Source organism: Mixophyes fleayi, chromosome 8 (assembly GCF_038048845.1).
Source record: "Mixophyes fleayi isolate aMixFle1 chromosome 8, aMixFle1.hap1, whole genome shotgun sequence".
NCBI lineage: Eukaryota > Metazoa > Chordata > Amphibia > Anura > Limnodynastidae > Mixophyes > Mixophyes fleayi.
The window spans coordinates 28,799,801-28,909,776 of NC_134409.1; the positions used below are offsets into that span (position 1 = coordinate 28,799,801).

General features: G+C 35.9%; 2 protein-coding genes and 1 long non-coding RNA gene across 3 annotated transcripts; all 3 read right to left on the minus strand.

The window, feature by feature from the left end:
- Window positions 1–10,891: 10,891 nt before the first annotated feature.
- LOC142099112 (uncharacterized) lies at window positions 10,892–69,085 on the minus strand. The gene is made up of 61 exons (XM_075182263.1): window positions 68,872–69,085; window positions 68,761–68,784; window positions 68,295–68,346; window positions 66,833–66,899; window positions 66,221–66,446; window positions 65,173–65,224; window positions 64,275–64,341; window positions 63,954–64,179; window positions 63,829–63,858; window positions 62,441–62,470; window positions 62,102–62,131; window positions 60,593–60,622; window positions 59,874–59,909; window positions 58,153–58,182; window positions 57,092–57,121; window positions 56,374–56,409; window positions 54,653–54,682; window positions 53,592–53,621; window positions 52,873–52,908; window positions 51,151–51,180; window positions 50,090–50,119; window positions 49,371–49,406; window positions 46,612–46,641; window positions 45,944–45,973; window positions 44,483–44,512; window positions 43,709–43,738; window positions 42,193–42,246; window positions 41,087–41,113; window positions 40,595–40,624; window positions 39,686–39,715; window positions 38,853–38,894; window positions 38,453–38,482; window positions 37,806–37,838; window positions 37,529–37,570; window positions 37,112–37,141; window positions 36,317–36,346; window positions 35,613–35,642; window positions 34,747–34,788; window positions 32,653–32,685; window positions 31,857–31,886; window positions 31,171–31,200; window positions 30,338–30,367; window positions 29,788–29,829; window positions 27,417–27,446; window positions 26,578–26,607; window positions 25,625–25,654; window positions 25,078–25,119; window positions 22,709–22,738; window positions 21,857–21,886; window positions 20,985–21,014; window positions 20,429–20,470; window positions 20,014–20,043; window positions 19,116–19,145; window positions 18,638–18,667; window positions 18,093–18,134; window positions 17,678–17,707; window positions 16,744–16,773; window positions 16,268–16,297; window positions 15,767–15,808; window positions 12,926–12,955; window positions 10,892–11,163 (listed from the first exon to the last, which is right to left on the minus strand). Exons 2-61 carry the CDS (start codon window positions 68,780–68,782, stop codon window positions 11,141–11,143), a joined length of 2,442 nt encoding a protein of 813 aa, XP_075038364.1. The 5' UTR covers window positions 68,783–68,784; window positions 68,872–69,085; the 3' UTR covers window positions 10,892–11,140.
- A 92-nt stretch (window positions 69,086–69,177) lies between these two features.
- LOC142100041 (uncharacterized) lies at window positions 69,178–71,715 on the minus strand. The gene is made up of 3 exons (XR_012678665.1): window positions 71,682–71,715; window positions 70,842–70,893; window positions 69,178–69,245 (listed from the first exon to the last, which is right to left on the minus strand). It is a non-coding gene; the product is annotated as an uncharacterized LOC142100041 (long non-coding RNA).
- A 930-nt stretch (window positions 71,716–72,645) lies between these two features.
- On the minus strand, window positions 72,646–91,472 carry LOC142099985 (uncharacterized). Its single transcript, XM_075183992.1, has 14 exons — window positions 90,964–91,472; window positions 86,472–86,523; window positions 86,329–86,395; window positions 85,039–85,309; window positions 84,263–84,314; window positions 83,283–83,352; window positions 82,230–82,464; window positions 81,658–81,709; window positions 81,468–81,534; window positions 80,636–80,876; window positions 79,331–79,369; window positions 77,006–77,057; window positions 76,215–76,275; window positions 72,646–72,957 (listed from the first exon to the last, which is right to left on the minus strand). The coding sequence occupies exons 1-14, from the start codon at window positions 91,451–91,453 to the stop codon at window positions 72,646–72,648; spliced, it is 2,061 nt and encodes a 686-aa protein (XP_075040093.1). The 5' UTR covers window positions 91,454–91,472.
- Between the last annotated feature and the right edge of the window lie 18,504 nt (window positions 91,473–109,976).

Below are 109,976 nucleotides of genomic sequence, written 5' to 3' on the forward strand. Positions count from 1 at the left end.
CTATGGTTATTTCGGTTGATCAAACCTGGTCGAGATCAAGTCACACGTCAAATGGTATAGAGAAAATCCTGCTCATAGGTGCCCAGAATTCTCCCTCTAAATTAGAAATACTACTTAAAATATAGATAAATACCTTTATTTGCAGCACATTCTTGCTCAGAATTGTGATTAGTAGACTTTTCCTGATTAGAAAGAGAAGTGCCCTGTGGCATCCCGCAAACAGGTAACCCATCGAAATGTGCATAATTATTAATTTAAGGGTCCTGAGTAGGCAATGGAGGAATAATGATCAACCCAGGCTTAAATACTTTGCAGGTGACACTCCCACCTTTTCTTTATAGAGGAGTTCTCATCAAGGTGCACTGCTGTATAAATATGTAACTTGCCCTGCAGACTGGCAGCTAAATATCTTAGAGGCCTGTGTAAATCACTACCTTTGTAATATACCCCCCCCCCTTCTAGCTTCATCAAGTAAGGTGGCAAGGACGTTGCAAGGAGTACTAATTTCAGTGACAGCGCATCTGCATTTGTGTGCAAAATCCCCTGTCTGGGGTCTACTCTAAATCTGAAAAACTGCAGTGCCAAGAACCAGCAGGTTACCTTGGCATTTTCCTCTTGGTTGTTCTGCATCCACTGCAATTGTGCATGATTTGTTATTAATTATCTGCCTAGAAGCTAATAGCTCAGCACTTCTGTGGCCCATTTTATGGTGAGTCATTCCTTCTCTATGGCTGCATATTTTTGTTTCCTTGGAAGTAACTTGCGACTCAGGTCTGTAAGTGGAGCAGCTCTAGTGGCAAAGTGGCTTACAAATTCCCTGTAGTAATCTACTAGGTCTAGGAAAGTTTTAACTGTGATTTCTTTCCCAGTCTTGAACAGTTTTTGACTGCTTCCACTTTGTCTAGTTGGGGTTTTATTTGCAGTTGCAATTAAAAATGTACCCCAAATATTTTGCTTCTCTCGTAGCTATAGCACCCTTTTCTGGATTAGCTGTCATTCTTGTGGACCTCAATGAAGCTAAACCCACCTCAACTTTGTCCACATGTGACTTTCAGTCTGGGGAATAAATCACTACGTCATCTAAGTAAGCTGCTGCATAAGCTTTATGGGGTTATAGAAATTTATTCATGGTCCTTTGGAAGATGGTAGGTACCCCATGCAACCCAAAGGTTAGAACTTTATATTGGAAGAGACCGTCAGGGATAGAAAATGTAGTCTTTTGCTTAGCTGAGAAAGAAAGGGGAGCTTGCCAATGCCCCTTTGTTTTTTTTAACTCAAAATTTTATTGCATACAAAAAAAAAAGAACATGCGTGTCCTAAATAGAAAATGAAAATCTTGAGCAGAACATTCAATATACATGTATCCAGCAATGTCACTTTCATAACAGAAATATGTATTGCAATATAACAAGTTAGTAATGGGTAAGGGAGGGGAGGTAAGGCAATGGGCTTTAGAGGGGTGTGGGGTAGTGAAGGGGGAAAAGTACATCGTCGTCAGATGAAATAGACTAAGAGAAGCGTGTTCTCCCACATGAGGGAGCGCTACCTGGACTGGGAGGTGACCTTTTTAGAAAAACAATAGGCTCAATTTTATGTGGGGTTGTGTAAGAGGGAGATTAATCAGAGGAAGACGGACTGCGAGACTCTAGGCATAGAGCCAGGGGGCCCAGACCTGATGGAATTTGTCTTCTTTGTCCCGTAGTAAGGAGGTGATCTTTTCCATGTTGGCAATAAACCATATATATGATCTTAAAGAAGAGACACGAGGAGTCTACACCCGCTTCCAAGACTTAGCTATCAGGCACTTGGCGGCCGCCAACACGTGTGTGGCTAGCTTCGCAGAGTGGGTATCAAGGTCTTGTATGGGATAACAAAGTAAGAAGGACCACGGGTTCTTCCTAATAGGGCATTGGAGAAGGGAGGAGAGAAGTCTCGCAACCCTATCCCAGAAGGAGGAGATAACAGGGCAGGACCACCAAATGTGTACGAGGGTGCCTCGGTGACCACATTTTCTCCAGCAATCGGGGGAGGCCGACTGAAACATTTTTGCGAGCCTATCGGGTGTAAGATACCACCTGTAATACACTTTATACGCATTTTCCTTGATTAACGTGGAGATGGAGCTAGAGGCCACATTCAGTCTAATGGTCTCCCAGCAGTCCTCCTCCGGGGGTGGGCCCAGATCCCTCTCCCACTCCCTCTCATGTATATTCCCGCCTGTCACCAATTTCTCTAGTAGGAGGCTGTACAAGGAGGAGATCATGCCTCTTCGCAGGGGGGAAGAGAGGCAGAGAGATTCAAATTGGGAGGAGAGGTGGGGCGTGCTGTCCGACAGGAGTGATAGGAGGAAATGCCGAACCTGCAAGTATTGGTAGAAAGGCGGATGAAAGTTAGGAACTCTCGAGCAAAGAACATCATAGGGTATAGGCCTTCCTCGTTCAAGAAGGCTTCCTGCAAATCGAAATCCCGCCCTGGTCCACAAACGGGAAAAAGATTGGGACATACCCGGGGGGAAAGAGGGATTATGCCAAAGGGGTACAATATACAAAGGATTAGGAAAGACAGAGAGATGGCTCTTGCAGGTCTCCCAGATCCGGGTAGCAAATTCCAGGGTTGGAAAACGTTTAGTTAGAGCCTTCCGAATACCGGAAGGAATTCCCCAAAGGCCAGATATACCAGGTATGGAGAGATAGGTAGCTTCCAAATCCGCCCATGAGTGAGAAGCAGGAGGGGCAAATGAGGAAACAATTGAGCTAAGCTGGGCTGCCCAGTAATAGGCCTTGAGGTCAGGGAAGCCTCTGCCTCCACAACCTCTGGGTCTTTTGAGTAATGCCAGGTGGAGCCTGGGAGACCTGCCCCGCCATACAAATTTAGAAAGGTGTTGCTGCATAGAATATAACCAATGCCCCTTTGTTAAGTCAAGAGTAGTCAAATATTTGCTACTAGCCAAATCTTCTACAAGTTCATCCACCCTTAGCATCAGGTAAGCATCAAATTGGGATGCACTGTTTAACTGCCTAAAGTCATTGCAGAACCAGATACTCCTATTGGGTTTACAAACAAGCACAATAGGGCTCTTCAACTCTCTAGTGGATTCCTCAGTCCTCCTTGACCCCAGGATTGAAACACCGAACTACCACAGTTTTATCATAACTTCTTTTTTGGCATTCCTGAGCCTATTTTACATTTTTTAGTACAATGGGCCCTATCTTTTCCAACCTCTCATACAATTGAGCCACAATTTGTACCAGATTTGGCTCTCTGGGACCTTGCTGCTCCCACCCTTCTTTTAACATATTCAAGATACCCCATGGCTGTCTCCCGAACAATAACTCAACTGGACTAAACCCTATTGATGCTTGAGGTACCTCATGAATGGAAAATAACAAATAAGGGATAAAAGTGTCCCAATCCTTTTTTCTCCTGAACCATGGCTTTCCTCAGCATGTGCTTTAATGTGTGGTTTAAGCGCTCCACCACACTTTCTGCGGTCTTTCTTGAGAAAACGTGTCGGTAATTTATAGGATTAACACAAATTATTATTATTATTATTATCGTTGATTTGTAAGGCACCACATGGTATCTGCAGCGCCTTACACAGTACAAACAGTTGACATTACAGTTGACATTACAGGGTAAAACAGAACAGAAAAAAACTAAGTAACCAAGACTCCAGAAGGTCCAGACATTGCAATTACAGAGAAGTAGGAGCAGAAGAAATGGTGTAGAGACAGGAGGGAGGAAGGCCCTGCTTGTAAGAGCTTACATACTAAAGGGAGAGCAAACAGCAGATACAAAGGGAGTCAGAAGAGGAGATCAAGCACAAGAGGATCGAGTCGGGACCAGGAAGAGAGAGGTGAAGAGAATAAGCATGGAGAGAAGATTAGGTGGAAGGCTAGTAGGCTTTGAGGAAGAGGTGAGATTTAAGAACCCACTTGAAAGAGCACAAGCTGCGGGACAGTCGGATGGAGCATGGGAGGTCATTCAGGTGGAGAGGGGCAGCTCTGGAGAAATCTTGGATTCGGGAATGGGAAAAGGTGATCAAGGTGGAGGAGAGGTGGCAGTCATTGGTTAAGTGCAGGGAGCGACCCCTCCGGAGGAAAGGCTTATGTCAGATGCTTAATCATGGACTTAACATCAGAACACGGATATCATCAGGAGGCTCTGGTAGGAGTGAACTTGCTTTAATATTATGACGATCATTACCATATTGCTTATGCATTGCTTTTAAGTTGTGAGTGCTGTTTTATGACTGTTGAATTGAATTGACAGTTTTAAGGGAAATGCGCCAGTTTCTGGTTACTGTTTTGTTTTATATTTATATCAAATTTAACAAAGCAAAGGACCATAAGAAGGAAGTTACCAAAAGGAAAGAATTGGTCACAGCTGAGTGATTTGTGCTAAATTGATGTGAATTGATGTAAATCGATGGTTGTATAACATAAGTGCATTCACAAACAGGACTGGTGATGCACAAAATAGGAATAAAGCACCAGATGTAATTAAAACCGCAAAATTCACCTTACCAATTTAATTTTATAAGAGAATACTTGGGAGTTTTAAATTTATTATTTATGATTCTCTCCTTATTTCCCATGTATTTACTACTTTTGGGAGATTTTTGGAAATTTCTGAAAAATAACTTTGATCCAATTGACTGAGATTAATGTCTATCAAAGGACTTATTCTGAAAATTTTGAAAAGTTGAACGTGTATTTTAGTATATGATTCATATATGTTGAATTGTCATACATGGTTTGTGTCTGATGTTTACACATATATTGGTATTTTTTATTGTAAGTAGGGGGAAGTGGCACCCATTATTGTAAATTGGCAGCATTCCATAGGAAGAAGTATCACTTTATATCTTAAATGTGTATGGATATTCCGATTTTTAGGAAAGAAAGAACTAAAAGAAGAGGCAGAGTCTTAGGGCCTGATGCTGAGTTGCCCACAAATTGAATGTAATTTACGTTTACAAAAAGTGTTTGCAAAATTGCAATATAAACAGAATGTCGTCTATATATCTGTACCAGGACACCAGGTTTGCCCCCATATGAATGGCCATTCCACACATGATGTTTCTCCCAAAAGGCCATAAATAAATTTGTATAACTCTGGGCGAACTTGGTCCCCATTGCTGTGCCAACATCCTGCATTTAGAACTGTTCATTAAAACAGAAATAATTATTATTCAGTATAAGATTAATACTTTGAATTAAGTAATCTTAATTCTAATGAAAAATTTGGAGAAATGTTGGCGCTAAAGCTGTGTTGAATCCTGTGCAACTGGTATTTGTGTAAGAGCATCTACCAGAGGGTCTCCTAATATCAGGTGAAGGAGATCCCCTTTTAAAATCTTCATGTGTGAATTTCTATTTTGCATTACATACTCTGGTTTACATTGGCTTGGGAAACTGGAGAATACACACTGTCTTTGGTATCTAAAGTCTGGAGGTGTCGTTCACACAGGGTACATGCATGGGTAAATTACATTCAAGTGTTGCAGAATATGCTAAAGCTGTATAAATAAACGTGAATAATCCAGACGTACTACACCATTATTGCTCATTCTTTCTTTTTTTGAGGATACTTTGTACATTTCATATATAAAGTAACTATCAAGTGACTTTCAGTATATCGGTGGACCTTTGGAAACGGGAAATTGTGTAATTTTGTATTCAATACTGTGAGACTGTTATACATCATTACTCTAATAAGAGTGTGGACTGAGGCTCCAGTATCCCATTGAATATATCTGTTTTACATCCACTGTTTATTAGCTCTGTGAATCTTTATGTGTAAGGATCAGCTCTATCTATATATTCTCTATGTTTTCCTTGAGGGTAATTTGGTGGAACCCTCACTGATATAGGTATTGACTTTTTTTTTACAGATCTTTTTGTGCGCGGCTAATTACTACCGAATTTATCTGTACATAACCTCATGTATCTACGTCCTATCAATTATTAGATTGCAAGCAGGGCCCTCATATCTCTTTGTCTATCTGTGAATTACCAATCTTGTTTCATTACTGTGTTTGTTCCCAATTGTAAAGTGTTGCAGAATATGCTAAAGCTGTATAAATAAATATTAATAAATAAATATTAATTTGGCTGTTTTTCTTGCTTCAGTTTATATGGGGCATTGAGAGTGGCAAGTCTTAACGATCAGCCAAGCAAGTATCTTCTCTTGTTTAGGGAAAACATCACATTCTGACCCATGAACTTCTTCCTTTATTAGCTTTTATGGGTTTATGCCTGTAAATAAATGTTAACAAACATTATGCCATTGGTCTTTACATGACATTGATACTTAGGGCTATATAACCTTATGGGCTTGACATGTAGCTTTGACCTAGATCATCCTTTGTGGACCTTCTTTACCCCAATAAAAGTAGGAACACTTATACCAAGGGCTCATATGTTCTGATTTCTTCCAAACGTCAGATTATTATTATTATTATTATTAATTTTTATTTATAGGGCGCCACAAAGTATCCGTAGCGCCGTACAAGGACAAACAATGGCACAGTACAAGGTGAAACAGCACAGTACAAGTAACAGTAAGCACTATAACTCTGGGGGCTCAGTCACAGCAAGAAAGAGAGGGAGGGGAAAAGTGAGTACAGGCAGGTAACTATGGCCCAAGAGGGTGGGCACGGATGACAGGTAAAGAGTCACTGAGGGGATTATGATATATACTGCTTATCAATCAGAAATAAAACAATAATATCTACCATCTGGTATGCTGTCATGGTTTAATGTACTGTAGCCATCTCAAATATAGCAACAAATACCTCCACATCATGATCAGCTTGCACCCTCTTACATAATGATGTAGCAACCCTAAGATAGTTAATGCCTCTCTACAGTGCTTTTATCTGTTCCTGTTGCTGTTTGTTAATCCCTTTCTGACCCTTTAATGTCATTTAATTTGACCAACAGGTTATTGATTTCCAGTTGTTTTTTATTTACTTAAATATTTAATCTTCCAGGCTTTTATTTAAAATTGTTTACACCCATGATATTGGGTTTCAAAATCCTCTAAATGAATAACTTTGTGTACTTCACATGCTCATGTCCCTCTGTCTAACACCACTTCCCTCATTCATTTTATTGGGAAAATTGGAAGTTGGTAAAGACCAAGTAGCAAAAAAGAAGAAAGAAATGAAACTAAAAACAAAACATAAACACATATATGGTGCCTCTTGAAGAGTGCTGCCCTAAGCATTTGCTTTAAGGTTTATAGAGCACAAATGATCCTGTCCAAGCTCCATAGTTATTGGTTGAGATTACATTTCTTGTGGATCCACTGTAACTGGCCTGACATGGTGTCTTCTCCATTGACAGTAGCCCTCCATCACTGGTCAATAATCCAGCATGGATAGCTGCTCGACAAATGGAAGAATCCTAAAGAGAACAATAGGCAGAACATTACATGAAAAATATCGATTGACTCTATTTAAATTAAATTTAGCAATTCTAAAATTAAATTATGAGCCTAAAAGTATTTCTTTTATCTTACATCTGTGTAGACATCAGATCCCCAAACAGCGCTTCCACTCAAAAGGCAGGTAGCGGGACATTGGACACTATAGTATCTATTATAGTGTATTGATTATATTTACTAAGTAATATTATAACCCCTATTTGTTTAGTCTTATATGAAGTCGCCTTATATTCTCAAGTCAGTTATCTTTCAATGTTTTGGCATCCCCCTCCTTCCATTGAGATTCTTGCAATAAAACAATATCTGGTTTGAAACGTTTAAGTAGTTGGGTGATCCTTTTCCTTTTTAATATTGCATTTAATCCCTTTACATTCCAAGATAGACATTTTATTTCCCGCTTTTTTAGTACATTATCTTACATATCTCTTCTATTTATAGACATAAAATATTAATCAATGTCCTTCTTGCTTTTACAATATTTAATATGTTCTCAATATTTTATTTTTTAGATTCTAATTCCTGCAACCAACTAGATTGCAGGTTATTGTGAAACAAACTTAGTGTAACATTTACCTTTTGATTCCTGAAAAAATTAATCTTAACAACATAATGTAACTGTGTCTTAAATTATACCTTTTCCTCCACCATATTATAACTAACCCCAATAATTAAAAATAACTATATATAAACACATCAATCATTATTATAGATTAAATGTCAATCTATAACATCGTCTTTACATCTTATTCCCCTTTACCATATCTTTGTGCATTCTGTCTATTAGAGGTTAGATATGCTTTCGCTGAGGGTGGCGAATGACTGAAGTGGTTTTCCATTATGAATAATTTTTTATTTTGTAGAACAGATTAATGCAAATTTGATTTCTCTGACAAAAAGTTCTTTACAAGTTGGCGAGAGCTCAAGCCTTTTCATTGCCACCTGATAAGAAAAATCTTGGAACAGTAAAATTTTATCCCTTTGGTAGTAAAGAACCATATTTTTTCGTTATGCTTCCAACTGTCTATCCTTGTCCGTATTATTAAGTATTTTCATTATAACTGATCTAGGCCTACTTTGTTCCATTTGTCTTTCAGGGCCTGTTCTATGTACACTTTCAACAATTATGAGATCTATGGTTATATTTAATCCCAATTCCATAGGCAACCTAACTGAGACAGTTTTCAATAAATATTTTTCTTATACCTTTACTTCATCCCAATAATTGTCAAATTAGTACATCTATTTCTATTTTCCAAATCTTCAATTTTAGCCTGGTGAATTTTAATTATTGATTCATGTGAATTAAACAGATTTTTGCCTCTAGAGTCTAAGGCCTATTAATATGCACGTCACTCAGAATGGAGATTTTTTAAGTGAATTCATGATAAAGGAACCAAAATATATATGAAGTACAGCATGGGCAGTGTATTGTCTTATATGAAAAGAAGAGGTGTTATGTGGAATATGATATTTGTGTATAAATATATTCATAGCCTATATATAATACTAGGATTCATTATTAGGTTTCCAGAGAGGACACAAGGGGGTAAATGTATTATAGTCCAGTTTGTGCATCCCGCGCAAGATCGGCGAGATGACAGGCTTTAAATTTTAGCTGTCATCTTGCCAATCTCGCTCGGGATGCACAAACCGGACTATGATACATTTACCCTAAGGTCACTCTTTGCAGGTGGACGAAAAGATAATTATGAGTGAAGAAAGTAATAAATGGCAGTAAAATGGTGTTAACTATAATAAATATTCTGTACAAATTCCAACTTTTTTAAAGTGGAGTACAAGTGATGGTTCATTTATGGAATATGAAGTACATACTCTACCAATTTTCCATCAAATGCCTCCACTTTCCTCCCCTTCTAGAAAATACCTACATATCTACCAGCTGTATGGTAAATGCAGTGAAACTGTGAAATTCACTCTATAGATTCAAGAGAGGATTAGAAATTTCCATATCAAACAGAAAAGACAGTGCTCTTGACATTAATGATTATATGTTGTTGTATGTTAATGAAAAGAGTTGATCAGTTGCCATTATCAAAACAAAAATATATTTTTTCCTTGCTTTAAAAAATTTGACTGGCCCCTATTAGTTTCTTTAACCTTCCTCTGAATCAGCTCACTCATGATATTTGAGGATAATGGGTTCAACCCTCTAGACATATGTGGCCTGATTCATTAAGGAATGAGTAAGTTTTCTCCTGGGCAAAACCATGTTACAATGAAAGGGGTGCAAATTAGTTTTTTATTTTGCACATAAGTTAAATACTATCTGTGTTTTCATTTAGCACACAAATACTTGATAGTTTATTTGTACACTGAAATTTACAGTTGATCTAGGACAAACCCTATCCCAACTATAAATCTGTCCCCACATTTTAAATTTACCTCCCCCTCCAATGCAACATGGTTTTGCCAAGGTGCAAAGTTACTCATTTTTTTTGCTTTACTTTCCTTAATGAATCAGTCCCATGTGCTATAAACGTAACAAATTGAAATATTTGAACAAAACTATGATATTTGTTGCTGTAAATGGTGTGACTGCATTCTACTTGCCAATTGTCCCTGGTCTACTTTTCTAGTTTGTTTGTAAAACCCTACAGTTGTATCATTTCTTTGATCTAGCTATATGATGGATGTGGTTCTCTGCTTTTTTACTGTACATATTATTTACAACTACACAGTAGCCCATATCTTAGTCTCTCAGTATATATTTGTATTCCTTATGCTTATTGAGTAAAAATGACGGTATGTATGAACATTTGAAATACAGTATAATAATCATTTGAGTGGTCACGTCCTCTGTTGGATTAATGTGTGCTATACTAAATATTTACAGGTTTGACAGTTTTGTTTCTGACCCTATTTCATGAATTAAATTCCATATAAGCACATTAAATTTATCATTTTATCCCTGGCCAATAGGAATGACGTAAATTCTTCATGTAACCTGACAGATATAGTCATCGATGAGGAATACTGTGGTATTAAGAGGACTTTTTCATTTTAAATTCAACTTTTTTTTTTAATACTTTTTTTTTTTTTTTACTTTTTTACACTAGTGGGTGAGACCCGGGTTGAAAAACCTGGGTTTCACTGTTCATAGTGCGGGCGACCTGGGTCGGACCCGGGAATTACCCCACCAAAAGACCTGGAGTCATTCAGGTCTGCAGTATGAAAGGGGTATAAAAGTCTGTCTATAACTCTACCTCAGAGCTTGATGGAACCTGTTCCATAGCTCAATAATAGGAGCTATGGCTGGCCTTGTGGTGAGTATGAAATCAAGGAAGGTGGCTCTTGCTGAAAGTAACAGGGGGCTACTCACTAATTATTGTACATAGGGACATATGTTATACACCAGTAACGCTGGACATGTCCTTTCGAGTCACAATTATAATCCACAAAAAATACATAAATACAGAGATTTACTTCAACATTAAGCTTTATTTTCTATTTATCCACTAACGCATTTCAATGTTTATTGAAACAGTACAGTTTTAAAATGTACGCAAAGCACTTTTTTTTTTACACATTGTTGAGACACATATGATGAAAATTATTACACTGGTAACTGAGTATATAGACTGAAATATAATGTCTATTTGTCTCTAACAATGAGTCCTCTTCAAATTGTCTTGCAACAAAGCAGTTTAAATTGCAGAGCGTGGATTCTTTATCCCCAGTTGGAGAAAAATCCTAAAACAACAAAAAAGTAAAAATTAGGTTAAAAAACGTTTCACTGATATTAATTTGTTATATTGTTAATATATTCATTATAATAAGGGCAGTGACAGGAAAATTATACTGTCTGCAAACAGATTATTATTATTTAGCCATGTTGGATTGTAGAGTTAAAACATTTTGACATATAAGAAAATATATCATCTTTTGATTGCAGTAAAGCAATGTCTGTGTAGAGAAAATATTGGGCTGCACTCTTGTGCCTTGTTTGTGTTTGTAGAAGGCATGAGGGTTGATGGGTTGGGAACAAGGGGCTCAGGCTCTGGTTCTCAAGCACAGTGCCAAAGTCATTTATAAAATACATTTTTAATTTTTAAGGAGCAGTGATTAAGAAAAAAAACATTTGTTGTATCCTCTTTATTTACTAATAATCCACCATGTACCCAGCTTTAAAGTAGGTGTGTGGGGAGAACAACCTGAAGCCTATCGAACCAGAATGTTCACAGCAGCACAGATTATTTCAGGACATCAATGTGCTGGTCTTGTGGGAGGCTGTGGCATATCCACTCATGACTGTAGTTAGCTTGGTTCTAGAGACGAGCCTCAGGACTTTCCAGAACCTAACACCCCTGTCAAAGTCTAACCGATTAAGGGAATTTGAAATAAAAGTAGACACATAATTGATGCTTGTGATGGTCTCAAGCATTTCCGTTTATTTAGTGATAACCTAAGTTTAACATTTAATATGAATAAATGTATAGTTGTCAACTGTAACTAACTTTCCTTTCTGTCTTGTCAGTTGCTTTATTTACATTGACAGCTGCACAATATATGTATAGTAGTATATGTTCCCATTCTAGTTGTTGTACAAGTTCAGATTAGTTTAAGGTACGTACCCATGAACTCAGCATTGTGAGGCAGCAATGCTAACTGCAGTGCAACTGTGCTGCCCAGATCTTTAAAAATAATTATTTCCATTCTGTTTGCTATGTTCTCCATACACTCAAACAACTGTGAAAACTCTGACCAAATTCTTCTTCTAAATATTTGTACCAAATACCATACAGAGGATAATGGGTCATCAGATGCAAATGGAAGCTGAGCTGTGGAATTCCTTACCACATCAGGCGATGCTTGCAAGTTCACTAACCAATTTTAAAATGGACTGAATGCCCTTCTAACAAGAAATAGTATCTGTAGCTACAATTACTTAAAAAACATTACAGTCTAAATTCCTTAACACACACTATGGTCAATTTACCTAGCAGCCAATTAACCTACTAGTATGGTTTTGGAGGAAACCAAAGCACCTGGAGGAAACCCACGCAAACTCCACACACATAAGGCCATGGTCGGGAATTGAACTCATGACCCTAGTGCTGTGAGCCACTGTGCTGCCCATTGCAAGGGTGATTGATCCAGGAAATGTTTGTGGTCAGGATGGAATTTTTCTCCTCCCTGTAAATTGATGACTGGGAGTGTTTTGCTTTTCTCTAGATCAACAGAATTTATATAAAGTTGAACTTGATAGACATGTATAATTTTTCAACCTTTATCAACTATATAACCAGATTTCAACATATATCCGTTTGTGTGCAATATAGAGAGACACTATTTAACCAATCAAAATCTCAGTATGCATGGACAGACTATACACACTGGTAGACACTTCTCAGTGAGTTTTGTGCCATGTAGAAATCTATACAGGTCAACCAGTTGTTTAAACTGTATACATGCCAAGAAATAACAGGTGCGTAAAGTGGAAGAATATACATACCTTGAGTCTGTTTAGGCTCCTCTGCTTTGGCTGTAATATTAAGGAAATGAGAAGTATTAGGAAGATGCAGAGAAGCAGCATATATATAAAGTATACATATTAATACATTAAGGTAGTACACTTATTGAAATAGTTTTTCTGCTGTTAGGAACCCCTCCAGCCGGCACAGCACAACCCGGAGTCTACTCTGCCAGTCAGGTGTTCACTGGAGCCCCTGATGGTGGGGACAGACTGGGCTGCAGACTGACAGAGGGTCGTGAAGTGTGTACCGGCTGGGGAGAACCCAGGCAAGCGGAGTGAGGACCAAGCAGGGGTCAAGGGCCGGCAGCAGATAGCAATTCCAATTAACAAGCCGAGGTCAAGGGTCACGAGCAGACAGGAAGATCGGTAAACAGGCCAGAGGTCAGGGTCACGAGATACACAAGCAAAGTCCAAATCCAGGCAAAGGGTCATACACAGGTAATCAGCAGAAAGTTCAATAGGCAGGAACAAGGCACAGAGCAGGTCAGCAGACTGGAACAGACGCTATAACCGGCAAAGAGGCAGCAGACCTCATGGCCTTAAATACAGACCAGCAGCCAATCAGAGTCTGGCTCTGACAATACACAGCCCCCTGCATAATTGATTTGATACATTAATTAGCCCGCATGCTAGTGGACCTGATGAGCGCACGCGCCCGGCTTTCTCTCATTGTCTGGATGCGGCGCTGAATAGGAGGCGTCCGACCGTTGCCTTGGCAACGGCCGGAAGTGACGTCCCGTCGCCATAGCGACGGCCGGGACGCAGGTGAGTGACACCTGCTTTGTGGATCTTATAATCAGAACTGTCGAACAGTTTCAAACAACACACAATCACAACATTGGTTCTTATGGTGTAAAACCTGTTGGTGGTTGTAGTTCAACCATTTATTTTCTTATTTGATTCTGGTGTAATTGTAAAATAACAAGGAGGTGATACATGGTCTATATTGTATTCATTAATCTATGTCATTCTAACAAGTTATACTATTAGGCATAGATACATTGAAAAATATAATAACAATTGGAATTAAGTTATAATGAGCTTTAGAAGTGTGTATCAGTTTGTCTGACTCTTTAAAGTACTTCAATTCTGGGTGGCATTGGGTGCAGGGGCCCCAGGAGTAGATGGACCAGAATTGCCAGGCTCAATAGCTGTCTTACCCCCTGCAATGGTATTAGATCTGCCACTGGTTTATATATTAAGAATGGTGATAGTCCAAAATGGGCAACAATTGCAAATTTTCTTGTTGCTGGTAGGACTAAGTTATATGCTAATATAGTATTATATATTCCTTAGTATTCTATCAGTTACTAGCTATTATATTTAAACCATAGTTTTCAAAAGTAATTATTTTGTTCCAGTAATTCTCTACAATGCATATCCTGCCTAGGGACCAGTAGGCACTGAGGGGCCTAAATTACCCTAACCAGTTTTTATGTTTCATTTTCTTGAAAATTGGAGGTAGGAAGAGGCTCAAAACTCTCTGGCTCTATTTCAAAGTTGTTATTACATATTACCTGTTGATAATGCATCCCATTTCATTGCTGTTAGTATTTAGAAAAAGAGGTTTATGAGTCTCAAAAAGTTCCCCTTATACCACGATTGCCCATAGGTGGCAGGAATTCTTACCAACCACTCAACTAAAGACTTCTGAATCACTTTTAATGCTATAAATAGATAATATATTCTGCTGGTGACTCTGGGGATATCGAAAAATTCAGGCTCATTTGCAATTCACCAGACAATTTCAGAAGGGTATCAAATGTTAGACTGTTCAATAACTAGTCTGTTTAGCTAGCAAGGGTAGACCCCACAGACTGCAGATCGTTTCATTTCAAGGTGCCCATTGATTTCAACTAAGATTGGACATGTGGCACATACATTAAAATGAATGGGCACAGGGAAATTTTATATATAGTCCCACACTACCTACAGTATCTTCTGAATCAATGTGTCTACAGATCAGTAGGATCATGCACATAGTGTATATGTCAATAAAGCATTGTACTTTACATCCCTTATCCTTCTTTCACTCACATAGATATTGTATGTTATACTTTTCCAAATATTGTTGGATGGAGCAATGCTAAGTCACTATGCCTTACGCAGGTAGGTCCTATTCTACCAGAGTTTATTATCATCGCGGGGAACTAACCATCCTGCTGCCTGAGGGGGTAACTTAAATGTCTCTCTGCTTATCTCTTATTGGTAGTTTACAGATGAAATGTTTGATCTCTAAGATGTGCTGGTACTGAAAATGTATCCAATGGAAACTGGGCTAAAATTATGTTAATAATATATAACAATCATCATCATCATCATTTATTTATATAGCGCCACTAATTCCGCAGCGCTGCACAGAGAACTCACTCGCATCAGTCCATGCCCCATTGGAGCTTACAGTCTAAATTCCCTAACATACACACACACACACACACACACACACACACACACATCAACAAACAGGAGGAGAGACTAGGGTCAATTTAATTGCAGCCAATTAACCTACTAGTATGTTTTTGGGGTGTGAGAGGAAACTGGAGCACCCAAAGAAAACCCACGCAAACACGGGGAGAATATACAAACTCCGCACAGATAAGGCCACGGTCGGGAATCGAACTCATGACCCCAGTGCTGAGAGGCAGAAGTGCTAACCACTAAGACACCTTACTGCCCACAATGCTATTTCCCTTGTCAATCACAGAACTTTGTATATTTCAAACATTGTGTATTATTTTATAGAATTCCAATTCAACTACATTCCAATAATCTTTATTAGCCTAGTATTTATAGTTTAAAAGAAAAGTAGAAGAATATTACCTCCTGGTGAATTGAAATCCCAGTTCATACCCCAGCTCATGTCTGTTAGGATTTATAAAAAAATATATTGTCAAATGTCATTATTAGTTCAATATGAATCTTCAATTATAATTAGTTTCAAACATACATATATACCAATCTTCCCTTTCATGCCTTCACTTGCATTTCCTGGTTTTTCCTATGGGATGTGTGGTTTCCCCTTGGCCCAGAGCTGCTAAATATCATATCAATGTCTACACAGAGCAGTAAGACCATGTACACAGTGTATACGGTTTATATAATTGGGATGATGATAATCCTAGATTGGAAACACTTGCAGATAAGTTGGAGTTTGAAGTTATATGTCAGTAAAGTATTGTACATCCCTTATCTTTCTTCCAGTTACATAGAGATTGTATGTTATATTTTAAAAAAAAAGTGAGTGTTTAAAAGACAGAATTTTGCTCCAGTAAATTGATTTTAAACGTGTTATTACAATGGAATAAGACAGCACTGTTTTACCTGATGATGAAGATGCATCCCCTGTGTTTCCTGTTAGTGTTTGAGGGGGGGGAAAGTTTACGTTAAAGTGCGTTATCACTTATTATATCTCTACTGTAAATTGCTCTCTACTTAATAATAATTAATAAATCTGCTTTCTCCTCACTATTTACAACCTCCATGTAAAAAGAATATTATATTTTTATTAAAATTGGCAAATTCTCTCTGGCTATTTCAGTGGGGATTTTTCAGATAAATAAATTAATTAAAAACTTAATTAAATATTTCTGAATCTCTGATGATGTGCGAAAATAACTAATAAAATTCCAATTCAACTAGATTCTGTGAATTGTTAGAAGCATCATGCTGCATGTAATAACCAAGTGTTGGATATAGTGCCACCCTTCTCCAAAAATGGAGCACTGCTGCTCTCTATACATTAGTATATTGAGCAAAGACAATATTTACAGTTGAAAAGAACAATGAAAAATTATTACCTGTTAGTGAATTAATGTCCCACTTCATGTCTGTTAGGATTAGATACATATAAAGGTTTGAGGTTCAAAATTGTTCTCTTTTATCAAATAGTATCATTAGTTGAAGATGCAATTACAGTTATGATTATTTTTATTTATTAATATATTAGACTTCAATTTGGTTATGGGGGCAATTGTAGTCCCACATATGACAGTACCATCATGCATGCTTTCTGGGTTTTCTTCACTAATAACAAATTATCAATTCATATTACTCTACAGAAGAAAAACACACACTGTAGAATGTAGAAATCATGTCACCCCTGTTTTATAGAACTATAGCAGCTCCCTAATAGTGTTCGAATGCCATATAACATTTGAGGAATTGTACATAAACTCACTTAATTGTAAGGTAATCTGCAGTGTGGGAAATGAAAATACTTCTAGTAGCAATAATAAAAAGCAATACGAATAAATATCCGTGACAATGAAAGCCCAACATATATATATATATATATATATATATATATATATATATATATATATATATATATATATATATACACTATTAATATTCTACATGATGTCTTCTATTTTGTCACCAGCATCTCCTGGTACAATTGCAAATATACATATAGAGGTGGCTTATACTGTATAAAACAATTGAAATTACTGAAATTTTCTATATGTAAGTGCCAAATTATTTTCCTAATGGCAGGATAAATTATCTATAAAATGAAAAAATAATCAATGCATTGTACATAAAAACTAAAATAGCAATAATAATAGTAATAATAATAATAACAACAATAATAATAATAATAATAATAATAATATTTCAACTCCAAAAAATATACATTAAGCTTCCAGTAAAAAAAATACATAAATCTAGGTTCAGTTAAAATAAGTAATAGTAAAATTGTTCTTATATTGAAAGAGCTGTATAATAGCTTACCTGCAGGTGATTTTCCATCCCATTGCATTCCTGTTTGAATTTTTAGAATGTAGAAACAACAGATATTTGTGAGTGTGATGTAGATCATATTCTAACAGAGTTTATTGTCATTGGGGGAACTGACCATCCTGCTGCCTGAGGGGGTAACCTAAATATCTCTCTGCTTATCCCTTATTGGTGGTTTCTAAATGAAATGTTTGATCTCTACCATGTGCTGGTGCTGAAACTTTATCCAATGGAATCTGGGCTAAAATTATGCTAATAATATATTGGAATGATATTTCACTAGTAATTTACAGAGCTTTGTATATTTCAAACATTGTGTATTATTTTATAGAATTCCAATTCGACTCAATTCCAATAATCTTTAGTATCCTAGTATTTATAGTTTAAAAGAAAAGTAGAAGAATATTACCTCCTGGTGAATTGAAATCCCAGTTCATACCCCATTTCATGTCTGTTAGGATTTATAAAAAAATATATATCGTCAAATGGTATTATTAGTTCAATATCAATCTTCAATTATAATTAGTTTCAAACATACATATATACTAATCTTCCCTTTGGTTATCAGAACAATGGTAGTCCCACAAATGAGAGTACTATCATTCATGCATTCACTTGCATTTCCTGGTTTTTCCTATGGGATGTGTGGTTTCCCCTTGGCCCAGAGCTGCTAACCATCATATCAATGTCTATACAGAGCAGTAAGACCATGCACACAGTGTATACAGTTTATATAATTGGGATGATGATAATCCTAGATGGGAAACACTTGCAGATAAGTTAGAGTTTGAAGTTATATGTCAGTAAAGTATTGTACATCCCTTATCTTTCTTCCAGTTACATAGAAATTGTATGTTATATTTTTAAAAAAAAAGTGTTTAAAAGACAGAATTTTGCTCCAGTAAATTGATTTTAAACGTGTTATTACAATGGAATAAGATAGCACTGTATTACCTGATGATGATGATGCATCCCCTGTGTTTCCTGTTAGTGTTTGAGGGGGGGGGGAAAGTTTACGTTAAAGTGCGTTATCACTTATTATATCTTTACTGTAAATTGCTCTCCACTTAATAATAATTAATAAATCTGCTTTCTCCTCACTATTTACAACCTCCATGTAAAAAGAATATTATATTTTTATTAAAATTGGCAAATTCTCTCTGGCTATTTCAGTGGGGATTTTTCAGATAAATAAATAAATTAAAAACTTAATTAAATATTTCTGAATCTCTGATGATGTGCGAAAATAACTAATAAAATTCCAATTCAACTAGATTCTGTGAATTGTTAGAAGCATCATGCTGCATGTAATAACCAAGTGTTGGATATAGTGCCACCCTTCTCCAAAAATGGAGCACTGCTGCTCTCTATACATTAGTATATTGAGCAAAGACAATATTTACAGTTGAAAAGAACAATGAAAAATTATTACCTGTTAGTGAATTAATGTCCCACTTCATGTCTGTTAGGATTAGATATATATATATATATATATATATATATATATATAAATGTTTGAGGTTCAAAATTGTTCTCTTTTATCAAATAGTATCATTAGTTGAAGATGCAATTACAGTTATGATTATTTTTATTTATTAATATATTAGACTTCAATTTGGTTATGGGGGCAATTGTAGTCCCACATATGATAGTACCATCATGCATGCTTTCTGGGTTTCCTTCACTAATAACAAATTATCAATTCATATTATTCTACAGAGGAAAACCACACACTGTACAATGTAGAAATCATGTCACCCCTGCTTTATAGAACTATAGCAGCTCCCTAACAGTGTTCGAATGCCATATAACATTTGAGGAATTATACATAAACTCACTTAATTGTAAGGTAATCTGCAGTGTGGGAAATTAAAATACTTCTAGTAGCAATAATAAAAAGCAATTGTACTAATAAATATCCGTGACAATGAAAGCCCAACATACATATATATATATATATATATGTACTATTAATATTCTACATTATTTTTCTATTTGTCACCAGCATCTCCTGGTACAATTACAAATATACATATAGAGGTGGCTTTTACTGTAAAAAACTATTGAAATTACTGGAATTTTCTATATATAAGTGCCAAATCTTTGCCTAATGGCAGGATAAATTATCTATAAATGAAAAAAATAATCAATGCATTGTAATTAAAAATTAAAATAGTAATAATAATAGTAATAATAATATCAATAATAATAATTCAACCCCAGAAAATATAGATTAAGCTTTCAGTAAAAAAATACATAAATCTTGGTTCAGTTAAGATAATTAATAGTGAAATGTTTCTTATAATGAAAAGGGCTGTGTAATAGCTTACCTGCAGGTGATTTTCCATCCCATTGCATTCCTGTTTAAATTTTTAGAATGTGGAAACAACAGATATTTGTGAGTGTAAGGTAGATCATATTCTACCAGAGTTAATTATCATCGAGGGAACTGATCATCCTGTTGCCTCAGGGGGTAACTTAAATATCTCTCTGCTTATCCCTTATTGGTGGTTTCTAAATTAAATATTTGATCTCTACCATGTGCTTGTGCTAAAACTTTATCCAATGGAATCTGGGCTACAATTATGCTAATAATATATTGGAATGATATTTCACTAGTAATTCACAGAGCTTTGTATATTTCAAACATTGTGTATTATTTTATAGAATTTCAATTTGACTAAATTCCAATAATTTTTAATAACCTAGTATTTACATTTTAAAAGAAAAGTAGAAGAATATTACCTCCTGGTGAATTGATATCCCAGTTCATACCCCATTTCATGTCTGTTAGGATTTATAAAATATTGATTTTTTAGTTTATTTTTTTGTTTACTGAATAGAATCATTAGTTCGCTATGAATCTACATTCATTATTAGCCCCAAACATACATATATACTGATCTTCCCTTTGGTTATCAGAACGATGGTAGTCCCACATATGAGAGTACTATCATTCATGCCTTCATTTGCATTTCTCATTTTTTTCTATAGGCTGTGTGCTTTCACCATGTCCCAAAACTGCTGAACATCCCATCAATGTGTAGGACCACGCACATAGTGTAGTGGTTTATATATTAGGTATGGTGATAATCCAAGATGGGAAACACTTGCGGATAAGCCAGTTAGTGGTTGGACTAAGCTATATGTCAATAACGCATTTTACATCCCCTATCATTCTTCCCGTTAGATAAAGATTGTATATTATATTTTAAAAAAATAGTATGTAAAAGACAATGTTTTGCTCCAGTAATGGACTTAAAAGATTTTATTACAATGGAATAAGACAGCACTATATTACCTGATGATGATGATGCATCCCATTTGTTGCCTGTTAGTGATTGATGGCAAAAAAAATAGTTTAAGTTAAAGTGCATTATAACTTATTATATTGTTACGGTAAGAGTTTCTCAATTTAATAATAAATAATAAATGTGCTTCCTCAGTATTTCTAACCTTCATGTATAATTATTGTTATATATTTATTAATACGTACAAAGTCTACCTGGCTATAACAGTGGCGATTTGCCAGATAAATAAATTAATTAACAACTTCAATAAGTACTTCTGTTTCTCTGATGTGCTAAAAAGTTAATACATCCTGGAGAGAGCACTAGGGGCATGGAATCATACAGTATCATTTGGAATTCACCAGACAACTCTAGAAGGATATCTAAATGTCAGACTATCCTATAACTACTCTGTTTGGGGAATAATGGAAAACTCTGTAGGTAGCACATCCAATTCAATTCACATGGTCATTTCAATGGAGATTCTACCTGTAGCAAATACATTGTAATAATTAGGCTCATTGAAATGAATGAGAGTTTCTCCAAGATTTTTAAACATTATTGATGAATATACATTAGCATATCCTTTTATTGATCTCTAACATGTGCAAGAAATAAAACTTTACCAAAGGATTCTGCTCTAAAATTGTACTAATAATATATAACAATATTATTATACTTATAACCCATTGAAGTATGAGGTTTTTTCATTGTTTAGTATGCTATAAAATTCCAATTCAACTAGATTCTGTGAATTGTTAGTAGCATTGTGTTGCATGTAATAACCAAGTGTTAAAAAAAGCACTACTCTGCTCCAAAAATGTGTTATTATGTAGAGCAAACACAGTATTTGCACTTGAAAAGAACAATGGAAAATTATTACCTGTTAGTGAATTAATATCCCACTTCATGTCTGTTAGGATTAGAAATATATAAATGTTTGAGGTTCAAAAAGGTTCTCTTTTACCGAATAGTATCATTAATTGAAGATTCAATTACAGTTATGATTATTTTTTTATTTATCCATACATTAGACTTCAGTATGAATATGGGAACAATGGTAGTCCCATATATATCAGTACTGTCGTGAACAGAGAGACCTTACAGTTATTTATAAGGGTTAACCCATCACATAATTGTAGGAAATAAGGCCTAAATCATAACTGCAGTGTAAATATGGTATATCAAATGAATCCATTGATAAGTTGAGCTACTAAAGTGTAAAATGTGAAGCCAGGGAGTCTGTGTGGCTGTGTATTTCGGTGGCTCTGCACATCCCAGTGTTAGGAGATAGCAGTGTCACATGTAGGAGCTTCAAAGGGCCCCTGCTGTGGGCAGCACAGTGGCTAAGTGGTTAGCACTTCTGCCTCACAGCGCTGGGGTCATGAGTCTAATATTAATATTGGACATGCTATCTTCTATTTTGTCACCAGCATCTCCTGATACAGTTACATATGTACATATAGAGGTGGCTTATACTATATAAAAGAATTGGAATTACAGGAATTTTCTATATGTAAGTGCCAAATCTTTGCCTAATGGCAGGATTAATTATCTACAAGATTATAAATATAATATATGCATTGTATTTAAAAATCAAAATAACAATAATAATAATAATTCAAACCGTGGAAAATATAGTTTAAGGCGCCAGTAAAAAATAAAATCTAGATTTTGTTAAAATAATTGATAGTGAAGTTGTTATTTCAATGAAAAGAGCTGTGTAATAGCTTACCTGTTGGTGATTTTCCATCCCATTGCATTCCTGTTTGAATTGTTAGAATGTGGAAACAATAGAGATTTATGAGTGTCAGGTAGGTCCTATTCTACCAGAGTTTATTATCGACGGGGGAACTGATCATCCTGCTCTTTGAGGGGGTATTGTAAATATCTCTGTGCTTATCCCTTAGTGGTAGTTTAAAAATGAAACTTTGATCTCTAAGATGTGCTGGTAATGAAACTTTATTTAATGGAAATTGGGCAAAAATTATGCTAATAATATATAAGGATGATATTTAGCTTGTAATTCACAGCTCTTTCTAAATTTCAAACATTGGGGGAGGGGATTCAATTCCCCCCGAAGTAACCCCATGATAACTCTATTACCGTTATTACAGTAAATTTAACTATTGATAACTACCATAATAACGGTATTTAAGCGCACTCACTATTTCCGTAATAACGGTAATAGTTCGCAGGCCGCGTTACTGTAGTAACGCGGCCAATTGAATTCCCGCCATTGTGTGTTACTTTAGAGAATTCCAATTCAAATAAATTCTGTTATTCTTTAGTAGCCTAGTTTTTACATTGTTAAAGCAATTATAAGGATAGAAGATATTTTGATATCTGAAACTAATAACTAACAATATAATAAGTATGTTATTGAATAGCTATTAAAATAGATACAATGTATTATAAGCTATTTGTATAAGAAAAAAATATAAATGTATATGTATCAACTTGAATTAGAATTAAGGATATCACTGCATAATATATAAACTGATATTCTTAGCTTCAACAACAACTTGTTATCAAGATTGTGGGTTTTAACTATTGTGCTGAGTTGTAATTGTTATAAATCGGGGTCTTAGTCCTGTTTACGTCACTTGGTGGTATCATATCACTGTGCCTCTCCCTCCTGTCAGAATGCAGTATTGTAATTACTGGGACAAAGCGTGACTTCTATCTGTCTGCTGGAGGCTGCCATCTTTTGTGAGACATTTGCCAAAATGAGTCTCATCAACCAATTAGCTTTCTCTGCAGACTTTAACAGTCTCTTCCTATACTCAGCTAATTAACAGTGCAACACTTCCTAGTTCCTGGTTCCAGTTCGCCGCTATTGCTGTGTGTTACTGCTTCATCCTGTTTGTTGTGATACAAACTTTTCAACTATTAACTCTCTGAGTTTAGTTTCAAACTGGTTGCTGTGATATGGAGTTCAACCATTTACCCTCTGAGTAAGTGGAGATCCATTCTGTTTGCTGTGATACAGACTTCAACCAATTACCCTTTGAGTGAATTCAGCTTCAATCTGCTAATCTGCTTGCTGTGATACAGACTTTCCAGCTGTTGTCTTCTTTGTGGATCCTCCTCTCTTCAATCTTTTCCTGTCTCTCCTACTGGCTATCTTGGGTAGTTGGTTATTGTTCTGAGTTATCCACATTCTAGAGCCATCTCAGTGTCTCAGGGTACCGACTTCCAGTTCCAGGCCTACCCCAGGTTATGGGTTCTGAGTTGTCCAGGGCCAGTTCCAGGCTTATTCTGTTCAGGAGGTTGCCACCCCTGTAAATTCACTGCCTGAGTTATGAGTCTTCCCAATCCCAGTTGTGGTACTATATTCATTTGAGTTCTTGGAGGTACTGAGTCTCTGGTTGTGAGTTCAGGTCCTCCCTGTTCCCATGTCCAGGTTCCAGTCCATCAGGTCCATATTCCATTTGTTTATTTCAGTACGAAGTCCAGTCCAGCATTCCTCCTCCTAACATCCGGTATACAGGAATAGAGTAAACCCTATAAGCAAGACATTTTTCCGGCCTCCCAGTTTCCACTACATTTCTGCCACTGCCAGTACTAAGGGTCCTAAGACGTTTTTCAGAAACACTATTGCTGTGAAAGTAATCCTATAGCAAACAGAGGGACTGCCTTAACTATCTAATATGTATGGATATTTCAATATGGACAAGGGTTGACACAATGAAAAGAGCTTTCATTCTGCTAATATTCCTATAATGCAATATATCCTTCTTCTTTGAAATTGAAATGGAATTAACCAATGAAAATCGAGCATTAGTGAGTTAATTATGCTTTTGGACTATGAGAATAGAAGCTTTCTTAGAAATAAGGATGTACATGTTAGAATATCATGAATATGTAATTAGTTATGCAATTTGTAATCCATAAATATTAAGTGGGTATAATGGAGTCCTAAGCTTTTGTACTGTAACCAGCAGAGATGTACACTATCTTTTGTAAGATGGCTACTTTGGTTGTTGTTATTATTTATCTTTTATTTTGAAGTAAACTTTCATTACTTCAAACTTCTTTTTTTTGGACATTTAGATATTGCAACCTTATTAACATTTTAAAAGAAAAGTGGAAGAATATTACCTCCTGGTGAATTGATATCCCAGTTCATACCCCATTTCATGTCTGTTGGATTTATAAAATATACATTTTTGCGTTTCACAATTTTTTTATCAAATGGTATCATTACTTCAATATAAATCGACCTTTACAATTAGTTCTAAACATACATATATACTAATCTTCCCTCATATGAGAATATTTTCTTTTATGCTTTCTTCCTTCACCTCCCTTTCCTGGCTATTCCTATGGCCTGTGTGGTTTCACCATAGCCCAGAGCTGCTGAACATCCTATTAATGTGTATACAGATCAGTAGGACCATGCATATAGTGTAGTGGTTTATATATTGTGGATAATGATAATCTAAGATGGGAAACACTTTCAGATAAGCTTGTTGGCGTTTGGACTAAGCTATATGTCAGTAAAGCATTATACATCCCGTATCATTCTTCCAGTTACATAAATATTGCATGTTATATTTTTGAAAAATAGTGTCCAAAAGACAGTTTTTTGCCCCAGTAATGGATTTAAAACATGTTATTACAATGGAATAAGACAGCACTGTATTACCTGATGATGATGATGCATCCCCTGTGTTTCCTGTTAGTGTTTGAAGTAAAAAATTACATTAAAGTGCATTGTCACATATTATATCTTTACTGTAAGGGATTGTCTACTGAATATTATATTTTTATTAATACTGGCAAAGTCTGTCTGGCTATTGCAGTAGAAATTTGCCAGATAGATAAATGAATTAACAGTTTCATTAAATAATTCTGAATCTCTGATGTGCTTAAAAGCTAATGAATGCTGGTGAGGTCACTGGAGACATGGAAATATGCAGGATCATTTGGAATTCACCAGAAGTATTTCCAGATATCAGACTATTCTATATCTAGTCTGAGAGTTTCTACAAGATTTTAAACATCATTGGTGAATATACCTCTACTTATCCCATGTTGGATCTCTAATGTGGGCAGCGCGGTGGCTAAGTGGTTAGCACTTCTGCCTCACAGCATTGGGGCCATTAGTTCAATTCCCAACCATGGCCTTATCTGTGTTGAGTTTGTATGTTCTCCCTGTGTTTGCGTGGGTTTCCTCCGAGTGCTCTGGTTTCCGCCCACACTCCAAAAACATACTAGTTAGTTAAATGGCTGCTATCAAATTGACCCTAGTCTCTGTCTGTCTGTGTGTTAGAGAAATTAGACTGATGATGATGATTAAATACTGGTACTTTATCTAAAGGAATCTGTCGTAAATTTATACTAATAATATGTAACAATGCTACTACAGTTTGTACTCATTGAACTATTAGTTTTTTTTAACATTGTGCATTATGCTATCAAATTCCAATTCAACTAGATTCTGTAGAATGTAAATAGCTTTGTGCTGTGTTGTATGTAATAACCAAGTGCTGCATATACCGCCACTCTGCTCCAACACCAGAGCACTTCTGCTTTCTCTATGTTAGTGTATAGAGTGCACAGTACTCACAGTTGAAAAGAACAATGGAAAATGATTACCTGTTAGTGAATTAATATCCCACTTCATGTCTGTTAGGATTAGAAATATGTAAGTGTTCGAAGTTCAAAAAGGTTATCTTTCACCAAGCATTATCATTAGTTAACGATGAAACTATAGATATCATTACTTTTTATTTCTACATATATTGGTCTTTAATTTGGTTGTGGAGACAATAGTAGTCATACATATTAGAATACTATCATGCATGCTTTCTGGATTTCATTCTCTAATCACTAATTATTAATTAATATTTTTCAGCAGAGAAATTACTAATATTTAAAAAGCAATTGTCCTAATAAATATCTGTAAAAATGAAAGCCCAATGAATAAAGGAGTACTATTAATATTCCATATTATGTCTTCTATTTTTTAACCAGCATCTCCTGGTACAGTTGTGTACACATATTTTATACTGTATATGAAAATTGGAATTACAGGACTTTACTATATGTAAGTGCCAAATCTTTGTCTAATAATAAGATTGTACATGATATCTTCTATTTTGTCCCCAGCATATCCTGATACAGTTACACATGTACATATAGAGGTGGCGTATACTATATAAAAGGATTCTAATTACAGGAATTTTCTATATGTAAGTGCCAAATCTTTGCCTAATGGCAAGATTAATTATCTACAAGAATAAAAATATAATCCATGCACTGTATTTAAAAATCAAAATAGCAATAATAATAATAATAATAATAATAATAATAATAATAATTCAAACCATGGAAAATATAGTTTAAGGCTCCAGTAAAAAATAAAATCTAGATTTTGTTAAAATAATTAATAGTGAAGTTTTTATTACAATGAAAAGGGCTGTGTACTAGCTTACCTGTTGGTGATTTTCCATCCCATTGCATTCCTGTTTGAATTGTTAGAATGTGGAAACAATAGAGATTTATGAGTGTCAGGTAGGTCCTATTCTACCAGAGTTTATTATCATCGGGGGAACTGATCATCCTGCTCTTTGAGGGGGTATTGTAAATATCTCTCTGCTTATCCCTTAGTGGTACTTTAAAAATGAAACTTTGATCGCCTCAATGTGCTGGTACTGAAACTTTATCCAATGGAAATTTGACTAAAATTATGCTAATAACATATAAGAATGATATTTAGCTTGTAATTCACAGCGCTTTCTAAATTTCAAACATTGGGGGGAATTCAAAACCACCCGAAGTAGCGCTGCGATTACTCTATTACCGTTATTACAGTAAATTTAACCCGGCTTTCTGCTCACAGCTCAGGGAGCTGCGAGCAAAAAACTGGCATTGAAACTACCGTAATAATACTATTTAAGCACACTATTACCAGGCCACGTTACTTTTTACAGTAACGCTGCCAATTGGATTCCCTCCATTCTGTGTTACTTTAGAGAATTCCAATTCAACTAAATTCTATTATTCTTTAGTAGCCTAGTTTTTACATTGTTTAAGCAATTATAAGGATATAAGATATTTTGATATCTGAAACTAACAATTACCAATATAATAAGTATGTTATTGCATAGCTATTAAAATAGATACAATGTATTATAAGGCATTTGTATAAGAAAAAAATATAAATGTATATGTATCAACTTGAATTAGAATTAAGGATATCACTGCATAATATATAAACTGATATTCTTAGCTTCAACAACAACTTGTTATCAAGATTGTGGGTTTTAACTATTGTGCTGAGTTGTAATTGTTATAAATCGGGGTCTTAGTCCTGTTTACGCCATTTGGCGGTATCATGCCATCTTTTGTGAGACATTTGCCAAAAATCCTACTGGGTCTGAATAGCTGATCTCATCAACCAATTAGCTTTCTCTGCAGACTATAACAGTCTCTTCCTATACTCAGCTAATTGCCAGTGCAACACTTCCTAGTTCCTGGTTCCAGTTCACCTCTATTGCTGTGTGTGTGTTGCTGCTTCATCCTGTTTGTTGTGATACAAACTTTTCAACTATTTACTCTCTGAGTGAGTTTAGATTCATACTGTTTGCTGTGATATGGAGTTCAACCATTTACCCTCTGAGTAAGTTGAGATCCATTCTGTTTGCTGTGATACAGACTTCAACCAATTAGCTTTGAGTGAATTCAGCTTTAATCTGCTTGCTGTGATACAGACTTTAATCATTAACCCTTTGTGTAAATTCCACTTCATTCTATCTGCTTGTATACAGATTCCAGCTGTTGCCTTCTTTGTGGATCCTCCTCTCTTCAATCTTTTCCTGTCTCTCTTACTGGCTATCTTGGGTAGTTGGTTATTGTTCTGAGTTATCCACATTCTAGAGCCATCTCTGTGTCTCAGGGTACCGACTTCCACTTCCAGGCCTACCCCAGGTTATGGGTTCTGAGTTGTCCAGGGCCAGTTCCAGGCTTATTCTGTTCAGGAGGTTGCCACCCCTGTAAATTCACTGCCTGAGTTCTGAGTCTTCCCAATCCCAGTTGTGGTACTATATTCGCCTGCGTTCTTGGAGGTACTGAGTCTCTGGTCGTAAGTTCAGGTCCTCCCTGTTCCCATGTCCAAGTTCCAGTCTATCAGGTCCAGATTCCAGTCGTTTATTTCAGTACGGAGTCCAGTCCAGCATTCCTCCTCCTAACATCCGGTATACAGGAATAGAGTAACCTTCATGAGCAAGTCATTTTTTCGGCCTCCCATTGTCCACTACATTCCTGCCACTGCTAGTCCCAAGGGTCCCGAGACGGATTCCAGAAACCCTATTGCTGTGACAGTAATCCTATAGCAAACAGAGGGACTGCCTTAACTATCTAATCTGTATGGATATTTCAATATGGACAAGGGCTGACACAATGAAAAGAGCTTTCATTATGCTAATATTCCAATAATGCAATATGTCCTTCTTCTTTGAAATTGAAATGGAATGAACCAATGAAGATCGAGCATTAGTGAGTAAATGATGCTTTAGAATTATGAGAATAGAAGCTTTCTTAGAAATAAGGATGTACATGTTAGAATATTATGATAGTTATGCAATTTGTAATCCATAAATATTAAGTGGGTATAATGGAGTCCTAAGCTTTTGTACTGTAACCAGCAGAGATGTATAATCTCTTTTGTAAGATGGGTAATTTGGTTGCTGTTATTATTTATCTTTTATTTTGAAGTAAACTTTCATTTTACTTCAAACCTCTTTTTTGGACATTCAGATATTTCAACCTTATTAACATTTTAAAATAAAAGTGGAAGAATATTACCTCCTGGTGAATTGATATCCCAATTCATACCCCATTTCATGTCTGTTAGGATATATAAAATATACATTTTTGAGTTTCCCATTTTTTTTTTATCAAATTGTATTATTAGTTCAATATGAATTTACCATTACAATTAGTTCCAAACAAACATATATACTAATCTTCCCTCATATGAGAATATTTTATTTTATGCTTTCTTCCTTCACCTCCATTTCCTGGCTATTCCTATGGACTGCGTGGTTTCACCATAGCCCAGAGCTGCTGAACATCCTATTAATGTGTATACAGATCAGTAGGACCATGCACATAGTGTAGTGCTTTATATATTAGGGATGATGATAATCCAAGGTGGGCAACACTTGCAGATTAACTTGTTGGAGTTTGGACTAAGCTATATGTCAGTAAAGCATTATACATCCCTTTTATGCTTCCAGTTACATAAATATCGCATGTTATATTTTAAACAATAGTGTCCAAAAGACAGTTTTTTTTGCCCCAGTAATGGATTTAAAACATGTTATTACAATGGAATAATACAGCACTGTATTACCTGATGATGATGATGCATCCCCTGTGTTTCCTGTTAGTGTTTGAAGTAAAAATTTACATTAAAGTGCATCGTCACATATTATATCATTACTGTAAGTGATCGTCCACTGAATATTATATTTTTATTAATACTGGCAAAGTCTGTCTGACTATTCCAGTAGGAAGTTGCCAGATAGATGAATGAATTAACAGCTTCATTAAATATATCGGAATCTCTGATGTGCTAAAAAGCTAATGAATGCTGGTGAGGTCATTGGAGACATGGAAATATGCAGGATCATTTGGAATTCACCAGAGTACTCCAGAACGATTTCCAGATATCAGACTATTTTATATCTAGTATGAGAGTTTCTCCAAGATTTTTAAACATCATTGGTGAATATACCTCTGCTTATCCCATGTTGGATCTCTAATGTGGGCAGCACGGTGGTTAAGTGGTTAGCAATTATGCCTCACAGCACTGGGGTCATAAGTTCAATTCCCTACCATGGCCTTATCTGTGTGGAGTTTGTATGTTCTCCCCGTGTTTGCGTGGGTTTCCTCAGGGTGCTCCGGTTTCCTCCCACACTCAAAAAACATACTAATAGGTTAATTGGCTGCTATAAAATTTACCCTAGTCTCTGTCTGTCTGTGTGTTAGAGAAATTAGACTGATGATGATGATGATGATGATGAAATACTGGTACTTTACCTAAAGGAATCTGTGGTAAGTTTATACTAATACTATATAACAATGCTACTACAGTTTGTACTCCTTGAACTATGAGTTTTAGTCTATGTTAGTATATAGAGTGCACAGTACTCACAGTTGAAAAGAACAATGGAAAATGATTACCTGTTAGTGAATTAATATCCCACTTCATGTCTGTTAGGATTAGAAATATGTATGTATGATTAAGGTTCAAAAAGTTCCTCTTTCACCAAGCATTATCATTAGTTAACGATGAAACTACAGATATCATTACTTTTTATTTCTACATATATTGGTCTTTAATTTGGTTGTGGAGACAATGGTAGTCATACATATTACATTACTATCATGCATGCTTTCTGGATTACATTCTCTAATCACTAATTATTAATTAATATTATTCAACAGAGAAATTACTAATATTTAAAAAGCAATTATCTTAATAAATATCTGTGAAAATGAAAGCCCAATGAATAAAGGAGTATTATTAATATTGTATATTATGTCTTCAATTTTGTAACCAGCATCTCCTGATATAGTTACACATGTAAATATAAAGGTGGCTTATACTGTAAATGGATTGGAATTATAGGATTTTTTTTATGTAAGTTCCACATTTTTGCCAATTGGCAGGATTAATTATCTTCAAAATCAAAACATGAATCCATCAATTGTAATTAAAAGCTAAAATAATAATAATAATAATAATAATAATAATAATAATAATAATAATTCAAATCCTGGGAAATATAGTATAAGCTTTCAGCAAAAAAATATATAAATCTAGGTTCTGTTAAAATAATTAGGAGTGAAGCTTTGTAAAAGCTTACCTACAGGTGATTTTCCATCCCATTGCATTCCTGTTTGAATTGTTAGAATGTGGAAACAACAGAGATTTATGAGTGTGAGGTAGGCCCAATTGTACCAGAGTTTATCATCGTCACAGGGCTCTGATGATCCTGTTGTCTGAGGGAATAACTTAAATATCTCTCTGCTTATCCCTTATTAGTGATTTTTAAACTAAACATTTGATCTCAAAAATGTGCAGGTACTAAAACTTTATCCAATGGGATCTGTGGTAAAATTATTCTAATAATATATTTGAATGATTTTCTCTAGTAATTCACACAGCTTTGCATATTTCAAACATTCTGTTTTATTTATAGAATTACAATTCAACTAAATTCCAATAATCTTTAATAAGCTAGTATTTAATAAGCTAGTATTTACTGTTAAAGTGGAAGAATATTACTATTAGTGTACTATCATTCATGCCTTTCCTTGCTTTTCCTGGCTTCTTCTTATGGACTTTGTGGTTTCACCATAGGCCAGAGCTGCTGAATATCCCATCAATGTGTATACAGATCAGTAAGATTATGCACTTAGTGTGGTGATTTATATATTAGGGATGGTAATAATCCAAGATAAGAAATAGTTCCAGATAAGCCTGCTGGAGTTTGGACTAAGCTATATGTCAATAAAGCATCATACATCCCTTATCATTCTTCCAATTACATATAGATGATATTTTATAATTTAATGAATAGTGTTTAAAAGACTGTATTTTGCTCCAGTAAATGGTTTTAAAACATGATAATACAATGGAATAGGACAGCATTATATTACCTGATGATGATGCATCCCATTGGTTTTCTGTTACTGTTTGAAAGGAAAAAAGTTTACGTTAAAGTGCGTTATCACTTATATATTTACTGTAAAAGGCTCTCTACTTAATAATAATTAATAAATCTGTTTCCTCCTCACTATTTACAACCTCCATGTATAAAGAATATTATATTTTTAAATACTGGCAATGTCTATCTGGCAATTCCACTGGGGATTTGCCAGATAAATAAATTAATTAACAACTTAATTAAATACTTCTCTTCTCTGCTGTGCTAAAAAATGATGATGGGGACATGGAAACATGCAGGACCATTTGGAATTCACCAGACAAATCCAGAAGGATATCCAAATGTCACACTATTCTATAACTATTCTGTTTGACGAGTAATAGACAACATCCATTTCAATTCACCTGGTCATTTCAATGGAGATTCTACCTCTAGCACATACATTGTAATGAATTGTTTCATTGAAATGAATGAGAGCTTCTCCAAGATTTTTAAACATTATTGGTGAATTTACCTTTGCGTCTCCCTTGTCGGATTTCTAAGATGTACATCAAAGGATTCTCCTCTAAAATAGTACTAATAACATATAACAATGGTATTCTAGTTTTAAATAATAGAACTATGAGTTTATTTCATTGTGTAGCGTTTTATAAAATTTTAAATCAGCTAGATTCTGTGAATTGTCAGTAGCATTGTGTTGCATGTAATCACCAAGTGTTAAATATAGGGCAACCCTGCTCCAAAAATGGAGCGCTGACAATCTCTATACATTAGTATATAGAGTGAACAGTATTTACAATTGAAGAGAACAATTTAACAAGAGAACAAAATATTACCTGTTTGTGAATTAATTTCCCACTTCATGTCTGTTAAAATTAGAAATATACAAAGGTTTAAAAATGTTCTCTTTTACCAAATAGTATCATTAGTTGCAGATGCAACTACATATATGATTATTTTTTATTTATCCATATATTAGCCTTCAGTTTGGTTACGGGAACAATGGTAGTCCCACATAGATCAGTAATGTCATGCATGCTTTCTGGGTTTCCTTCACTAATCACTAATTATCAATTCATATTATCCTATAGAGGAATAATGCACTCCTAAATGTAGAAAACATACCACCCCTGTTTTATCAGACTATAAAAGACCTCTAAAATGGTTCAAATGCCATATATCATTTGTTGGTTTGTGGCATAAACTTACTTAATTGTGAGGTGCATTAGTAATCTGTTGTGTAGAAAATAAAAATACTTCTAGTAAAAATAATAAAAAGCAATTGTCCTAATAAATATCTGTAATAATGAAAATCCAACATATATATAAGTACTATTAATATTCTACATTATGTCTTCTATTTTGTCACCAACATCTCCTGGTACAGTTACAAATTTACATACAGTATAAAGGTGGCTTATACTGTATAAAAGGATTGGAATTATAGTATTTTTTAATATGTAAGTGGCAAATTTTTGCCTACTGGCAGGATTAATTATCTTCAAAATGAAAAAATGAATCCATCCATTGTAATTAAAAACTGAAATAACACTAATAATAAATCAAACTCCTGGAAATATAGTATAAGCTTCCAGTAAAAAAACAAAATCTAGATTTTGATAAAATAATCAATAAGCTGTTCTTACAATGAAAAGGATTGTGTAATAGCCTACCTGCAGGTGATTTTCCATCCCATTGCATTCCTGTTTGAATTGTCAGAATGTGGAAACAAAAGAGAATTCCAAGTGTTAGGTAGGTCCTATTTTACCAGAGTTTATTATAAACGCAGAGAACTGACTATCCTGTTGCCTGAGGGGGTAACTTAAATATTTCTCTGCTTATCCCTTATTGGTAATTTATAAATGAAAGTTTTATTCCCTAATATGTTCTAGTACTGAAACTTTATCTAACTGAATATGGGTTAAAATTATGCTAATATATAGCAATGATATTTCTCTTGTAATTCACAGAGATTTGTATATTTCAAACATTGTGTATTATTTTAAAGAATTCCAATTCAACAGAATTCCAATAATCTTTAATAACCTAGTATTTACATTTTAAAAGAATAGTGTGAGAATATTACCTCCTGGTGAATTGATATCCCAGTTCATACCCCATTTCATGTCTGTTAGGATTTATAAAATATTGATTTTTTTTAGTTTATTTTTATTTACCGAATAGAATCATTAGTTCATTATGAATCTACATTTATTATTAGCTCCAAACATACATATATACTGATCTTCCCTTTGGTTATCAAAAAAGTTTCAACAAAATAATTTTATTGAATGGTGTCATTAGTTCAATATGAATATACCATTACAATTAGTCCCAAACATACATATATATTAATCTTTCCTTTTGTTATCAGAACAATGCTATTTCCACATATGAAAGTATTTTATTTTATACTTTCTTCCTTCACCTCCATTCTTGGCTTTTCTTATGGGCTGTGTGGTTTTACCATAGCCAGAGGCAGGCTAGGCTGGGGGGCAGGAGGGCATCTACCCCCCTGGTTGGTCCCATAGTGGGCTACCTTGGGCTGGGTCACTGGATCACCTGTATTTTATTCCCTTTAAAATTTTCCTAGTAGGCTGCTGAGTCGAGTCTTGCTCGCTTGGTCTGAAAATTGCCAGTCCTTCCCTGACGATAACCCAGAACTGCTGAAGATCCTATTAATGTGTATACAGATCAGTAGGACCATGCACATAGTATGGTGGTTTATATATTAAGGATGGTGACAATCCAAGATGGGAAACACTAGTAGACAAGCTTGTTGGAGATTGGTTTAAGTTATATGTCAATAAAGCATTATACCTCCCTTATCATTCTTCCAGTTACATTAATATTGTATGTTATATTTTAAAAAATAGTGTTCAAAAGACAATATTTTGCTAAAGTAATGGATTTAAAACGTTATTACAATGGAATAAAACAGCACTATATTACCCGATAGTGATGATGCATCCCCTGTGTTTCCTGTTAGTGTTTTAAGCAAAAGGTTAAAAAGCATTGTCACATATTATATCTTTACTGTAAGGGATTGTCAACTGAATATTATATTTTTATTAAGTCTGTCTGGCTACTCCAGTAGGGATTTGTCAGATAGATAAATTAAATAACAACTTCATTAAATAATTCTGAATCTTTGATGTGCTTAAAAGCTACTAAATGCTGGTGAGGTCACTGGAGACATGGAAATATGCAGGATCATTTGGAATTCACCAGAAAACTCAAGAAAGACTTCCAAATATCAGACTATTCTATATGTAGTCTGAGAGCTTCTCCAAGAGTTTTAAACATCATTGGTGAATATACCTCTGCTTATTCCATGTTGGATCTCTAATGTGTGCAAATACTGGTTCTCTACCTTAAAGAATCTGTGGCAAAATTATATTAATAATATATAACAATGATACTAAAGTTTGTACACTTTGAATAATGAATTCTTTTCACATTGTGTATTATGTTATTAAATTCTAATTCAACAAGATTCTGTGAAATGTAAGTAGCTTTGTGCTGTGTTGTATGTAATAAACAAGTGCTGCATATACCGCCACTCTGCTCCAACAACAGAGCACTTCTGCTCTCTCTATGTTAGTGTATAGAGTGCACAGTACTCACAGTTGAAAAGAACAATGGAAAATGATTACCTGTTAGTGAATTAAAATCCCACTTCATGTCTGTTAGGATTAGAAATATATAAGTGTTTGAGATAGATTTTAAAAGGTTCTCTTTCACCAAGCATTATCATTAGTTGATGAAGAAACTATGGATATCATTACTTTTTATTTCTATATATATATTGGTCTTCAATTTGGTTGTGGAGACAATGGTAGTAATACATATTACAGTGCATGCTCTCTGGATTTCATTTTCTAATCACTAATTAATAATTAATATTGTTCAACAGAGAAATAACTTATATTTAAATGTAAAATACATGGCACCCTGTTTTATGAAACAGTAAAAGTGCAAATGTAAAAAAACATTTCTCTTACTGTACTTCTGCTAACTTAATTGTGAGGTGTATCAGTAATATGCAGTGTAGAAAATATAAAGACTTCTAATTAAAAAAGCAATTGTCCTAGTAAATATTTGAGATAATGAAAGCCCAACATATATAGGTGTACTATTCATATTGTACATTATATCGTCTGTTGTGTAACCAGCATCTCCTAGTACAGTTAGTGTTTTATACTGTATATGATGATTGGGATTACAGGACTTTACTATATGTAAGTGCCAAATCTTTGTCTACTGGTAGGATTAATTCTGTACATAAATAAAAAATGAATCAATCCATTGTAAATAATATAACAATAAGAAGAACTTAAACCTTGGTAAATATATGTTAGGCTTCCATTAAAAAACATTAATCAATCCAGGTTTTGTTAAATTAATATTGAAGTTGTTCTTACAATGAAAATGGCAGTATAAAGGATTACCTGTTGGTGATTTTCCATCCCAATTGATTCCTGTTTGAATTGTTAGAAAGTGGAAACAATATAGGTTAATGAGTTTCAAATACATTCTACTTTACTGTAAGCAATTATCATCCCAGGGAATTGACCACTCTACTGCATGAGCCAGTAATTGAAATGTATCTCTGCTTATCAAGTTTTGATAGTTTATAAATAAAAAGGTGGAGCTCTAGGATCTGTAAGTAATTAAATTTTAGTGCAAAAGAATCTGCACTAAAATTATAGTAATATTATTTAAAATGTATATTTCCATTATATGTTCTTGAGCTAAATATGTTTGAAATATTGTGCACTATTTTAGAAAATTCCAGTTCATCTAAATTCTGTTACTCTTTAGTAGTCTAGTATTTACATTTTAAAAGAAAAGTGAAAGAATATTACCTCCTGGTGAATTGATATCCCAGTTCATACCCCATTCCATGCCTGTTAGAATTTGTAAAATATAAATTTTTAAGTTTCAAAAAATATATTTTACCGAATGGTATCTTTAGTTCATTGAACTATGAGTACTTTAAAAATTGTGCAGAATGTTATAAAATTCCAATTCAACTAGATTGTGAGAATTATTAGTAACTTGTGTTGTATGTACTAAAGAAGTATTACATATAGTGCCACTCTGCAGCATTATCAGTTGAAAAGAAAAGTGTAAATATATTACCTGCCGGGGAATTAATATCCCACTTCATGTCTGCTAGGATTTAAAAAAATATATAAAAATGAGGTTCAAAAAGTATATTTTGTACTAAATACTATCAGAAATTCAAAATGTAGCTGCAGTCATGATTAAGTCTTATTTATACATATGTTAGTATTCAGTTTGGTTATCAGAACAATGGTAGTCCAACATTTGAAAATTCTATTATACATACTTTCTGGGGTTTCATAATATGCAGGTTTCCGATTTTTCCATTCCTATTTTTCATATAGGAATAGTCACGAGGGTTCATTTAATTAATTTGAATGGACAGGCCATTTAACAGTATATTATCTCTAATTATCAATTAATATTAGAAACACTGTACATTTACACATGTACATATAGTGGTGGTTTATACTGTATATGAGGCTCAGAATTAAAGGACTTTACTTTATGTAAACAGAAAACCGTTTGGGAAGATTAATTCTATTCATAAATATAATTTATGAACATTGTAACATTATAATTAATCATTAAAATATCAGTAATAACAATTCAAACCCCAGAAATTATATTTTAGCCTTCCAGTAAAAAAAATAAATCTAGGTTTTGTTAAATTCTTAATTGCGAAATTGTTTTTACAAAGAAAGTGCTGTGTAAAATATTACCTGTTGGTGATTTTCCATCCCATTTCATTCCTGTTTAAATTGTTAGAATGTGGAAACAGCAAAGATTTATGAGTTTCATATCCTATTTACTAAAGGTCATCATCATCTCGAAGAATTGACCACTCTTCTACCTGAGGGGGTAACTTGCCTCTCTGCTTAACAATTGTTGCTGGTTTATAAATTAAACATTTCATATCTACTATATGTAAGTACTGAAACTTTATCCAAAAGAATCTGAGCTAAAATCATAATATTATTTAAAATATTTTGCTTCTAAGCCATTGAGCGACATATATTTGAAACACTGTACATTATGTTGGAAATTTCCAATTCAACCAAATTCCAATAATCTTTAGTAACCTAGTATTTACATTTTAAAAGAAAAGTGGAAGAATATTACCTCCTGGTGAATTGATATCCCAGTTCATACCCCATTTCATGTCTGGGAGGATTTATAAAATATAAATGTTTAAGTTTCAAAAAACAATGTTTGCCTTCAATATGAATCTACAATTTTAATTAGTTCCAAATATATACTAGTATTTCCTTTGGTTATCAAAACAATAGTAGTCCCACATATGAGAGGGCTAGCATTCATGCCTTCATTTGCATTTCTTGGCTTTTCCTATGAGCTGTGTGTTTTCACCATGGCCCACAGCTGCTGAGTATTCTATCACTGTGTATAAAGATCAGTAAGACCATGTAGATAGTGTGGTGGTTTATATTTTAAGGATGGTGATAATCCAAGATGGTCAACAATTGCAGCTAAGCTTGTTGGAGTTTGGACTAAGTTATATGTCAGTAAAGCATTATACAAACCTCATCATTTTGTAAGTTATATAAATCTTGCAGGGTATATTATAAAAAATAGTGTTTCAAAGACAGTGGTTTGCTCCAGTAATGGATTTAAAAGATGTTATAACAACGGAGGTACACTGTACTATATTGCCTGGAGATGATGTTTCCCGTGTCATTCCAGTTCATATATATATATATATATATATATATATATATATATATATATATATATATATATGCCAAACCTTTGCCTAATGATAGGATTAATTCTGTGCATAAACGAAAATGGATTCATCAATTATACTTAATAAATAAAATAATAATAATAATTCAAACTCCAGGGAATTTATTTTAAACTTCCATTAAATAAAGCTTTTGTTAAACTAATTCATAGTGACATTGTTCTTACCATGAAAAGACAGTATAAAAGCTTACCTGTTGGTGATTTTCCATCCCAGTTCATTCCTGTTTGAATTGTTAGAATGTGGAAACAACAGAGATTTATGAGTTTGAGGTAGGTCATATTCTACCAGAAGTTATCATCATCTCGGGGACTGACCATCTTGCTGCCTAATTTTTAGTAACATAGGCACCAATGCTGAGTTGGGCTTACTATTGTTTGCTTTGCATTAAATATGCAAATTATTTCTATGCTTGCTCACATAAAAGTGCATGTCCATGCGCAGATCAGACATATTGCCTCCTTGTGGAAAGGTTGAACTGGGAAGGAAAAAGGTGTGTAAACACAGGCTGAGAACAGTAAGGTCATGTTTGTGTAATTGGTAAGTGAGGCAGAGCAGCACACAGTCACTGTTAGGCCTATTAATAGCCAGATCAGTTGCAGGTACCTGAATGCTGGTACAAATACATGCTAATGGAGAGGACGGCTGCCAGCACTAGATGGACGTTTCTGATTGGCTTATTGCGGATTGACCTCTGAAGATTTCTTCATTGCTTTTATCTATATTACATGTTTTTCTGGGCGCATTTTAGAATTATTTATTTCTGCTTTCATTTGTACATGAGAAGAAAGATTGTACTTGCTGTGTTCTAGAGAATTTTTTTATTTAAATCAAACATAAGCAATTTTCACTATCAAAACAAATGTTAACACATTTTCTTGTGCCTATGACCCAGTTGGGTGTAAGTGTATCTGGGTGTAAGTGCAGTGAACATAACTTCCCAAATATGCTACTGGTGCAGAGATGGATGTAGCTTCAGATGTATCAACATTTGGGCATAAACATCCTATTTTTTACATGCAGTTTTTTTGGCACATATGTGTCTAACTCATCGTGAGCCCTATAGTGTCAACAGTTACAATGAAAAGTGTAAATATATTACCTCCTGGTGAATTGATATCCCATTTCATGTCTGTTAGGATTTGTAAAATAAAAATGTGAGTTTCAAGAAATATATTTGACCAAATAGTATCATTAATATAATATAAATCTACAATTATAATTAATATCCAATATACATGTTAGTCATCCATTTGGTTATCGTAAAAATGGATGTCCCATGTACTATCATCCTTGCATTCTAGATTTCCTTCACTGGCATTTCCTGGCTCGTCCTATGAGCTGCGTTGTTTCACCATGTCTCAGAGCTGCTGAACATCCCATCAGTGTATATACAGATCTTAAAAGGGCAACAATTGTATACTTGATTGATTGTGATTGGACTAAGTTATATGTCAATAAAGAATTTTGCACCACCTTTCTATACTTTCAACGGCATTCAGTGTTATATATTGTAAATTAGTGCTTAAAAAGAATTATGGTGTTCCATTAATTGTATTCAAAGCTATTAGTACAAAGGAAAGGGACGTATTACCTGATGATGATGCATCCCATGTCATTCCTGTTAGTGTTTGACAAAACGAAAGAGGTTCATGAGTTTCAAAGATATCCCCTATTACTGGATATTATGTTTACTTTAAAATGCATTATCACTTTTATGATGTACCACCTTTATTAAAATGATTATTAACACATACAGGGACTGCAAGGTGTTTTCCTACAGCTTTACTGTGTTCCTGATACACTCTAATATGCTGTACTCCATTGGTGATGGGGATTTATTAATTTAGATAGCGAGACCATATGATAGTGTTGGAGCTAAAATTGTTGGTAGGGCCAATCTGGACAAGGGATGATCCAGTTCCTACATTTATTAATTTATTCTAGCTAGTAACTCAAATGCAAGGCCTGAACAGACATTCATGCTAAGGCTTAGCTGTTTGCAATCTAAGATCTTAAAAAAGGTGTTATAATCTTCTGTGTCACATTTAGCATTTTGTGGTTTCCCTGTAATAACATGAGACACTCTCTAGTACTCTGAATTCTAAGAAAAAGTAAGCTCTTCTTGGAAGTCGCAGTACAAGGGGGGGCTTTACATGCTCATATGTTATTGAAGTCACCTATTAAGGGTCGATTTTGTAAAAATTGTGATAATTGTTTTTTAATGGTTGATAGGGCGATTTTCTAATCACCTAATTTATTGAAGACTAATATCTTAGATATTAAGTTTTGCAAAAAAAATTGCCAGACATTGCACAATCCCTGAAATCTGATAAATCTACAACAGAGGAATATACGAAAGATTGATTTAGTATATCAGTTTTGGAAATCACCCAAAAATGCTTTGACTGGTTTCAGACATATGAGATGAGCTTTAAACTAGTGACATGAAAAAAACAGCTCTGTGCATGTATAAGCATTCAATTGAATGGGCCCATTGATTTTAATGTTGTTTGCAGAGGTGCCCTAATAACTCAACTGAAATGAATGGACTCATTGAAAGCAATGTTAAAAAAGAGTGTGCTTTTACTAGCCAGTTATACAATAGTCTATGTAGCTTTTTTAGACCTTATTTTATTAACACCTATGTGCCCAACTCACCATGGGCCCCATACAGTTTAAAGAAAAGTGCATATGTACCTGCTGGTGAATTGACATCCCATTTTGTATTCCAGTTTGCATTCCATTGCGTATCTGTTAGGATTTCGAAAATATTAATGTCTGGGTTTCAATTAGATTCTCTTGTATCAAATAGTATCATTAGTTCAAAATGATTGTACAATTATGATTCATTAGTATATGTACATATCTTAGTCTTCCCTTTGGGTATAGGAACAATGGTGGTCCCACATATGAGAGTACTGGCAATCATACATTCTGAGGTTTATTTCACTGACATTTACTGGCTTTTCTTAGGGGCTATGTGGTTTCACCATGGCCCAAAGCTGCTGAACAATCAATGTGTATATAGGTCATGCATATAGTGTGGTTTATATATTAGGAATGGAGTTAATGCAAGATGGGTAATTGTTGCAAATTTGCTTAATGGTGATTGGACAACATTATATGCCAATAAAGCATTATACATCCCCTATCATTCTTTTAGCTGCATAAATACTGTTGTTTTTTTTACAATTTTTAAAAATTAACATTTGAAAGTCATTACTTTCTTCCAATAATTTGAGATCAGGGCCGTGGAAAATATCCATGTTATAAACAGGATTGTACTGATGCAAAAAGATCATATGCAGCGGAAACTCTTGCGAGCTATTTGAGTGGCGTATATGAGGGTGTTTTCTTGCCAAGTCCAGGATCCATGAATATATAACCTGGGATGTAGGTGAGCAATAAAAAGGGAAAATTAAGGTTGTGTAGAGGTGTTTTTTATTCAACTAAAGTAACAAATGAGTGTGTGTTTTATTTACATTTTTTCTTGGTACACTAAAGGTCCCAGCAGGCCCTGGGTGCCATGTCATTTGGGCACTTGTGGTTTTCCAAGTGCCAGCATGCCCTGGCAGCCATGGGTATGTTGGGGCTTGTAGTACTACAAGCGCAAGCATGTCTATACATATAATGGCAGCTGGGCATGCTCGGACTTGTAGTACACCAGGGGCAAAATATATTTTACAATTAAAAAGTTATTATTACCCCACACCCACTGCCCAGGGTTGTGGGAAGAGCCCTACAGTTGCTTAAGCTGTTTGGGGGGAAGGGGGGGGGGGGGCATGTCATATTTTTTTAACATTTATTTATTTAATGATATATCTGCCTTGCGGGGCCTTTTGCAACAGATACATGTAAGGGTGTCATGCACACCAGCCCATAAGGAAGATAAATAGGTGTGTCTGTGCAATTTGTAGATCCATGCGACTCAGAATCCTATGTAAATTACGGGATTTAATTTACACTTACGATTCAATAGTAAATTGCATCCAACTCTACATCAGGCCCTAAGTGGGTTGTATATTTCAGTAGTGGTAATACAAAAATATGTAAAATAATATACTCGGGGTGGTTGGATTGATTTACATACATAATAAACATGACGGTCATTATGTTTTAAAATGCCTCTGTAAAAAACAATTAAACCAGATTGTGTGCTAAGGTTTGATAATAGAGGATTTCCTAAAATGAAAAGTGTCAATGAAAAGATTACCTGATTGCGATGACGCATCCCAATTCAACCCTGTTAGAAGTTGGAAAGAAATAAATGGATTATATATAAACATATATTTAGTTTTGCAAGGGTCAGCTTTACTAAATCTGTGAAACATCAACTATTAATGGATTACTATCGTTTCCATATAGTGCATGCATGTAATAGTTTTTTCTTTGATTACCTAAATAATAAGATTTATAAGTTTGAAAGAGAATTTATTTTACTAAATATACTAAATATTTCACAGTTTATTCTAAATAATACATGGCTCAATTGCTTATTTCACCCCTCAAATTGTTGGACCATATACATTGAAACCTTAGATTTTTTTTAAAAAAGGAACACCCATATAATTGATATTTAATGCAAGTGGAGGTGACAGACTAATTCATTTTAATTTACTTGTAAACTTTTAATTGAGAAGAGTCTGAATTCTAGGATATCCAGTTAGACGTCTCCACCATTACTCCGGGAAAGTTTGGGACAATGTGAAGTTTACACATATATTTACCGCATCATATTTTCCTTTACTTGCATTTCTTATTGATTTCTATGGGCTTTTGACTACTGTGTGAGCAATCAATAAAGCTTTTCTGGAAGCTAGAATAGGGTAATGTGAGAATAAAATATGGTACTTCCCATTTAATTAATTTCATTACTTATATTTGAAACAGTGGCTGTTGTGTTTTACAATCTAAATATGCTACGTTATTATAAGAATGGTTAGTGACAATGCCTTTGTATTTTGATTTTAAATTATACAAATTTTACCTGCTCCTGAATTCACATCCCATTTCATTCCTGTTAAGAATTGCAGAACACAAATGCATGAAATTAAAAAAAGTTTTTTTTTATTAGTAAACACATTATTTTTTACAAGTACAATAATGACAGTACACTGGGCTCACATATGACAGTACTATCATTCATACTTTAGAGGTCTTTGACATGTCTGTTTTATTTACTCCAATAGGTAATGTAATATCACAGATCAGTAAGACCTTGTATGCAGAGTGTGGTGTATATACTAAGGAGGGTATTCAATTGTTCCTCCGGGCGCCGCCGTAACGAGCGCGTTAAAACTATTACCGTTTATACGGTAATTACTCGCTGAATTTCATCTCACAGCTCCCTGAGCTGCGAGATGAAATTCAGCGAGTAAACTACCGTATTAACATTTTTTACGCGCAAGTTTACCATATAAATGGTAATAGTTTTAACGCGCTCGTTCCGGCGGCGCCCGGAGGAACAATTGAATACCCCCCAAAGTATGGTATTAGAACAATTACAGATCTGCTACATGGTAGTTGGACTAATTTAAATACATGAATAAAACATAACATATCAAGTTGTTCAAAGACAATTTCAAACACTGGATATTATGTTTTAAAACTATTGTTCAAAATTCTTTTTTCTCAATATTTTTACTCAGAGATCAATATTAAGGGAGTTGTACAATAAAAAGGGCATTGTAAAAACATTTGTTGGTTATCTGCTGATAGAATTTGGACACAACAGGAAAAAAATGTACAAAGCAGTTAGGTAGGATGTTTAGTTAGATGCCTACACCATTACCCCAGGAAAGTTTGGGACAATGTGAAGTTTGCAGATATCTTGTATGCATCATGTTTTCCTTCACTTGCATTCGTTATTGATTCCTATGAGCTTTTTGACTTCACACTGTGGGCCTGATTCATTATGGAAAGTGAATAAAAAAATGAGTAACTTTAAAGCTCGGCAAAACCATGTTGCATTGGAGGAGGAGGCAAATTTAAAGGTGGGATAAGGCATGTTCTAGATAAACTTTAAATTTCAGTGTACAAATAAAGCTATCAAGTACTTGTTTGCTACATGAAAAAAGAGCCAGTATTTATCTTATGTGCAAAATAAATATACACCCCTTGCATTGTAACATGGTTGTGTTTAGGAGAAACTTACACATTTTTTGCCCTACTTTCCTTAATGAACCAGGCCCTGTGCTTACATTTTTAACACTGTGGTGCTTCATACAGCAACAAAATATTAAATGAGGAAGAGCAATCAATAAAGCATTCACTGGAAGGCAGAATAAGGTAATGTGAGGATAAAATATGGTACTTCCCATTTAATTAATTTCATTACTTATATTTGAAACTGTGGGGTTGTGTTTTAAACCCTAAATATGCTACATTATTTTAAGAATTGTTAGTGACAATGCCTTTGCATTTTGATTGTAAATAATACAAATTTTACCTGCTCCTGAATTTACATCCCAATTCATTCCTGTTAGGATTTGGAAAAAACAAATGTATGAAATTAAAAAAAGGTATTTTTATTTATCAGTAAACACATTACATTTTACAAGTACAATAATATTAAAAAATATTAAATTAGGAAGAGCAATCAATAAAGCTTTTGCTGGAAGATGGAATAAGGTAATGTGAGGATTACATATGGTACTTCTCATTTAATTAATTTCATTGCTTATATTTGAAACAGTGGGTGCTGTGCTTTATACTCTAAGGGCCTGAGTCATTAAAGAGAGTAAAGCATAAAAAAGGAGTAACTTTGCACCTTGACAAAACCATGTTGCATTGGAGGGGGAGGTGAATTTAAAATGTGGGGACAGATTTATAGTTGGGATAGAGCATGACCAAGTTCAACTCTCAATTTCAGTAAAAAAATAAAAGCTATCAAGTATTTGTATGCTAGATGAAAAAGCAGCCACTATTTTCCTTACGTGCAAAATAATAAACTAATTTGCACCCCTTTCATTGTAACATGGTTTTGTCCCAAAGAACATTTACTCCTTTTTTTGCCTTACTTTCCTTAATGACTAAGGCCCTAAATAAGCTACATTATTCTAAGAATTGTGAGTGACAATGCCTTTGCATTTTGATTGTATATTATACAAATTTTACCTGCTCCTGAATTCACATCCCAATTCATTCCTGTTAGGATTTGGAAAACACAAATGTATAAAATAAAAAAAAGTTATTTTTGTTATCAGTAAACACATTACTTTTTACAAGTACAATAATATTAAATGAGGAAGAGCAATCAATAAAGTTTTTGCTGGAAGATGGAATAAGGTAATGTGAGGATACAATATGGTACTTCTCATTTAATTAATTTCATTGCTTATATTTGAAAAAGTTGGGGTTGTGTTTTACACGCTAAATACATTACATTATTATAAGACTTGTTAGTGACAAAGCATTTAAATTTTAACAGGATTATGCAAATTTTACCTGCTCCTGAATTCACATCCAAATTCATTCCTGTCGGTTTGGAAAACACAAATGCATGAAATTAAAAAAAGGTATTTTTTTTTATCAGTAAACACATTTTTTTTTACAAGTACAATAACGACAGTACACGAGGCTCCCATATGACAACAACATCATTCATACTTTAGAGGTCTTTGACATGTCAGTTCTATTTACTCCACTGTGTAATGTAATATCACAGATCAGTAAGACCTTTTATGCACAGTGTGGTGTATATACTAAGAGTGGTATTAGAACAATTACAGATCTGCTTCATGGTAGTTGGACTAATTTACATACATGAATGAAACATAACAAATCAAGTTGTTCAAAGATTTTTTCAAACACTGGATATAATGTTTTAAAATTGTTGTTCAAAACTCTTTGTTCTCAATATTTTTACTCACCAATCAATATTAAGGGAGTTTGACAATAAAAAGGGCATTGCAAAAACATTTGTTGGTTATGTTGCACTGCTGATAGAATTTGGACACATCAGAGAAAAAAATTACAAAGCAGTCAGGTTATTGGTGGTTTTGACACCTCCACACACCACTGGCTGGTTTCATCTCCAACCCGCAGAATTTAATATCATACGGTTTAGGGAAAGCTGACAGAAAAGGGCATTTTTGTTTAGCTATCTGGCCATTCAGAATATAAGAGGTGGCACAATACACTTATTTACTATGAGGGTTATCATTATTTATTGAATAAGCAGGACTAAAATAATTATTAATTATCTTATGAATGTAATAGGTGTGCACAATTAATGTAAAATTATATTAAGATGACAATATTATTTTAACATTACATTAAGGGAGAAATACTATTTTAAAATAATATTATGGGGCAAGCTAAACTAAATCATTACTATAAGGAGCAATCATTATTTATGATGGGGGCAACACTTATTATTTCATAATTTATAAGTGGAAGCTTGTCAACTGGTCAAGGTTGTCTCTTGTGTATGTTTCATCCCATAGAAATCTTGATCGAGGGTTACGAGTTTTAAAAATCTAATATTTTACTAAACATTATAATCAGAGAAGAGACTAACCATTTGCTGGCTGACTGAAATGGTTCTCTGCTGGTACAAAAGCAGGATTTCAAAAAGATTTTTCTTAAATGTAATTGGTTCAGCAGAATCACAACATACACTGGAGCGAACACAAAATATTCATGTGGGCCAATTAAAGGCATTAGTGGACTTTGGGTATAGATCACATTAGTGGGACCATGTACCAGTTTGCAAGACACAAAAATGTCTGTTCTAAATCTATGTTCCAGCAACTGATAAGATGGATGTTCTTACAATGAAGAAGGACTGTAACATATTAACTATAGGTAATTTTGCATCCCATTTTATTTGTCTATAAGTCCCAAATAGGCCATCATTTGCTAAATGTTATCATCATAATAAAGTGAGAAGGTAACTGACAGTTTCCTCTCTGTATCACATTTTGGTTTATAAATAAAAAGAACTGTGGTTCTCTAATATATGGAATTACTGAAATGTTGCCTAATGGAAGTTGAGCTAAATTAATAAGTACAAAAAAACCTTCCTGTTAAATTAATTAATCTAAGTGTAAAAATTATGTATTATGTACTAAAATATCAATCCAACTATCATAATTCTTTAATAACAGATATAGTTAGTTAATTATAGTTTAAAAATGTTCTCCTTCAGAAAACTGATTTATTCATTACAAGTTAATGTAGTATTAATATTATTTTTTATATATGCATCTGTTAGCTTACCCTGTGGTTTTCAGAACAATGATAATCCCACATATGATAGTTCACATATTTGTTTCAAATTCTGAAATAATAGTCTGTTTTTTGGTTTATATTTCAATTATAAATATGTGTTTAACTACTCTTCCATTATGTACCCACTTTATTAGCCAATCAATTCATCTGAAATTCCCCAGCATAGCCTATCATATCATTGAAATGCTCACAGGACCATGGAATATTTCAGGAGACCAGGGTGATGATATTCTGGCAGCCAATGACATGTCCATGGAGACATGTAGGAAGCGAAGGACTGAGAGTTAAATAATTAAATGAGTAGATGTCCCCAACAGCACAGAGTAGTAATGTGAGGTCCCTATCAAACTGATGTGGGAAGATTGTGATGTCAAATTCACAACTATATTAAACACAATTAAATATTGAATTTGTTAATAGTATCAGTGTTGTTATTTTGTAAAGATTGCCTGTTGGTTGTGATGCACCCCATGTTATTCCTATTAGAATTTGGGAAGAAAAATAGAGGTTACTGAATTCCAAAAATGTCCTATAGATTATGTGAGTTCACCATGACCCAGACACTGCACTGATTTCAAGCATGAGAATGTAACAATTAATGTCAACATTTTCACAGTTAATATGTAATGTAAACTTGTTACCTGATACTTGTCCTGTCTCCAAGTTACCGCCTATAACTAGAGGAGGATCAAAAAAGTTTAAATTAAGAGTTACACACTAATATCTTTTAGTAATGGTATATATGTATGCAGTAACTGGAGGTTACCAGTCTGTGGCAGCTGGTAAGATGTTTTTGTATATAAAGTGTTCTGGTAATCATAAGATGTGCTGAACTTAATTGATCCAGAAGATGGACTGAGACTTTTTTTTGTTATACCAATACTTGTAGACAGTTCATAGTGCCATCCACTGGGTATGCTTACTATACATTTGCAAATGTGTGTAACAGAATTCTGCATTTTATGAACAAGGTGAAAAAAACAGCTCCTTTACTGGTTATAGCAGTGTGCTGGGGGATTTTTCTCTGTAATTGTTGCTTTCTGGATAAGCCCACCCTTTCAAGCACCTGCTATGAGCCTACAAATTGATTGACCAACTTCCACTTCTATATTGAATCTCTAGGATATGCAAGCACTGAAACTTTATCAACTGGAAACTCAGCTAAAATCGCTAATGACGTTTAACATTTATAAGTGCTAATATTATTACTAATATATAACAATATTTCAGGATTGGTAATACACAAAAATGTAGAATAATAGTAGCTATACTTGAGAATGGTTTGATTGACTGACATATGTAGATAAATATGATGGGTGTCATGTTTTCCAACAGTGAAAAGGGCCAATGAAAAAATTACCTGTTTGCGATGTTGCATCCCAATTCAATCCTGTTACAAGTTGGAAATAAATAAATCATAAATAAATATATATAGATAGCTTTATAAGTTTCAAAAGGGTCTGCTTGATTAAATCTGTGAAACATTACTTATTAATGGATTACAGTCCATGCATATTATAGTCTTCTCTTTGGTTACCTAAACAATAAGATAAGATTGTTTTTGATTTTCTTTTACAAGATATACTAACTATTACACAGTGCTTTGGCAATAATTCATTGCTCAATTACTTATTTTTTAAGCCTTGAAATAGTTGGATCATTGGCATTGAATGCTTAGTATTTTTAAACTCGAAACACCAATATAATGAATATTTAAAAGAGGTGGAGTTGAAAGATTTATTCATTTTGAATTGTCACATATATTTTGAGCTCCTATATTTATAAAATGAAAACTGGAACCCCTCTGTGATATTAAATGTAAAAGCCATCAACACACCCTTACTAATGTATTAAACCTTTTGATAATGTGGCATCACAATTCTGAATTCTAGAATGTCCAGTTAGATGCCTGCACCATTACCCTAGGAAAGTTTGATACAATGTGAAGTTTGCAGATATCTTTTATGCATCATGTTTTCCTTCACCTGCATTCCTTATTGATTCCTATGGGCTTTTTGACTTCAAACTGTGGGCCTGATTCATTATGGAAAGTAGCAAAAAAATGAGTAACTTTAAAGCTTGGCAAAACGATGTTGCATTGGAGGAGGAGGCAATTAAAATATGATTGCAGATTTATAGTTGGGATAAGGCATTTTCTAAATCAACTTTAATTTTCAGTGTACAAATAAAGTTATCAAGTATTTGTGTGCTACATGACAAAAGAGCCAGTATTCATCTTATGTGCAAAATAATAAACTAATTGCACCCCTTGCACTGTAACATGGTTTGTCCCAAAGAACATTTACTCCTTTTTTTTGCCTTACTTTCCTTAATGACTCAGGCCCTAAATACGCTACATTATTCTAAGAATTGTGAGTGACAATGCCTTTGTATTTTGATTGTATATTATGCAAATTTTACCTGCTCCTGAATTTACATCCCAATTCATTCCTGCTAGGATTTGGAAAACACAAATGTATAAAATTAAAAAAAGGTATTTTTGTTATCAGTAAACACATTACTTTTTACAAGTACAAAAATATTAAATAATATTAAATGAGGAAGATCTATCAATAAAGTTTTTGCTGGAAGATGGAATAAGGTAATGTGAGGATACAATATGGTACTTCTCATTTAATTAATTTCATTACTTTTATTTGAAACAGTGGGGGTTGTGTTTTACACTCTAAAAACACTACATTATTATAAGACTTGTTAGTGACAATGCATTTGCATTTTGAAAGGATTATGCAAATTTTACATGCTCCTGAGTTCACATCACAATTCATTCCTGTTAGGATTTGGAAAACATATATGTGTGAAATAAAATAAATGTCGTTTTTTTTATCAGTAAAAATACTACAGTAGACTCACATATGACAGCACTATCATCATTCTTTAGGGGTCTATGATATGTGCGTTCTAGTTACTTCAATGTGTAATGTAATATCACAGATCAGTAAGACCTTGTATGCAGAATGTGGTGTATATACTAAGTGTGGTATTAGAACAATTACATATCTGCTTTATACTAGTTGGACTTATTTACATATATGAATAAAACTTAACAAATCAAGTTGTTCAAATACTATTTCAAATATTGGATATTATGTTTTAAAATGATTGTTCAATACTCTTTGTTCTCAATGTTTTTACTCAGCAATCAATATTAAGAGAGTTTTACAATAAAAAGGGTTTTGTAAAAACAGTTGTTGGTTATGTTTCATTGCTGATAGAATTTGGACACATCAGAGGAAACAAATAGTCAGGTTTCTGGTGGTTTTGACACCTCCGCACACCGCCAGCAGTTTTCGACTCCAAACCGCGTGGTTTAGGGAAAACCAACAGAAAAGGGCATTTTTATTTAGCTATCTGGCCATTCAGAAGATAAGAGGAAGCACAATACACTTATTAACTATAAGGGCTATCATTACTTATTGAATAAGGGAAACAAAAACAATAATTATTAATTATCTTATAAATGTAATGTATAATTATATTAAGATGGCAATATTTTGTAGCATCATATAAAGGGAGCAATATAACAACATTATGGGGCAAGCAATACTATTTGATTGATATGAGGGGCAATAATTATTTATGATGGGGCGACACTTATTATTTCATGATGTGGGCACCATTTATAGTGCAAACTTGTAGCAGTTTGCATTCAAATTAAGGTAGTAAACATATTTCCAGCAGCACATACTAAAAAAAAGTTTGGAGTCTATATTGTAAGGATAGCACTGACTCTGAAGGAGACAATGATTTTGTCCTATGTGATTACTCGGGGAACGCTGTTAATTATGGCTGGTTGAGTATATTTCAGGAGGGAGTATGCAGCACTAATATAAAAGGTTTAAAACCTAAAACACATTTTCATCTACAATTAGTACCTAAGAGATGTGTTTATAACTGTTTGCCGGGAAAATGCAGTTTTTGCTTCAGTGACTTCATCTTACTTCACAAAAGCCCAAACTTTTAATGAAATGTTACTGACAGCTCCACCCCTGCAGCACCAATACACTAATGGTCTCTTCCGTAGTAGAACCTTCAATGTTATTCTTGCTCTGATGTCAAGCATGAAAATGTAATAATTAATGCCAACGTTTTCATAGCTAATATTTAATGTAAACCTGTTACCTGATACTTGTCCTGTCTCTAAGTTACCGCCTATAACTAGAAGAAGAACAAAAATGTTTAAATTAAGAGTTACACTCTGATATCTTTTAGTAATGGTATATATGTCTGCAGTAACTGGAGGTTACCAGTCTGTGGCAGCTGGTAAGATGTTTTTGTATATAAAGTGTTCTGGTAATCATAAGATGTGCTGAACTTAATTGATCCAGAAGATGGACTGAGACTTTTTTTTGTTATACCAATACTTGTAGACAGTTCATAGTGCCATCCACTGGGTATGCTTACTATACATTTGCAAATGTGTGTAACAGAATTCTGCATTTTATGAACAAGGTGAAAAAAACAGCTCCTTTACTGGTTATAGCAGTGTGCTGGGGGATTTTTCTCTGTAATTGTTCCTTTCTGGATAAGCCCACCCTTTCAAGCACCTGCTATGAGCCTACAAATTGATTGACCAACTTCCACTTCTATATTGAATCTCTAGGATATGCAAGCACTGAAACTTTATCAAATGGAAACTCAGCTAAAATCGCTAATGACGTTTAACATTTATAAGTGCTAATATTATTACTAATATATAACAATATTTCAGGATTGGTAATACACAAAAATGTAGAATAATAGTAGCTATACTTGAGAATGGTTTGATTGACTGACATATGTAGATAAATATGATGGGTGTCATGTTTTCCAACAGTGAAAAGGGCCAATGAAAAAATTACCTGTTTGCGATGTTGCATCCCAATTCAATCCTGTTACAAGTTGGAAATAAATAAATCATAAATAAATATATATAGATAGCTTTATAAGTTTCAAAAGGGTCTGCTTGATTAAATCTGTGAAACATTACTTATTAATGGATTACAGTCCATGCATATTATAGTCTTCTCTTTGGTTACCTAAACAATAAGATAAGATTGTTTTTGATTTTCTTTTACAAGATATACTAACTATTACACAGTGCTTTGGCAATAATTCATTGCTCAATTACTTATTTTTTAAGCCTTGAAATAGTTGGATCATTGGCATTGAATGCTTAGTATTTTTAAACTCGAAACACCAATATAATGAATATTTAAAAGAGGTGGAGTTGAAAGATTTATTCATTTTGAATTGTCACATATAATTTGAGCTCCTATATTTATAAAATGAAAACTGGAACCCCTCTGTGATATTAAATGTAAAAGCCATCAACACACCCTTACTAATGTATTAAACCTTTTGATAATGTGGCATCACAATTCTGAATTCTAGAATGTCCAGTTAGATGCCTGCACCATTACCCTAGGAAAGTTTGATACAATGTGAAGTTTGCAGATATCTTTTATGCATCATGTTTTCCTTCACCTGCATTCCTTATTGATTCCTATGGGCTTTTTGACTTCAAACTGTGGGCCTGATTCATTATGGAAAGTAGCAAAAAAATGAGTAACTTTAAAGCTTGGCAAAACGATGTTGCATTGGAGGAGGAGGCAATTAAAATATGATTGCAGATTTATAGTTGGGATAAGGCATTTTCTAAATCAACTTTAATTTTCAGTGTACAAATAAAGTTATCAAGTATTTGTGTGCTACATGACAAAAGAGCCAGTATTCATCTTATGTGCAAAATAATAAACTAATTGCACCCCTTGCACTGTAACATGGTTTGTCCCAAAGAACATTTACTCCTTTTTTTTGCCTTACTTTCCTTAATGACTCAGGCCCTAAATACGCTACATTATTCTAAGAATTGTGAGTGACAATGCCTTTGTATTTTGATTGTATATTATGCAAATTTTACCTGCTCCTGAATTTACATCCCAATTCATTCCTGCTAGGATTTGGAAAACACAAATGTATAAAATTAAAAAAAGGTATTTTTGTTATCAGTAAACACATTACTTTTTACAAGCACAAAAATATTAAATAATATTAAATGAGGAATATCTATCAATAAAGTTTTTGCTGGAAGATGGAATAAGGTAATGTGAGGATACAATATGGTACTTCTCATTTAATTAATTTCATTACTTTTATTTGAAACAGTGGGGGTTGTGTTTTACACTCTAAAAACACTACATTATTATAAGACTTGTTAGTGACAATGCATTTGCATTTTGAAAGGATTATGCAAATTTTACATGCTCCTGAGTTCACATCACAATTCATTCCTGTTAGGATTTGGAAAACATATATGTGTGAAATAAAATAAATGTCGTTTTTTTATCAGTAAAAATACTACAGTAGACTCACATATGACAGCACTATCATCATTCTTTAGGGGTCTATGATATGTGCGTTCTAGTTACTTCAATGTGTAATGTAATATCACAGATCAGTAAGACCTTGTATGCAGAATGTGGTGTATATACTAAGTGTGGTATTAGAACAATTACATATCTGCTTTATACTAGTTGGACTTATTTACATATATGAATAAAACTTAACAAATCAAGTTGTTCAAATACTATTTTAAATATTGGATATTATGTTTTAAAATGATTGTTCAATACTCTTTGTTCTCAATGTTTTTACTCAGCAATCAATATTAAGAGAGTTTTACAATAAAAAGGGTTTTGTAAAAACAGTTGTTGGTTATGTTTCATTGCTGATAGAATTTGGACACATCAGAGGAAACAAATAGTCAGGTTTCTGGTGGTTTTGACACCTCCGCACACCGCCAGCAGTTTTCGACTCCAAACCGCGTGGTTTAGGGAAAACCAACAGAAAAGGGCATTTTTATTTAGCTATCTGGCCATTCAGAAGATAAGAGGAAGCACAATACACTTATTAACTATAAGGGCTATCATTACTTATTGAATAAGGGAAACAAAAACAATAATTATTAATTATCTTATAAATGTAATGTATAATTATATTAAGATGGCAATATTTTGTAGCATCATATAAAGGGAGCAATATAACAACATTATGGGGCAAGCAATACTATTTGATTGATATGAGGGGCAATAATTATTTATGATGGGGCGACACTTATTATTTCATGATGTGGGCACCATTTATAGTGCAAACTTGTAGCAGTTTGCATTCAAATTAAGGTAGTAAACATATTTCCAGCAGCACATACTAAAAAAAAGTTTGGAGTCTATATTGTAAGAATAGCACTGACTCTGAAGGAGACAATGATTTTGTCCTATGTGATTACTCGGGGAACGCTGTTAATTATGGCTGGTTGAGTATATTTCAGGAGGGAGTATGCAGCACTAATATAAAAGGTTTAAAACCTAAAACACATTTTCATCTACAATTAGTACCTAAGAGATGTGTTTATAACTGTTTGCCGGGAAAATGCAGTTTTTGCTTCAGTGACTTCATCTTACTTCACAAAAGCCCAAACTTTTAATGAAATGTTACTGACAGCTCCACCCCTGCAGCACCAATACACTAATGGTCTCTTCCGTAGTAGAACCTTCAATGTTATTCTTGCTCTGATGTCAAGCATGAAAATGTAATAATTAATGCCAACGTTTTCATAGCTAATATTTAATGTAAACCTGTTACCTGATACTTGTCCTGTCTCTAAGTTACCGCCTATAACTAGAAGAAGAACAAAAATGTTTAAATTAAGAGTTACACTCTGATATCTTTTAGTAATGGTATATATGTCTGCAGTAACTGGAGGTTACCAGTCTGTGGCAGCTGGTAAGATGCTTGTGTATATAAAGTGTTCTGGTAATCATAAGATGTGCTGAACTTAATTGATCCAGAAGATGGACTGAGACTTTTTTTTGTTATACCAATACTTGTAGACAGTTCATAGTGCCATCCACTGGGTATGCTTACTATACATTTGCAAATGTGTGTAACAGAATTCTGCATTTTATAAACAAGGTGAAAAAACAGCTCCTTTACTGGTTATAGCAGTGTGCTGGGGGATTTTTCTCTGTAATTGTTCCTTTCTGGATAACCCCACCTTTTCAAGCACCTGCAATGAGTCTATAAATTGATTGACCAACTTCCACTTCTATATTGAATCTCTAGGATATTCAAGCACTGAAACTTTATCAAATGGAAACTCAGCTAAAATCGCTAATGACGTTTAACATTTATAAGTGCTAATATTATTACTAATATATAACAATATTTCAGGATTGGTAATACACAAAAATGTAGAATAATAGTAGCTATACTTGAGAATGGTTTGATTGACTGACATATGTAGATAAATATGATGGGTGTCATGTTTTCCAACAGTGAAAAGGGCCAATGAAAAAATTACCTGTTTGCGATGTTGCATCCCAATTCAATCCTGTTACAAGTTGGAAATAAATAAATCATAAATAAATATATATAGATAGCTTTATAAGTTTCAAAAGGGTCTGCTTGATTAAATCTGTGAAACATTACTTATTAATGGATTACAGTCCATGCATATTATAGTCTTCTCTTTGGTTACCTAAACAATAAGATAAGATTATTTTTGATTTTCTTTTACAAGATATACTAACTATTACACAGTGCTTTGGCAATAATTCATTGCTCAATTACTTATTTTTTAAGCCTTGAAATAGTTGGATCATTGGCATTAAATGCTTAGTATTTTTAAACTCGAAACACCAATATAATGAATATTTAAAAGAGGTGGAGTTGAAAGATTTATTCATTTTGAATTGTCACATATAATTTGAGCTCCTATATTTATAAAATGAAAACTGGAACCCCTCTGTGATATTAAATGTAAAAGCCATCAACACACCCTTACTAATGTATTAAACCTTTTGATAATGTGGCATCACAATTCTGAATTCTAGAATGTCCAGTTAGATGCCTGCACCATTACCCTAGGAAAGTTTGATACAATGTGAAGTTTGCAGATATCTTTTATGCATCATGTTTTCCTTCACCTGCATTCCTTATTGATTCCTATGGGCTTTTTGACTTCAAACTGTGGGCCTGATTCATTATGGAAAGTAGCAAAAAAATGAGTAACTTTAAAGCTTGGCAAAACGATGTTGCATTGGAGGAGGAGGCAATTAAAATATGATTGCAGATTTATAGTTGGGATAAGGCATTTTCTAAATCAACTTTAATTTTCAGTGTACAAATAAAGTTATCAAGTATTTGTGTGCTACATGACAAAAGAGCCAGTATTCATCTTATGTGCAAAATAATAAACTAATTGCACCCCTTGCACTGTAACATGGTTTGTCCCAAAGAACATTTACTCCTTTTTTTTGCCTTACTTTCCTTAATGACTCAGGCCCTAAATACGCTACATTATTCTAAGAATTGTGAGTGACAATGCCTTTGTATTTTGATTGTATATTATGCAAATTTTACCTGCTCCTGAATTTACATCCCAATTCATTCCTGCTAGGATTTGGAAAACACAAATGTATAAAATTAAAAAAAGGTATTTTTGTTATCAGTAAACACATTACTTTTTACAAGTACAAAAATATTAAATAATATTAAATGAGGAATATCTATCAATAAAGTTTTTGCTGGAAGATGGAATAAGGTAATGTGAGGATACAATATGGTACTTCTCATTTAATTAATTTCATTACTTTTATTTGAAACAGTGGGGGTTGTGTTTTACACTCTAAAAACACTACATTATTATAAGACTTGTTAGTGACAATGCATTTGCATTTTGAAAGGATTATGCAAATTTTACATGCTCCTGAGTTCACATCACAATTCATTCCTGTTAGGATTTGGAAAACATATATGTGTGAAATAAAATAAATGTCGTTTTTTTATCAGTAAAAATACTACAGTAGACTCACATATGACAGCACTATCATCATTCTTTAGGGGTCTATGATATGTGCGTTCTAGTTACTTCAATGTGTAATGTAATATCACAGATCAGTAAGACCTTGTATGCAGAATGTGGTGTATATACTAAGTGTGGTATTAGAACAATTACATATTTGCTTTATACTAGTTGGACTTATTTACATATATGAATAAAACTTAACAAATCAAGTTGTTCAAATACTATTTCAAATATTGGATATTATGTTTTAAAATGATTGTTCAATACTCTTTGTTCTCAATGTTTTTACTCAGCAATCAATATTAAGAGAGTTTTACAATAAAAAGAGTTTTGTAAAAACAGTTGTTGGTTATGTTTCATTGCTGATAGAATTTGGACACATCAGAGGAAACAAATAGTCAGGTTTCTGGTGGTTTTGACACCTCCGCACACCGCCAGCAGTTTTCGACTCCAAACCGCGTGGTTTAGGGAAAACCAACAGAAAAGGGCATTTTTATTTAGCTATCTGGCCATTCAGAAGATAAGAGGAAGCACAATACACTTATTAACTATAAGGGCTATCATTACTTATTGAATAAGGGAAACAAAAACAATAATTATTAATTATCTTATAAATGTAATGTATAATTATATTAAGATGGCAATATTTTGTAGCATCATATAAAGGGAGCAATATAACAACATTATGGGGCAAGCAATACTATTTGATTGATATGAGGGGCAATAATTATTTATGATGGGGCGACACTTATTATTTCATGATGTGGGCACCATTTATAGTGCAAACTTGTAGCAGTTTGCATTCAAATTAAGGTAGTAAACATATTTCCAGCAGCACATACTAAAAAAAAGTTTGGAGTCTATATTGTAAGGATAGCACTGACTCTGAAGGAGACAATGATTTTGTCCTATGTGATTACTCGGGGAACGCTGTTAATTATGGCTGGTTGAGTATATTTCAGGAGGGAGTATGCAGCACTAATATAAAAGGTTTAAAACCTAAAACACATTTTCATCTACAATTAGTACCTAAGAGATGTGTTTATAACTGTTTGCCGGGAAAATGCAGTTTTTGCTTCAGTGACTTCATCTTACTTCACAAAAGCCCAAACTTTTAATGAAATGTTACTGACAGCTCCACCCCTGCAGCACCAATACACTAATGGTCTCTTCCGTAGTAGAACCTTCAATGTTATTCTTGCTCTGATGTCAAGCATGAAAATGTAATAATTAATGCCAACGTTTTCATAGCTAATATTTAATGTAAACCTGTTACCTGATACTTGTCCTGTCTCTAAGTTACCGCCTATAACTAGAAGAAGAACAAAAATATTTAAATTAAGAGTTACACTCTGATATCTTTTAGTAATGGTATATATGTCTGCAGTAACTGGAGGTTACCAGTCTGTGGCAGCTGGTAAGATGCTTGTGTATATAAAGTGTTCTGGTAATCATAAGATGTGCTGAACTTAATTGATCCAGAAGATGGACTGAGACTTTTTTTTGTTATACCAATACTTGTAGACAGTTCATAGTGCCATCCACTGGGTATGCTTACTATACATTTGCAAATGTGTGTAACAGAATTCTGCATTTTATAAACAAGGTGAAAAAAACAGCTCCTTTACTGGTTATAGCAGTGTGCTGGGGGATTTTTCTCTGTAATTGTTCCTTTCTGGATAACCCCACCTTTTCAAGCACCTGCAATGAGTCTATAAATTGATTGACCAACTTCCACTTCTATATTGAATCTCTAGGATATTCAAGCACTGAAACTTTATCAAATGGAAACTCAGCTAAAATTGCTAATGACGTTTAACATTTATAAGTGCTAATATTATTACCAATATATAACAATATTTCAGGATTGGTAATACACAAAGATGTAGAATAATAGTAGCTATACTTGAGAATGGTTTGATTGACTGACATATGTAGGTAAATATGATGGGTGTCATGTTTTCCAACAGTGAAACGGGTCAATGAAAAAATTACCTGTTTGCGATGTTGCATCCCAATTCAATCCTGTTACAAGTTGGAAATAAATAAATGATAAATAAATAAATATATATAGATAGCTTTATAAGTTTCAAAAGGGTCTGCTTGATTAAATCTGTGAAACATCACTTATTAATGGATTACAGTCCATGCATATTATAGTCTTCTCTTTGGTTACCTAATCAATAAGATAAGATTTCTGCTATTTCACAGTGCTTTGTGAATAATTTATTGCTCAATTACTTATTTTTTCAGCCTGGAAATAGTTGGATCATATAAATTGAATCCTTAGTATTGTTAAACCTAAAACACCCATATAAGGAATATTTAAAACAGGTGGAAGAAAGAGATTTATTCATTTTGAATTGTCACATATATTTTGAGCGCCTATATTTTTAAAATGAAAACTGGATCCCCTATGTGATATTAAGTTTAAAAACCAACTACATCCCCTTACTAATTTATTAAACCTTTTGATAAAGAGGCATCACAATTCTGAATTCTAGGATGTCCGGTTAGACGCCTGCACCATTACCCCGGGAAAGTTTGGGACAATGTGAAGTTTGCAGATAACTTTTATGCATCATGTCTTCACTTGCATTCCGTATTAATTCCTATGGGCTTTTTGACTTCACACTGTGAGTCTGATTCATTATGGAAAGTAAATAAAACAAATTAGTAACTTTAAAGCTCGGCAAAACCATGTTGCATTGGAGGAGGAGGCAAATTTAAAATGTGATTACAGATTTATAGTTGGGATAAGGCATGTTCTAGATTAAGTTTAAATTTCAGTGTACAAATAAAGCTATCAAGTATTTGTGTGCAAAATAATAAACTAATATGCACCCCTTGCATTGTAACATGGTTTTGTCCAGGAGAAAACTTAGATTTTTTGCACTACTTTCCTCAATGAATCAGACCCTATGTTTACATCTTTAACACTGTGGTGCTTTATATAGCAAGAATAATATTAAATGAGGAAGAGCAATCAATAAAGCTTTCTCTGGAAGATGGAATAAGGTAATGTAAGGGATAAAATATGGTACGTTCCATTTAATTCATTTCATTACTTATATTTGAAACAGTGGGGGTTGTGTTTTATACTCTAACGGCCTGAGTCATCATAGAGAGTAAAGCATAAAATAGGAGTAACTTTGTACCTTGGCAAAACCATGTTGCATTGGAGGGGGAGGTGAATTTAAAATGTGGGGACAGATTTATAGTTGGGATACAGCATGACCAAGTTCAATTCTCAATTTCAGTGTAAAAATAAAGCTATCAAGTATTTGTGTGCTGCATGAAAAAGCAGCCACTGTTTTCCTTACATGCAAAATAATAAACGAATTTGCACCCCTTTCATTGTAACATGGTTTTGTCCCAAAGAACATTTACTCCTTTTTTTGCCTTACTTTCCTTAATGACTAAGGCCCTAAATAAGCTACATTATTCTAAGAATTGTGAGTGACAATGCCTTTGCATTTTGATTGTATATTATACAAATTTTACCTGCTCCTGAATTCACATCCCAATTCATTCCTGTTAGGATTTGGAAAACACAAATGTATGAAATTAAAAAAGGGATTTTTGTTATCAGTAAACACATTAGTTTTTACAAGTGCAATAATATTAAAAAATATTAAATTAGGAAGAGCAATCAATAAAGCTTTCGCTGGAAGATGGAATAAGGTAATGTGAGGATACAATATGGTACTTCTCATTTAATTAATTTCATTACTGATATTTGAAACAGTGGGGGTTGTGTTTTACACTCTAAATAAACTACATTATTATAAGACTTGTTAGTGACAATGCACATGCATTTAGAAAGGATTATGCAAATTTTACCTGCTCCTGAATTCACATCCCAATTCATTCCTGTTAGGATTTGGAAAACATAAATGTGTGAAATAAAAAAAAAAAACTTTTTTGTCAGTAAAAATACTACAGTACAGTATACTCACATATGACAGCACTATCATCATTCTTTAGGGGTCTTTGATATGTGCGTTCTAGTTACTTCAATGTGTAATGTAATATCACAGATCAGTAAGACCTTGTATGCAGAATGTGGTGTATATACTAAGTGTGGTATTAGAACAATTACAGATCTGCTTTTTGCTATTTGGACTTAGTTACATATATGAATAAAACTTAACAAATCAAGTTGTTCAAATACTATTTCAAACACTGGATATTATGTTTTAAAATGATTGTTCAATACTCTTTGTTCTCAATGTTTTTACTCAGCAATCAATATTAAGGGAATTTTACAATAAAAAGGGTTTTGTAAAAACAGTTGTTGGTTATGTTTCATTGCTGATAGAATTTGGACACATCAGAGGAAACAAATAGTCAGGTTTCTGGTGGTTTTGACACCTCCACACACCGCCAGTGGTTTTCAGCTCCAAACCACGTTGTTTAGGGAAAACTGACAGAAAAGGCCTTTTTTTTTTTAGCTATCTGGCCGTTCAGAAGATAAGAGGAAGCACAATACACTTAATAACTAAACTATCATTACTTATTGAATAATGGGAACACAAATAATAATTAATTATCTTATAAATGTATTAGGGGTGTAAATTGTATGTATAATTATATTAAGATGGCAATATTTTTTAGCATCATATTAAAGAGCAATATAACTATATTATGGAGCAAGCAATACTATTTGTTTGCTATGAAGGGCAATAATTATTTATGATGGGGCGAAACTTTTTATTTCATGATGTGGGCACCATTTATAGTGCAAACTTGTAGCAGTTTGCATTCAAATTAAGGTAGTAAACATATTTCCAGCAGCACATACTAAAAAAAGTTTGGAGTCTATATTGTAAGGATAGCACTGACTCTGAAGGAGACAGTGCCCTATGTGATTAGACGGAGAACGCTAATAATTACGACTGGTTGAGTATATTTCAGGAGGGAGTATGCAACACTAATATGACAGGTTTAAAAGCTCAAACACATATTCATTTACAATTAGTACCGAAGAGATGTGTTTATAACTGTTTGCCAGGAAAATGCAGTTTATGCTTCAGTGACTTTATCTTACTTTACAAAAGCCCAAACTTTTAATGAAATGTTAATGACAGCTCCACCCCTGCAGCGCCAACACACTATTGGTCTCTTCCGTAGTAGAACCTTCAATGTTATTCTTGCTCTGATGTCAAGCATGAAAATGTAATAATTAATGCCAACGTTTTCAGAGTTAATATGTAATGTAAACCTGTTACCTGATACTTGTCCTATCTCCAAGTTACCGCCTATAAATAGAAGAGGAACAAAAATGTTTAAGTTAAGAGCTACGCACTGATATGTTTTAGTAATGATATATATTTCCGCACTAACTGGAGGTTACCTGTCTGTGGTAGCTGGTAAGATGTCTGTGTATACATAATGTTCTGGATATCATAAGATGTACTGAACCTAAATGATCCAGAAGATTGGCCGAGACTTTTTGATGTTATTTCATTACTTGTAGACTGTTCATAGCTGCTCTGTCCAGGCATCTTCTGCGCTATCAGAAACCCTCCAGCGTTGGTAATTATCCCTGCGTGTATCCCAGCTGCACACACGGAGGACTCCTAACAATAAAACATACATTGCCGTTATTACATATTTCAGGGGAGCAGGAGAAAAAATATGTTTTGTATAACTCATCACTGAACGTTATAGTCACCTCTGCATACGATTTATCTCCCCAAACATTCTCTTTCTGTCTTAGGCATTCCGAAGGACAAGCAACACTGAAATAATAATGATTTAAGTTAGGATTATGCACTACCGGGGCATTACCAGTGCCGAAATAGCGTACATGTTTTCACTCATGTCATTTGATTGGAAACAGTCATCACAATAAATGCTATAAATATAGGTTACTAATTCTGTTATTCCAGTAGGTCTTTGCGTTGCTGCCTGTTTCATGCAGGATTCCATTCAAATATATGGTCTGCACCTCCCCATCTCCCTTCTATTGTTCCCATATATGTCCCAAGTCAAGTATTAGGATTCTCCAAAGGAAACATGTCTAACCTGTTCCCTTAGTACTAGTAGTACTGTACTACCTCTCATTCTTCTATCTAGTATTTTCCCTACTTTTACTATGGAGTGATCTCCTTTGTTCTAGCACTGTGTCCCTGAAAATACACCTCTTCAGGGAAGCTTTTCTCATCTAATAGCTATCTTGACATCTTGCCTGGTTGACAATTCAGCTGCCATGCTTCATATTTCAAAACATGTACTTACTCATTTTGTCGCACTTTTCTTGTTTAGATTGTAACCTCTAGTGAGCATGGTCCTATAAACTTCTGGAACGTTTGTCTCAAGTTAAATTACTTTATTGCTATCAATGTAAGTATGTTACATTCTCTTTTTCTACAGCACCGCAGAATGTGTCAGCCAACCCACATACGGGAAAAAGTGATTTTGACTGTGACATATAAAAATATATTTCTGAACTCTGGTGCAATATTTTGGGTCACAGTGGTCAAAAGTTGAAAATGTCTTAATATGTTTGTTCATTAACGTCTAATGCTCATTTTCTTTAACGCTTCTATTGGTGCTGTACTCATACTTACAGTGTAATTTGTGCAGGTAATTCCTTGGCTGTGTAAGTGCAGGGGATTGGAACTAAAACAAAATTAAAGAAAACATACTTATTTGTAGTGTTATTTTTGCAGAATAGAACAGTGATTTATCACAAAGACAGATGCAAAGGACAACTGAATCAGAAGAAAGTCATTTTTGTATCCTAAGAATTAAGCTAAAATGAATTTCAGATCTGTTTAAAAGTAGTGTTATATATGGTTTACTACCTTTATATTATTGTATTTTTCTATTAAAATATACCTCCTGGGCTTAGCATTATTATGGCTATACTAAATATTGAAAAGGAGGGGGCATCAGTATTATTACATTGTTGTTTGTGAAGCTTTAATACTGTACATGCCTCAGAGTTCTAGAAATGAGCTTCTCCACCGTAGGCTTATACTTTTCGTATTTGCAGGCACACTGTAATAAAAGTACTTACATACGAAAGCAAAAAGCAAAAAACAAGAAAACAATACCACTGTATTCCCTAAAATCCTCAACCGGCCCCAGTGTTAGACAGACTGGGCCGTCAACTATTATGGATATTAGAGGTCACCTCAGATTTCTTGCTCTATATCAATAGATGATCTCAGAATGACTCTATGGGGAAAGTTTTTATCAAGATGCTTGTTTCCAGCGGGTTTGAAAGTGGAGATGTTGCCTATAGCAACCAATCAGATTCTAGTTATCATTTATTTAGTACATTGTACAAAATGATGGCTTAAATCTGGTTGCTCTAGGTAACATCTCCACTTTTTAATCCCGCCAGAAACTCGCAGCTTGATAAATTTACCCCTGTGTCTTTTAATATCCATATATTTTACTGGAGGGTGTCTATTAACCCATATATAAATATACATTTCCGTACAGTTCTGCTCAAATGTTAAAGTGATAAAAATGCTAATAATAACGTATATGTTTGTGGTATAAACTACTATGATATTTCTGTTATAATTGTGAAAACTACAAATAACATGACACAAATTATAAGAAACAGTTACATAGTAAGACATTAATGAACCATTTGTGAGTTACCTGATTCTGGGACATTGTATGACGCTTCTGTGTTTGTAGTGCTTTGGAAGTCATTTAATGTACTGAGCACAAATGACCCAGATGTTTCTTTCTGACTTTTTGATGTTATTGCATTTCTTGTGGACTGCTCATAGCTCTTCTCTCCTGGTCTCTTCTGCACTACAGTCATTCCCCCATCATTGGGTATTTTCCCTGAATGGATGCCAGCTGCGCATATTGAAGAATCCTAAAAAGTATATAGCAAGTTGCATCTATGAAGTAACCATCATGACTGCCATATAATTCTTAAATAGCTTTTTTGAAAAAGGTCATGTGACACCATTTGGCTGGGCCTGTTTCTTTAGTACATATAGTAATTTTTTTGACGTGTATATAAATTCCATTTTTTAATGTTCTCATAGTAGTCTAACCTTGTTTATCTCACTTTGCATGTCACTTATTTAAGAAAATATTCTTCCCTGTGAAAATAATCCTTTCTGATTTCCAAAAACTCATACACCTGAACACATCAACTAATTGCATTGTCTATAGTAGTTGTTTTCTTTTATTAATGTAACATTGACTTTCTAAATGCACTAATTTTTTTCATGAATATTAGGATTTTACACTTACATCTGTATAGATATCTGATCCCCAAACATTATCCTTCTGAGCATCGCATCCATCAGGACACTGAACTCTGTAAATAAAATAAATGGTGTAGTGACGTAAAAATGCTTAGCAAATAAAAACTGTAACTAACCCAATGACTGCTGTAACTTCATTATGTTTGCCCTTAGTGCTGCACTTATTAATCTCCCTCAAAATGAATGTGTGAAGCACAGGGCAATTAAAACCGACACGGAACACCCCAACAAGTGATATCATATGATACAGGTCAACTAATGGTATGATAGAAGAGGACATAATAATGTGGGGGTCTGGCACATGTTGTGAGCACCTTTGAGATGTTCTGCCATGTTGGGGCCCCTGCATCTAATACTGAACTTTGCCAGACAGAACACGGATTAGAAAGCACTGACCATTGGCTAGACTCTTAACATTTAGCTGAAATAAATAACTTTTAAAAATAAGACTAACATAATCTCAGAATACTATATGGAACTTACATTGGAAACCACGAACATTATAAATTGGGGACTCTTCATACTTTCCAGTACAAGAGCAAAATACTTCTCTCTCCTGCCCTAAAACTATACAAATAAGTAGAATCCTAACCTCAAAAATGAATAAACCAGTTTTATATACTAATGCATCAACTATATTTTAATGAATCCACACAAAAACATACACTATTAAACACAGACCTTTGCATAAAATATAATATTATGGCTTAACCATTGTCTGTGTGTGTGTGTGTGTTAGGGAATTTAGACTGTAAGCTCCAATGAGGCAGGGACTGATGTGAATGAGTTCTCTGTACAGCACTGTGGAATTAGTGGCGCTATATAAATAGCTGATGATGGTGATTAAGCATAAATAATTGCACAAGCATGCATAATATATAAAACTACTTCCTCATAGTATGTCCACTGTATACCACACACAACAGTATAATTGATGTACAGGGTGATTCAAAAGTCGCAGTACACCCTTTTATTTCAAAAACTCTACAGGAAATTGGGAAACCTGAATACTCCAGTAAGGTATGGGTGACGTGGTCTATCTTTTACGGTATGTACCAAACATGGGCGCCATCTTGAAATCGGCCAATCGGCCCAATTCCTGTAGAGTTTTTGAAATAAAAGGGTGTACTGCGACTTTTGAATCACCCTGTATATTAATACCATCTCTATATTGTCTATTGTTTGCGTCAATTATAATTAATGAGAACTGAATTAAAAGCCTTTAATATTCATACTTAAAGGTTACATAATACATAGATATAATATATCCCAAAACAAATGGAACTTTTATTAGGAATCTTGTGCGTTTTGTTTTATTATTAGATATAAGGTATATGACTATAGCTCAAGGAAAACAGATATTTAACACATGTTTGCTGCAATATACCCTAGCTCTTCTATCTATGATCTGTCCTCCAATTTTATTTTACCTTTGCTTATATACTTACATTGTAATTGGTGTTTTTAACTCCTTTGCCGCCATGGCACAATGCACTGAAACTAAAGTAAAGAATATGTTTTTAGATGTAAGACTTTAAAATAGCTTTACATTTAATAGAACATGTGGCCTGTGATAATGCTCATTCCACAAGGAACCTGTGATATCACTAAGGCCCTTTCAATTCATTGAATAAATTGATAGGCTACATTCTCATGAAAATCGGGACGGTTTCATAATATATCTCTATTGTGTGTAGCCAACAGTTGTACTTTAAATATAACATCTGTCGGAATACTTTTTTGCTGGAAAATAAGTTTCTTCTACTCGAACAAAAGAAGGTGTAGCATTATTATCTTGGTCAAAATTGTTCTTGTTAATATATATATATATATATATATATATATATATATATATTTATTTTCTTCATAGGTCTGGGATAATGATGGTAAAAAAGGAAAGCGATGGAATATTACCTGGTTTATAGTCCCATGTCATTCCTAAACAGAAAATGTAATTAATGTTAATAGGTTAATGGATTGCAAATTGGCACAAATTGATTCCAAATGTTTTCGTCAGTAGCACACCTGTTTGTGGGAGATTGTAAGAATTTTCTCTATATGTTTGAAATCCATAAAAAAAATTCAATTTGAACGACCCAGATGATGGACCCTGCTTTTTCGTTGTTATTCCATTCTTTGTGGATTCTTCATAACCACTTTGCCCTGGCGTCTTCTGTGCTACCAAATATCCCCCTGTGGCCCCCAGCAGTCCAGCATGTATGCCAGCTACACAAACTGCAGACTCCTGATAATTAGAAATAGGAAAAAAAAATGTTTTACAAATAATGTAATCATTATTTTATAGAAGGGTAAATTTAGGCATCAGTCTTACTTCTGCATAGTTTTCCGATCCCCAGACTCCTGCTTGGCTCTCTTGGCATTTCTCAGGACAAGCAATTCTAGAGAAAATAAGTAATGAAATAACTGCTGTCAGTAGAGTACTTTATAAGAGAAAGCAATTGCATGATATATCTTGAAATAGTTTTCTACGACTTGCACCGTGAAATAGAAAAAGTACAGCACAGTGGCTGTAGTGCCACATTAAGTTATCATAAAATGATTGTGGGAGTGATTCCCTCATTTATGTCTGTATATATTGGGTTTCATATATATATATTTTTGCATGCAGAGAAAATACTCTCTGATTTTGCATCTAGCACATAAATACACACCTTTATTTTTATACTCCAATTTGAGCTAGGGAATGCCCCTTCCCAACTCTGAATCTGTCCACACATTTTAAATGTGCCCCCAACCTGCAATAAGCATGGTTTTGCCAAGGTGCAAATTTGTTTCTTTTTTTGAATTGCTCCTAACTCTAAATGAAGCTCATTAGGTTTATTTGATGTATTTATGAGAAGCATGATATAGCAGTTTAAATGTCTAGTCCCATGAAAATCCTGAAATTGTCTTTGAATATGCATCAAAACTTGAGAAGGGACTACATCTATTAAATAATTAATTAATCAATCAAGTAATCAGACAATTTTATAACACATTATTATTATTATTAAATATTAAACTGAATAAGTAAAATTATAGCTTTTCCAGAAAACTTGAAGGGGTTCATGAGGGTAGGTGGGCGGTTGATCCAGGGTTTAGATCTCTCAGAGTAAGATATTTTACCAGTTATGGGTTTAAACCCAAGAGGCTTGAATATGTCGTATTTTGGTTATCTGAATGTAAAGTGGTGAAAATTTTAAAAATATTGTACAGTGTACAATCCTCAAGGCCAGAGCAGATGTTGAGGATTCTAGTATCTTAGGACTTCTAGTAAATGTGGGCGCTGAATTTTGTCTGAAGATGGAATTTTATTTATTGGGAATGCGCAGTAGATTATGCTTTTATATTACCATCTGGATTTGACTACAAAGTGAGTAACCAGATTTCAATGTTTTGATGGCTTGGACTTGTGTAAATACAGATACATTTGCAAAATAAACCAAATACGACAAGGTAGCCAGGAACTCATTTCCAACCATATGTAGCACAATTTCAAATGGCAAGTATATAAAATCCAACAGCACTGTGCTTTTTAAGTGTGATTATAGATATATGTACACAGGCTTTTATTTAAGAACCCATGATCTACCTTAAATATGTGCTTTCTCTGCATGGGAAAATGGTTAGTACAAGAAAATAACATTTAATGATCTATATGAAACTACATGTGAACATGTTATCTGCCTGCACTGGATAAGGGCCCTGCCCTTAATGTATAGAGTGTGGAGCCACCAGCCCGGTGTGGACACAAACCCCTAGGTGGCTACAGAAGAGGCCCAAAGAAGTTGCTGTACCGGGACCCAGAATTCCTCTTGGCGGCAGTGGCTGAAAGTATTCAAAAGCTCCTTAGCTCAATGGACACTGAAGCCCCCCTCATCCTTAAATACACCCACTGCAAGGAATTGCAAGGAATGTCCAATTAGATAATTAACCATCCTATGAATCCCCTTTGTGGCTGACTACTGTGATTCAGCTTCTTAAGTCAAACTTACAGTGTAAATGGTGCAAGCAATTCCTTTCCAGCCATCGAACAAGATGCTTTGACTATGGAAATAAAATGAGATGTTATTTTATTTATGTTTCATGTTCATTCTTAGTGCTATTATATATTCCACTTAATATTATTGTTTATGTGTTAAACCCAGGGAATCAATGTTAGAGCACAGCCTGCTGTCTTTTAAAACACACTTGAAACAGATCAGCTGAGCTCTCCAGCAGATAATTATATAGGTTCGTAATAACTAGTAGTAGGATTGAGGCTGAATATTTATTTCAATGTGTTTTAGAAGCACAATTGTCTTGTTTTATTTTTGAGTGTCAGAAAAGTTCTAGTTAAGTGAATTTCTGTGAAAGTCCGACCCACACCCTTAATGACTGTATTTAATCACCGCACACAGCCTTCTTAGCAACAATTTATGCTGCAGATGATTTTTTATCTTGCCTTTACAATGACACATTTACGGAATAAACAATTGGAGCAAGGCATTTTCACTATTATACAATTGTATTGAGAGAGATCATCAATTCAGCTCCCAGTGAGGTGAGGCGGAGGTAACAAAACTGGCTCATGTCAATATAGCACACCCAGTAATCACATTCACATGTATAAATAGATACCTCACATGGCGTTTTAAGGGAATAATTGTAATTTTTTTTTACTTTAGTTTAACTTCAATACACTGTATACTTTCTAGTATGAACCAGCAGAAAAGTAAATCATTTGCAAATTATCTTAGTAAATGGGTGATATGAACCTTACAAAAATTTACTTTGTTTATTTGTTACCTTTTATAAAAAAAAAAGTCTAATAAAAACTTGACTGAAATGATTACCTTCTGGTAGATTGGCTTGTGTTGTCTTTCCTGTAACAAGGGAAAAAACAAAAAAAAATACTTATGCTCTTTGAAAAATAAATGGTTTTCTTTGACCTGAATTTTTAAAACTATTATTTTAAGAAAAAAAAATGAAACATAACATACATAAAAGAGAACAGAAGACTCAAAGCGCTGCGTTGATTTATATAAAATAGGATCATAGCTGTGCCAACAACAAGCCCTAAGGTAAAATCTAAACTTGCACTAAAAATCGTGCTTGGCACACATACAACATAGCCAAAATGTTTATATCGGATGAGTTAGGTTTCCATGTGTTAAATGAGATCGGTGTATGTCGCATTGCAATCTGTATTTGTCCAATCATATTACCGTATACACTGTATATACCTTTTGACTGATTACACTTTAATGACGCATGTACAGTATGCGATATCTATGCAACTGCAATGTCATCAAAATTAAAATAGCCGATAATATGCTCAATGTGTAAAAACGAGGGTGTGTGCCTAATACTATATTAAGAAGAAACAAGCAAGAGGTGTAGAATAGGTCATAGGTGATGAGTCAAAGTTATGTGGCTTTAAGGGGAATTTCATGCAAACATTATATTTTCACAATTAACCATCTCCTTCCACCTCGTCCCATTAGAAAAGACATGGGGGTGCTATTCCTGGTACCCTAATAGTTAGCCCACTGCTGCAATTTTACACTGCTATTGCTGGAAGAAGACTGAGCAGAAACTCTTGACAATGAATGTTTTAAAAGCTGCTGTGGCTTATCCAGAATTAATAATTAATAATATTTTTCGAAATCTAGGATCCCTCATTTCTACTAGTTGGAGAAAACAGGATTATTGTAAAATAATCAATCTGTTTATTGTAATTCACGGTGATTGATAAGCTATTGTTTTTTTGCTCTTTGTTAACTAGACATTTGCTTAATCTAGAAAAATCCTAAAATATTACCATGTGGCTTCATTGACTTTCCCGTTACAGCTGAAAAGACAGTTATCCAATGTTATCTGGCTGAAAAATTTATGAATTTGTTTAGAGATGAAGTTACCTGTCTGTGGATTGACGCCAGTTGATACTACATTTGTAGTGCTGTCATATTCCTGTAAAGATCTAAATATCAGTAATCCAGTAGATCCATCTTTGCTGTTTGTCTCCATTCCATTCTGTGTAGATTGCTCTGGCCTCTTCTCCAATATAAAAGAACCTCCATTGTTACTTATCTTCCCTGCCCGAATGGCAGCCAGGCAGATTAATGAATCCTAATAGGGAACAAAGAACGAAAGGTGATGAATATAAAACATTACTCAGACTAAAGGTACACTCACTCACTCACTCACTCACTCCAAAAACATACTAGTAGGTTATTTGGCTGCTATCAAAATTTACCTTATTCTCTCACTCTGTCTGTCTGTGTGTGTGTGTATGTTAGGGAATTTAGACTGTAAGCTCCAATGGGGCAGGGACTGATGTGAGTGAGTTCTCTGTACAGCGATGCAGCATTAGTGGCGCTATATAAATAACTGATTATGATGATGATGATAAAGGTAAGCATTTTAGCAGCCAGGTAATAAATGTAGGAAAGAGGGTTCTAATGAGAAGCATGTAAGTACTTATAAAGGAACACACTACAAAATATTCTGCACTCAAACGACCCGCACAGATATACCAACTTGTTCATGAATATAGCGGAAAATAATTTATCTATTACACTGGAACCTCATTGGTCACATGGGAACCTTTGTTACAAGCTATTTGCACCTTGTCTCTGAAGCGAGAAAGGGAATAGCGGAAGACCAGCTTTATTGTACTACACGCTGTTGCTTTGGGGTAATCTTTTCTTTTCAGCCGCTTCTTCACCTATTTAAATGATCATTCTAATCATTAGCGCCCCTATCTAGAAATACCTTTTTTTTTTTACACATTGTGTATCTACTCAAATATTTTGTCAGCTTTTAATCTTGTCTCTTTTTACAACACTGTTGTAAGTATTATTAGGACTGCTACATGAAGGCATTTATAAAAGTGAAGTCCAGGTGGGGTTGAAAGGGACTATAAATAGCGCAGTGTCTATTTTAGGAAATCACCCTATGTAATAATCAAACATTAGGGTCTCATTAGTTTCAAGACTAATTGCTAATGCTGACACCTGACATTGTCAATCATTGTTGTTATTTGTCCGCCGCTAACAAATTTTTCACTTCAAATGACAGCTGACTCATCTGATGTTTGATGATGACATTTGATGATGTCCGAATATGGACATAGTCAGTGGTGTGATTCAGCCGGTTCTCACCGGTTCGCCAGAACTGATACCTAATTTTAGCCTCGGTTCGGCGAACCGGTGACTACAGATTGAGTCTACCCATTGCGTTGGTGGGGGGAGCAGGCTCCTTGAAAAAAAACCTCACCTCTCGGCACCTCCTCCTCCCTGTTCTGTCCGCACTGAATGTTGGGCGTGATGTCATCACATCACACCCAACATTCAATGAGGAGTGGTGCAGAGAGGTGTCAGCAGCAAGCAAGAAGACAGAAGCCAAGAAGAGAAGAGAAGAAAAGAAAAGAAAGAAGCTGATAGAAAATGTAAGTGAAGGAACGGAGCAAGGGGGAGCAAAGGAAGGCAGCATGGCAGACTGTGAAGGGGGAGCAAAGGAAGGCAGCATGGCAGAGTGTGATGGGGGAGCAAAGGAAGGCAGCATGGCAGACTGTGAAGGGGGAGCAAAGGAAGGCAGCATGGCAGAGTGTGAAGGGGGAGCAAAGGAAGGCAGCATGGCAGAGTGTGAACATAGGGCCATTACTGTGACATAATATGAACTGGGGGCATTACTGTAGCAAAATATGAACTGGGGGCATTAGTGTGGCATAAGATAAACTGTGGGCATTACTGTGGCATAATGTGAACTGGGGGGTATTACCATTAACGTAACGAGGGTGGTGCGGGCGGTGCCGTCGCCCAGGGCGCAAGGACAAGGGGGCACAGCAGCCGCCTGCTATCTGCCTCCATACCTGCCCCCAAGAGAGAGAGAGACATTCACATTCACTTACAAGTCTTTGAAGCAAATGCCGAACTTCCTCTCAGTGGAACGCACATGCATTCCACTGCGGGACTTAAGGGTTGAAGCTTCAAAGTCTTGTAAGTGAAAATCAATATCTCTCTCTCTCTCCCCTCCCCCTCCCCCCCATGAAACAGATCACAATTTATTAAACTCACTTAAACCTACACATATTAACTTAACTGCATAAAATATTACAATACTTATCGCTATATATTTTTGAAATATACCACTGTGTGTGTGCATATAACAATTCTTTCACTAAAGTTCTAGCCACACCCACTTGTCAAATGCCCCTCCCACTTAGATGGGGGGCGCCGGTGCCCTGTCTCGCCCAGGGCACCAAAATTTCTAGTTACGGCACTGGGTATTACTGTGGCATAATGTGAACTGAGGGCATTACTGTGGCATAATGTGAACTGGGGCATTACTGTGGCATAATATGAATATAAGATTAAATAACAGATTTTTGTCAGTAATGACGCGGCCGCATCCCGTTTCATGAGATGCGGCCGCCTGATTGCCCCCCGGGCTTCCCTCTCCCAGCCCGCGCCTGTTTTCGGCATATATCTTTGTATACTTTAAATGGTCATTAGGGCAGAGAACCGGTTGTTAATTTGCATAAATCCCAGCACTGGACATAGTAGAAGAAAAGGTAATGAGTTTTATATAATGCTTTCTCAGTCTTACCAAATTTTTATTATATATATTTTTTACTGAAAATTTTGTAAAAACAAATCACTGTCAGTGAACATTTTTAATGACACGCTACTATTTTATACCAAAATGTAGCCAAAACTGAGAGTAGTATCATGATCTGACAGAGAGCACTGATCCAGGTGCTAATCTGTGTAACCGTGATACTAAGTATTACGTACATCAATTTTTCTATTTATTGCTTGCTGTCTGACAGATACAATTTATTATTGTGATGTTTCAGACATTATGGACCTGAGTCATTAAAGAGAGCAAAGCATAAAAAAGGAGTAACATTGCACCTGGGCAAAACCAAATTGCATTGGAGGGGGAGGTAAATTTAAAATGTGGGGAAAGATTTATAGTGGGGTTAGGCCATGTCCTAGATCAACCTTAAATGTCAGTGTAAAAATAAAGCTATCAAGTATTTGTGTGCTATATGAAAAAGAAGCTAGTATTTAACTTATGTGCAAAATAATAAAATCATTTGCACCCCTTGCATTGTAACATGGTTTGTCCCGGAGAACATTTACTCCTTTTTTTTTTGCCTTACTTTCCTTAATGACTCAGGTCCTATATGTAGACAGTACTAGATATGCACATGCATAGCTCTAAACCAATGACCAAAATGTTCCCGAGTTAATACTTCTATTCTGGCTAACATTCACAAATGTCAAACACTATAGGTAAAGCTAACACAATTTAAATACCTTGAAAATCTGACCTTATAGCAGAGTACTGAATGATAAATAAAAGAAAAAACATCCTACTTCAGTGCTTGATCCCTGCTGGAGTTCTTCCTGTTGCTGGCATCCTTCAGGACAATTAACCCTGATAGAAATAAAGAAAATGGTGAATATATATCGCAAACAAACAGCTATAGGTGACTCTATAAACAGTTGTCTAGGTAAGAAATATTCCTCGGACAGTTACAGAATAAAATGAAAAGCCCAACAACAGTGCTTATTCCTTAAACCCCTGCAGACAATTCTATTAAGTTGAAGTTAACTATTTTTGTGCAAGCTGAATATCCACTGTAAACTTGTCAAATGTATTTGGTATTTGCACCTCTTTATCACAAGTATGTTTTGAGTATATGGAGATTGTAGAGCTGCAATTTTCATTTGATAAATCGTTAAGGTGGAATCTTCAACATGAAATTGGTGCAACAGTCAGTTCGGTGGTAGTCAGTATAACTAACTGACAGTTAGTTGTTATATTTCAGCTAATCAGACAAAATGTCCATGTTTAAACAATATATATGTATAGACAATCACAGTCTTTCATTCACCTCTCCAAAGCTACAGTATTTAGATTTTATTTATATATATTTATATTTAAATATGAAGCTATCTTTATTTTTAAACCACTAGACTGTCCTCTCAATCTGTCTCCTATGCATACAATGCCATTAGAATTAGTTAATAGCTGCCATGAATGTGGTTGCATGGTGAATAGCAATAATGCATTTTAAACAATAAAGTCATAGTGATGCTTTCAGCATATTAATTCTGCAGAAACATAAAATTAATTAACTGTTCATAATTTTGTCTGTACTGACTCTGTAACGGTAGCGGTTAGCTGCTTCTCAGTCCAAGAACAAGTTGCTTCCACTGTAAGAAAAGAATATAAGTTAAATTCTTAAGAAAAAGTTCATTTAATTTTCTTTGAGTAATTTTGTAAAATAACACCCGAACATGAGTCAGGCTATGCAGACATTTACAGATTACCTTCCTGATTACAATAGAGCCTGTTGTCATGAATTATATGCAACACTCCTGAGATTAGAGCCAGGGATGAGCATTTGATGAGACAAGCTCAGATAGCTGTCGCATGCTGCATATTTTGGGCAAAAAAGTAGTAGTACATGTTAAAAAGATTGATACAAATTTAAAAGTCATTCTTTCTACTTCATGGTTGTTCATTAATAATTGTAATGTGTATTGTGTAAAAATGTAGAAGGAACAGATGAAGGAGGGCACTTTAAATTGTTTTGATCAAAATAGGAACTAATACCTCATGTTTTCAATTTGCTAGTTACACACATATATGCAGTGTAAAGGACAAGCGCCAACAACTGTCTTTTTGTTTTGTATACATATATGGGCATTTATATTGCCACGCTACTGATACCATATACAATATGGGATATATTGAGTACAGGCTTATTTTTTCTCTGATTTTGTCTCAAAATATTGCCTTATTGTCATAGCAGCTGTCCATCAAGCCTATTTAAGGCACATTTGGGGTGGCTCACAAGCCAGCCCTTGCTAGATGTAAACCCCTATATCTGGGAGGTGAGGCCATCTGATTTAAACCGCATTTTAATGGTGTTTAAAGCATATAGGTCAGTGTAGGACCTGCATGTAATGAGGTGCCCTTGACGATGGGATGCAGGCTTAAATGTTTTGATCAAAATATGAACTAATTCCTCATGTTTTCAATTTTCTAGATACACACAGATATGTAGTGTAAAGGATAAGCACTGACAACTGTCTTTTTGTTTTGTATACATTTATGGGCATTTATATTGCCATGCAGCTGATACCATACAAAATATGGGATACACCGAGCGCGGGCTTGTTTTTTCTATGGTTGTTCATTAATAATTGTATTGTTATTGTGCAAAAATGTAGAAGGAGTCGGCAAAGGAGGGCACTTTGACATTTTTATTTTAAAGCATACAATACTCCTGCATTTCAGATCCAGGGACAATTTGTGTTCATGGGTTAATAGAAATGATTAAAAATCTTTTAAAAATTATTTTAAAAGTTATACCGAATACAGTAATAAGTGCAGAGGAATGCTTGCGCAGGGCTTTCAAAAGAAAACAGCAGTACTTAAAGCAGCTCTTTTGTGGATCAAGAGGGCAACCAACACCACACCTCTTCTTCTGCAATTTTTATTCTTCTCTTTACAATTATTGTCTGATTCTCAGCTATTCTGAGACAAGAAAAACTTAAGTTGACTTTTCTTGACAAATGGTCTAAAACCTTTTGACAGTGGCACTTAGGGGGTATAGAACCGCCAATTACTGCGCCAGGAATCGGAGGTTCTACGGAACCGCCGCATAGTAAATATACCCCTTGATCTGAAATAAACAAACCCATGATAGAGAGCTTGCAAATGTCATTTCACAAAGCCCCACCGGCAAAATCCCAGAACTCGACTTGCAAAGTGGAGTGGCACCTGTCTGCACTGGAAACAAATTATTTGGTGCAGACGGGCTGACACGGCATGCTGGAAGTGAGGCCCCCTCCTTATCAAGCATCAGGTTTGAAAAAGTGATGATGTTGCCTATAGCAACCAATCACATTCTAGCTGTCATTTTGTAGAATAATAACTAGAATCTGATTGGTTGCTATATTCAACATCTCCACTTTTTCAAACCCGAAGCTTGATAAATTTACCCCTGTGCTGCGCTTACCGTGTTTTGCCAATGCTGGTTCTATGCACTCATTGAGAAGTCAGTGGCAACCTTTCCTGGTTTGTTTTGTTTCAATTTCACAAGCTTTATGTTATGTTTTAGAGGATAATGTTAAACTCCTCTCCATCTCAAAGGTTACAGATTAGTGCCCCATAAGCATCAATTTACCATTTCAGTTATACATCTTCATCCATAAATCTTTTGTGAACACTAGCCATTTTCACACATTAATGATTTATAGACTATAAGGGCTAGATTTACTAAGCTGCGGGTTTGAAAAAGTGGGGATGTTGCCTCTAGCAACCAATCAGATTCTAGGTTTCATTTATTTAGTGCTTTCTACAAAATGAAAGCTAGAATCTGATTGGTTGCTATAGGCAACATCCCCACTTTTTCAAACCCGCAAACCCCGTAAATCTAGCCCTGAGAGGGAAGATTTAAAAAAATTTTAAAATGTACCTCTTGGTGGTCTGGAAACTGGTGATGCTTCTGTACCAGCTTGGAGAAAAAAAATATTTTTATTGCACAAAAAATTCACTTCTACCACAATTTTTGTGAATAATAAATCAAAATGTGCCACTTCTCATTTTTGATAGCACAACATAGGGAATTAAAAAATGATATATTTCGCTGCAAAAGTGCAAATAAATTGTGTCTACTTTTTACAGACTATACAACCCTCATGCAATTGCTTGTGTTAAAATTAAATTAAGGTAAGAAGTGTGGTATTTAAGCTGCTGCAATGGAATATTAAAGTTACACCTATACCCTGGAAAAATTGATACAACTATTTAAAAATAATTCTGGCTTTAGTGTTGTAATTAACTTGTTTTCCAAAGTCTTGTTGTTTTGTCAATGCAATCTATTTTAATGGTAGTGTCCATGAATGCATTATAAAATGGGTGTTAGACGCAGTGTTAGCATTTTAGAATGTAATTGTAGAAATGGCACCACTGACTCTTATATCTAAGATCTAAAATTTCAGATTCCAGATAAGAGTTTTTGCATTTATCATTTGTACTAGTTAAGAAGTAACTTTGCATTATCAACTCAGAAACTGGAACCGCAGATTATCATTGATGAAATATACTTGGCTCTAACGACAAATAGCCTTTTTACTATTGTTTTCTTGACACACAAATGTTAACAATCCTAACGTAATAAACAAACCGGAATCATAAATAATAATGTGTGTTTTTGAAAATCAATGTGTATTACTGTCAATTTGTTTTATTTACAGTAAAATATAGTTCACATGTAATCCCCATGGCATGAAGTTTACACATTATCCATAGATTTTTGTGACACATCCAGACTGATGTTCGATAATCCACAATCGCCATTCAGACATTGTCTTTGATGGGCTTATTGTAAATGATCTTGATTAAATGATGTTTGATCAAACTAATATTTGATTTGTTTTGTAAGGATCACAGGTGTTATTAGATCCCCTCCAATGTATGCAAGGCTGACATTTTGGCAGTTTTACTCTCCGTTTCCTGTTTATTTAAAAACTCATATTAAACCCTTGGACAAAGCAAATAATACTTCCTTTAATTTACACTTTCTCTAGAGCACATCAAATAAATCTTATGGGCAGATTTAGAAATTTTTCTGTAAATGTGTAGATGTTGCCCATAGCAACCATTTCTAGAATGTACTAGATAACTGATGGCTAGAATCTGATTGGTTGCTATGTGCAACACCTCCAGTTTTCCTTTATATAAAGTTTGATAAATCTACCTTTTGTAAAGTGAAACTCACTTTTTGGTTGACTGGTGGAGGATGATGGATTTGTTGTTGAAGGTGGATTTATAGCGGGTGGTTCAGAATTATAGGTGATTAATGAAAAGGAGCCCGTCCATTCCTCATGATCAGATGACTTTATTCCATTAGTTGAGGATGCAAAATATTTCTTTAGACCAGGTTTCTTCTCCACAATTACTGATCCACCATTGTCGTCTAGTTTTCCATCGTGAATTGCAGCTCGGCAAATGGAAGAATCCTATTAGCAGATTTTTTGTTTTAAATGAGGGAAAACATCATACTGTATAAATTCCTGTACATAAGCTGCTACAAAAAAGGGTTTATATTATTTTATTGCCTTAAATGCTGATTGCTGCTTCTGACAGTGATAGACCGGGAAAAAAATTAAAGATGGTGGTGGCGACCATTCAGTGCTAGCGAGAGTGACGTATGTTTGGTTGTAATCAAATACAGTCTGCTCCGGTACTGAATGCTCCTCTCTTTAAAACATCTCTGCTACAGTACATAGAAAATCTTTATTATTTCTCATTAAGAACAGGTAGACAGACACGTGAATAATAAAGATAGTGACAAGAGCCGTGTTTGTCTGGGGAAAATTATATAAATCCAACAGTATAACTATTAAAAGACACATAGTGAAATCAAATTTGAAAAGGTAGAAGCCAAAATGAGCATCTAGCCTAAAAGGACACGTAGGTAGCTAAACTGTGGACTTACATGGGCTTTAGAAAATGTACCACTATTAATACGTTTTGTTGCTTCCTAAGCAGAAAATTAGAAATTATAGCAAACTCCATTAACTGCACACAACAGTGAGCCAGGGCCTTACAGAAGTGTAGACGCCTGTTCCATATACTTCTCCTTTAACTTCTTTACATTTACTGGGACATCTAACTCTAGAAAGAAAACAGAGAATAGAAAATATTTGAACTTCCACTGGCTTTATTATGGGGGGAAATCAACTTCATTATGTATCTTCAAACATTTTTATTCAAGAGCAAATTGTTTAAACTACTCACTCTGTGATGTCTGCAGGTAAGTGGATGGCAGAAGAGGAACACACGGCTTCCGCTGAAAAGACACAAGGCACAGTTTCCATGATGTAGGATCATATTATTTTATATGGTTATTTTTCTAGTAAAAATGATATGTACATCAGTACATCAGACGACCATCAGCTACAAGAACATTCAGGCTTGATCTAACCATTAAAATTATGAGAAGATTCCCCTATTAAGCATCTATAATGCAAAGAATACATGTGAATAGTCTTTAATGTCCTAGGATATCACAAAATCGTCAAATATAAGTTGCAATAACCCTACAATACTCGTAACTGGAGTTACTGATGGGTTCTGCATAACCCAGCCTGATATGGAGGACATCACTTGCTCTAGAGCAGGCCTGCCCAACCTGTGGCTCTCCAGCTGTTGTGAAACTATAAGCCCCAGCGCGCTTTTACAGCTGTAGCCTGGCTATCTGCTGGGAGAGCAGGCTGGGATTTGTAGTTTCCCAACACCTGGAGAGCCACAGATTGGCCAGGCCTAGTCTAGAGAGAGAGCGAGCGAGAGAGACATAGAATAAAACTTACCTCTTGGTAATTTGGGGGGTGATTCTGAGGGAGGTGGGGTTGTAATATATTTAGCAGCTTCTTCAGGAGTGATGAATACAAATGATCCAGACCATTCTTCGCAGTCATCTGATTCTATTCCATTCTTAGTAGATGCTTCATAGCTATCCTGTCCTGGCCTCTTCTCTATAAATGATGTCCCTCCGTCGTTGGTCAGTGCTCCTGAATGTATTGCAGCACGGCAAAGAGAGGAATCCTAATGAACAGAAATACTGTATATAACTGAAAATGGAATTTTTTCAATGTAAAGAAGGTATGTTAGACTGGTTTCTTCGAGAACACATATGATCCCTATTTTTCCACTCTCAGACTGAGCCTCACCTTTCAATATAAGTGGAATTGATCCATTTGCTATTAAAATTGTCTCAACCCACAAAATTTGAGCCTCCATTTTGTGTAGGTGACAGGGAACATTTGTAATTGGGTTCTTACTTTTCAAAATCCTTATATATTTTAAGGGTGGTGGTTTTAGCTAAATGTGGTACTAAGAGTGCAACAGATAGAGATTCTCTAAATAAAAAAATATAAATAGTATTATTAGTCATAAAATCCTAGATTACATCAAGGCATGTGACCCTCCTTAATACCAATAAAGACTCCCTGTTTTTTATCCAGCCAATTTGGCAATTACTGTAACTTCAATTTGACTTTCCTGGTTTACACATGCATAGATTTAGCTCATGTAGACTGTACACAACTTTAAAATAACATTTGCATCCAGGCTCCCTCCCACTCCTTCCTCATCTATTAAATTCCTAATTTTGCAATTGACAACAAGTGCTTTGATTGTACCATAACACTCATATGTATGGCTTGTGCACTATATAAGACTTATTTAATACCATGGTACAATCTTCACTTGTGCTGGAATCCATAGCAATCTCTCAGTTGATACTTTCCAAGTTTTAGTATAGCATAGTTTTAAAAATATCAACAAACATTTGATGGGTCAGGCTGGGTTACGGAATGTTATAAAATAAGCCCATCATTTCACTGAGATTGCTTAAGACTTACATCTGTATAAATGTCAGATCCCCACACTTCTGATTCCGTCTCTTCCTCACAACCAGGTGGACATTTAACTCTAGAAAACAAAGGCAAACTATTAAAATGCGATTAAAAATTGGGAACAAAAATGAGTTTGCTAGTTATTCTTGCAGCAAGTTTTTTCCACATGTTTACTGTTGCAGATTAAAGGGTTGCAAATGCTACTGTAGCATATAGCACCCAGAATCTAGCTATTACTTCAACATAGTTGTGTGACTGAGCATACAGCCCACTAAATACTTTGTAACCTTTGCATTATAGCTGAATAAATATTCAAAATGATGCAGCACTTTCCCATGTATATCACATACTTACCAACTTTTCGGGAGAGGTTTCCGGGAGAGGTGGGCGTGATGGGGGCGGGGCTCCAAAATATGCGTCATTTTGGGCTTGCCCCCGTGACGAAATGACACAAACGCGTCATTTGACAGCGGGGGCGGGGCCAAACGCCGCGATTCACAGGGAATCGCGGCGTTTGGGAGCTAATTCTGCCCACTTCACTAGTAAGTGGGCAGATCAGGGATATTGCCACACTCGCCCGGGAGTCCAGGAGACTCTCGCAAAATGCGGGAGTCTCCCGGACATTCTGGGAGAGTTGGCAAGTATGGTATATCAAACAATTGTCCCATAGATTATAAGCTTGCAAGTAGGGCCCTCTTACCTATCTGTATGTAGGTATTACGCAGTATTGCTTTATTACTGTTTGTTCCCAATTGTAAAGTGCTACGGAATCTGCTGGTGCTATATAAATAAATGTTGATAATGATTTTGATTTCTATTGGAGCATAGGGAAGAAAACCTTTAGCAAGCCAGTTGCTGCCATTTTTCTAATGTGCTTCCACTTTCATAAATGTTCAGATATTTTAATGTATGTTTTCAGTTACCCTTTGCAGCTATAGAGAAAGTGTTCACACTCATAAGGCTCGATTTCCATAATCAATACTTACTCAGCTGCAGGTGTAGACAAGTGCATTGCAGATGATGAACACAAAGCTTCAACTGAAAATAAAGAAAGGAGAAAGATCAGAATAATGCTCTGATTTTTTTTGTGTTTGTTTTTTTAGGGTCTCTTCTCTTCAGTGAAAAAACAATATACATTATTTTTACTTATTATTTAATTTACTTGAGTACTAGTATTATGGAGTTTGATACGTAAAGACTTTAAACCTTCTTATGACCACAATGCGCAACACCTGAATTTAGATCATGTAAAACTGGTTAGACATTTAGGAGGGAATTCAATTCCCCCCGAAGTACTGCCGCGTTATAGATATCACTGTTATTACGGTTATATTAACCGGCTTTCTGCTCGCAGCTCAGTGAGCTGTGAGCAAAAAGCTGGCGATAGAGCTACCGTAATAATGGTATTTACGCGCACTATTACCGTAATAACGGTAATAGTTTTAGCGCGGTGGGACTTTAGGGGGAATTGAATTCCCCCTTTAGAAGCAGTAAAGGAAAGCTTCACCCTGTAAACTTTATTCATTTTATAGTTTCATAGTTCTGTAAATGTGTTTGAGGAAAGTGTAAACAAAGTTGTACAGCAAAATTATCCTTGGAAACAGTTTCCTAAAGAATTGTAGATGTTCAGGAAGTAAAGAGTCAAAACAATTTTTGAGGATTATTCCCAGTTTCTAAGCAGTGCTGGACAAAATATCAATATCTGTCTATCGAATGATAATAGATATATGCATCCCTTAGCTGATACTTTGCACATTTATACCTTTTGTTATGTTAGCAGGTGGTGACTTTGCAGCAGGTTTTGAGTTTCCAGCAGGTGGTTGGTTTGCAGCAGGTGGAGAAGTGTTTTGACTTTCAACTGAGGGTGACTTGAACGTAAATGAGCTAGGCCATTCCTCTTGAGAATGTGATGTTATCTCATTGCGTTTAGATGATTCATATTTGGTCAGTCCAGGTGTCTTTTGCACAACTAAACTTCCTCCTTCGTTAGTCATTTTTCCTGCATGAATTGCGGCCTTACAGATGGCAGAGTTCTAGTAAAAAATAGAAGAAAACATCACTCATTGCAAAGTTTGTCATAGTATACTGTAAGACACCTGTTATCACTGAACACTGGTGAGAAGAAACTAGAAGTGGAACTAAAGCTACTGCAGAGGGCAGCCACTATGGAGGTGACGGGGGTCAAGCAATTCCATTTGAGGGCTTCACTGAGCATGCTCTGGCCCGCGCACATATTCAGGAGAGCCAGGGCCTCTTCTAAGCATGCACAGGGTCTCATCTGAGCAAGCAAGGTTTGCCAAAGCAAGGCTTTACTGCGCATGCGTAGACCATGTGCATGCTTAGGAGAGCAGAGCTGAGACCTTGGGAGGACACATCTCCAAAATATCCCTAGAAATTTTACTACGGGACCCAGGCCCCTGGTAGAAACTGTTCCCAGGAATGAGACTACAGATGCTAAATTGACTGTCAGAGCAGCCATGTTTCCTAAGGAAATCATTTGCAAATTAATATTTTTTTGTAATAATTGTCACATGTTCTATTGACATGGTAGTACAATATATGCTACAGCATTTTCTAGTACATAATCAAAGTTAACATTCCAATTACCTTATAATCATATAATATAATCTCAGCGCACACAACAAATGTAAGAAGAGACCAGAAGTCTTAGATTATAGAACTCTTTGATGTAAATCTCGTTGGTGCAGGGGGTGTGTCAGCTACAGGAATCGGAGGTGAAAGGGGCTCTAGAATACACATGCTCAGGAGAGTCCCCTACTCTGCGGCATTAAGAGGTGGACCCAGGAGGTGAGTATGGCATTGCCAGGCCCCTAACCAAATTTTGCTATGTTGACCAGCGATGCACTTTTCTGTCCGTGGTGAAACTGATGAAAAGCAATTTGTATCACTTATGTGTAGATTTTGCATGCAGTTCTATATATAAGTGTTTTTCATTTTTTAATGTCTAGTGCCACTTTAAATATAATTGTATGTAAACAGGAAATAAATTAATGAATGAATGGCAAAATTATTATAGAATACTAGATCTTACATCTGTATATACATCAGATCCCCACACATGTCCATTGCCAGCTATGCAACCTGGAGGACAGGAAACTCTAGAAGTAAAAGAAAATGAAATTCAGTTTAAGATGCACTATCTGCCATATCCAGTTTCTGCATAGCCATACTTACTCGGTAAGCCCTGGTTCCAAGTGGGTTCCATCAGAAGAACAGAAAGCTATAACTAAGAAAAAAAGTAAGAATATATAATTGAAAACATTTTTATTTTCTCAGTTTATTTACTTATTTATTAACATTTATGTGTATAGTGTCAATATACTTCACAGTGCTTTACTGTTGGGAACAAACCCAGTAATAAAACAGGACAAAGGTTTGGGGGCTCTGCAACCTTACAATCTATAGACTTTGATACATGAGGTTTAGTGCCACAGATTGGTCCAGCCAAGTGGGACTATATCATCTAGTCACACAACAATGTTGATTTGGGGGTCAGCGGGGTGTTTACAGGTTTGGACACTAGGGGAAAGTCTTGTTGCATGAGTGAGAGATGTGAAGATAATGTGTGTGGTTGAGAGATAGAGATCTTGGGCAGAGCAGAGAGGTCGAGTTGGGAGGTATTTTGAGAAAAGTTAAAAGCTGTATGCTGGTGCAGATTTGTTAGTGATCTTACATGTTAGTAGAAGTATTTTATGTTGGATTGAGTCAGAGGCGGGCTGGCATCACATGACAGGCGATGCGGCCGCGTCATCAATGATGATTGGGGGGGTCCGGCCCGAACAGGGGTCAGACGGAGCGGCCCAGGGGACCGATGCCCCCCTGCCTTCCGCCCCAGCCCGCCTCTGGATTCAGTAAAATACAGGCAACCAATGTAAGGTCTGACAGGGGGAACAGCAGTAGAGGAACCTTTTGCACGGAATACTAGTATAGTCACTGCATTAAATTGTAAGGATGAAAATCTGCTTAGGGGTTGATCAGAAAAATGGGAATTGCATTTGTCAATGCAGAAGATAATGTGCACATAAATTAAAGATTTTTCAGTGTATAAGACATGTGCATATGGTAATATTTCTTAGATGTACGTAACAGAGTTTGGATCCAGATTGGATATGGGGAACAAAGGACAGTTCTGAGTTAAGGATGAGACCTAGGCTGCGAGCTTGAGCAGTAGGGTTTATTTTAGTGTTTGTCCACAAATATAGTGATATCAGTGACGCAGCTTCTGTTGACTGGTAGGATTATTATTAGCTCAGTTTTTTAAAGATGGATTTTGAGGTGGCAAGAGGACATCCAAGAAGAAATGGCAGAAAGCCGTTCAGTAAAACGGGCCAACACAGATGGAGACAGATCAGGGGAGAATTAATAAATTTGGTTACAATCTGCATAGAGAAATCCAAAAGAGTAACTTTTCAATAGAAGTTGTATAGATAGAGAAGAGCAGAAGGCCTAAGATTCTTGTGGTACTCCAACTGATAGAGGACATGGAGAGAACGTGGATCTACAGAAACGATCATTGAAAGAGAAATTTAATAGTAGTTTGAGAACCAGGATAGAATATTGTCTTGAAAAGTCATTTGATAAAGGGCTGTTGCCAGGGTTTGGTTAAGATGTGTTAGAACCAGATCAGGAGATGAGAAAATAGAAAGTGGGGAGAGAAGTTGTTGTACAGATTTGTAAAAATGTAGAAAATTAACATAATTGAGATGTTTGCAGGTATGTGGAGGCTTGGTAGAGTTTGAGAGCAGAAGGTTCAAAGTCGTGGAGCAGAGCATGCGAGTGATAATGTGATGGTCTGAGAGAGGGAAAGGAGTCTTGAAGAATTCAAAATCTAAACAAAGCTTGGAGAAAACAAGATCAAGGCAATGGCTATCACATTGAGTAGAATCGTCAGTCCACTATGAGAGGCCACAAGAGAAGTTTACAGGAAGAAATATGGAGGCACACGTACAATGTATATAATCAATTGGGATGTTGAAAATAAGCAAGATGAAGGTGGGCATTTCAAAGGATAAAAAATGAGGTAGCCAAGCAGAGCAATATACAAGAATGGGTGGTGTGTGTCCATGGGAACTAAAGATCACAGTTGCACTCAGAGAGAATGGGTTCCACACAGTATGTAATTCAAATGATGGGAATTTTTGTGATGGAAAAGAGGGTAAACCTGTGAATGTGCAATATGGCAAAATGATGATTCAAAATCCACCTTTTGTGCTTCCAGGTTTGGAGGTGGTGGAAACTACTGTGTATAAAGAATGGATGTGGGTAAGTGTCTGATTACAGAAAGCTGAGGTTATTTGAGAGGGAGAGGTCATTGATGGAAGTTAGTTTGTATTCAATAGGGCACATTTAAAGGATTTCCAAAGTGATGGTAGATAAGTGATATGTTTGAAGTTTGCTGGATTTCTATAGTGTGTAAAATCAGAACGACATGCATGGGAGATGTGCAGTAGATATCACCAGCTTCTAGAAGCAGAACGAGAGAAAGATAGAACATATGATTGTAAGAGTAAGGGTTTTATTTAATGGCAACAGGTTGAGCATATTACACTTAAGTCATGAAGATAGGAAAGAAGCTCATGAGTGTTTGTTAGAGTGGAGTGGATTAGTGAGAGGACAAAAGTGATAAAAAGGTCTGAGGCAGAGAGCTGATGGATGTTTTAGTTCTAAAGATAATGTTATAGTAAGACAAATAATTTGATTACTGGTGTGGGATTTTAAAGGGATTTGAGAATAAGTAGTAATGGTTTTAAGGCAAATAAATAATGGAAATAGAGAGAAGTAAATAGCAAGTTACATTGTTCTGGGCAGTGAAATGAGAAGTGCAGTTTCTGCATATTGCAAATAAATATTTTTGCTCGTTATCCTAGGATATTATTCTGTTTGTTAAAATTTTTCATTATTTTGTTAGTACAAGTAAGTTAATTAAAATTGTTGTTTTTGCAGCCTTCCATGATCTTCTCCCTGCCTCTCTCCATTCCATACAAAGATATTTGTAAATGTATGACCTGCCAGAGCCTGGCAGGAAGGGAGGTCATTGGCTATGCATGATAGGAAGGTCCTGTTCTCGCTTCGGTATTCTAGTTTTGTATGTCATGCTGAATAGACACATTGGGCCTGATTCATTAAGGAAAGTAAAACAAAAAAATGAGTAACTTTAAAACTTGGCAAAACCATGTTGTTTTAGAGAGGGAGGAAAATTTTAAATGTGGGGACAAATTTATAGTTGGGATAGGGCATGTCCTAGGTCAAGTTTACATTTCAGTGTAAACATAAAGCTATCCAGGATTTGTGCGCTACACGAAAAAACAGCCAGGATTTAACAGCCCTTGCATTGTAACATGGTTTTGTCCAGGAGAAAACGTACTATTTTTTTCACCTTACATTCCTTAATGAATCAGGCCCATTAGTTTCACTCATGAGAGTTGTCACTCCAGTCTTTCTACACCCATATTTACAATATTCACTCCTTGCAATGATTTTTCATGTGCCACTCTTCACTCCCGGCAATGATGTACCAATTGCCTCAATCCTCCGCATACAACATTCTTCCCTCTGCCTCTATTCACTCCCAACAACAGTCTGCCCCCTGCCTCTCTCCACTTCAGTAACAATGTTTATCTGCACTCTCTGCAATAATTGTCTGTGTTGTGTTCACCAACGGTAGGCTATGCAGGGTTATAATTTCACAAACACACAACTCACACATGTATGAAAAATGGCATTGCATATACAGGTTGTATTGTTTCTCCATTCTGTGTCTATTTTCCATACCCTAATGTGTTCAGCTGTAGGGAGTTCCCAGCAACCACCAAGAATATATAAAGTCTGTTACCATACAGGTGGTTACTGAAACATTTTGTGACCCCTCTATTTATCCCAATTTTGTATGTTTTGATCAGACCTTCCTGTGTCTTTGTCCGAGTCCTTGTTTTAGGCCTAGACTGAGGTATTGTGACTATTTTTGTATTAGAAGGTGTCTTGTGCATACTGTGAATCCTGTGTCTAATTTTTCCATTACTGTTGAAGCCTTCCCTTATTCCTGTTTTGGTCCTACCAGAATCAGCTTGTTCTGCTATAGATCTAAACTTACTTGAGCTCTATCCAAGTCCTGTTGACATCTGAGTACCCAAGGGCCGTCCTGCAGATGAAGGCGGCTACTATATGCCTAAGAGCACACCGAGACAGGGAACTGGTGTTACTTGTCACTGTTTCCTGTTTCGGTTTAAACCCTTTTTCCGTATAACTGCTCACTTTAGACTACTGATCTTAGAAGTCTCTTTTTCTTTCTACCTTGGCAAATGTTAAAAAAACATGGCAAGTCCCAGAAACATTAGTTGATTCAAACATGCATGTACCCAGGTTCTTTGAACATAACGTATTAAAGTAATATGTTTTACTATACTGCTATTAAACATTTATGTAATGCTTAGTTATAAACTTATGATTCTGTTTTTCAACCAAGACTTGTCATCATGTGGCTTCTTTCACATGCATTTGTTAATGTTAAAACAATATTTTAAAATGAATCAATTTTTATTCTAGTATTAGTTGTCCTTTAATTGTGAGCAAAGCCTCATAATTATAAAAATGCATATTTGCCAACACTTCTCTGGGTTCATAACACATTGCTTTGCAAAATACACTACTTAATTTCACTAATTTGTACCTGGAAGATTGGAATATGATTGTGGATCTGTAGCAGGTTCCTGGTCTACCGTTGATGGCTGATTTGCACCAGGTTGTTGGCTTGTGCCAGGTGGTTGATTTTGTCCAGGGACTTGGTCTTTGTTAGGTGGTTGATTAGTAACAGGCTTTTGATTTTGAATGGGTTGTTGTTGGTTTAAAGATGGTGTTTGATTTGGAGCTGGTTGCTGGTTTGAAGATGATGGTTGGTTTGCAGAAGGTGGCTGATTTGGAGTGGGTTGCAGGTTTGAAGATGGTTGTTGGTTTGTAGAAGATGGCTGGTTTGCAGTAGGTGATTGATCTGGAGAGGGCGGTTGGCTTGAAGATGGAGGTTGGTTTTGAGAAGGTGGTTGATTTGCAGAAGGCTGTTGATTTGGAGTGGGTTGTTGATTTGTAGTGGGTTGTTGATTTGGAGTGGGTTGTTGATTGGAATATGTAGGTTGATTTGGGGTAGGTTGCTGATCTTCAGCCATTGGTTGATTTGTATAAGGTGGTAAACCTATATTAGGGAGGACTTCAGTTGAAGAGCTGAATGTAAATGATTCATCCCACTCCTCATAAGCAAGTGATTGTATTTCATTCCTCTTAGATGCTTTATAAGTGGATTGTCCTGGTTTCTTCCACACATTAAGTTTTCCACCATTGTTGTCCATTATTCCTGCATGGATTGCAGCCCGGCAAATGGAAGAACCCTAAAACCACACAATTAATAAATTGAGGATCTATTTACTCCTTTACTGTGAGGGACAGGAGAAAAGCAGAACGTTAGATGTATAAAACCAGACCACAAGGTGGAATGTGCTTTTTATGTTTAGGAATTGTGTAAAATAGAGCCACAGCTATTATGGGATCTGGGCTAGATTTTGATGGCTAAAGTTTTTTTTTTTAAAAAAAAAAAAAAGACAGCACAAATTGGAATATGGTCTAAATGCCCTGGGATTTATTCTTACCTTAAAGTACATTCTTGTATATGTTAGGGTTATATGTGTAGTATGCATTTCTCTAATTTATAGCAAACCTCATTAGCATTACTAACACCTTCCTTCGCATCTTTCACAAGCGTTCTTGGTTTCCATATGGGTTCCCCTTAAACATTGGACTACATCACTAAGTGCAAGAAACAATAAGGTTTTTGCAGGTAAGAAACTTGTCTGAGAATACTTTACTTACTTGCAGTATAAAAAAATACTAGTCACTGCCACTATTATCATTACATAATGTCAGATGTTGATCTCAACCCTCAAAGTTATTCTAGCAGATATGGAATGAAGGCCTGGGGACACAGGACCCCTGGATGTGGGGCTTAGCAAGTTATCATTAATGACAAATATATGTAATGGACAATTACATTATTTAAACTCACCCTCTAACAGTCAGTGTTGGAAAAATTAAGCAACATGTCATTGCCAGGACTTACTTGTGTATAAGGCTCAGATCCCCATACGTTTGATGGATGACTGAGACATCCATCAGGACAGATAACTCTAAAAAACCAAAACATTTTATATGTATCAAAACAAGCTTGGAAATTCCTCTTCTTTTGTATACTTCATCTGTTCAGAAAGTTTTAGCCTAAACTAGCAGAGTATGCTGGTAGTAATAGAACAGAAGCATAGAGCCACAGGTTGCCTATGGTTACTCTAGGTCCAGCCAGTGGCGGAAAGACCATTGGTGCTACAGGTGCGGTGCACCTGGGCCCATGGAGATAATGGGGTCCACCATAAAATACCAGCCCAAAGGTCCTGATCACAGTCGGACCAACCATGGTATGACACCATAACCACAGAGGGGTAGTGACCTATGACAAGATAAACCGAGCACCATATGCACAGTTACCGACTGCACTGCTCTCCTACCCTGCAAAAAACTTGTAAAAAAAAAAACTAGCCCATAAAACTTGTAGGGAGGGAGGGCGGAATCCGGAAGCAGGAGGAACCTTTACCAGTCTGCACTGACTTATAACTGTGTATAAGTCCCAACCCCTTCCTGCTCCGATTGGCTAAAACTCCAGGTATCCACATGTAATAGGTTCTTTGGTAAGTCACTCACCCGCATGATTTTAACTACGTTTAGGCTGATGGCCACACTTCTCATACATTTATTGTTGTAGTGTTGATCTCTAAGTAAATCTATTATTCACCTATTTTTGCACATTCTGCTCTGTACCTCCTCTATGATAATTTTACGATTTGAATTTGTATATAATTTGCTGCATGTGTGTGTTATTGTGTTACGGGTGTAAACAGTATTCACTACTGTGTTATTACAATAAGTACATATTTGATGTTCATCTAATTCACAGTTAGAATCAAAGCATAATGTTTCACCCTAGTGTGTTATCTAGTTGAATGTTTTATTAACTCAGAATATTATACTTTTAGCAGGATAGTGGCCAATACTTATTTTACCCTAATCTGTGATCACAGGGAACTGAATTGCATGATCTCTGAAAGTAAAAAAAACATGACATACAGGAAAACTGTTATATAACATAAAAAAGCCAAAATAGTTACTTACGCTGTTAATGTATCTGGAAGGTATTTTGCAGGCATGGCACATGAAGCTACAACTGTAAAAGATAGACAGTATAGAAAATGATCATACTCATATTTGGTATCGAATACAGAAAATAATACTTATTACACTGAATTAAAATACAAAATAATGACCCATTTAGCTATAATTTACAATATTAATAAACCAAGCAAGCCAAGGCACTAGATTAGGGATGTGTCCCTTTCAGCATCCCTTCAATTAATAAACTACATCTTCCATGATGCTCAACTAGTCCATTATAGTGTAAAATTATGATCATCTATACAACAAAGTGTTTCTTTTAGAATGATCTTAATAGCTGATTAATACTAGACAACAAAAAGAAGTAGCTTCCACTGAGCAATGATCAGAGCTCTACTAAATATTACTGAATATGGGCAGCACGGTGGCCTAGTGGTTAGCACATCTGCCTCCCAGCACCGGGGTCATGAGTTTGATTCCCAACCATGTCCTTATCTGTGTGGAGTTTGTATGTTCTCCCAGTGTTTGCGTGGGTTTCCTCCAGGTGCTCCGGTTTCCTCCCACACTCCAAAAACATACTGGTAGGTTAATTGGCTGCAATTAATCAAAATTGACCCTAGTCTTTCCCTCTCTGTCGGTCTGTGTGTGTGTCTATATTAGGGAATTTAGACTGTAAGCTCCAATGGGGCAGGGACTGGTGCGAATGAGTTCTCTGTACAGCGCTGCGGAATTAGTGGTGCTATATAAATTAATGATGATCATAGTATATATTTTATATTTATTAAGCTGGTATTATCATTGAAATCTGTAAAACAGTATACCGGTATTTGTTTACAGACTAGATTAATTATTTATGTTGCAAGTTAGAATGTCCAGCTGTCAATGCAATTAAAGAAAAACAAACTTTGACTTGGACTAGCTATGGACATACAGTAGTTTTTTTTAAAAAAATCTGCCAATGATTCCTTCACTTCTTAAAGTATAGGAACATTCAGTCATTGAACATCAAAGAATGTTTCTCACTGATCAAAATTTGTTTAAGATTAGCCATGTTTTTCATAGGATGAGAGAATAAAATGGTGCAATTTTTATTTGGAAATCTATGGTAATATTGCCTGGTAGAGATTAGTATCAGTCATTACTACCAGCAATTAAATACATCTTATATTTGGAAATTCATGGAAGACTAGGAAGTAGGCTTGGACAACCAACAAAGTTAAAATTACCATTGAAGTAACCATAGGATCCTGATGAACCCCTACATCATGTTTGATACAAGGAAAACATGGTAAAAGTCACTTTATTTCTCTAATGGTATGGTCATTTAATAGTTTACGCCAATATTATAGATTATTGTATATTTATAGTATAAACCATTTGCTACATAACAATATGCTAGTTTTCAGCCCTACAGTGGACCGTTGCAGCTGGATATATTGATGACCTGTTCTAAATTTGTTCCTCCTGCTGCTCCTGTGCCCTTGGACCCGCACATTTTGCTGCTAACTCCACTTCTCCGGATCTCTCTCCACTTACCTTGCTACCTGTGTGTGCAGTATTCCTTGCAACCAGAATGCAGCCTTATCAGATATTCCTGTGCAGGTTCAACTATATTTGGTTCGTACTATTTATTTGTATTTTCCAAGCAATAAACAGCTTATGCTTCATCACATCCCGCACTCCATAGCTGTCATTTACTTTGAAGCGTGACAAACTACATGTGAATCTACCTATTCAATACCTTAGATATTTATAATATTTCAAACAACAATACATACTGTACATATCACATATCAATCCCAATAACATGGGCACCAGCAGGCTCGATCATCCAAAACTATTCATCTCATAAAGGCTAATGCATAAGGGATGCCAAACCACCTGCTCCATATGCTCTCTTATATCTTCAAAGCCTATCTGCTGGTATATACAAATCTTTCATAACTTATCATATGGTTATCTAGCACTAACCATTATTAATTCATAGAGCTCATAAGAGCCATCCACAGCTTAGCCATGCTCACTTTGGCTACCATCAACTGATGTAAATATATGGTTATGTTAACCTATTCTTGTTACTCTTCAGGCAGAAGTTAAACAAACAAGTAAAGGGTGAGCTGAAATAAATGTCTATACCAATTTTTTTAAAGTATTACATTGCCTTACACCAATACGTTTATATATAAGGGCATTCTCAGAAAGGATATCAGAGAATACTATTATCAAAATTCTACTTTAGGCAACCTATTATAAAATCAGAGAAAGATTACACTAGCCAAATAGTAGTGAAATAGGCCCTGTATACAAAACACTTGAATTTATTATATTTATTAAAGCCATAGAGTTCAGGTTAATGTGGTAATTGGTTTCTAGTGCTAACTGCTTTGCAGAGCCCTGGAATGTATCACGATACAGTTTCCCTGCAGCACTACCCATAGAGGATCTGGGACTGAGTGACCTCACTGTTTGCCACCATAAATGTTAAGATACCGTTTTTCTGGCCCAATTCTACCCATTTCACCCTGGCTGGCTACCCAGGGGTGCTATACAAGCCAGGGAAGCCTACCCAGTACATTCTAGGATTCATATAGTCACTCAGGCAAATGTAGTTAGAAAGTAAAGCAATATATTTATAGTAATACAAACAATCAGTAGATTATTATGTACACACAGTAAATAAATTCCAGGCAGGTTTTCCACATCATCTGTCCCTTACCCCACTAGCTTAAGGAGCTACAGTTACCTGAATGTCCTGCCTTAAAGACTCATGGAGTCATCATCATCACAATTTATTTATATAGCGCCACTAATTCCGCAGCACTGTACAGAGAACTCACTCACATCAGTCCCTGCCCCGTTGGGGCTTACAGTCTAAATTGCCTAACACAGACATAGACACAGACACACACAGACACGGGTCAATTTGTTAGCAGCCAATTAACCTACCAGTATGTTTTTGAAGTGTGGAAGGAAACCAGAGCACCCGGAGGATACCCACGCAAATACGTGGAGAACATACAAACTCCTCACAGATAAGGCCAAGGTCGGGATTTGAACAGAAGCCACCATGCTGCCCTTAGCTGTAGCTTAGTAGCTTGATAGATGATGAAAACTCAAAACCAGCTACACTGCACCTTCCATGAATCAAATCCCAGAATGAATATATCCCCCCCCCCTGGAGTCCTGGAGTGGCTCTATATATATATATATATATATATATATATATATATATATATATATATAAAAGGTTTCCACAGTATTTTCCCCTTCCAGGACAAACCCCTGGGTCTTTCCTTCTTAACTATTGGTGAGTTCTGGACTAGGGGGGTTGGAAAGGGTAGTGGAGATGAGTTGTGCTTCCACAGAAACTCCCCTGCCAGATTGTAGACCAAACGTCTAGAGTAGTCTTGTGAGAACAATGGATACTAATTAGCCTCCCCCCTCACCAATATCTGGCAACCTATTCCCTACCCATAACCCCCCTGGCTTCACTTTAAGGACAATGAATAACAACCTCATTGCCACATCAACAATATACAATAAACAATATACATATTTACAATGAGCTAAAATGTCCCCTTATCCACATGTAATTAGACACTGCAATTGTACTCTGTTCAGCTGGGGAACAAATGCAAGGGCTATAAAAAGTACTTCTTATGATCCACATTATGTGAGAAGCAAGGGACAGGCTGGTTAAAGTGTTATCAAACTCGTCTCGTCACAGAAACCAATGAATGTTGATAGCTGTCTAAAACTGCAGCCCAACCTTTATCACTTAGAGGATCTATATCCGCCTCCCATTTATTTCTCAAAACATTCAGGTCTTAACCGTTGATTCATATAAAATATATGAATATATAAATTAAATAAAATCCAATAACCTTCAGCTTGTAACTACAACTACAACTACATTTGGTGGCTCCCGAGCAAATTGTGTCATCATGCATGCCTTAATTGTAGATAAGTGAAAACATAGTTCTAGGTATATTATACTCTCTAGAAAATATTTCAAATGATTTATATTAGCTACATCATACAACTAAACAATAGTCTTCCCTCCCCAACTATACCATAGTGAAGCCAACTCTATTGTATCCAGCTATACCCCAAATAGGTGTACACAGGTCAATATCAAAATATCCTATCAGTTTATTACAAACTGTCCATATCTTAATCACTTGAACTAGTAATGGAGGGGCGCTAATACTGAGCCGATCCGATAACAGTGCCTGCATAGGTATATACATATTATTTATTTGGTGCACCAATTTTCAGTGCAGGTCATGATATTCAGGGTCAGATCCCCAATATTGAAGATGTGCTAGCTGGGAAGCATAATGGTACAGTTTCAAATTAGGAACTGCAAGACAACCAAAAGATCTAGACCTACACAGTGTGCTGAGCTTAATTTTCAATATTTTTCTTTAAGTTTGATACAGGGACTTTCCAACATTATTCATTAATCAGACTACAAAAGACAGCTGGTGTTTTTCTATGCACAACAGAATGTGAGAGAACTTAAGCATTGTTACCTTCTTGTAGGCTGTATGTTGGGGTCTGTGGAGCATCAGACTCTTTCAGAGGTGTCACTGGACTTATTATGGATGAGGGTATAAAGAATTTAAATGACCCAGGCCAGGTTGCACACTTAGTGGATTTTACTCCATTGTTTGTGGATTCTTCATACTTGTCCAAGCCAGGTGTCTTCTGAACATAAGCCTTTCCGCCTTCATTGCTCAGCATTCCAGCATGAATAGCAGATCTGCAAATACATGAATCCTAATAGACAAAGAGAACAACATATTATATTTTAATTTGCCTTTCATTGTGTTTATTCTTTTATTCTATCATTATTTTCTAAATAAGTCGAAAGAAAAGTTTTTTCTCATCCTGCTGAGCTCACATCGGTGTAGACAAGAGATCCTTTAACAGGACTTTTTATGTTCAAGCATCCTTGAACACAATCCACTCTGAAAACAAACAAAAAACAGCTGTTACTCCCATTCATGATAGACTATTGAGAAGTAACATTTTAGTATTTAGATATGTACATACTCTGTAAATATGTCTTCTAGCATTGATCCGGTCAACATACAATTACCACGTACTGCAATAAAAAGATAAAACTATTAAGGGGGAAATGGGGAAGGTTTGACACATGTATAGCCTCATTTAGAAGTTTTGGGGGACACAGCCCAGTTCGGCTCTATAATGCAGTGTGAACATAGAGCTGAATAGTATGTGTTTGCATCGTGCAAGAGCATTCAGTATTTTTTCTTGCCTGCAAAAAACACAGTGCATTTACACCCCAAAACATAAATACAGTAATACAGTTTTAAAGAATACTACCTGATGGTATGACTTTAGGTGGGAGGCTGGATGCACTGGAAGGTGGTTCTGTGGTTGTAGGAGGTGGAGTTGGTATTGTCATGACTACAAACGATCCAGACCATGTTCCATATTTTGATGATGTGACTCCATTTTTAGTTGAACCCTTATATTTAAGCTCACCCGGCTTTTTATTTATTACCATGTCTCCTCCTTTATCACTTATTTTTCCATCATGGATTGCAGCCTGGCACATGGAAGAATCCTGATATAACAGATAACAGTTCTGTTATGGCCTGTTATTATTATTATTATTATTATTATTATTATTATTATTATTATTAGACTTTATTTATAAGTAGAGATGTTCACTGACCCCCATGTTCTGGTTTTGGCAAAAGTGTCCTTGCGTGTTTTGGATCCTATTTTTTTTTTCTAAAATCCCTATTTTTTTTGCTAAAATTACATAATTTTGCTTCTTTTCCCCCTACATTATTATTAACTTCAATATCACTAATTTCAAGTCATATGCAGTCAATTTTGACCACCTTACAGGTCACAATATTATTTTCATACACTTTCAAACAAAGACTGCAGCGACCTGGCTGGATGCTAAGCGACAGAGCAATGACACAAACACACGGCAGTTCATAGCACATCTAGGAAACATTGCCACACAGCAGTGGCAGAAAAGTAAAGTGGTGCAAGATGGAATTGTCCTTGGATCATGAAATCAGTTATGGTTCAATCGATCGCTCTACCCATTCCTTGGATAACTGTGGTAACTGTACAGCTAATACATGGCGATGAGTGCTACCCCCGTCCCCAGGATGAGTGCTTTTATCAGACCCAGACCAATCCAGGGTGCCAGACAATGCACTAAAAAGAGCCACTGCAATTCACAGCAAAAAGTTCATCACTGAGCTTCGAATCAGCCCCAATTCCCAAAAAATTATAATATAGTTAGGTACCTTTGATGCAAAGTGCAGATTACAAACACTTTGTGCAATACTGATGGAACAGCAGCAAAGTGGAAGATAATACATATACATGTCTACATGCCTACATTAGTTCTGCAAGCAATGTTGTTCTTTGTTAAAAAAACTGTTGTCTTTATACCGTTCAAATTTTTTTAAAATAATCCTCCACCATTCTTTGGATGCTGATAGTAGGATCAGGTGAAGTTACAGCAAAGGTGTCACTAATTCTGGTCAATTATTTTACAGTAGACAAGACCAGATGTCAAAATTGTGCTGAGTCATCTACATCATCAATGGGTGTCTAAGAATAACAATTAGCAATGGAGCAATGGAGCTCTCCTCTTTGTGTGTAACCTATATAACACAGTACAATGTGACTGCAGATTTAGAAGACCAAGACTGCCATACCTATTATTTCTACTTCAGCAATGACAATTAGTAATGGCGCAATGAAGCTCTCCTGTTTGTGTGTTACCTATATAACACAGTACAATGCGACTACAGATATAGAAGAAACATAAACAAAATAAGGGGAGCAAGCAAACAAAAACAAATAGTAATACAAATACACAGTCAAATATCTATGATGTGGTTAAAGATGGATGACCAAAAGATGTTTGTATATGTTTTAGATGTGCCTCACCTTGCATACATAAAAAAACATTGACGTATATACCAAATTAACGTATAACGGAACATCAAATTATAGCAACCGTGAAAAAACATTACAAGAATGTATGTATTTAAATCCTTTCTTACATCTGTGTAGATTATAGTCCCCCAGACATCCCCTTCTTTGCCTGTGCATTTCTCTGGGCAAGAGACGCTAGAAAATTACAATAAAGAAAGCATATGTTTAGTTGTTTTATGTAAATCAATATCTCAACACTAGGCTCAATAAATCAATATTTGTAAGCTAGAGGTCAGTAAAGTACATCATATGGGCAAAGGCAGAAAGATGCCTGTGTAGTAAGCCCGTCCACTGATGTGTGTATCATCTTACTTACACTATTCTACATACAGTGGATAGTTATCTGATCTCTGGTAATATATAAACCCTGCTTTCGATTACCATTGTTTATTGTGAGTACAAAGTATATTGAGATCTGCCATTCATTCTTGTTGGAGCTATAGGCTTGAGAATTCTATATTGACTGAATCTTGCGAGGTACATTGTTTCCTTTATGAATTTCAGCAATTCATATTTTCATTTAATCTAGCTATATGCTGTCCAGGCTTTGATCTTCTATACAAATATATTTTTTAATTCTCTATGGATTAACATTTTGCTCTTATTTCATACTACCTGCTTATCTACCTGATGCTATATTTTTGAGCAAAGTATATGTGCTTTAATTATGTGCACCATTATTTCAAAATATATTCATAGTATAAATCCTGCTCCTATTTGTGTTAATTTTTTACTATTGTGTACCTGGTTGGGACCACATTTTCATTTGTTTCTAAAAGGTTACTAAAAGTACAAAATATATATTAGCGTGTGGTAGATAGATACATTAGTGATTAAAGTAGGCATTATGTGCACTCCAAACTAATTGTGGCCATGAAAGCTTTTGCTTTCATAAATAATCTAGTGCTCTACAAGACTAAATATTCTGTGTTGTCTAACAACCAATTGTCCTTAGCAAATCTATCCTAATGCACTTTCAATTATGTAACAAGGTAAGCTTACTGTGCCATTTGTTCTGGTATCTCATCAGCAGCCATAGAACAGGTTGCTCGAACTGCAAAATAAAAACCATAACAATGCAAGATTGTTGCTGTTTAAACTATAAACTTGAAGGTTTCAGGGCTCAAATTCTATTGGACCCTGATGATAATTCTCTTCAGGTAAAGGCCTTAACACTAACATATCATATATCTGACAAAAAAACAATAAATAACTGTGAGATTGAGAAAAGTCAATTCAAATGACTTAAACTCAAGTGCAGAAATGCTATATTAAGATTGGATCATCTGTGCAAGGAAATATATTGGGATTGAGTCATTAAGGAAAGTAAGGCAAAAAAGTTTTCTCCTGGACAAAACCATTTTACAATGCAAGGGGTGAAAATTAGTTTATTATTTTGCAAACAAGTTAAATACTGACTGTTTTTTCATGTAGCACACAAATACTTGATAGTTTTATTTATACACTGAAATTTAAAGTTAATCTAGTACATGCCATACCCCAACAATAAATATGGCACCACATTTTAAATTTGCCTCCCCTCCAATGCAACATGGTTTTGCCCAAGTCAAAAGTTACTCATTTTTTTGCTTTACTTTCGTTAATGAATCAGACCCATTGTATATTGTGTGGCAGGAAAAAGAGGATTTATATACTTACGTTAAATCCCTTTCTATGATTCCGTCTGGGGGACACTGCTTACCATGGGGTTGTGGAGGAGAGCAGAGGGGAGCAGAGGGGAGCACGGGAGTTGGCACCTAGCTAGTTAATCTTAATCTTTAGCACTGCTGACAGACCCCTCCCCTCTACAATCCCCCCGCCTCTTCCTCCTCAGTTAATTCAAAAAGCCCCAAGGAGATAGGTCAATCATCCAAGAGCATACAGAGGAAAGGCAGAAGGGAGGGATCGCAGTGTCCCCCAGACGGAATCAGAGAAACGGATTTAACGTAAGTATATAAATCCTCTTTTCTCTTTCATCCAGTCTGGGGGACATTGCTTACCATGGGGATGTTCTAAAGCAGCCCCCTAAGGGTGGGACCGCTCTAAAAGCCCCGCTCGTAATGCATTTAGAGCGAAATTTGCATCCGCGGATGTGAATACATTAAATTAATAGAACTTGGTAAATGTGTGGACAGAAGACCAGGTGGCTGCCCTGCAAAGCTGGTCAGCAGAAGCCCCATTTCTTGCTGCCCATAATGCCCCTACCGATCTGGTGGAATGGGCCGTAAGTCTCTCTGGCACAGGCAGGTTAGCTCTTATGTAAGCCTGCTTAATAGTTGCCGTAATCCATCTCGCAATGGACTGTTTAGAGGCTGGCCAGCCTCTTTTGTTAGAATCATATAGGACAAACAGAGAATCAGTACGTCTAATTTGAGATGTTCTTTTGACATAAATACGGAGAGCCCTAACCACATCTAACTTTTCCATAGACTGCCGATCAGACTGAGAAGTAGATGAAAAAACCGGAACTACAATTTCCTGGTTCAAATGAAAGGAGGACAGCACTTTTGGAACAAAAGATGGGAGTGTTCTCAAAACCGCTCTGTCCTCGTTAAAAAAAAACAGATATGGTTCCCGGCAAGACAGAGCTCCCAATTCCGACACCCTACGTGCCGATGCAATTGCCAAAAGAAAAACAACCTTCCAGGTCAAACACCTAAAATCTGCCTCAAGTAAAGGCTCAAAGGGAGGCCCTTTAATCATGTCCAGTACCAGGTTAAGATCCCATGGTGCTGCAGGCAGAAAATAGGGAGGTTGAATATGTAAGACTCCCTAAAAAAAAATCTTGATATCTGGCAAATCCGCTAATTTCAGGTGAAAAAAGACTGAAAGTGCCGATACCTGAACCTTTAGGGAACCTAAACGAAGCCCTGCTTCCAGCCCATCTTGAAGAAAAGCCAATAAGCGAGGGAGACGAAAGGAAGACGTGTGACATGTCCTATTTTCGCACCATCTGATATAGGCTCGCCAAATCCTGTGATAGATGCGAGCTGAAACTGGTTTGCGAGCTCGCATCATAGTGTTCACCACACTGGAGGAAAAACCCCTAGCCCTCCAGAGGCTGGCTTCAACAGCCATGCCGTTAAACTGAGCTGAGGTAAATTCTGGTGACGAAAGGGACCTTGAAGAAGAAGGTCGTCTCATGACGGAAGACAAAATCCTTGTCCTATCGCCATAGAGATTATGTCCGCGTACCACACTCGGCAGGGCCATGAGGGAGCTGTTAGAATTACCGGCAGACCGCCCTGCCTTACTCGTCTGAGCACTCGAGGAAGCATGGAAATCGGCGGAAACAGGAATCCCAACCTGAATTCCCATGACATTGTCATTACGTCCACTGCCACCGCTAAGGGGTCTCTTGCCCTTGCGCAAAACCTGGGAACTTTTCTGTTGTGTCTGGAGGCCATGATATCTATATCCGGAAGACCCCATCTCTGAACTAGAACCTGAAAAACTTACGGATGGAGTGACCACTCCCCCGGCATCATTTGTTTTCGACTTAGGTAGTCGGCCTCCCAATTCTTTATTCCCTGAATGAATACTGCCGAGATTGCTGGAACGTACTGTTCTGCCCAAACAAAAATCTGAGCTGCAATTTTCATTGCGGCTGCACTCCTGGTTCCTCCCTGCCTGTTGACATATTCTACAGCCGTGGCATTGTCGGACTGAACTCTAACAGGGTGGCCCCGAAGGAGGGACTGTGCCCCCCAAAGGGCTAAAAGAATTGCCTTCAACTCCAACACGTTTATTGATAAGGTTGATTCCTGAACAGACCAAAGTCCCTGGAGCCGGAGGTGCAGGATTACCGCCCCCCAACCTCTCAGGCTGGCGTCTGTTGTGGCTATGATCCATGACCATGGAGCAAAAGATCTGCCCACCGACATGTGATCCTGATTCAGCCACCACTGGAGCGATTCCCTCTCCCCCGGAGACAGCGAGATCCTCTGGAGATCCAAGCGTAGGTGGGATTCTGACCATTTCTGTAACAGATCCCACTGGAATCATCTTGAATGAGTCCTACCGAATGGGATCGTTTCAAAGGAGGCCACCATCTTCCCAAGCAGCCGCATGCACAAATGAATTGAGGGCTTGGGAGAGGACAAGACCAGAGTTGTTGTAGCTCGGATTGAACTGATCTTCTCCGTAGGCAGGAACACCTTCTGCCGACTGGTATCCATGATAAGCCTCAGGAAGACCATGCGTTGACACTGGACCATCTGGGATTTCTTTAAGTTTATCAGCCACCCATGGCTCTCGAGAATTGCTATGGTGAGTGAGAAGTGCTGACGTAAGCAAATCTCTGAGGAGGATTTGATGAGTAGATCGTCTAAATAAGGGACGACCTGAACTCCCTGTAGGTGAAGACATGCTGTCATCACCGACATGATCTTCGTGAAGACCCTTGGAGCTGTGGAGAGGTCGAATGGAAGAGCCCGGAACTGATAGTGGGAGTTCCCTATTGTGAACCTGAGGAGGGACTGATGATTGCTCCAAATAGGAATGTGGAGGTATGCATCTTTTATGTCTATGGATGCCATAAACTGATCCTTCTCTAGGCCGTTTATCACCGACCTTAGGGACTCCATTCGAAATTTGTCCACTCGTAAGTGCACATTGAGGCTCTTTAGGTTTAGAATGGGTCAAAATGACCCGTCTGGCTTCTTGACCAGAAAAAGATTTGAATAAAAACCTTTCCTTTTCTGGTTGTCTGGGAACTCTGCAGATGACTTTTTGCGAAAGAAGAGAGGCGACACAGGCCTGCATTGCCTGTCTTCTTTGGTGATCTCGGGGTAGCGAGGTTACAAAGAAACGCTGCGGTATTGGTCCCATCAGATCTATCATGTACCCTCTTGAAATAATGCCCCGAATCCAAGGGTCTTGGGATGACGCTGCCCACTGTTCCTGAAAAATAGACAGACGTCCCCCCACCAGCGCCACCTCTTGGGGAATAGGGTGGCAGTCAGGACGCAGGCTTCTCCTGAGTCTTGGAGGCCTGGCGCCTAGCTGCAAACAAGGACCTGCCTCTAACCGACGAGCCTCGGGAATTCAGTTGTCTACCCTTAAATGACTGCCCTCTGGGCAAGGATGTACCCCGAAAGGACTGACGGAAGGAACTAAACCGTGGAGTCCGGCTTCTACCAGAGAACACAGGCAAAGAGGTGCTCTTGCCCCCCGTTGCCTAGGAAATCATGTTATCTAATTCCGGGCCAAACAGACCTGCTGCCGAAAAAGGAATGGATTCCATAGATTTCTTTGACTCAGAATCCCCTTCCCAGGATTTCAGCCATAATGTTCTTCTAGCTGAAACAGACGCAGCCTGAATAGAGGAGGACACAGAAGCTGAGCTCTGAGCCGCTTCATAAATATAGCCTGATGCCTCCTTTAAATGTAATGCTAGGGTAATCAATTCTGGGTCCTGTAAGGTCTGTGCCAGTTGCTCTGCCCATGCTTCCATGGCTTTGGCAACCCAAGCTGAAGCAAACGTGGGTCTAAAGGAAGAACCCGCTGCTACAAATATAGATTTTAACTGGGATTCCACTCTGTGGTAAGTGGTATCTTGCAGAGTTGCTGAGCCCGGGGCCGGAAGGAGAGTATGACGGGCCAAACGGGCTACAGGAGTATCTACTTTCGGAATTACCTCCCAGCGAGCCACGTCCTCTTCCTGTAATGGATACAGGGAAGAGAACCTCTTTGGAACAGAAAACTTTTTATCAGGCTGTTTCCAGGCTCCCTCAGCAATATCTCTGAGTTCTGTAGAAGGGGGAAAACGAATAACCTTCATTTTGGCCTTTTTAAAGAGACTTCTGTCTCTAGGACTAGGATCCTCCATTTCTGGGAGGTCCAACGCTTGCCTCACCGCTAAAACCAAATCGTTAATAAATTGATATTTAGTGACTTCTTCTTGTTCCAAGGATGGAACCTGGTCAGAATCCAAATTTGATTCTGTTTCCTCTTCTGAAAGTCTCTCTGAATCAGAAAGGACCATAAGAGGATTAGCGGATCTGAGCCGCTTTCTTTTAGCTGGGGGCAGGTTTGGGGATTCAAGTAACTGGTTAAGTTTATCCAAACCCTTAATAAATGCTGAGGACCATGCCGGTTCTGTAGGTACAGGCGAATGTTCCGTAAGCAAAGAAGAAGGTCCTGCTATAGCCGTTTCTGTAGAAACCGTGGCAGCAGGGAGCCCCACAGGGGTAATAGCACTATTAGTCACAGACGCTGCCACACTAGACCACAATTGATTAGATTGGGAGACCATCTGTGCCAAAGAGGAAACCGACTGTGTCAGGGAAGCTACCCAGGCCGGTTCCTCCATCAGTGGGACTGGAAGGAGCTGGGTTTGCGCAGAGGGGACCTCTCCTTCACAGGCTGAGCAGAGCGCCAACGGGTCTTTCTGCCCATTAGGTAATTTAACTTTATATCTAGAACATGTAAAATATTTTGCCATAGGGCCTTTTCCCTTTTCTGTCATTTTAAAAAGGAAAAGCACACCAAACACACTTAGATAAGAGATATTTTGAGAGAGACAGAGTATACAACAAGTAACAGACTATTGTGTAATAAAAGCTGTACTGTATGTGTGTAACAATGAAAAGATATATGTGCAAGTAAGAAGATTTTTACAATTCTACTAGCCTCCCTCCTGTAACCACATAAACAGTCAGTAAATGGTTAAAGAAAGGGTTTTGGTACTTAGCCAAAAGGGCCACTCAGGGGAGAAGTCCAACAGCAGTGTCCTGGTGTCTGCTCCCTCCAAGATAATTTTCTTCCCGGGCTTCTGTTTGGCGCCAGAGTCCGGACTGTACCATCTGTGCTGAGAGCAGGGGAGCTCTTGTGATAGTTCCCCCTCTGCAGCTTTTCTGTCTCTCCTTTTTTTTTTTTTTTTTAAAAAAAAAGGAACTTTATCGATGTATTTGGCAGAGTTATGGAGGCCTCTTAGAGGTCTCCTGCAGAGTTAGTACCCTGATGCCCCCTCCTATTCACCTGAGGGGGGATCTTGGTATGGCCCCGTTTTCTCTCCTCCTTCTTTCTGTATCTCCGCGGTCCATTGGAAAAAATCATGGCTACCGGCGAGGTGATGCGATAGGCGGCGCTCTATGCCTAATGGCAGCACCGGTTATCGTGGAGCCTCCAAGAGTGACAGCGGTCCGGTGAGACCGCTTGTCACTCTATCCTGTGACAGTTAATGCTCTGCCATTGAGAGCAGTCTGCTCTCTCTGACAGAGTCCTGTCACCGCTGCCCAGCTTCTGTGAGTGTGTTCTCTATATCTAGAACACACTCCCAGCTCTGCCCTAATACTAACTAAACTGTAAAAATAAAGAAAAAAATTAAGTTAAATATAAAATAAATGAAATAAAATACTAGCTGTTTCTAATTAGCCCAACTCCTTTGGGCACCTAGAAAAAACTGAGAAGGAAGAGGCGGGGGGATTGTAGAGCAGAGGGGTCTGTCAGCAGTGCTAAAGATTAACTAGCTAGGTGCCAACTCCCGTGCTCCCCTCTGCTCCCCTCCACAACCCCATGGTAAGCAGTGTCCCCCTGACTGGATGAAAGAGAAAAATGTGGTGTATGTGAAAGGTTTAGCCACAGTATTAAGCTGAGATTAAGCTACCAAAGGTTTTGGGTCTACCAACTCCAATTACTTACATCCCCACTTGGGGCCCGATTAAGGGGCGGACTAACATAGGTAATGTACAGTAAGGGCATGCCGGGGTATTTCGACACAGATGCTGCCGATAAAAGCCCTGGATTTCTCACAAGTATGCTAGAATTCATCTGTATCATTTGCACCAGTATAAGTGCCGACTGATAGTGATGACTGATGCGGAATAGTCTTTATTTTAAAAACTAAACGTATGCGTTCCGTATGTACAGTATGATTTATGTATTTAATGTAAAAAATAAAACATTTCTTTGAAAATCCATATTTATATTAATGATTATACTGTTAATAGTTGTTCATTTATTTTAAAATAGAATATTTTTGGTATTCATTCTGACCTTATATTGCTCGCACACTTTTGAGTATACCGTAGTCTGTTCTGTCTGTCTATGTAAGGCAAGTACTGTTTAGGCAGAGAGCAATTACACCCAGATTTAAATTGATATGCATCTTGAGATCTGCCTTGATTTGTATACAGTCATAATTACGCTTAAGTTCAGTGTCTTTTTTAAAACGCAACTTACTTACTGACATGAATCAGGCCCTTGGTGTTTATTTTATATTTTTCATTTTATTAACAAATTAAAATTTAGAAAATTGTCAAATACCCATAAGAGGTTTACCTTTTGGTAAGCTAGAAACATGTTCTGGAGAAAGTAAAATTGGATCTTTAGATGGTAACTTTACAATATATGACCGCGAAGCAGAGCCAGCTGGTCTTGCTTTAATTCCATGCTTTACAGATTCTATGTAATTTTTTTGGCCTGGCGTCAACTCCACCAATACAGGCCCACCAAAGTTAGTCAATGTTCCAGAGTGGATTGCAGCTTTGCATACAGAAGACTCCTGAAGACAAAACAATCCATTATATTCAGAAAGAACGTAAGATATGAATATCCTTGGGATACCATTAAATTGTTATAAGATGCTTACATAAAATTATCAGGCAAAAACGAAGGAGCTTTGCGACAAAGGAGTAACAAAATGTAATACAACATGTATATATTATTTTCACAGTAAGAGCCTGAGTTATTAAGGAATGGTTTTCTGTGTATTGCTCGCAATAATCAAGCTGCACATGCTCAGAACTGAACAATACACAGCAGAGCACAGCCACGTCCAAGTCAGTTTCGAGCACAAACGACACTTACTATAGCCTACGATTTAGGGGAGTGACTGGGTGGAGAATGATTGGATTCACGTTGGCAATATATAGTAAGGGCATTTCTGTGCAGCCACATCCAAGTCAAACTCAAAAGTACACTGGTTTTCTGCCGTATCTCTTGCTCCAACTGGGGGCTAGTTCTACTCACAATCATAGATGACTATATTATTGACTGGTAACAGTAATTGCTTAATATTTTTTTTTGTGTGCGTTCCCTTGAGATTTTACATTCCACATAGGTGTTGTACGTTTCCTGCAGTATCTGGTCTAATAGAGCAGAGTAAACCTACACCCATAGTCAACACCACACATTTCTGGAGATCTGTTCTTTGTTGACTTTGGGAGAGACAATTGGAAGATACGATTTATGTGCGACTTTAAACAAATGCATGGTACGCTCAGTATGCATACTTTAATGACTCAGGCCCTTAGTTTTTTAGTTTTAATATCATTTTCAGACTTGTTCAGGTAAATATATTTTATCTAAATAGAAAGAAAACCACATCTGGGCAAAATTCACAAAAGTGGCGGCATATTTTTTATTTACTACTAACAATATTTTTTTAAGGAAATTAAAAAGTAATATAGAGGGGTTTAACACCCTGAACACCAGTTTTGAGAAGTAGAATAAAAAAAAGTGAGTGACTAGCTT

Excerpts from the sequence above, each read along its gene's own strand:
- LOC142099112 (XM_075182263.1), bottom strand. The coding sequence starts at position 68,782 with ATGACATGGGACTATAAACCAG. Across the intron at positions 44,513-45,943 it reads GGATGTAAATTCAGGAGCAG|GAATGAAATGGGATGTGAAT; the intron begins GTAAAATTTGTA and ends AATTCTTAACAG. Across the intron at positions 37,571-37,805 it reads GGATATTAATTCCCCGGCAG|GCATGGAATGGGGTATGAAC; the intron begins GTAATATATTTA and ends AAATTCTAACAG.
- LOC142099985 (XM_075183992.1), bottom strand. The coding sequence starts at position 91,453 with ATGGCTGAAGATCAGCAACCTACCCCAAATCAACCTACATATTCCAAT. Across the intron at positions 85,310-86,328 it reads GATCTGATGTATATACAGAT|AACTCTGCCATCTGTAAGGC; the intron begins GTAAGATCTAGT and ends ATTTTTTACTAG. Across the intron at positions 81,535-81,657 it reads TTACCTGCAGACATCACAGA|AGTTAGATGTCCCAGTAAAT; the intron begins GTGAGTAGTTTA and ends TTTTCTTTCTAG.